Source organism: Lygodium microphyllum, chromosome 13, assembly GCF_053477565.2.
Source record: "Lygodium microphyllum isolate KBCC chromosome 13, Lygodium_microphyllum_v1.1.10, whole genome shotgun sequence".
Classification (NCBI taxonomy): domain Eukaryota; kingdom Viridiplantae; phylum Streptophyta; class Polypodiopsida; order Schizaeales; family Lygodiaceae; genus Lygodium; species Lygodium microphyllum.
In genome coordinates this window covers 32,455,489-32,586,907 of record NC_141147.1, presented here as the reverse complement: position 1 = coordinate 32,586,907, position 131,419 = coordinate 32,455,489, and the positions used below count along the sequence as shown (strand labels likewise).

The window sequence follows — 131,419 nt, the reverse complement described above, 5'->3', positions numbered from 1 at the left end:
ACTATAACTCCAAATCGAGTGCTTTATAGTTCAATAGATTAAAATTTTAAAGCGCTTTCCAATGATAGGTCACATCATACGATTTTGAGAAACTTACGAGCATGTTATCCGGGTGACACCTTTTTAGTATTCAAAAAATGGAAATTGGCTAATATTGTGTTTATGACTGTTGACCTATTTTCTACACAACCACACTCTCATGCACATTAGTCTCAACTATGCCTTACATATTGATACACCAACTCCTCATTTTGTCAAAGGCAACATCCTTGCTAATACTCAACTCATGTGTAATAGGATTATAACATTTGTATCCCTTCTACTCAAGAGAATGCTTAGGATCTACTTTGTTATGCAAATCATTAGGAATATGCATATGAGAAATACATCAAAATACTTTGAAGTGGGAAAAATTTGGCTTTTTACCTGCATAATTCTCCTTAGGTGTCGTATCATGTACAACAACTATAGATGTCCTATTCATACTATGTACAATAGTAGTAGCAACTACTTCTGGCCGATAGTAGTGAAGCAAGTTTCTTTTAGGCATCAATGCTCAAGCTAGATCTACAATATGTCTATTTTTTCGCTCAACAACTCCATTTTGCTATGGAATGTACCTACATGTAAACTACCTTTGAATACCATTTTTGCACAAGAAATCAAAATGCTTATTAGAGAAGTACTCTCCCCCTCCATCTGACTTTAGATATGTAATACATAGTCTATTTTCTTCTCAATCAAAGCTTTAAAGCTTTTAAAGTAAGTGAACACCTCAATTTTCTCACACATGAAATAAACCTACACTTTTTGGGTATCATCATCAATGAAAGAGACATAATACTTACAACAGATTATAATTGAAATCTTTTTAGGACCCCACACATCAAAATGTATCAACTCAAATGGCTACTTGTATACATGTTTTTCATGCAAAAATGCATATCTTGACTACGTTTCAAATTGACATTTTGCACATACTTTATGTATCCCATCAATTTTGACCTTTGGTAAGCCATCCACAATTTTTTTTGACTATTGCAAACATAGGAGTATCCATTTTAGGCAAAGCTATATCAAGAGTAAATAATCTGTTAGCACTCTTGCCTTTTGCAATCAACCTTCAACCATTACTAGGGTCCTCTATATAACAACCATCAGATGTGAATCAAATAGGCAATTCCTATTCCACCATTTGACCAACGAAAACCATATTCTTAATTATATTTGGTACATGTAACACATCATCAAGTAATTAGTTTTACTATCCTGCATACTCAAGGAAGCATTTTCAATGTGAGTAATGGGATGGGATGTATCATCCCTAATCTCCATATAGCTTGGAGATTTTGGACTATGCATCTCTCTAAACCACTCTCCATGAGAAGTCATGGTTAGAGGCAGCTGAGTTTTCATACCATATATCATTCTTAGATGAACCACTAGCAATCATAGTATTCATAAAATGCTACATCGCAAAGCGCTACTTACTTTTGTCATCATTATTTTTGCTAGTGGAAGAATACTTGCCTTACTATTTTTTCCTATTTATAATTTTAGCTTCCTTCTTGAAACAATTACTAAAAATATGGCCTTTCTCACCACAATGCCAACATTGCCTATTATCATCAAAATTCTTCATGCAACTAGTTGAAACCAACAACTTGCCCTCTTTGGCTCCCCCTTCCTTAGGACTATCCTCCCCTATTTTGTTGTGCACCACACCTTTGACCATCACCACCACCTTGGCCTTGGTTCCACTTACTTTGAGAAGAATAAGAATCCAAGCCAAGGTTCTTCTCCTCAAGTATCAACATAGAAATCAAATGTGCAAAGCTAGGGATATCATCCCATGTATTTATAGATGACCTAAAGCTCTTACACTCATCTCAAAGTCCATCTAAACATGCTCTCACATCATCATCATCAACTGCTACATTGATAGATCCAAGAGCTTCCACAATTCTCTTGATCTTTAATGCATAGTCATAGATGGATAGGTTCCCTCTTTTAACTTGATTCTCTCTGACTTGAGCTGCAGCTTTCTAGTCCTTTTTTACCTCAAACAACCTTGCGAGATTCTTCCAAGAAATATCATATTTTTGCTATCTCTAACACTTATAGATAGCCACTACATCACTTTACTTTGTGCTTGCTCCCACTCTTTCTTAGCTAGTATTTGTTTTATAGTAGCATTTTGTTGAGGGACTTCGGGTACCACTGCCACGTCTTCTTCCCAATGTAGTTCCAAATGCTTTTTCCCTTCATGGAAATTTTCACTTCAAATGCAAGAAAAATATTCTTATCAAGCTTCTCACTAACAAATTGGTTAAAATTGTCAAACATATTGACAAGACAAGCGAGCTTGCAAAACTACAATATGCAACCACGCCAATACCAGGTGCATTACAACAAAAAACTATAGCATTTTTCATTGATTGCACAATAATAATTGCAATTGCAATATTTATGTATAATTTCCTCTTTTAGTGTAACCTAGTAAACCCCTCAGACCTTATAGATCCAAAATCTATAACCTTTGGACCTATAAATGGCAAAAAATGGTCAAATCTGTAGTTTACCTAAAAACAGCTTCCAACCAACTTGTAGGACCAATATTAGGGGCTAAAATGATCTTAGATGGAAAAAATCACTATAGTAATTCCCTAAAGGATCTATTCAGAGTATATACCTTGCACTAGAAGCTTAGCAAGTGTTATTACACTGCAACCCTATCAGCCTCAAAAAGCCTCCTATGGTAATATTCCAAGGTAAATCGAATAAGATGGAAGAGCTTTTTACCTATTGATTGCTTACTTTCTCACTCCACCATCTTCACCTTAGCCTTTGATTAAGCTTTGCATAGTTGTGGGACTATGTTGATACCATGCAAATAGACAAGAGGAGAGAGAGATAAAGCAACTAAGAGCACACACAATGAAGACTTGAGCACATAGAGAAGAAGGGATGAAATCTTATTCTTCTTTCTTTCTTCTTTTTCCACACAAAAGAACTTTTTTACAACATGATAAAAGACATATGAAAGCACTAGAACTTATGTACATGGGGTCACTAAGTGTGAACTTGCTAAGGATAGATGAAATGGCATAATAAATTTACCATAACAAAGAGTGAACTATGTGGGTGTGGTCTAGCTGTAGAATCATTGGCATATCCTCCATGTCGGTTACCTAATATTCCATTGAGTAAAGTCCTGTCATATATCACCAAGGCATGTCGTGGATGCCAACTCATGTGGAGCTTGACATCTCAACATTCATTGGAATGATTACATAATACACTTCCCCAAGTTTTATCTTATGAGTGAAAAAGTCCAAGCCATCTACATTACATTTTGCAAAGATGAGAAGATCCACAACAAACAAATATATTTGTTTATTAGCTAGAAGTCATATGCACTTTGGGCTCCACCTTTTGTGAACACATCAATAATGCATCATATCCATAAAAGAAGGCAATTTAAGGGGTGAAACCCTATAACATGATGGGATTGAGAGCGCCAAATTGCCTTTAAACATGCGTGCAAGGTCCGGCCCTAAAAATGCATCATATGCACAAAGGATTCAACACTTATGTGAACTCATAGATAATGTATCATGTGAATAAAAGAAGACATTTTGAGGGTGAACCCCATAGAGTGTAGGGAGGCAATGTGACATATCCTAGTGCATCATAGGGTCTAGCCCTCAAAATACATCGTGCACAAAGAAATGTCTCAAAAATTTTGTGAGCACATCAGTAATATCTTATGCATTAAAAAATGCGTTTTGAGGGCTAGACCCTATGGCACATTGGGAGGTTGATCATAATGTTTTATATGATGACAAGAAACACACATCTTAGGATGATCAAAATTGTTGTGCCATTGATCTTATTGTCCTTCCTATGGACGAAGATTATAATGCTTAGGCATGATTGTTTCCTCTCACTCCCAACATCACTACCCATGTGACCCAAAATTTGTATTAGCATCTCGCTATTTTCCATCATAAAGTCCATTAGCTATTTGAATATTTTTTCCTATTCTCTTAATCTTTCAACCTCTCTTTTCTTTCTGCCTCCTTTTGATTCTCTCTCTCTCTCTCTCTCTCTCCATTTTCATATTCACCCTTATCCTTTTGCTACTCCTTTTGTTTTTTTCTTTATCTAGATTGGTGTCCTACCTTGTGACATCTTTTACTTAGAATGTCCTCTCCTTTGGCTTTCTTCCAAGAGGAATATTCAAAATAGTAGAGGGCTTCTTTGTTACTATATAAGTATAAACAAGAATCTTGTCAAATCTATACTTGATAAGCCTTGCAATGTGCACATCATTGTTTATCAATGTTACCTTTTGAGCGTGGATAGCACATATATAACTATACCTTATGGGAAATCAATCAAGAATTCCCCTAAAAACTCTTGAGGGAAAGCCAATGTTGCCACCTCTCAAATATTTGAAGTTCCCTATAGATAATCCTAACTAGCCTAAAAAAGAGAGCTTTGGGAATCAATGTGTGGATGGCCTTTTGTGCTTTTTTGATTTCTCTTAGGGCATTCAACTATTGATCTACCCTTCTCTTTAGAGACTTGTAGGTCTTCAAGTATGCATCGCCAGAAATATTCACATTGGGTGGACTTTTTAATTTTTCCCTTGCATAGGCAAAGGCACCTTAACAAAACTTCTATGGCTCTTTGGACTTTTGCACCATATGAGAAGTAACAATTCTAGTGCCTAGATTTGATACGATTGTTTCTTATGTTGGTATGCTTTGGGGCTTTCCTGTGTGCACTATGTATTTTATTCTTATCTAACAATATCTTGAGGGTTTGGATCAAATTCAACTTTGGAAATGTTTCCTGCTATTTATCTCACTCTTACCATTGCATGTACCTCAAAAACACCTGTAGATATGAAAGGCACTCACATTGTATTGACAATTGACAAGAAGTGGGTAGAAAATGAGTTCAACATGCCCCATCACCAAAGTGTAAAATAATAATGGTGAAAATAGCTAATAAACTAAGGAATATGGACTAAAAGGCTTAAAATTAGTGGCCAAACCCTTTAGTCCCTATTGCACCATAGAGTTCGGTGGCTTAATATTTCACCAACAAAGCCATTATAGTATAAACTAGTTCACAACACTTATAGGCAAGTACCATCTTTTATTGAGTTGGATTAGAGGTATTGGAAGGTGGATGTAGTAAAAGGTAAGTTATTGGTAGTGGAAGTTGGAGAGTTTGAGGTTAGGCCAATGGTAAAAAGTAAAAAACAAGATGTAAATGTTGGTTTTATACCTTTGACCATTACATATGTGAGTAACAAACACACGTTGCCACATTGCATCCTTGCATTGGTCCCAAGATTTGAGGTGACACATGGCACCCTAGAAATGATGACATGTTTCTACGATTGCATATTATTGAATTGATCATTGAATCATTCCATTACATTAAGAAATCCATTGGCACATATGCATTGTTGACATCATCCATAGCTAGGAATATGTATATATGTCACAGACATCACCTCATATGACCCTTGTACCATGACTATTGACATCTTAGTTTGCCCTGTTGGTGTTATGGGAGCATTAGACTGTGCTTGAGAAACTAGACTAGGTGCAAGATTTGTTACAAGAATTTTGATTACAAGATAATCCCACATAGGGGCACAAGGTACAATGATAGCTTAACAAGTTATAGAAAATCCCACAACTCGAGATCATAGGTATATACAACATGACTTGATAGGATATGAAGGATCCCACAACCTGGGACCATAGATATGGATACAAGATATTAGAATTACAAGATCTCTCTCGATGGGGATGAACAAGATACAAGATAGTACTAGACAAGATCGTGTACTATGAGATTACAAGGCGACAAGACAATATGAGTATAATGGAAGATAAGACAAGACAAGACTAGCTACCATGACTAGACAAGAATTAGAACTGGAACTCAAACTTACTTACTTGGAGGTCTCGACTCCTTGAGCTCCCAAGTCTAGCATTGGCAAGATTGAGGAGCTCTATGGTGAGCCCCTCCTTTTATAGGCATTGGAGGGTAGCTAAAGGTCTTCTAGAATGTTTCATGATGACATCATAGATGATGCAAAGGTAATGACATGGCATGCATTCTAGAAGGTTTTATGACGATATCATTGATGATGCAAGCGATGATATGGCATATCTTCTAGAAGGTTCTATGATGAGATGGTAAGGTCCATTTGCATGGTTGGCTCGAAGATGTCCTACTAAGAGTGTGTTCGCATGGGGTGTGGATTTATATGACATGAGCAAGAATTAATTTGTACACTTGATCATGGCACATCTATGACATCACCCCCTCCTCTAGCGATGAGTTCCATAAGGAGCGACTTGGTAGTTTGGTCCAAGTTTCTTGGATTCCTCTTGTGAAATTCTTTAACTTTGGAAGGTGCTATTTGGAGATATTCTATAGGTTCCCAAATGTGATCATTGACATCATAGCCTTTCCAATGAACAATGTATTCCAATGGACCTTGAGAGTGTTGAGATATCGAGCTCCACTCGTGATATGCCAGGGTGACCATTGTGTATTTATGTCACTGACTTGTCAGTTGCAGATGCGGTTGGTACACCGCCCATGAATAATAGCTAGATGACAGCTATCCTTATCTACTCTAGTTCGTGGCTCAGTTAGTATGCCACCTTAGTTAGTTGAGTTTGGTTTGAGACCCATATATAGGATTCTTCTATTTCTATGTACCAGAGTTCTTTTGGCTTACACAACTAAGAAGAGGAAAACTGTTTTCAGCCTCCACCCTTGTGTGTATTCCCCCATTGTGCAAGCAAGAAAGCTACAAGTGAGACTCCTTCCTTCTCTCCCACAATCTTGACACGGTATCAGAGCCTTGTTCGTGGTAAGGAGCTCAAGAAAGCAAGCCAAGTTCACGGTGTTTTGGTAAGAGGACCAGTGTTGCTTTCATTCTTCTGTTTTGGGAGCAAGTCTCTACAGGTAGCACATCCGGAAAGTGCAAGAGTGCATTGTCTCAGGTTGAGACGCCCTTCGCAGTGAAGCAAGAGGGCAATATATGCTGCGGGAAAGGGCTTTAGCCTTAGGTGACCTTGTTTTTTTGATTTGAGGCCATTTCGGGGCCTATTTTGGAGGCGGAAGTTTTTTGCACGCACTCGGGAAAAGGCCCAGTTTTATGCTGTGCGACCACTGTTCTACAGGTCGGTAAAAAGTTACTGTAGAAGTTGCATCGTATACTTGTGCACAGAGACATTGGGAGTTACAGAATCATCCTTATTGCCTGTTGATGCAAAATCGTCACTAGGAAGTGACTGTGTGGTCAAGTACCACTTTCGTCAGTTTTGCAGATTTGCCCTTGTGAGGCTGAAGCTGTGTTTTTTGCAGTGACAGAATTTTTTGCAGTGTTCTGTAATGGCGTCTGATTCTCTTTCACAGATTGTCATTGAAAAGCTTGACAAGAACAACTTCCAAGCATGGAAGTTCAGAATGACGAATTTCCTTATGGAAAAAGGATATTGGGAATTCGTTGCAGGAAATGAAGAAGAACCAGTTCTTCCTAATGTTCCCAATCAACAGCAAATGCAGGCATTTAAAGCATGGCATGAGAGAGCCAGGAAAGTTATGTACTGGCTGTCTATCAGCATTTCAGACTCTATGATTGTGCATATTTAGGATGCAAGTACGCCAAAGGAGGCATGGGATACTTTGTCAAAAATGTATAGCACAAATACACAAGCCAGGAAAATGCAGCTCAAGCAAGAGTTGCATAATGTGCAAAGAGAAAATATGAGCATCAATGACTCCCACATGAAGGTGAAGAAGATTGCAGATGCACTTGCTTCCATTGGGTCGCCAGTGGAAGATGATGATTTAGTTTCTGTGACCTTGAATGGTCTAGGAAAGGATTATGCACAGTTTCGAACATCCATTTCCGTCCGTGAAAGATTTCCTGATTTTGAGGAGTTGATTGCTCTTCTAATTTCTGAGGAGCAGAGAAATGGTGGTGCATCTTCTTCAGGAGGAACTTCAAAAGAAGCTGTCTTCTACTCAAATGCTGGAAGAGGTAGAGGAGGCCGATCTGGAGGCCGTGGTAGAAATTAGAATATGCAGCAAACTCAAGAAAACCAGTCCTATGGAGGAGGACGTGGTAACTCTAGAGGCAAGGGGAGCCAAAGAGGTCGTGGTGGATGGCAAAGAGGCCAAAATGTAAACAGTAATGTTGAATGCTACTACTGTGGTAAAATGGGTCATATGGCTAAAGACTGCTATAAAAAGCAGAATGACATAATGAATGGAAAATTGCAACAAGGGAATTATGGATCTTCTAGTAGACAGGGTGATGACAGAAATGAGCATTTGTTTATGGTGCAGCACATGAACAATTCTGTGACAAGTGCAGAAGAAAGCAACGATGTATGGTATGTTGACTCAGGTGCATCAAACCACATGACAGGTCATGTAGAATGGATGGAGGATGCAAGGAAAATGGAAAAACCAGGATTTGTGGAGACTGGTGATGATACTGCACATCCTATTGTGCAGATTGGAAAATTTCCTTTGTCTATGCAGGATGGGAAAAAGAAATACCTGTCCGATGTATTTCATGTCCCGAATATCACCAAGAATCTGGTTTCTGTTGGTTAAATGGTTGAGCAGGGCTTGCAAGTCAGATTTAATCCTCATGGATGCTTTGTTGAGGATATGAAAAATAAAGGTCGCTTGATAGCAAAAGGAAAGAAGAAGGGCAGAATGTTTACATTGGATGCAGACATGCCTAAATTGAGTGCAACAATGTTTGCACATGGGACCGGTGTAGTTGCAGATATTAATATCTGGCATAAACGCATTGGTCATGTTAATGTACAGCGACTTAAATCAATGCAGGCCCAAAATATTGTTGCAGGATTGCCTAAATTCAAGGTTGCAGAAATGCATAAGGTATGTGAAGCTTGTCAGTTTGGAAAACAGGCAAGGAAACCATTTCCTAGACATGTTCAAGAGAGTAAGAAGCCATTGGAATTAATCCACTTTGATGTATGGACTACAAAAGCTGCATCTCTTGGAGGCTGTCATTATTTTGTCACTTTTATTGATGACTATAGCAGAAAAGTTTGGGTGTATTTTATGAAAAAGAAAAGTGAAGTTTTTGGGCATTTCAAAACTCTTAAAGCTGTGGTTGAAAAAGAAACAGGCCTGCAAATAAAATGCCTAAGGTCAGATGGAGGGGGAGAGTACCTCTCAAATAAGTTTGCAAGGTTCTTGTAGGAGCATGGTATAAAGCAGCAATATTCATGCAGTCATACCCCACAGCAAAATGGAATTGCAGAAAGAAAAAACAGGCATATTGGAGAGGTATCTCGTGCCATGCTCAATGAAAAAGACCTGCCAGACTTTTACTGGGGGCTGAGGCAGTTGCTACAGCAGTCTATATAATGAACAGGACTCCCACTGCAGCAATACATGGCATGACTCCAGAGGAGAGGTATACTGGTAGGAAACCAGATATTTCTCATTTGAAAATTTTTGGTTGCATTGCCTATGTTCATGTGCCAGATGAGTTGAGATCCAAGTTGGATCCAAAAGCTGAAAAGTGTATCTTTATTGGTTATTCTCTGCAACAGAAAGGGTATAGATGCTATAACCCTTCTACTCGTAAGTTTATAGTGAGCAGAGATGTTGTTTTTGATGAGATGAGTAGCTGGTATAAACTAGTAAATGTGATTGATAATGTAGATGCACAAAATGGTAATGCTGCACAAAATTCACAGCAGCAGTCACAAGATATTAGTGGACCTGGAGCGTCCTCTAGCAGTGGTTCACATTCTTCACCATGGACAGACAGATTGAGATCAGGAGAATCTTCTCAAAGAAATGTAGATAGTGGTATGCAGGTATCACGAAAAGGAAAAGAGAAGGTAGATCAGTCCATGTTTGATGTGAATGCAGGTCACTCTTATGTGGATGGTGAATCCAGTGGCTCAGAACAGAGCATTGATGATGAGTTGGGTATTCCTTCTATTGTTACACCTGGAGTAAGGAAGACCAGGGATGTTTTGAGAGCACCTGGGAGAGTGAACCTACTTTGCGCAGGTCTACCAGAGTTAGATATCCTGTGGATAGGCTGAAATATGATGGATTTATAGCCATTCACTATGCATATATGGTCAAAGTGATACAGGAACCAAAACCCACTTCTTTTGAGCAAGCCATGGGAAAAGAAAAATGGGAGAAAGCCATGGATGAAGAAATGGATGCCTTGGAAGCAAATGCTACATGGGAATTGGTACCTTTGCCTAAAGGTAAGAATGCAATTGGCTGTAAGTCGGTTTATAAGGTGAAGCACAATGCAGATGGTTCTGTGAACAGATACAAGGCAAGATTAGTAGTCAAGGGTTATGCATAAACATATGGCATTGATTATGAAGAAACATTCAGTCCGGTTGCAAGGATGGCAACCATAAGAGCAGTCATTGCTATGGCTGCATCAAAGGAATGGTCTTTACATCAGATGGATGTAAAGAATGCCTTCTTGCATGGTGATTTGCAAGAAGAGTTCTATATGGAGCAGCCACCAGGTTATGTGCATGCTGTTCATCCTGAGTTTGTTTGCAGGTTGAAGAAAGCCTTGTATGGCTTGAAGCAAGCACCTAGAGCATGGTCTGACAAGATAGGACAGTATCTTGTCACTATTGGCTTTCAGATTTCCAAGGTAGATTTCTCACTTTATGTGAGAAAAACAGAGAAAGGTATTATGCTGCTTGTCATTTATGTTGATGATTTGATTATGACAGGTGACAGTGATGAAGATATCCTTCATGTGAAAATGCTATTGAAGTAGAAGTTTGAGATGAAAGATTTGGGAGAGCTGCGTTATTTCTTGGGCATTGAGGTGATTAGATCACCAAATGGAATATGGCTCTTGCAGAGGCAATATGGATTGGACATGCTGTCCAAATATGGGATGACAGGCTGTAAGCCTATTTCAGTTCCTTTGGAGCAGAATGTGAAACTGAGCGCAGATGCAGGTGAGCTTCTGGAAGACCCTACTATGTACAGACGCATAGTAGGAAGTTTGATTTATATGACTATTACCAGGCCAGATTTGAGCTATGTTGTTGGATTGGTAAGTCAGTTTATGCAGGCTCCAAGGAAATCACATTTGGATGCGGCTAGACGCATACTCAGGTATGTGAAGTCCACACTGCAGTATGGACTACTTTATGAGACTGAGGTTCAGATACAGTTGCATGGATACAATGATGGTGATTAGGCTGGTAGTATTTCTGATAGACGATCTACCAGTGGATATGTGTTCTCTTTTGGGAGTGCTGCAGTCACTTGGAGAAGCAAGAAACAACCTACAGTTGCCTTGTCGAGCACAGAGGCTAAGTACAGGGGTGCAGCAATGGCTGCATGTGAGGTAGCTTGGTTGCATAAGCTACTTTATGATATGCATCAGCTTACAGATGGGCCAGTTGTCATTTATTGTGACAACATGAGCAGTATACACTTGGCAAATAACCCAGTCTATCATGCTAGAACAAAGCACATTGAGGTGCATTATCACTATGTGCGAGAGAGGGTTTTACTAGGTCTTATTGATCTAGTTTATGTCAGCACAGAGGATCAGGTAGGTGACATATTCACAAAGGCATTGGGCGCAGCGAAGCTGCGCAAGTTCAGAGACCTGCTTGGTGTGCAGGAATTGGGATTGAGCTCAATGGGGAGTGTTGAGATATCGAGCTCCACTCGTGATATGCCAGGGTGACCGTTGTGTATTTATGTCACCGACTTGTCAGTTGCAGATGCGATTGGTAGACCGCCCATGAATAATAGCTAGATGACAGCTATCCTTATCTACTCTAGTTCGTGGCTCAGTTAGTATGCCACCTTAGTTAGTTGAGTTTGGTTTGAGACCCATATATAGGGTTCTTCTATTTCTATGTACCAGAGTTCTTTTGGCTTACACAACTAAGAAGAGAAAAACTGTTTTCAGCCTCCACCCTTGTGTGTATTCCCCCATTGTGCAAGCAAGAAAGCTACAAGTGAGACTCCTTCCTTCTTTCCCACAATCTTGACAGAGAGATCCTTGAGTCTAAGACATACTTGACCTCAAATTCTTCATGATCTTTAATCTAGATAGGTGGTGGGGCATTTGATCTCTCCTCCCTCAGTGGTGAGCTATGGTATAACTCGAGCAAGGAAACATGGAAGATTGGGTGGATCTTCATGGTGTTGGGGAGTTGGACTTGGTAAGAAACTGGGTTGATTTGGGCTATGATAGTGAAGGACCCAAATCTGTGGTGGTCCAGCTTGGTGGAGGCCTTGTTGTTTGGAGGTTATGCCTAAGTAACCATACTTTATCATCAACTTTGTATGCTAGATGTTGGAGACAATACTGGTGTGCATAGTGCTTGTATTGATTTTGAGCCTTCTGGATTTGTTGCTTGAGTTCTTGGTGTCTATCTACTAGGTGTTGAGCTTTATCTCAGGCAACGACAGGGTTCTTTACTTGATTGGGGAGATGTACATCCATCCTTGGATGTTGGCCATAGTTTGCAAAGAAAGGAGTTTTCTTGGTAGTTGCATGGATACTATTATTATAAGCAAACTTTGCAAAGGGCAAGAGCTCAAACCAATCATTTTGATGGTAGTTGATGATGCAACAAATATATTGTTCCAAACTTGATTTACCCATTATATTCAACCATCAGTCTGTGGATGATTGGCTATGGATAACTTAACTTGGTCTCTAAGGAGGTTGCAAAGGCTCTTCCAAAAACCAGATATGAATTGGGGACCCCAATTCGCTGATGATATTGTCTCGAAGTCCATGTAATCTGAAGATGTATCTAAGGAAGAGTCTAGCGGTATCTGTGCTTGTGATGGTCTTGGTGGTGGTAGGGATGAAATGTGCCATTTTTGTGAACTTGTCTACCAAAACAAGAATAGAGTCATATTTGTTTGATTTGGGAATATTTTTTATGAAATCCATGGATAGAGAAGACTAAGGTCGCACTGGAATGGGCAAGGGTTGCAGGAGGCCATTGTGATGAGGTACCATGCGAATCCACCCTTGCCATGTCATCATAGAACCTTCTAGAAGATATGCAATATCATCGCTTGCATCATCGATGATGTAATCATAAAACCTTCTAAAAGATGCCATGTCATCGCCTACATTGATAATATAATCATGGAACATTCTAGAAGATCTTTAACTACCCTCCAATACCTATAAAAGGAGGGGCTTGCCCCATAGAGCTCCTTAGTCTTGTCAAACTATTATGGGAGTACTAGACTATGCTCGAGAGACTAGACTAGATGTAGAATTTGTTAGAAGAATTCTAATTACAAGATAATTCCATGTACGGGCACAAGGTGTAATATCTCCGCACAATAAAAGTTAGTTGGTTAGTTTGAAAGTTAGTTAGTCAATTAATAAGTTAGTAAAATTACTAACTAAAGACTAACTAAGGTAAAAACTAACTAACATTAATTATTGATAATTTTTATTTAATTTAAAATATTTTATTTAGAAAAATCAAGAGTCGTAAATTTGATATTTTTCTCGAATTGACAAAGACCGTAGCTATCCTTCACGTAAATTACAACGTGAACGAGACTTATGAGTTATATTAATCACTAAGTTCATGTGTATAGTTTGGAAGGTCCAAAAACATTAGATTTTGGACAAAGCTAGTATATTTTAGATATTTTAGATATTATCCTAAAAAAACAATATGGAACTAGATGTCATTTAAAAGAAAAGACAAGTGATATTTTAGTTAGTTTGAAGATTTTATAAAAAGAAAAATAAAGAAAAGTGACTGGCGAAATCGCGCACGCCGTGATCGCAGTTTACAGGCAGTAGTAGACAGTACTTCGAACAGAGAAAAGAAGAAGGAGTGAACTGAGAGCTTTCTAATCAAGTGTCTTGGGGTTTTACCCCCCTTTCGGAGCCAATGGAACCATCAGATTTATGATCTGAGCATCAGATCATTGATCTTTCCAAGATCCCCCTCCATAAAGAGCTCTACTTCTCAACCACAAGCCCTCTTCTCTAATTCACTATAAATATGAGGCATGGGAGAGGCATAGAAAGCATAAGGAGACCCCGAGAGGCTGTAAGAGAGAGGTAGAGAGGAGGATACTCCTCCAAGAGATTGTGAGGAAGAGCTTGAAAGAGAGCTTGAGAGAGAGAGAGAGAGAAGAGTCACCCCGAGAGGCTGCACTATTGCACGAGTATAGGTCATGGGAAAGGATAAATTTCATCTCACCTACTCGGAAGATGGAGTTTGTGAAGTACATATATCAAGGGAAGATAATTGTACCTAGTTACATATGACTTATTTGCTAATAGGGCAATTACAAGGAAGAATTAGTCAAGTGTTATGAATGACATAGTCATCAAAAGAACGACACTAAAAGGTTGTGCATACAAGTGCTAGATTAGGGTATAGTCAAGGGTTACAAATAGCATAATTACTAAATAATACAACATTGAGAATCATGAATAGAAGTACTAGTTTTAAAGTTTAGATACTTCAAAAGTACTTAGCCTAAGACCCTAGGAGTCTAATTACTTGAGATCATCTCACACTTATCTTATTAGGTTTTCACATGTTATGCCTATAACATGTTTGATATATGAGGATAATTTTCTAGTTGCCTCATGACTTGACTAAGAGCTAGTACAAGAAATTGATCATAGGGGTTAAAACTAGGATGTCTTGAGATCCGTTGGATAACGATGACTTTTGCCAATCCAAATCCAGGGTTGGGTTTTCAATCAAGGTAAGTGACCTATAGAACTTGCATCATGAATAGTGTTTGAACCCTTAACATATGCCCTAGCCAAAGGAAGGAAGTGTTAAGATCATGTTTGCATAGTATTGCTCTTAGATCCCAAGGGGGAGAGCAAATATACGATGGAAATGTTATATCGTCTATTCTTGCATTGTTTGGAAAGAATGCAATTGGTTTTGTTGGTTGATCAAACAACATCCTAAATGTTTTTACATCAATTGGTTGTTAGTTGTTATTTGGGATGATTATTCCAAGTGCTTATGATTTATGGTAAATGCATGGCAAGGGTCTGTGATGAGAAGTCGCCATGGGAATAAAGGAATGTTTTCTTGGAAAATGATATTAGGGCTGAATGCCTTGTTTGTGCTTGATTCTTAAGGGATTTAATTAAGGAAGGATATATTGTACGGGTGGATCACCTCCATGGTCGCATCGCGTATTAACCCGAAAGGGCACTGCTCGATTCACGGGCCGAAGGTCGAGTGGTGAAAAGGCCAACCACGGGAATGATGTTTCGCTCCTAGATAGCTTGTGGGTCAGTTGGAGCTCTGGACACCCCTTGCTAGGTCTAGAATGGAGTTGAAGACCTCCGTGGCCCCCAACATCTGGGCATGTTGGGAGATCCTATTCTAGATAAAGGATTGAGTTTTTTGGTGCCATGTGAATTGGACCAGTTACTTCTGCAGGGCAGAAGAGATACTTCTATTGGACAAAAGCGAAACATAATTTCTCCTGTATGGGCGGGAGACAAAGATTAACTTGAAGATAAGTTAAGGAACTTGTTTGATCTTGTTTGTCAATAGATTGCTTTGCTCTGTTTTCGTATCTGTGCTATAATTTACGCGAACGAACCTTGTTCCCTAAAAGGCTTAATTAATGAAGCTGATTTTAAGTGTCACGCATAAATGTGGTAGGACCTAATTAGAAAACTAAAGCTATTAAGGGAAGCGGGTGGGCAGAACCCCCGACGGGTCCGTCCTATGGCAGGGTGGTCCTAGAGAACTGGGAGGCTTCTCACAAGTTTTTATCGTCATTCGACCTTTAGGTATTGATAGGTTAGAACCCGATTCATGCCGTTTTAGGGGACCGGAATGGGACTATGCCCTATGGGCAGAGAGGTTGAGCAATGCATCCCTCTCATTTCCCATTCTCTTTGAACCAAGTGCGGCATAGATCTGCTTCGGGTTGGGTATCTCTGCGTAAAGTAGGATGTCCAATACCCGACGCTAGAATGCTAACAGGAGACCTTGACAACTAGGAACCCAAATTTCAGGTTGATCCTAGTGGGTTCGGTCGTGAACGTTCCGTTGCGAGGTGGATTCGGGAAACCCTAGGCGACAAAACTCGGAACATTCCCTGGGAGTGCTGGGCAGCGACGCTTAGATTCGTTTCTTGATAGACCGCTAAAAGGGTGCCTGGAAAGCCGATGGGCCGGCACCTCACACAAGGTACAATGATAACTTAACAATATATAGAAAATCTCACAACCTAGGACCATAGGTATGGATACAAGATATCAAAATTACAAGATCTCCCTCAATAGGGATGAACAAGATACAAGATAATACTAGATAAGATCTCATGCTATGAGATTATCAGGCGACAACACAACATGAGTATAATGGAAGACAAGATAAGAACAAAAACTAGAACTCAAAGTTACTTACTTAGAGGTCTCGACTCCTTGAGCTCCCAAGATTGGCATTGGCAAGACTTAGGAGCTTTATGATGGCGAGCCCCTCTTATAGGTGTTGGAGGGTAGTTAAAGATGTTCTAGAACGTTCCATGATCACATAATTGATGATGAGGTGATGACATGCCATATCTTTTAGAAGTTCTATGATGATATCATCAATGATACATGCGATGATATGGCATATGTCTGAAAGTTTTATGATGATATCATTGATGATGCAAGCGATGACATGAATATCTTCTAGAAGGTTCTATGATGACATGGCGAGAGTAGGTTTGCATGGTTGGCTCAATGATATCCTATTAAGGGTGCATTTTCACGGGTTGTGTATTTGTATGGCATGAGCAATAATTAATCCGTTCACTTGATCATGGCATGTTTGTGACAGTTGAAACTTACTCTCTTTTGGATCTTTTTCCTTCATCATTTTGTAGCCAACACACTCTTCTCCAGACACTCTTCTCCAGACACAAATACACCATTAATCCAAGTAATGTGTCTTAGAATTGTCCACCATTAATTCATTATAGAGTGGAAAGTTTTGTTTCATAACTTTTATAGAGAAATTGAGTTGTATATTACACTTGAACCCTATGGTGTACTCAATGCTAGGAGGTAATCTAACTTTACACATTGTAGATTTTAGGTTGCGTTAAGGTTCTCTTGGTTAGCTTGGAGTATAAAATGTATTTAAGGGAGACCTCAAGGTTCTTTAGGCTTGGAGTATACTTTTGGGACTTTGAAGTATATTTTTGGATCATTAGGGTCTTTTCACTTCCTTTAGGTACTAATCACGCTTTTAACATTACTAGTATATAATGATTTATTTCTTTTATGTACTAATCCCACTAGTACCTCAAGGGCTCTTTGAGCAAGGTAGTTGGGGTGCTCCTTAAGGTAAAAATGTGTGGATGACCCAACCCCTTGTAGGTTTCTTAAAGAGCAATTTGACCACCTTTCTCAAAGATACATTGGGGTTCTTATGGCATGGATACTTAAGGAAATGGAATATTAGGAAAATCAACAATATTTGGATCTCATACACACTTGGAATTTATAGTATACTAGGAGGAGGCAATCCAAAAATATCCCAACATGTTGTCGGGTTCGTGTTAGCTTGAGGTTCAAATTTTATTTATTTGCCTAATTTTTCATTGTCTTTAGACATTCATGCCATAAGAACCTCAAGGGATATTTAAGAAAGGTGCTTGGGGTTCTTTTCAAGCAACCTATAAGTAGTTGGGCTAGATCAGTTTGAGGTCCAAATTTTTAGGTCTAATGTGAGGTGCCTCCTCCATCATGCCTAAATGAGTCCTCTAGTATAGTCAATCAAAATTCTTGTCCATGCACAACACCACCCCATCTCTTCATAGGAAATGTTAAGCTTAGTTGAACATGGGAAACTTGATTTTACTACATAAGGGAAATGTGGACAAGTCACCCCTATAACAATAATCTAGCACCCACCTAAGAAAGATCACTTTGTAATCAATCAGATGAGAGCAAGATTAACACTGCACTTCGTTCAAAGAGAGTGAGAGAGGGGAGTGTGTAACTCTATCCCCATACCCATAAGGTAAAATCTTAGCTCCATCCCCTTATATCTATCTAGCATGTGAAAGTTACCTACGACTTAGTGAGTTCATCTAGCCATAAGCATTTGATGATCACAAACGAAGCCTCTCACTTTCCTCAATTAGGTTTATTTTAGTTTTCTAATTAATAGAGTATACTACCATGCTGTTTGGACACAAAAGTAGCCTACTCTTATTATCTTGTTAAACATGTTATGTTAAACTCAACCTTTGGCACATTTGCTTAAGCTCAACTATGTAGTTGAAGACATGTAACATAGGTAGAGACATCTAGAGTTGGCTCCATATGACACATAATGCATTCAATTAAGTGTCTTCAAGTCACTAGCTTTGTGCCATTTAAGCTTGTTCCCAGATCCTTCAACAAATAGCTCTTTTCCTACTTATTGACTCTTACCCACATTAGATATTAGAAGGCTGATGGAAAACTCAATATAGTATATCAAAATCCTCTATGTCTACTTTGAAACCTCCTAAGCACCAAATATTGTATTCAAATTGAATACTAAAAAGCATAGAATCATTGTAATGACTTAATGAAAGTGCACTATTCATCAAGGTAATGGAGACCCTTTCCAATTTTGTACACTTCAAAATCTCACTTTCATCAAGTTTAATCACAAACTTGGCTACTTCTTATGCCTCTTCTAAATACAAATCACAAAATTTGATCATCAATTGTTGCAAAGTAGGATGACCAAGCAAAATATTGTTTAATTCATTGAAAAGAACATCTTTATTCTTGCTCTTGAAGCTGCTCTTGATATGGAAAAACTCACCCAAAACTTCCATCACTTTAACATTAACTCTTTGTTCGATAGTCCTCACCATGGATGGCCTTAGAAGTAAACAGTTGCATAGGCAACCTTGTTTCATATTTGATTGCATTAGTTGGAAAATTTGTGTATATGCATCTTGGTTAATACCGATACTATCCAAAGTATTCCTGCACTAGCTCAGAATCCAAAGAATAATGCTTAATGAAAGAATCCAAGCATTGTCTCTTTTACTTTTTTTAATTTTTTCTTCTCAAGGATATCCTTCGAGACTACTGAGGGCAAGAGGTGGTAATAAAATTGAGATGCCTTTGAGGCACAGATCTAAGCAAGATCAATATTACAACTCAAATACTATTATACGAAAAGTTATATTCAACATTTCTTAAGAAAAAATGTGTACCATGCTGCATGGATTCTTTTACTATAGCCACCCCCTCCTCGTTTGGGATTCTCAATATTCTAAGAGTTCTTTGTCGACTTTTGATGGCCTAAAATAGTTTGTTTTCACTCATATACTTTGATGCATTTCTCTAATCAATAGATTTTTTGTTGCAATAATCCTATAGTTTTTGCAACAAATCATCTCTATGTTTTGTTAATAAGTGATTCTCCAATCTAAGAGCATCTTTATTTTCAATAAGATTAAGTGTATAGTCTAAAAATTCATTATAACCATCACCAATAAACATGATGAGTGAAGCGTTATTATAAAAAGGAGCACTATTTTTTATAGGATCTTTGGGATATGACCTTCCATCCAACTAAAGATCAAGATTTTGCTTTTCTTCAATCTAAACATGTCTCATTAACTCTAAAATAGTGTTTTGTTTTATTCTTTTCCTAATTGGTTCATACTCACATTCTAGCTCTTAATGTGAAAATGATATAGAGCTCTTTTACTAGTGTTACAAAGATTATTGGGGGATGATGGATCCATAGCTAGATCTACAACTCTTAGGAAAACAATGTGAATTTGGAAAAAAGAAAGAAAGAGAAAGTAACTAGTAAGGCAAAGAAGAAAGAAAGAAGAGAATGAGGATGGAGGTAACCAACTATTGAAAAAATTCAAATTGGATATTCACTTTCACTTTTGTCAAGAGAAGGAAGGATCTTCATTAAGTCAATCATTGCCACCCTTATGGTGGCCTAGATTTCTAGGTCTGTTGCAAGTCATGAGAATATTTTCTTTCTCTAGGATCTCTTACAAGGAATTTTCAAGACCTCAAATCTCTGCTAATAACTATTTCTAATGGTGGCCGACCTTGCATACGCAATTACCTTAAATCTTGAGATTGATGAGAGAAGTGTAATGGCATACATACTAAGGCAAATGAGTTTAAGCCACATGAGGGAGAGGATGCAAGAAGTTGTGAAGGAGAAACTCTATAGAAGGAAGTTGGGGGGGAAATGAAAGAAGGGGGTTAACTTCCTAGTGGTGTCCTTTTTGGGAGTCATCACACATGGTGAGATGTGGTCCCATGTCTCCTCCAAGATATCTTCATGCACATGGGGATGTATGCCTAGACTCATAACTTCAAAATGATTTGCAAAGAGTGGAGAGTTTATTCCACTTGATTAGCAGTTATGCGTGTTGTAAAACATGAACCATGTCCACTTTTGTTAATGCATCATTGCTTGAATATTTCTCAAGGAATGTTTCACTCTATATATTCTTGTTCTCACATACCTCAAGGAATGTTTTGCTCTATATATTCTTGTCCTCCCAAACCCTATGTGCCACATCTTGGTAAAAATGACACACATAATAGACATTTGGAGTGATGGCACTCTTTGATTCTAGTCTCTACATTTTGAGTTGAAGGACATAATGGTGATAGAAAAGGAGCTTTTGAAATATTTTGAGCTCAGTCCTAGATGCTTATCTTTGCAATCCTATTGTGCAAATGTGCCTAGAGCCTAGCAAGAAAACAATGGGCTCAAATTTCAATTAACCTATGCCATGCAAAAGGATGGCATTGTCTCCACTCCTATTGACAACACACCATGCATAGACTTGGATAGCATTGCAAATGGGTCACCCTTAAAAACTACTTCGACATCTAGATTATCATTTGCGGGTTCTTCTACATTGTCCACTATGAAAAGCAAGCTAACTAGTATCCACACTCTCCTCAAAAGGTTGCCTTTGAATGAATCTTTACTTATTGTGGTGATGAATGTCTCCACTATTATACAGGTTGATGAATTGCCTTCCCAATATGATGAAGACATAGTCTTTGAGCTAGCTACATTCCTAGAGGACAAGCCAATGTCAGGACTGGAGTTAAGATATGATGGTCATTTTTGGATGGAGTACAAAACTTGCATCGAAGATAACTTTGAAGGTGTGGCTCTTATGCAAGACACTCGAAATGTTTTAATTTGGAGTGCCAATATGGATGCACCAAGCAATACAATCAAATATAATGGAAGAGAAAGTTAGGTACCCTTTGTTGGCAGTTTGAGGCATGCTAATGGGACTTTGGTGTGTCATCATTATTTCACTACCCCAAAGTACTTGGCTATTTGTGAGTGCCACATATAATATTGCTAGCCTACTTATAGAACTAATATCACCAAGTGTGCCATACATTAAGGGTATTACAATATTGCTAGCCTACTTATAGAACTGATATCACCAAGTGTGACATACATTAAGGGTATCACAATAACCCCATCTCTCATGGGATCCATAAGAAGAACATATCACACTAGGGGAGATTTGGACTTACTTTTGGGCCTTTTAAGCTCCTTGGGATCCTAGGGAATATAGTATAAGGACAAATGAGGATGAGGCTACTATTACTAAACATTTGAGGTTACTTTTTGGTCAAGAGGCCATAACTTGAGCATATAGACTCCAAATTTTTCAAAGGTTGGTCCTTTAGAATCCTCTCATCAAGACCTTTCCAATGATATGTTACACGATATGGTTTTAAGGTAAATGAATATAGTTATCCATGGGTCTCCTCTGCTCACATGGTAAATCTTACAAGGTCCAAAAGTGAGTCCAAATTTTCCCTAATGTCCACGAATTCCTTAGTGAAGCAAAAGGTCATTCCAAAACTTGATGTAGATTGCAAGAATGTGGAGACAAGTGTTGCAAGGGACTTGGTTTAGAAATGATTGAGGGGGATGTCAAGGATATTGAGGATGACATGGTATTGAGGACTTGCTAGAGAAAGTTACTCATTACCCTTACTTTCATAGCATCTTGTTTCTGAATCAATTGACCCATGTAGAGAAGACACATGTTCTTAAAATAACTGCTCTTGGTTGTGAAAGTGGAGTGGACCTAGTTAATGAAATAAGACTAAAGACCCATCAGACTTCTAGTTATGCATTTTGATAATGTTCAACATATTTATGGATGCACCACAATGAGTGATCATGTGTATCACCCATATGTTAGAGAGTTGCTTAGTGTTTTTCTTGGTGTGGACTTTGATGAATGAATAGATGGCTCAGTGTGGGTTTTTAGGAGCACAATTTGTGAAGTTCATGGGTTGATGAGGCTCATGCAAACCGATTGTTGCTAGTGCGTAGTGTTTTCACAAAAGAGAAGAGGAATGTGATGCACTATAAGGAGAGGTCATGCTCCTTCCATTGAGAGATGAGTTGCTGGAGCATACAAAACAATGTATCAAACCACAAATCCAAGGAGAGTGCAAGAAGCTATTTCATCAATTAAGGGATGCCCCAAGTGAAGTGTGTGATGTAGCAAAGGAAAAACTCATTAGCTTTTGGAGATTGGTGGGCTGTGCACATGAAGATGAATCCTAGTCATTGGATATATGGATTTCTTGATGGTAAGGGAGAGGGTTCCACTAGGCAAAGTGGATGTTGAGTCAAGGAGACAGAGATCGCTTTCTACCCATGGCCAATATTTTTGAATGTAAACATGCATCTATGAGGGAAACCCTTGGATGTGCTCGACAATTTAGCTTGTACTTTTCTTGTGTTGTCAACCTTACTATGTCAATTCTTTAGAGCACTCATTGTAAAGATTATTTGATGGGAGACATGAGGGTTCTAGATCAAGTCTTAGAAATATACACATGGCAATGAGGAAGTACTAGCCAAAAAGAATTTGGTGGATCTAACATCAACTATGTTGGAAGAGCAGCTGATCTATAGAGTGGTGATGAGCAACAAACTGTTATGTGCAAGGGGAGAAATGTGCATACAAGCATTGTGTTACACACTAACAATCATAGGCCAAGGTATGAGAATGTCACTATTCATCAGCCAAAGTTAAGGGGAGGTCCAACACTTTACTAGAGGTATCCCTAAATAGACTACTTTGGATATGAAAGAGTGGACTATTCATTGAACACCAACAAATCATCAATCCATGTGTTAGAGAGTGTTGAAGGCAAAGTAAAGTTATATGAAGCCTTTGTTCCAATGGTACAGGTGGAAGACTTTAAGAGTCTACACCATGGTTCAAGGGTCAAAGACAATATAAGGATAAGGAGAGTCAGCTAATGCTATGGTTTTGTCCCTCAAGGGTGGCTCACTCGACTAGGATCAATAAGCATATTTAGAGATTTTGTGGACCAACGCAATTAGTGTGGATAGTAACCAAGGGGACATATTTAATGCAAAGGAGATGTCTAATTTGGTTTCCTTGGGATTACTTTTTGGTGAGCGTGGAGCATAAGGTGCCAAATGTTCAGACAATTCGTTGCAATGTGCACCTAATGAGTAGAGGAGATGATCATGTTATCATGTGGAGAGAGAAATTAAGCAAAGAAAATTGATTGTGCTCATCTTTTGTAAGGGGAAATTGTCTGCAAGCCTACAATCATCCACGGTGAGTCCCACATTTTCTAGGTTGCAATAGTGGAATAAAAGAAGCACGAAATTTCCTTTGTTGTGAACCTAGGTGAGTTTCCAATGTACATATGCTCAGATTTTTTTCTATAGGAATCAAAGAAGGAGACCTACATGCCTTGCATTCACCTATATTTTGTTTTAACAATGGAATCAATGAAGCACGTGATTTTCTTTGTTGTGAACTTATGTGAAATTCCAAGGTACTTATGCTCAAATTTTTTTCTAAAAGAATCAAAGAAGGAGACCTACATGCCTTGTGTTCACCTATATTTTGTTTTCATTAGGTTTCTTGGATTTGAATCATCGATACATATTTTATGCATCAATCAGCTTTGACTAACTTGGAGATCACGTAGGCACTATTAAGGTATCATAATGTTCCATATGAAGGGAAAGCCTTCAGTGTATTATTTTGTATTTCATTTATATAACATTAGTGTTTGGCTATAAGTTCTAGTGTAATAGGCCAATAAGGTTTCTTTGTGACTTTGACAAGGATAGTGTCCTCCTATTTGTGGTGGCTGAGATATTTCTTAGATATCATAGGTGAGTATCTTTGGTTTCAAAAGGTAAAGAATGCACTCTTCTTGATGAATGTGTAGTGTGAAAACAATTAATATTGCTTCAATTCTCACTTGTACATGTTTTTGTCTTGGTAGGCCAATATAATCTTTTTCTAATTTTGGCAATGACATTGTTCTACTAAATGTGGCCAAAATATTTGTTTCCCAATTTAGGATGGTGTGTTTTCTTTTGGCAAGATAAAAAAGTAAATGCACTTTCCTTGAAAAAAACGTTGTGTAAAAATAGTTTATCTTACATCAATTCATGTACATGCCCAAGGCAATAAGTTCAATAATAGACTTGCCTATTGTATTCATGCTTGGCCTCTTATGTTGCATGCTTAAGGTATGCTTAGTTTATAGTAAACCTCATACATGCACCTCCATCTAAGCCTTTCTTCTCGGAGAATAAAGCATTAGATTTTGCTCTTGCTGTTGTTCTTTCCAAGACTAGTGATGATAGTTGAGTATATCTAATGTTTTTCATTCTAGAAAATCCTTAGCAGTTGTAAAAAGTTTATGAAATTCATGATAAGGAACTTTTGGCCATTATTAACTCTTTTGAAACATGGAGGCATCTTCTAGGAGGAGTACCCCACAAAATGATAGTCTTTATAAACCATAAAAATCTAGATCACTTACGGCTCTAGATTTGACTTTGTCATCTCATATAAACCAAGAAGCCAACAAGGAAAACCAAATGTATTATCTTGACACTCCTATCTTCCACCTAAGAAATGAGATGTAGTTCATGACCAACAAGAATTTGTTTTCCCAAAATTGGAATTACGTCAACTTTGTGCAATATAAAGAAAGGCTCTTGAAGTTCCAACTTTACTTTTACAAGTTAAGAAATACCTTTTTGAGAATCTCTTTACTCAGAATATTAAGCAAAAACTATCCAAGAGGGCTATACAAATATTGAGTACTTCTAAGAAGTTGAAGGCTTGCTCTATTATCAAATGCTTTTGTATATACCACTCAGATAGATATGATTACACATACTTCAAATAAGGCATGGCCCTCCACTTGTTACAAGACATTTTAGAGTCAATAAAACAATACAACTCCTCTCTTGAGACGTTTGGTGGCCTCAAATGTGGAAATTTGTACAAAGATGTGGTGTATTCAACAAGTCCAAGAAAGATATAAAGGATATGTTGATTGATAAATGGGTGCAACATCCAACTTATAAGATTGAATATAAGAGTTTAGCTTTTACAACAAGACTTATGCTCTTCTCACCCTTCCCAAAAATTGGATTAACAAATATTTGGCTCATTCAAGTTCATTGGCCAAGTCAATCCAATCATTTATCATCTCCATTTCTCACAATCCGTAAGAATCTATCTAGTATTCCATGTGTTAGTCTTGGAGCCTTGCCATGCATCCTTGATAAGGGAGAGGAACCTACAACCACCACCATCTATTGAGATCGAAGAACACCTAGTGTATAAGGTCAAGACTATCCTTGATTCTAAAATATCTCATGTGGAAGACTTGAATACCTTGTACATTCAAAGGGCTACAACGCTAGTGAGTGAACATGGAAATTAGACTCTAAAGCACTTGCCAAAGTAAAGGAGTTTCACTTGTGGAACTTGTTAGCTAAAGGAGGGGATAATGTCATGGATAGTGAAAAATCGAAATCTTCAAGAAACTTCTAGAAGATTCTAAAAAAGGTTCTAGTCTACAAGAAGGATCCTAAAAGAGTGATTGTATTAGTACTTAAATCAATATTGCTTACATCATTGCTTATAGTGACAATACTTAAGTTATTGATAATGTCATTGTACACTTATCTCATCTCATACCTAGAAGCTTCCCCTTAACTTGGTGCACAGATCAGATGCTGTATGCGTGCGTAGCGAGCGCCGGAAGGTCCCCAAGAACAAAATAACTCTACTTTTGCACAAAAAACAAGAGAGAAGACTTGCACGACATGAAGTAAAAGACTAATTGGGTACAATCTCTCTCCATGCCTTGTGTGAGCGCTCCACAAAGCATGTATTTGATATATTATTCATCTCCAAGCTCAAAAAATAGCCCAATTTACAATTAGCATGCTTTAGCTTTTGTGTTTGGTTTTGTCCCACTAAAGAATTAAAGCGGTTGGGCGTCCAAAGAGTCGGGCTGTGCCCAAATACAATGTCCAATAACAAATATTTAAATCGTGCGTCCATGTGCATACAAAATAATAAATAAGCGCGTCAAAATAAATATTGGCGCCACGCCTAAGATGCACACGCCCATCAAAAATGATAATTTCTTCCAAAATAACTTGAATACACACTATGCCCAGTGCTTCCCAACGCCACCACTACCTGCTTTATACATCAACTGAAGCATTCACAATTGTTAGAAAATAATAAAATTAAACCGACAAAAGTGGATACCTAGCAGTCTCTTCAGCTACAAAATAAATAAATTGGTTAGAACTCAATTCTAACCTTAATTTATTACGAGTGCGCACTCTAAACTCATAAACGTCCATTAATTTAAATATGTATTTTACGGAATCACCCACTTGCACATTAAATTAACAAGTGACGCTCGAAAAGGACAGGCATCCCCATAGACTTTTCGCACAAGGAATCTACCTTGCGTATGAGCCCTGGCAACAAATATAATTTTATGGAATCCACCGTGTGAATATGCCTCCTGGCATCATAACCTTCTTAACTCTAGTGTAAATAGATGTCTTAAACTGCAAGCCCTTTAATCTTGCCAATACTAGTTGTGAGACTCTTGTGAGGTAAGTCCTCTCCAATTTTGATTCAAGCCTTGTCTCTTCAATTATTGTCTCATCTTGTATTAATCTTGCATCAAGAAATATATTGATGTACTCCATTTTCTTACAATAAAGAACAATCTCGTATCAAGAAATATATTGTTGTACTCCATCTTGCAATAAAGGACAAAGTTGTTCATCTTCAAGTCACAATCCTTATCATTGCCAAGTTCTTGTTGCCTCCATAACATTTGCTATACTTTTTTATGATGACCCAACCACAAATGTCTCTATTTGTGATGTAAATTTGGTCCCAATCATCTCCTCAAGATTGTGCATGTTTTTCTTCTCCCAAGTTTTTTGAAGTCTTCTAAAAATGAGAATATGTCATCGTGAGCCATTCCACTTTTTTGGCTCATCTTTTGATAAAAAGGGAGTGTGCCATTAATGCAAATCAATCTGGATACAAGCCATTAGATTTTGAGTATTGACCATTATACTTGGAGTCAAAGGTTTAGAGAGCTTTGTGCTAATTTGTATAATTTTAAGAAATAAGAAATTTAAATGTTCAAAATAAGATTATTTGTGATGCAATAATGTGATGTGGGGCCCAATACTAAACTCCTAGTACATTGTCAAATCACTTAAAAACAAGACATTCACACATGCAAGGCTTCTTCATGTGCCATTTTGGAAATGTTTAAGCACCATGGATGCCCTTGAAAGGTCTAGGATACATTTATTGTCAAATCAACCCAAGCTCACCATGCCCATTGTCCTCTCTTGGACACTACCTTCCCATTGGCATGGGATGGCCTTTTGACCTTCAACACCCTCTCCAAGGATAAACCCCTAAATACCTCTTTTCATTTGGGACTTGAAATAAAGCCCCTCTTTTTGTAAGGCTACAAGTCATTGTTTGATATAGCATATTTGTCAAAATGTCTAGTAAAAGCTTGTCATGACATCAACATAACTTTACACCACGAAAAACTATACCCATTTCCCCCCTTCTCAAGCTTCAAGTCGTTACTTGACATGAAATGCATGTAAGCCCATCCCAAACCCCTCCCTTGAAAAAACGAAAATATAAAACTATCACATAATATTGTTATTCATCTTGAAAGCGCTCTTCTACAAGATAAGGAGGGACCTCTTTCCCTTGCACAACCTCCTTTCTTGACTTGAAACCCCCCTTCCCACCCTTTTGAAGCTTGGCATCCCTCTTTGCGATAATTCATCTAAACTTTATAAACCATAGTCTTTCCACTTATCTATCAATCTTTGCAATTCAAATTTGGAGCCCTAATGAAGTTGGTGATTTTCTCCCCCCAAGTCTACAAGAAAATATCCATCCAATTTCAAGTCATTGTTCTAACACAATCCCTTTTTCCCATTTTTAAGCATTGTCCAAATGTTGCATTGCACTATCAAGCTCCATTTTATTCTTACTATAATCAACGGCTATTGTTAGGCTCATATTTAATTATCATGGTGGCTCCTAACAAAAGCAAGGCACCTAATTAGAAAGCTACGCAAGTTGAACATAAGCCAAAAGAGGTGAACAACCCTTTCCTCCTAAAGTTCCCACATACAACCAAGTGGGTTAAACATATATAAGTTGCTACAAATAAGTTATAAGAGGATATTTATTGCTTTGAACATTCTGTGTAGATCTAATAAGGACAACAACATTGCATATCAACAAGCCAATTCACAAGAAATCTTTATTTAAAAAACTATTCTATTATGTAAATCAATGGGAGTGAAGATCATTGTATGCTCTACATTTATCTTATTAACATCTTAAAACTACAAGCTCTAGAAGTGTGCTTTACCTTGAAACCAAAAAGATAAGGCCAAAAGGATATACCTTTACAAGCTTCTCCAAAAGATATACCCTATTCTCAAGCTTCTCCACCTTTACAACCTCAAGTGCAATGCAACAAATTTAAGACCAAGAAAAAGCTAATCCTCATCTTCAAGTGTCATGCTAAGGGCAAAAATATTGATCTAGTTGTGCCTCAAGCTTGTGTTGGTATATGAACTCAAAATTCTCTTAAGTGACAAATTCTCTTGAGGAGATAAAGTCATTCTTATGTTCAGTGCCAAATGTAAAAACATCTATCTACATGTACCCAAGCTTGTGTTGCTATAAATAATATAAACCCCCCTAAGTGTGAGCCTCTCTTGGGGAGATTAATCCTTTTTATGCTCTTAAGGTACATTACAAATCACTTGGAGCTTAAAATGATAAGTCAAGCCCATTGAATAAGGCTAAAGAATATATCTTACACATTGATGTCAATAAGTGTTCTCGAATCTCCAATCATATTGATTTAGATATTATTTTTTGGTATCAAGATTGAGTAGATAGCATAGGTTGGATTAAGTGGGCACACAAGAATCTATGCTTGGTCTAAACTTAATGGTAGAATGATGGATGTGCATTGATATTATCACGCATACATAACAATTCTTGGGTCCTATTTTGGCAATAAAGAATCAAATTAGATAAACAAGCTTTAGCCCCAACACATCTAATCACTTGAAGATTGAACACTAAGAAAAACATCATATCTTAGTAATAGTGTTGGAAGAACCAATTAAGGTAGTATAAGTAGTTGGTGATGAAAAATTTAGTAATATAAGTAGTTCCCTTATTGGCAACTACTTATTATACTTTTCATCAACAACTTCAATCACAAAAAGTATAAGTAGTTACCGATAAGGGAAACCCTAGACCTTGTAAGGATTTTTCTTAACCAAAAACCTTAAAAGTGTCTACAAAAATTGATCCTCCTTTAATCTAATTACAAACCCATGATATTATTGTGGAGTTGGCACACTACATGTATTAAAAAAGTTTCATCCCTACAAAGCTAATAGTGAATTATGGGAAGAGACTCATCCTTGTGAGTTGCCTTTAAGGTCTCCTTTTACAAGTGCGCAATCATAGATCGAATTGTGCATTGCTATTTTGAAAATGGATTCACCATGGAGGAGAAAGTGCATGTTCTTAAATTTGTGTAGGGCCCATGATTGCGAGTGAAGCCACCCTACGCAACTGAATAATGCTAAAATGAGGTGCTGGTGTGGACAAAATCAAGCTTTATGTTTCCCTTCCTTTAACAAGAGTTTCAAGAGAAACATTTTTAGTAGCAAATACAAAAACCTATAACTCAAAATTTAGGAGTCATTTGTTGATCAAATTACGTATGCTTGCCATTTCTTAAACTAAAACTTTTGTAAAGTCCAAGGTTTTAAACTTCTTTTTAAAAATTTCAAAGTTTTTCATGAAAATTGTGCAATTCATTCTTCATTCAACCCTAGTTTTTCATGAACACTGCTTCTAAGATAGCAAGGGTTTGTACTATTTTTCATGAAAATTGTGCAATTCATTCTTCATTCAACCCTAGTTTTTCATGAACACTGCTTCTAAGACAGCAAGGCTTTGTACTATTTTTGTACATCAAGTGGGGACTTTTGAACCCCAAAACATCTACAGTATTACCAAAAATGTGAGTGCGCACATGCATGCATACATGTGTGCACCTGCAAGGGACTAAGAGCATACGTTCATGCTCTACCAAATTGGACAAAATTTTGGGATATTGCACCATATGGACTCCTTGACACTCATAATTGAACATCTATCTGGAAGGTTACACAATCATTTATGAATGTATTAAGCTGGGAACTTCTTGTGCTTCCAAATGTGTAACTTTTAATAATCAAGAGGCATATAGAGGCCTCACCAAAGAAAAAAGAATCATGTACAGTTATCATGTAAAGATGCTTGGTCACAAGCCCTGGTAAGTAGCTTACCTGACTTCAAGGACAGCATACAGAGAGGAACTGGTAGTAAGTTACAAATAAACAAGGATATGAACAGCAACCATCTGATATTAGGAGAGCAGTCATAATGACTGGACTTAGGAGGCAGAGACTTTCACGCCAGTCCCATCACATACATCACACTTAATAACAGTTGTACCTTCACAGTACGGGCACTTGGCACCATCGTCTGCCCACTCCAAAAACTGCACAAAAGAACAAGCTTTCATCAATCAGTGCAGCCTTAAATTACTGCAATGAAATTACAGCAAAATCTTCACCTAGAACTCTGCTTTCAAGAAGGATGCCAAAACAGCAAGTCTTAGTAACATGACTTACAACTTTTCTTGGCAGCCATCACATGGTGGGGGAAGTTTAACATTTTGGCTGGATGCTGCATATGGGTGAGATAGCATTCCGGGAATGTTTCAGCACCTTAATCTGCAGAATCCAGCCAAAATTGACTGGTCGAGCCAACTGCAGCCTCCTCCCGACCATGATGGGTGTTACTTGGGAAAGACATCTAAATCTCAAAACAATTTACCTGCTCCTCCACATTCAGCTCCCCTGTACCTTCACATTCTGCATGTAGACCAGGGTTCTTTTACCATTTCGGAAAAATTCAAGTCAATAAATATCTCCTACATATATTCAGGTACATAAAAATCTATAGAAATACCTGTGCACATCATAGTCCCTTGGCCCTTGCATGAAAAACACCTTCCCCCCAGTACTGCTGCACCTGGACCAGGCCCATTGTTGCTTTTAAGGCGTTCTGGCTCTTCCCATCTGTTCTCTCCAAGAAGGTATACCCTGCTATGAGAGACTTGGACATACGTGCTCTTTTGTTCTGGTTTGCTAGGTAGGAAACCCAAATTGGTCCCATCTTGATCATTTTTGGCATTTTCAGACTTCCCTCCAGAGGCATCAGAGAGTGTTTGATTCTGGAAAGCATGCAGAACATAAAAGTGATTATAGCAACATAAAACTTCCTTTATGTTTAGAACTTGGGAGAAACAATAAGCGTATGCGTATTATTAAAATACGGTTTTTTCATTCCCATCTACCAGCAAGGCAGGGCCATGGACCCAACAAAGGAGTTAGCTACTGTAAGCAGCTTGTGCATGCATAGCTTTAAGCACATATTTGTGCACATTCGCTAGTATAACATTCATTTGTGAACATTCAATAATATCTAAGCATGCATTTGTGCACATTTGCTAATATAACATGTATTTGTGCACATTCGCTAATATAACATCAAACCCGAGACGAATGGCTTTTGACCTTAGGTGTTTCGTTCTCTTTGGAAGGTTCTTGAAGCTCTCCTCCCAACAACTTCAGCATTAGTTCTGCAGTCATTATGCCATCTTCATATACACCAGCTGTTGCCTGTATACATAACCCCACTACAAGCATTTCTTAGCATCTTTCGATAGTAACAATCAGATTATTTTAGAGGCAAAATAAAACAACTTCTCACTTTATTGCAATCCAGCATCTCAGCTCACTAGCTTACTTGCCACGATCTGACTGCTCTTTCGGTACCACTTGAAAATACGGAGTACTCCATATCTTCTTCACCAGAATAAAATCCTAGCTTTCCTAAGGCTTCCTGCAATAAGATTCAAATCAAATTGTTTTCAATGAGCATTGTTTTTAGTCCCCTCACCAAATTCTAATCAACAACCAACAATTGGAGCTTGGAATACGAAAATACTATTCCAAAATGGTTTGGAATGGGGAATCCATTAGTCACCTTCCAATTCTTGTTTCCCTACAGCCATTCCTAGTCCCTTCCCCTTGTAGGAAATGGTCAGGCTGGAGCGTGCAAGGACCAGCCCTAAAGAATTTTGACTCGTTTGACTTTTGTTTGACAAAACATCATGTTTTTGCTGCACAACTATTGGATGCTGCTTTCTGCCTTTGTTTCTATGAGACTGCACAATGAAACATGAAACACCAACATGAAGACAGAGGGGAAGAGAAAGACTGCAATGGAAGAAGAGAATGGAAAAAAAAAATCTGCACTGAACTCTGAAAGAATGCTTGAAGGGGAGAGTGCGCAATGGAGTGTGAGATTGAGGCACAACCTGCAGAGCTGAGAGTTAGAGAGAGTGAACTTAGAGATAGTGTTCCAGTTCGTGATGGTACACAAAGAATAAAAGAATGTATTTATATGTTAGGGTACATTAAGGGTGTGTTCACACCTGTAAGACTATTTACACAGAAATGAAGGGACTTTACACCCGACAAACTCCCACTTAAAGGCCCGAAGTGGTACCTTTAAGCTAACCAACTCCCACTAAATGAGTGCAATGCTCATGCTAAGCCTTTTGCAAGACACTTACTGAGAACATCTGCAAGGTTATCTTGGGTTTTGACATTAGTCAATGTGACAAGACCATCATCCAAGACCTGTCGAATAAAGTGATACCGAACATCTATGTGTTTGGTACGTGCATGGAACATGGCATTCTTAGCCAGACATACTCCACTTTGGCTATCACAACCAAGCACTGGAGTACGTGAAGAAAGACCAAAATCCTTAACCAGACGGCCAAGCCAAATAGCTTCCTTAGAAGCTTTGGTGGCCAGCTTTTGTAGTACTCAGTGCCACAATTTTTTGCAATCTTGAACACCAAGAGATAGCCCCACCAGCCAGAGTGAAAACATACCCACTGGTAGGTTTCCTAGTGTCAAAATCTCCTGCCATGTCTAAATCACAAAATCCCTGCAACTCTAGTGTAACCCTTCCACAAGGTTGTCCACGTCCGATGGATGGGCCAACCCGTCTGACCCGTCCTGTCTCGTCTGCTGTGTCCGGTCCCGTCCGGACCCGTTCGGTCCGTTTCTTGTGAGTCGTCCGACTGCGCTCCGTCACCCGTCTGACTGCACCCCGCCATCACTCGTCCGGTCCGTTCCTTGTGGCCTTTCTGACTGCACCCCGTCATCAGTGACCGTTACGCTTGGGCCTTGCGGCCAATGAAGTTGTAAACGGTCACTTTTTTTACCGTTTTCAAGCGGCCAAGCCCCTTTTTCTTTTCTTTGTTACCTTTCTTTTCTTTTTTCTTTCTTACGTTTCTTTTCTTTCTTACCTTTCTTTTTCTTTTCTTTCTTTCTTTCTCACAAAGAGTCAAAGACTCAAGAGAAAAGATTAAAGATTCTATCTCTCTCTCTTTCTCCCCCCAAGGGCCAACCCTAAACTCCAAAGCACTCTCCCTTTCTATAAAATCTCCCCTCCCCCACCATCTCATTCATCCTTTTAAGTTCTCCACCCCTCCTCCTTCTTTCAAGCTCTCCATGCTTCCTACTCTCTCGAGCTCTCTTCTTAAGTCCTCCCTTAACCTCTCAATCCTTCCAAGTTCCAACCTCCTCCTTCATCAAGCTATAGCCTCTCTCTACTCCCTCAAGCTCTCTACTCCTTCAAGCTCTCTACTCTTTCCACTCCTTTCTTCAAACATCTTACCCTCCACCCGTGACCCTCTAAGATCTCTCTATACATCATCAATGGCACCCTCTCTCCATGAGGCTTTTCGCTTGCATTGTGCCTACTTCGAACGGGTGAAGGAGAAATCCAACACTTGCAAGTGGCAATGCAAGTATTGCCCAAAGCTCCAAATCCCATCCGTCACTCGCCTTCTCATCCACCTTTGCAAAGAGTTTCCATCCATAATATGGACACTATGCGCTACACATTGTCTAGATCTTCTTATGGAAGATATAGGCAAGTTGGAGTGGATAGCGAGGATTGTCAACAATGCTTGCACAATCATTGGCTTTGTTAACTCCAAGGTCCGAGTTCTTGCGATATATCGCTCATACTTGAACTTGGAGTTGAAGAAGCCCTTGAAGACTCGGTTTGCAGCCATTTATCTCGATCCATTTTTGTACACTTTTTGTATGAGATTGCACATCTGGCTCATAATAAAGTTGTTGGTTTCATTATTCATGCTACATAGTACACTCTCGAGTCTTGTTTCAACTCTCTTGTGCACTTTTGGCTTGAATCTCTAAGTTTATGTTTTAACTTGTAAGTCCAAACATTAAGCATAGACTTATGTATTTTTAATTTCATCGGACGTAGGTCCAAGATTTATTAGTCTGATTAGTACTGTACTACCATTGGACTGTTCTAATTGGACGCCATCGGATGTAACAACCATGCCTTTCCATAGGGTATACACTTTTCTTGTGTACCTTTCAAGTATCTGAAGATACATTTCACTGCTTCCCAATGTGGCTTGCCAGGCTTAGACATAAATCTGCTAACAACTCCCACTGCATGAGCAATGTTAGGGCAAGTTGCAACCATGGCATACATCAAAGATCCACAAGCTGATGCATAAGGTATGCCCTTCATGGCACTAGTAGTTGCATTATCCTTAGGGCAATTAGATTTGCTAAGCTTTGTATGTGGCGGTAAAGGCACACCAAGAGGCTTAGCATCAGCCATATTAAACCTGTTAAGTACTTTGTTGATGTACTTGTCATGTGAGAGAAACAACAAATGCTGCCCTCTGTCTCTTTTAATGTGCATGCCCAAAATGTGTTCAGCTGCCCCCAAATCTTTCATGGAGAAGGCTGAACTCAGCTGCCTTTTAAGAGCATTCAAAGTACTCTTATGCTATCCTGCAATCAGCATGTCATCCACATACAAAACCAGCACAATAAGGCTTCCATCCTCAGCCTTTTTAGTGTATAAGCAGTGATCTACATGATTGCATTTAAATCCATGACTGAGCATAAAGGTATCAAATTTTTTGTACCATTGTCTAGGGGCTTGTTTCAGCCCATATAAGCTGTGTTTCAGCTTACAAACCAAATGCTCTTTTCTTGGAATAACAAATCCTTCTAGCTGCCTCATGTATCGCTCTTCATCCAAGTCACCATGAAGAAAAGCTGTTTTTACATCCATCTGATCCAACTCTAAATCCAAGGATACTGTGAGAGCAAACAAAACACGGAGCGTAGTCATCTTCACCACTGGTGAAAAGACCTCTTAAAAGTCTATGCCTTCCTTCTGTGTATAGCCCTTAGTAACCAGCCGTGCCTTGTACTTGGGCTTCCCATCAATACATTTCATTTTGTAAACCCATTTATTAGAAATAGCTTTCCTATCCTTGGGTAAAGGTACAAGCTCCCATGTGTTATTTGGATATAGAGACTTCATCTCCTCTTGCATAGCAAGCTCCCACTTTCTCTTGTTTTCACATGACTATGCCTCTTTAAATGTCAGCGGCTCACCCTCATCAATAAACAAAATGCAATCCAAAGATGGCTGAAACCTCTGTGGCTGCCTTTTGACACGTATAGACCTTCTTACCCAATGATCTGTATTATCAGGCAGTGGGCCTACATCTTGAGGAATGTGCACACCATCACAAGGTGAATGATTTTCAGCATTTTCTTGCTGTTGTAATCTATTATTAGCATGTTCTTCTTGCTATCCAATTTCATCTTGTGCATCTATTTGCTGCCCATGCTCTTCTGGCTGTAGCACAATAGGTTGCTGCTCATTTTCAGCATCAAAAGGGATAGAACTTGTAGCTAATGACTGCTGAATGGCTAGCTGTTCATGCTGAAATTCGATCTTCTTTTCGTCAATTTCACCATGTGTAGCATTTTTCAGCAACTTTGCCTCATTAAATACTACGTCTCAGCTGCGTACTATCTTCCTGCCCTGAGGAAGCCAAACTCTATAACCCATCTCTCCCTCATTTCCATATCCCATGAAGATGCCCTTGATGGATTTCATGTCTAGTTTGGTCCTCTGTCCTACAAGTACATGCACAAAGGCATCACAACCAAAGATATGCAAATGGTCATACGAAGCAGGTTTGCCAAACCAAACGTCTTTAGGAATGCTATTTTCAATGCACGATCGGGAGAGCAATTGCATACATGAACTACAATTTTAAGAGCCTCTTTCCAAAACTATTGCGAGAGATTAGCTGTGGACAGCATGCATCTGACTCTCTCACAAAGTGTGCGGTTAAATCTTTCAGCCACGCCATTTGATTTAGGCAACCTCTAGTGTATTCAGAAAATGACTCCAAAGAGGGGGTAACATGAAAAGAGGCACCCCTGTCCGCCCATCATGGGCTAAAAGTAAGGCATCAATTACCTCCTTTTTGGTGATGTGCATATCACCTGTTGCTGCCATAATATTTGCATCATTACATGAGGCTACAACAAGTATCTCTTCAGTGTCAGGAAGCTCTTCAATCACCACACTAGATGCAACATTTGCCTTTGCAACTTCTTTAGAGGAAGAGCTCTCATTATCTTTCTTATCATCCTTCTTTTTCTTACCCTACTGTTTCTTTCTTTCTTGCTATTTCTTGAAGCACCGGCAATCGAGGTTTTTATGTCCTTTACGCCCACACTAATAGCATGTGATATCTTTCTGTTTGCCCTTGCTTTTGCTTATGCTTTTCCCTTTACTAGCTACATTACCCCTCTTTTCAGACCTGCCTTTTACATGGTAAGCTGAGCCACTGCTTTCACCATTAGAATTTCTTTTGATTTCTTCATTAAGGATTGAACCTCTAACACCATCAAAATTCAAAGCGGGGTTGGTCCTAAGTGACATAACCAAAGATTTCCAACTGTCAGGCAAAGTCATCAATAAGAAAATAGCTTTCAATTTATCATCAAAAGCCGCCAAACTAGAGTCCTGCAAAACTGACTCAAAACCCTTGTGAAAACACTCAAATGCTCAGATGCCGGCTTAGACTCATCCAACTCCATGTTCACAAGTTTACGAAAAGATGCACTTGATTCACATGAGTTGTATTTTCATAAGTGTCCTTAAGCTTTTTCCATATAGCATAATCTATATCAAGATACTTGATGTCTGTAAGTACATCATCAGACACTGTCATCTTAATGTATGCAATGGCCTTTTTATTAAGTCTAGCCCAATCCACATCTGTCACAGCTGTAGGCTTAGTCTCCACGAGAACATCTTCACAGTCCTTGAGAAACAAAATGCCTTGCATCCTATCCTTCCACATGTCAAAGCCAGTGCCATCAAACCTCTTGATTTCAAAGAGGGATTTAGTGTCACTGTTGCTAGAAGCATTTGCAGCCATTTTTCAGCAATACACCAGAAATTCAATGCTGCAATTTATGACAACAAAAATGAGCTGAATATTCAGCTGATTTCTGCCCAGAATTTCAGCAAATAATAGCAAGAATCAGTCCAGGTATGTGTACAGCAGTAGAACGAATGACTTTCAGCAGTATGACTGCAATTTCAGCATACATTAAATGCATATATCATTGCCAGGTAACTCCCACTTTAGCAATATCACCAAAAATACATCTGCAACAATCCCAGATCTGCAAATCATCACTAAGACTGCTGCAACATGAATAATCAGCGATACATTAACTCAATGGGAGCTGTCCAACATGTGTACTTCATACATATGTGCTCGTATCAACTTCTGATACACAAAACACCAAGGAATCTTTGCAATTTCTCCAAAATCGCACAAGTGGAAGATAAAAATGCTCAAATCACTTTGCTTATGACAACAAGATTGCTTCAGCAATATTCCCAAAGTGCATTTCACGCATTAACTTTGCCAAAATCCACAGATTTCAATAAAAGCCCCAAAATTTCACTATCAAATCTGCCCCAATTTCATTAATACATGTTCTCGAAAGCATAAAACTAGCAAATTTTGCAAAAGTTCACAAAATTTTGCAAAAGCCCCAAAATTTCCGGGTCCAAGTGTGCACAAATGTCAGCCAATCTGACTCAGTTGAACAAAATTTCACCAATACAGCAAAAGCCCCAAATTTTATGGGTCCAATGTTGAGAGATTTCACTCAAATGAGTAAAATTTCAGTAAATTTGGTGAAATCCCCAATTCAAACGTGCACAATATCTGCAATTTCTGACGCAGATGCCTCAATTTTGCCTGAACAACACTTAATTTGAAAAGCCCCAAATTTCTGGGCATTAATATGCACAAATCTGAACTTTGTGCTTGCACATGCGAACCCCCGTCAAGCCATGGGAAAATCCAAAGAGGATTATTAAGAAACAAAATAGATTTGTGACTTAAAAAAAAGAAGTGACAAGGTCTGTTGACCTGTTAGTCACGTCACATGACCTAGAACCCCGCCGGCTGACTCGTGTGACCTGGAACCCCCGTCGGCTTGTCGCCCGTCTATGCACACGTCACGCAGGCCACGACGACTCACTATAGGCATTACTTGCTCATTGCCACGTTGGTTCCCTTGTTGGACGTCACCTGTCATCTACTGTCATCCAGTCGTTTGCTATCGTCATGCTAGACACGAAGTCCAATCGTCACACCGGAAACGAAGTCCACTACCGTCGCACCTACTGCTGCCCGCTGGTCCACGCTAGTCACGCTAGACCTGCCTCCTAGTCCCGACTGTTCGCGAGCTGCCTTTGACCTCGGGAAGTGTGCACTCTGTGCTCAGATACTAGTTTGAAGGGGAGAGAGTGTGCAATGGAGTGCGAGATCGAGGCGCGAGCTATAGAGCTGAGAGTTAGAGAGAGTGAACTCAGAGATAGCTGTACCAATTCGTGATAGTACACAAAGAATAAAAGAATGTATTTATATGGTAGGGTACATTAAGGGTGTGTTCACACCTGTAAGATTATTTACACGGAGACAAAGGGACTTTACACCCAACAATGCTGAATACAAGGGGGACTGATCAATCCTTACATGTAGTGAAACCAGTCCTCCTTGGAGAGGGTGGTCAAACCTGATTAAGCACTTAATTACAGAAATTAACAAATGAACATAAACTGAAATGCATAAATTACCATCATAATCTTGGACATTGGACACCTTGTTGGCCCCAAAATTGGCGCCCCTTGCAGTATTTCTTTAACTTGAATTACTAATGGATAGAGTACAATTCAAGATTTCACAATCTCCTTTGATCCAAAAGCCATTTGCTGTGCAACCAATCAGCAAAAAAATTCGGGTCAATTTTTACCCAGGACTGGTACAAATGGAACCACAAACTAGCCAAATGATGCCCCAAATCAATGGGATGGACTGGCATCTGAAATCCCTGACAATTCCTTGAATTTAAGGTGTTGATTTCAGTGTACAATGCCTTTGACCAATGGCATGAGTCCCAAGGTGGTTGCTAAACCCTAATTTTTGCAAAAATTTAGAGTTTACAACAAAATCCTCACTGTTGTCCACTAAATTTGACTAAGAACACCTTAAATTGATTGAGAAATGTTGAGATCTTTAGAGAATAAATTGGAGAAGGTGAGAGAATGCTAGAGAGAGAGAATTTCCTGATTTCGCACACGGGCAAACCCCAAATTGACTGTTGTTTGCCTGAATTAGCCCCAAATGCTGTCGTCTACTGCCAAGGAGAGCATTAAATGCTATCACCTACACCCACATGAAGATTCAAAGGCGATTCCATAAGCCAAACAACACAATCCGATCCCATTGCTGCTTTGCATTCATCACTAGTATGCTAATGAAGAGAGAAAAAATATGGAGAAGAAAAAGGAGAGAGAAGATGAAGAAGACTGCACCTGGTTCTATCCCTCACTCTCTCACAATCTCATAACCTTGCACACAACTCCAAACTCAAACCTCTCACCATGAATGTAAAGAGAAAGAAGAAAAGCAAGAAAAAGATGTAGAGCCTCACTATCCCAAGTTCCTCATTCAACACACCTCTCATACTCTCTCTTTCTTTCAATCTCAACAATGGAGACAAGGTGAACTGTGATAGAATAGAAGATGTGAATGGTTTCTCAATAGTTGTATTAAACAACTTCCAAGGGATGTACCAAAAGGGTAAATACAATTGAGACCTTCTATCTTTATATAGACCAAAATTAGGGTTAGGGTTAGGGCCCCTTCTCTAAGATGGCACCCCATTTGCATTTGAAGTTTATGTCCCTTTTGTATTTTAGGGTTTGCGCCCTCTTTTCGGTATCCTATGCACCTTGTAGACTCTTAATACTTGATATATACTTATATCTTGACCTAATTAGACCTAGTCTATGCTATGGCAATTACATATTTATGTACTCAATCTACACAATAGTTGTGAATGCGACAAATATAATAGTAGGTGATAATACAATGTGTATGAATGTAGTAAGCGTAGCTCTTGGTAAACAATATGATAATAATAACATGATGTCCATGATGGTCCACAAATAATAAGTGCCCAAAGTAGTATATTGTAGCTCCAAAAAGTAATATCCTTTTAAAAATAATGCTTGGGACTTACTTTTACACTCTCTTTGACTTCAATCTTCCAAATTTATTGTTAACGTTATCCCCCTTTGAGATGAGTGCCAATCACATTGCACTCATGTTGAAGGTACCATATTGTAGCTTGTAGTGAAGATGTGGAATGCTAGGATAGTTGATAAAGAAGTCCTAATGGAGAAGTAACAAATGCTTCTAATAAAGAAATATGGCTAATGATGATGATTTCCTTACTAATGGTGTGAATGATTGGTTTCAAAGTAGAAGGTGAGTGATTGTATTGTTGGTTCCTGACAACTCTTGTAGAAGATGATGTTGCTCACTGAGAGTCCTTTTAATGGAGAGAACTTGAATGATAATGGAAAATGAATTGGAGGTTGTCAAAGAGAGGATATTTGGGTGTTGAAGTGAAAGTGATGCTCATGATTCTCCATGAACTTTTGTAAAGAAAAAGTAAAACCTCATGTATATTTACTTTCTAGGGACAAGTACTAGTCTTCTATCTTATGCACATGACATATGATGTTATTGGTTTGGGAGATGAGTCAAACTTCAAGAAATCTTGAAGTGTTATCGAACACTTTAAGTCCCAAAACTATGTATAGGTTATGGTGCAAATACATTATGAGTGTACAAGCTCATGTAGTCTAATACTTAGACATTTGCTACATAGGATCTTCCATTGATGATAGTCGGTGAAGCAAGGAACCTTGAATTGATGAAGATGGGAAGAAGTGTCATTGGCGAGAAAAAAGGGATTTATTGAAGATCATAGGGAGAACCCAAAAGGTAGGGTGGACTAAAGTTGGAGCCCAAGCCAAGTAACCCTTGAAAAGCACGGTTCTCCTATGAATCAACCAGATTAGGCATTTGACGTAATTGGGCTCTTCCTTGCGCATCAAGTTTCTTTACTACCTTGCTATGGGGTTGATTTGCCAATACTACATAAATGAGATAATGAAGAAAAAGAGGTGCAAGTGACTCAAAAAGATTCTAACCAAGGTAAGCTAGACTTTGTACATGTATGTCCAGAATTTGATGTACCTTATGTAAATGATAAGGAAAAATGAGAGAGAGTAAGGGACTAGAGATGGAGTCAGCTCACCAAAGTCACTATACACATCCAACTTGAGAACCCCTAGATGTAGTGCAGTATTTAAGACTATATATATTTTTGTTCTCTTTCAGCTATTTGTTCTCTCTTTCTTTTCTTTCAAATGTTATTTGTCTTTATTTAAAATGGTGAATAGAATTTTTGTACAACTTGGTTTGTAATGCATTTTTTCATCAACTTCTACGTTTTACTTTTTTATTTTTGTGCAAGGCTAGGTGACAAGTTACGAGCTGTTTTTGGCTGTGTTTGGTCTCTTTTCACTTTGTGATACATTGCTTGGCTTTAGAGAGGGTTCTCTTAGAGTGAAGCGATGCGGAAGCGTATAACCAAGACAGAGTGAAGAGAGAGAGAGAGAGAGAGAGAGAGAGAGAGAGAGAGAGAGAGAGAGAGAGAGAGAGAGAGAGTGTATGTGTGTGTGTGTGTGAAACACAAAATTTGCAATGAAGAATGCTGTGTAAGAAGTAGATATGTATATGGGTGCAGGGGTGTCTGCATATGTCTCCACCTCGAAGATTTCACAATGTTGGGATGTAAAGGTTCTTTATTCACCTCCATGTATTGTACTGTACATGTGAATGCACCCTTACATGCCCTAAGTATAAATACATTTTATTCTTTGTGTACCAATACATTGTTGGTACACCTAAAATTATATCGTACTCTCTCTATCACTCTCACTCACCTGCACTCTTTTGCTGTTGAAGATCATCAAGCATGCCTCTTCGGAGGGGTATCCAAGACCAAGAGAGGGCTATAGAGTATTATTGATTGTAATTGCATTGCAATTGAGTGAAGATATGTGTGAGAGAGATCAAGTATGAGAGAATAAAAGTGAATCATTATTTATATTTTTGTGGTTATTTGATGGATTTTAATAGGAATCCGAAGATTGTGATCAATTTTGTTGAAGACAAAGCCATGGGAGATTTTTTCTATGATGTTGCGTGAAGATTTTTTGTGCCTAGTATTCTTTTTTTCTATTGTGATTATATAAAATATGAAAACATGCTTGTTGATGAATACAAGATATATTTTCTTGTAGTAAGATCCTTGTTTCCTTGGTGTTTTCTCAAGAGTCCCATGTTTTTAGTGCACAACCATGGAAAACTGCCATCCGCAAGCACCAACAGAGATTGAAAATGGAAGATTAAACCAGTTGACGGCACGGACTGCTTGACAAGTCAGGTGTGACTTAACGGGACTGGCTGATGGGACTAATGGTAGATGGCCAACGAACAAGTTGTGCAGGCAGCTCATGTGAACATGTCGAACACAGGCAGGCAAAGATGTGACAAGAGTAGGCAAGGACTACAGTCGCAGGTGAATGGACAGCCTAGACAACGGGTAGAGCAAGGCGCTATGCATGGCGACAAGGATCCAGCGAGCGACTAGTGGAACCAATGCGTGGCTGACGACCAAGCGATAAGTGCACGCAGGGAAAAGCATGCAAAGCTCTACACGTGGCGGGGTCCAACGAGAGACCAGTGAAACCAATGCGTGGCTGACGACTAGGTGCACGCAGGGAACAACAGGCGGCAGACGACAGGCACCGCGTGACTGACGCGACGAGTTCAATCTTGCATGAAGAAATTAGACGTAAGTCTAGTGGAGAAGGCAACAACTCAGCTTACAATGTTGAGGCAGTGCTGAAAAGAAAAATACAAATGTTGGATAGAGAAGTAGAAGCAAGAGCAAAGGAAAGGAAAAGAGTGACTTGCTATCAGTGTGGTCGGAAGGGCCACAAGAAACCTGATTACAGGTACTACAAGAAGGAACAAGAGAGAAAGAAGAATGCAGGAGAAAAAAGAAGAAAGAAGATAAGACAGATGTATCTAAGCCAACCAAAGGCAAGGAAAAGGCCAATGTAGAGTGTGTTGGGAATAAAGGCCTCGTGCCTTTAAATGTGCTTAGGTGTGAACATACCCTTAGCACTTGTATTTACACATATATATCTATCTAAAAACCTAAAGGTACACTCGTCAATTTATATATATGCAAATTGAATTTCACACAATTTGGACATCAACACTTGGTAAAATTTCGGGGTTTTGCTGAAATTGCTCTATTTTGACAAAATTGATGTGTTCTATACATGATAGAGAATATGCAAATGCATGATTGATGCTTTGAGCACAAAAATTTGGGGCTTTTGACCGTTCGAGTCAAATTTTATGCCCGTGGATACATGCACAACAGAAATTGCAGCTAAAATTTGGGATTTCTCATGTAATGTGATGTATATGCCTTGGGAACAGCTATAATCAGTTGTGGAATGTTGTAGCACATGGTTTGGTGCTTCTGAAAATTTATTTACAGATCTGAATTTGGTGCTTCTACATGGCCATTTATTGCTGGTTGGTACTTGTTTGTACCTTGGTTGCTTGGGTGACAGTTTGGGCTTGCATTTGCTGGTTTTTTTGTACTTTGGTGCACATGCTTTACTTGCAGATACAGATGATGGCATGCATACATGGATTCTCAATTCAAGTGCTTCCTTTCATGCCACCCCTCATCGTGAGTGGTTCTCCGCCTATAGAGGGGGTCGACATGGTGTTGTCCATCTTGGGGACAACTATGCATGTGAGATTGCAGGTATTGGCAGTGCACAGTTACACTTTCAGCATGGCTTTGTCTTTACACTTCAGCATGTACAGCATGTACCTCAGCTCAAGAAGAGCTTAATTAGCATAGGGTAGCTAGACGATAATAGTTTTCATACCACCTTTGGTGATGGAAAATAGAAGATCTGTAAGGGGATCTAGGGTTATTGTCAGAGGTTGCAAGAGTGATACTTTGTATCCACTGCATGTATCTAGTGTGCGTGACCATATTGTTGCCGTGACCGAGCAGCCAAGCGTTTCTTTGAGGCATGGCCGGTTGGGACACATGAGTCAAACAGGAATGAAAGTGTTTTCTCGTTTGGGTTACTTGCCTTGTCTTCGTTATGCTGATTTAGAGCACTGTGATCATTGTATTTATGGCAAACATGCACAAATGTCTCATAAAAAGTCTCTTTCTTTGAAATCTTTTCCTCTAGAGTTAGTACATTTGGATGTATGTCAAATGCCAGGATAATCTTTAGGGGGGGAAAAAATATTATGTCACCTTTGTCAATGATGCTACATAGAAGGTATGGGTTTGCCCTATTCGTAGCAAGGATGAAGTGCTTGACAAGTTTAAAAAATTCTTGGCATTGGCTGAAAATCAGATAGATAAGACACTTAAGTGCCTTCGCTCTAACAATGGTGGGAAATATGTATCCAAGGCCTTTCAGGCATTTTGTGATAGCAAAGGAATAAAGAGGGAGCTCATTGCCCCTCATAATCCGCCCCAAAATGGAGTTCCAGAGCGTATGAATCGGACCATGCAGGATAAGGTCCGTACGATGCTGTCTCATGCTGCATTACCCCATGGTTTTTGGGCAGAGGCTGTTATGACAGCCGTTCACTTAATTAATTGGCCACCAAACAGGTCTTTGGGGGAGGGGGGGTTTCCCAAGAAGCGTGGTCGAGCAAGCCATCTTCATATGCTCATCTGAAAGTGTTTGATTGCGAGGCTTTTGTCCATATTCGTAAAGAAAAATGCAACAAACTTGAGCCAAAGTTCTGTAAATGCATTTTTCTAGGATATGGTGACAAGGGTGAAATGGGGTATAAATTGTGGGTTCCCGAGAAAAGGAAAGTAGTACGCAGCAATGACGTTATCTTGCGGGAAGATCACATGCACGAACAGCTCGAAAAGACTAAGGAGGTCCGTAGGGTTGTATTTCGAGAAGAAATACCTTTATTACAGCAAAATGTGCCCGCTGTACAGTAGCAAATTCCTGCTGTAAATGAACCTATAAATGCAGAAAATGGTGCTAGAAATGATTAGCCAACTATTGCCCATGATAATGAGCCACCATATGTGCAAGAACAGCCACGACAGCAAGCTGTTAATGCTAATTGCAGGCTGAAATGTCAAGACAGCATGTTGAAAATGGAAATTTGTAGGAACAGCCAGCAAACAATGATCATTGGGTAAGGAGATCGTCTAGGGCTACTAGACAACCTGACAGATTTGTTCATGGTGCAAATAATGTGGCTGATTATGTCATGTTGACAGACTGTGGTGAACCACCTTGCTTCAAGGAAGCAATGAACAGACATGATAGCAAGAAATGGTATAAAGCCATGTTGTAAGAGATGGAATCTCTTGAGAAAAATGGCACTTGGGACTTGGTGCAGTTGCCTAAAGGGCAGAAAACCCTTCCATGCAAATGGGTTTACAAGATGGTCACTTCTGGTTCCTCACCAAAGTACAAAGCAAGATTGGTTGCAACGGGGTACAAGCAAGAGCATGGAATTGACTTTGATGAGATTTTCTCTCTCATAGTCAAGATGACTCTGCAGGATGATCATCAGTATGCACTTTGACAAGCTCAATGCTCTTGCTGTCAAGTACATCTCTAATGAAGTGGTACTTCATTTGTATGTGCTTTGTCTTTGCATAAAAGACACGATTCCGAGCTAGCATGATAGCACTCTGACTATCACAATAGAGAACAGGTAACTCTGTGATGCTAAGCTCTCCCACCAAACGTGAAAGCCATAAAGCCTCCTTGCATGCCTCAGTGGCAGCCACATACTCTGCCTTTGTAATAGACAATGCAACACACTTTTGTAGCTTGGAGATCCAAGAGACTGCTCCTCCTGTGAAAGTAAACAAATACCCAGAAGTGGACTTCCTCCAATCCGAATGACCAGCATAGACTGCATCCATAAAGACAACAACAGTTGCCTTTTGCTTCGCAAAACAAATGCACAACTCCTTTGTGCCTTTGAGATATCTTATAATACCTTTCACTGCATCCCAATGCTTCTTGCCAGAGGTTGCCATGTATCTGCTAACCACTTCCACTGCAAAAGGCAATGTCAGGACGTGTAGCAACCATAGCATACATTAAACTCCCAACAGCTGAAGCATAGGGTATCTTGGCCATTTCAGCCTTCTCATTATCAAATGTAGGCCTGTCCTCTACACTAAGTTTCACATATGGAGGCAATGGAGCCCCAATCGGAGAGGAGGCAAATTCAAAGGAGATTTTAAAGAAAAGATTTTTCCTTTTCTTTTTCTTTAAAGATGTGACGGGGGCTGTTGACCCTGTTTGACTGTGCCGCCACGTGCTGGACTTGTCCTGCCATGCAGCGCTCCTCCACTCGCGTAGTGTGGTCGTCGTCCGTGCAGCGCGCTCGTCAGCTATTACCCGCCATGCACCGGCTACTGCCCCCATCACGTGCTGGACCCACGTGCTGGTCGGTAACTGCTGATGGCGCCGTTGGTCTTTCACTCCACCTACTCGCTTGGCGCCGGTGCCCGTGTCATGCGCTGGACCCGCGTGCCGGTCGCCGACTCTGCTAATGGCACCGTTGGTCTTCTACTCGACCTGCTCACTTAGCGCCGCTGGTCCTCTACACGACTGCTTGCTGGGTCTTCTGCATGACCTGTGCTACACATGTCGTTTGCACATGACCTGCTCTGTCTCACTTGTCGAATGGACTTGTGTCAGTCCTACAACTTGACACTCCTTGGAAACGCGAACCTTGTAACCACTGCTCTGATACCAGTTTGTAGTGACGCGAGAGGCACGAAGATCGAGACAAGAGGTGTTCGTTGCGCGCAGAGAGACAGAGAGTACGAGAGAGAGCAGGGCAGAGAGTGAGCACATTTTTAGGTAGGATGACGAGTGTGTACCTTTAGGTTTTTAGATAGATATATATGTGTGTAAGCACAAGTGCTAAGGGTGTGTTCACACCCAAGCACATTTAAAGGCACGAGCGTCTTTATTCCCAACAGGTAGAAAGCTAAAATGCTTGAGAACTGAAAATAGGGGTGAGTTCACACCTACTAAGTTTAAGTATTTTTGTGACTTGCATGGAATCAAGAGAAAGCTTGCAACTCCTTATAGCCCTTCTTCAAATGGGGTGGCTGAAAGATACAATAGGACTTTATGTGAAAGAGTACAGTGCATGCTATCCATTTCTAATCTCCCTTATGAATTTTGGGAAGATGCACTTAAAACCGCGGTTCACATTTGCAACCGCTCTCCAAATAGGTCCTTAAATAATGGCATCCCTAAGGAGGTTTAGTCTGGCAAATCAGCCTCATATGACCATTTACAGATATCCGGTTATGATGCTTTTGTGCATGTTAGATATGAGCTGAGGAGTAAACTTGACCCGAAAGCCACCAAAGGCATTTTCATGGGCTATGGTGATGAGGGTGAATTTGACTATAAAGTGTGGTTACCACAATCCAAGAAAATTGTTCGCAACTATAATGTAGTGTTTAATGACAAAGTTGCTTAAAAGTACTTTAGCCTTTGATGAAGACATGAAAAATGTCAAATTTCAAAATTTACAACCACCTATTACTTCAAATGATGAGCCTCATGATGCTGTACCACAGGCTGAAACTGATAATCAGCCAGTTATTTTTGAGCCAGATGATGATGGACAGTAAATAGAAGCACAAGGAGGGCATGGACAACAAGATAGACTTGCTGATTATGAAAATCCAGGTGCTGGAAATGAAAATGAAGGTGTTGTACAGTATGAACAGGATGCTAAAGATAGCTTACAACAGCCAATAAATGCTGAAAATGACATACCTCTAGATGTAGACCCAATTCTTGAGAAAATAGATAATTGGGTACGCAAGTCTACACGCTTAAGAAGGCAACTACATAGGTATGACCTCTCTTTGCACTATGTGATGCTTACAGATGAGGGTGAGCCTCTTACATATAAAGAGGCCAAGTCATGCAACTTCAACAGTAAGTGGGAGCTAGCTATGCAGGAATAGATTAAATCTCTATATGCTAATGATATTTTGAATCTTGTGTCACTGCCCAAAGGAAAAAAGCCTCTTCTAAACAAATAGGTTTACAAAGTAAAGACAATTGATGGGAAACCCAAGTACAAGGCAAGACTAGTTGCCAAAGGGTATGCACAGAATGAAGGGATTGACTTCCAAGAGGTCTTCTCACCTGTTGTGAAGATGACTACTCTACGTGTGCTTTTTGCTCTCACTGTTGTATTGGATTTAGAGCTGTACCAAATGGATAAGAAAACAGCTTTTTTGCATGGTGACATTGATGAGATCTACATGAAACAACCTGAGGGATTTGTAGTTCCTGGAAAAGAGCAGTTGGTGTGTAAACTAAAACGCAGCTTGTATGGGCTGAAGTAAGCACCATGGCAGTGGTACAAAAAGTTTGACACTTTTATGCTTTCTCATGGGCTTACACACAACCACGCAGATCATTGTTTGTACATAAAAAAGGATACAAATGGCAACCCGTTCATACTTATTTTGTATGTGGATGATGTCAAAAGATGACGTGCCAACAAGACAGTAGGGTTTGCGGAGAGAAACATGGAGTGAACTCGACAAACATGGAGAAGAGAAGAGAAGAGAGACAAAACTCTGATGAATGGAATGATGAAGATTTGAATCATGGAGTGAATGTGATACAAGGGAATAAGGGTACCGTAGCACAAGGAAGATGATGAAGACAACCACGAACCACGAACCGCAATGTTCTCCTAAAGGGGTGTGAGGGTAGTGGAGAGGTTGGAGAGAAGAGGTAACGGACTAAATGAATCAGCTGTAAAGAATGAATGAGAGAGTGGCCTATAAATAGGCATAGTCAGTCTAGGATGGCGACCCTTTTTGGGGCTGCAAACCCTAAAGGCAAACCCTAAACTCAAAATGCAAAAACGCAAAAACGCAAACGCAATGCTACATGTTGAAGAATGCTCATGTAGCAAGTGCCACTTGGACAGTGTCCCTCGTGGGGAAATTGTTCAAGTTGCCTAAGCCCCCTAGTACAAAGATGATAAAAACATGCAATGCATAGGAGGAATGTCAGACTTTGTGTGGTGCCGAGAACCATAAGGATATGCCCGTACTCAATCATGGGAGGTGACTCCATGCTAACCAAGTGACCAAGGCAAGAAGAGAAGAGGAGGAAGATGTAGAGGATCCCTAAGATCCAAGATTTCTACCGGAAAGGGAACCTGCAATAAAGAACAATAGAGAGAGTGAATTGGAGAACCCGAAACACAACCTCGAGAGAGAAGCCACTAGCTTTGTGCATCCATGCTAGAAAGAATACGAAGGCCTCATCACTAAGTCACGACTGAACCTCCGAGGTCCCGATCTAGGTGGTATCGGAAGTTCCTGGGTATCAGTAGAAGAGATGATTGGTCAAAGACAACCACCCCAAAAAAGTAGATGATGGGTGAAGAACTTCATGTGGAGTAGGCTTCTCCTTTGAGGTGGGAGGTGGAGGGGCCCCTGCTGAAGTCGAAGAAGAAGTAGATGCTCCCTCTGAGGGCAAAGAAATAACATCCCCCTCTGAATCCCCCCTCTAAAGTTGATAGGGAATCCAAAAAGTCATGGATCACAGACTCTGAAATGTTTGATGACGAAAGAAGTGCCACCGATCGTGCGGAAGAAGGTATCTGGGGTGCCGAAGAGCTCCCAGAGGTAGCCTCTCGAACCTGAGTAGTCAAGGGTGGAGAAGGGTGAGACTCAGAATGAGTAAGAGGTGGGCAACAATCGTTGTCTCTTAGTGGGGCGGACTGGGTAGCCGAAGAAGAGGAAGGAGTCGAGCAACCACTGTCTCTCAAAGGAGCGGACTGACGAGGAGATGGTATCAAACTGTCTCTCAGTGGAGTGGACTACAAATCCGTAGGTCGTGGAAGCCATTGTACCTAAAAATAGGTGGGAAAAGACTATCGCGGGCATTGCGACGATCTCCAAGAGGTCCTAGCGCCAATCGATTCTCCATGTGCTCAAAAGGACTTAGTGCGCATTGGATGCGTCTTATTGCCTTGAGCATAGTACTCCGATAGCCGATATAAAACGATCTATGTGGCCCAGAAAGGAGAGGTGGCACAAGGAGTGCTTGGTGGAAGACGAATATACTCCGGGGGGTTAGGGAGCAAAGGTCGAAGTCAGCAAGCATAAAACTCTCATGAATGGAATGATGAAGATCTGAATCATGAAGTGAATGTGATACAAGGGAACAAGGGTGTCATAGCACAAGGAAGATGATGAAGACAGCCACAAACCACGAACCGCAATGTCCTCCTAAAGGGATGTGAGGGTAGTAGAGAGGCTGGAGAGAAGAGGTGACGGACTGAATGAATCAGGCGTAAGGAATGAGTGAGAGAGTGGCCTATAAATAGGCATAGTCAGTCTAGGATAGCGACCCTTTTTGGGGCTGCAAACCCTAAACGCAAACCCTAAATGCAAAACGCAAAAACACAAAAATGCAAACTGCGGGTGAAGAGTTTCTCAACAGATGATACGTTGCTAGCTCGGAAAAGAAAAACTAGCTTGGATGCTCTCAAAGATCATCTGAAATCAGCTTTCTCCATGAAAGATTTAGGGAATGCAGAGCATATATTGGGCATGAGGGTTCACAGGGATAGAACGCAGAAATTGTTGCTCTTATCTCAAGGGAAGTACATTGAACTTATCTCAAGAGAAGTACATTGAAAAGGTACTGGACAGATTTAACATGGCTAAAGCTAAGCCTCTTGGAGTGCCCTTACCTCCATATCTTAAGCTTAGTAAAGCCAATAGCCCAAAAGATGACATGGAAGCCAATGCTATAAAGGGAGTCCCTAATGTATCAACGTGTGGCTCTCTTAAGTATGCTATGGTCGCTTGTCATGAGGACATGTATTTTTGAAATCTCACTTAACATGTGGATTAATATTTAATCACATGGTTAAGTAAATGTTGCATATGTGGGGTGTAACTGGGGTTAGAGTAAATTTACGAGCCCGAGACCCGAGGAAATCACGGAATGTCAAAGGCAAAAGTTGTTATAAGTTATGCCACACAGATACTTGGTGGTATCTGACGCCAGTTGTTGGCCTAGGTCATTCATTTGGCCATAAGTATCAGTTGGTGACACAAGAGATGTAGCGTTTAATGGTACCTAACGCCAATCTGATGGTCAAAGATGGCGTAAAGACACTCGGGAATGGAAGTTGCCTAACCAATTTAATTATTGGTTAGTCTGATTATTTTTCAGGGCACCCAAATAATTATTAGATTAATTTTCAGTATTTAAAGACTGAAAATTAATATTTAATTATGAATAAGGCTGAAAAAACCATTTGGAAAGGCTGTCACTTGTCAAAAATGCCCATGCAAGACTAAAAAACGTCTTTAGAGGCTAGAGAGAGGCATTTTTAGTGTATTCAACCTGCAAGAGAAAGGGAGGAGATGTTGCTCATTTGATTTGCAACCATTGGAGGACCTTCTGAGGCAGCCAAGGGCTGAAGAAGACCAATCAACAACACGTTACAAAATCTACAGGCTGTTAAGACAGGGCAGCAGCAGTAAATGACTGATTTTCTTCAGTTCTTTGCATCTACAAGCTGTTGAGACAAGGCAGCAGCAATAAATGACTGCTTTTCTTCAGTTCTTCGCAAAGAAACTCTGCATTTTCTCTCTCTACAGCTTTCTCTCTCATCCCGGCAATGGAATCATGAAACCAGCCTTCCTCCTCAGATAGGGTGGTAAATCCCTAATTACAACTTAATTACAACAGCAAACAATAAATGCAAATCTGAAAATACAAATTTACCTACATTAGCAGGCAGGTGTGCCATGTGGCAGAGCTGGTCTGATCGCCACGTCAACAAGCAGTCGGATAGTACAGTCGGGTGCATTAAATGCAGCCAACAACATATATTTATCATTTTTTCTCAGGCTATTTATAGTCTATTTTCAGCACACACTTACAGAAATTCTGATCACTGGTTTCCAGATTGTTGATCGTTGAGATTGCCTCAAGGTTCATAGATTGTTGTTGAGAGTGGCTATCAAGAAGCGTGAAGATCTTCAGCAGCCAGCAGAAGAGTGCAGGTGAGTGAGAGTGACAGAGAGAGAGTATGATATAATTTTGGGTGTACCAACAATGTGTAAATGACTGATTTTCTTCAGTTCTTTGCATCTATAAGCTGTTGAGACAAGGCAGCAACAGTAAATGACAGATTTTCATCAATTCTTCGCGAAGAAACTCTGCATTTTCTTTCTCTGCAGCTTTCTCTCTCATCCGAGCAATGGAACCATGAAACCAGCCTTCCTCCTCAGATGGGGTGGTAAGCAGCCCGGAGCGTCAGTGAGGGCACCAGATCAGGCTGGAAACAGTGGCAGCACCAATGCCGGAATGAGAGAGGAGGGAGAGTGTGCTGAAATCTGCATAACAGTGTGTGGGACTGATTGGGGGGGGGGGGGGGGGGGGGGGTGGTGCGCTGCTATATATAGGCCCCCAGCCTCCAAACTGGCCGACCTGCCCAAAACTGGCCAACTGCACCAAAAAAAAGACCTAAAATGGCCGACTGCCACCCGAGAAGGAAATCCACAACAAAAACAGAAACACACAAACTGACAGAGCTCCTTTGTCTCCTGCCAGACTTTGACAGGAGCTCACAACCAAGAGATGACAGACTGACAATGAAATAGAGCAGGCTAACAGTTGGTACACCCGAAATTATGTCGTACTCTCTCTCTGACACTCTCACTCACCTGCACTCTTCTACTGCTGAAGATTTTCACGCTTCCTGATAGCCACTCTCAACAACAATCTGTGAACCCCGAGGCAATCTCCACGATCAGCAATCTGGAAACCAATGATCAAAATTTGTGAAAGTGTGTACTAAAAACATGCAACAAATAGCCTGAGAAAAAATGATAAAAATATGTTGTTGGCTGCATTTAATGCAGTCGACTCTACTATCCGACTGCCTGCTCACGTAGCAATCAGACCAGCGCTGCCACGTGGCACACCTGCCTGCTAACGTGGCACACCTACAAACTGTACTAAACTGCCAGCACACACAAATGACAAGAAATGCCATTCCAGGAGATGACAATCTCTAACACCCCCTCGGAGATCTTGGACAGGGCAAGAGGCTAAGGGATCTAGAGTGCTATCAAAGTAAAGCTTGTGGAAACGCCTTTATAAACAAGTCTACAAGATTTTCCTCTATCTTGCAATAGACTAGATCAATAGTCTCACCCAGAATCTTCTCCCAAATGAAATGGTACTAGATCTCAATGTGCTTTGTCCGAGCATAAAACACAAGGTTCTAGACCAAGGCAATGCAACTCTCATTGTCGCACTGTAGGACAATAGGACCTGTTGGGCAGCCAAGCTCCTCCAATAGATTGCAAAGCCACACTATCTCACATGTGGTATAAGACACCTCAGTCGAAGATAGAGTAACTCTGGGCTACTTCTTGCTGCTCAATGAAACAGCACCAGTACCTAAGTTAAAGCAATAACTAGTCGTGGACCTCCAATGATCCACATCACCAGCCCAATCTAAATTGCTCCATCCTACAAGTACCAAGTTTGCATCACCTGTACTTAATGGATAATAGATCTCAAGATCAGGGATCCCTCAAAGGAACCTCAAAATTCTTTGAGAAACCTACCCATGTACCATCTGGGTTTCACTCATGAACCCAGCAAGCACACCTACAGCATAACATAAGTCAACACGAGTATTGAGAAGCCAGATCAAGGAGCCAACCAACTGCCTGTAACACGTAGCATCCACCAAAGGAGAATCGGAATGAGCTGTAGCCTTCCAATTCGGATCCATAGGGGTCGTAGTAGACATACATCCCTCCATCTCACACGTACTCAAGAGCTCCTGCACATACCACTGCTGGGAAATAAAGATCCCCCCTGAACTTTGATAGATCTCATGACCAAGAAAGAAATGAAGAAGTCTCGTATTTGTCATCTCAAACTTCTCATAAAGTGCTATCTTCGTCTACTCGACTATGTAGGCATGATCACTTGTCACAATCAAGTTGTCCACATAAAGGACAAACAACACACAACCTCCACCTAAGGTGTGGACATAAAGCTAGGGGTCAGCCTTGGAACACCGATACCCCAATCTCTCTTGGAGGAACGAGTCAATCTTCTCATTCCAAGCACACGGAGCCTGCTTAAGGCCATAGTGGGCCTTCGTCAACCTGTACACCTTACCATTAGAAGAACCAAAGCCTGGAGGCTGCTCAACATAGATCTCTTTCAACTCCCCATTCAAGAAGGCAGACTTCACATCCAGCTGATAGACCGGCCATCTCCAATGGCTAGCCAAGACAAGAACTTTATAAATAGTAGCCATCCGAGATGTAGGGGCAAAAGTATCATGGAAATCAATGCTTGGGCATTGTGCAAAACCTTTAGCAACAAGGCCGGCCTTGTCCAACGTGCCATCGCTGAGATACTTGGACTTGAAGACCCATTTCACTCCAATTACCTTCTTATGAGAAGGCTTAGACACAAGGTACCAAGTGCCATTTAAAACCAGCCTTCCTTCCGTGGGTGGGTGATAATTCCCTAATTACAACTTAGTTACAGCAGTAACATTAATTACAAAACTAAGAAATGCAAATTAATTTACAATCTCGGACAATGGAGACCCTGTTGGCCCCAAAGTTGGCACTCCTTTCTATATTTATTTAACTTAATTGAAAAAGAAGTTGATATACAATGGGATTTTCCAAATCCCTTTCGGTATTCCAACTCCCCTTGCTATCCAAAATGACCAACAACTCTTCAAACTGATTTGCCCCTTGATTTGAGCAATCAATTGGCATTCATCCGCTTTGATGGAGATTAAAAATGCCCTAAATTTTTTTATTTGCTAGCCCATCCACTTGAATTTGCTAAAAAATACCTTCAGCCTGTTGAGGCTGTTGCTTCCAATTTTTAGCACTCTTCCCGAGACTGCTGCCAAACCCTAATTTCAGCTATCGATTAGGTTTTACAGAAGAGAAATCCGAAATTTCTCAATCTCTAGTGATCTCAATGCTGTAATCTTTGAACCAAGGCTGTAGAAAGCCTGGGAAATGAGAGAGAATATAGAGGAGAGAGAAAATTCAGAGTTTCTTTGTGAAGAACTAAAGAAAATCTATCATTTATTGTTGTTGCCCTGTCTCGACAAATTGTAGATGCAAGAAATCGAAGAAAATCAATCATTTATTGTTGTTGCCCTATCTCAACAGCCTGTAGATGCTGTCACCTGCTGTTGATTTGTCTTCTCCTGTCCCTAGCTGCCTCATAAGGTCCTCCAGTGCATGCAAATTTGACCAGCAGCATCTCCTCCCTCCTCTTGCAGGCTAAATACACTAAAATGCCTCTCTCCAACCTCTAAAGACGTTTTTCAGTCTTGCATGGGCATTTTTTACGAGTAGCAACCTTCCAAAATGGTTTTTCCAGTGTTATCTATAATTACATATTAATATTCAGTCTTTAAATAATAAAAATTAATCTGATAATTAATCCTCCAATGCCTGCAAATTCGACCAGCAGCATCTCCTCCCTCTCCCTTGCAAGCTGAATACACTAAAATGCCTCTCTCCAATCTCTAAAGACGTTTTTCAGTCTTGCATGGGCATTTTTGACGAGTGGCAACCTTCCAAAATGGTTTTTCCAATGTTATCCATAATTACATATTAATATTCAATCTTTAAATAATAAAAATTAATCTGGTAATTATTTCACTGACCTGAAAAATAATCTGACTGGCCAATCATAGTAACATGGAATGGGGAACGGGAACGGAGACGGGAACGGGAACGGGGGACGACTAAAAGCAAGAAACGGGTACGGGGGGTGAGACGCGGGAGGGAATGGCATACATAAATAGCATTTGAGAATGTATGCATGTGATATGGTGGATGGATGTGTGGACATAGTAATAGGGGATGCCCCATTTTGTAGCTTCCTGTCCTAATCCCATCCCCATGTTAGAGCCCCCTCTTATGGTAACAAGGGATGGCAATTTATTATTCTTGTCCCCATGGGCCTGTCCCTACTTCCATCCCTATCCCCAAAACCGGTCCCATGTTACTGTGTGGGTGAATGTATACTACCAAAGAATATACTAAAAAACCACCCCCTAAAAGACACCCACTCCAGTGAATACTACGATCTGCACAAAAACGAGCAAGCTCATTCGAAACAAATTCTCTGCATCCAATTGTAAGGTCTTCAATTTCCAACCCGGCCAGTTCTTCTTCAAGAGCAACAAATCCGTGAAGTTGGAGAAAGCCTCTGATTTCAACTTCAAAGAATAAGCCCATGTCATCTTGTTGTAATCATCCACTAGCATGAATACAAGCTCCCTTTAAGGGACTCCGTCCTTGTTGGTCCACAAAGATCAGTACAAACAAGCTCCAAGGGTGTTGAAGATTGCCTCGAGCCTTGCTTGGAATAGTGTCACGAGTTTGCTTTCCATGGATGCAAGATATACACGGCTGCTAGCTCAACACAATATCCAACAAACCTCGAACAAGCTGTCCCTTAGGCGCCTTCCATAGGTTTTGGTTCTTCTCAAAGAGCAACCAATCCGTAAAGTTGGAGAAAGCCTCTAACTTCAGCTTCAAAAAACAAGCCCATGTCATCCTGCTATAATCATCCACTAGCATGAATACAAGCTCCCTTTAAGGGACTCCGTCCTTGTTGGTCCACAAAGATCAAAAGAAACAAGCTCCAAGGGTATTGAAGACCACCTCGGGCCTTGCTTGGAATAGTGACACGAGTTTGCTTCCCACAAATGCAAGATATATACGGCTACTAGCTCACCACAATATCCAGCAAACCTCGAACAAGCTGTCCCTTAGACGCCTTCCATAGGTAATCATAGTTAAGGTGGCCAAACCGAGAATGTCAAAGCTTAGACTATGTCTGAGAGGTAAAAAGAAGAGAAGTCAATGCAGAAGAAGACCGTAACTTGTAGACTCCATTCCCTTCAAAATTTGAAGCAAGGACCTAGTGCAATCCATAATTAACAATCCGAAAGGAATCCACATCAAACTCAACCAAGAGGCCGAGGACGCAAATCTTGTGCACCGAAAGCAAATGGTATCCCAAGGCCGACATATCAAGCACCTCGGATGTATGGGCACTATCCTGCCCATCTAAAATAAGATGCATATTACCTCGTCCCTGAATAGGGATAGAAAACCTATCAACAATGAGAATTTGTATATGTGAAGGTCGCAAATGAGTAATAGTTGGTATAGAAGAAGTCATGTGCCAGGAGGAACCACTGTCAACGATCCACTCCCAAGTGTATGGGGCCATTAACACAACATCAGAAGCCTTCAGGGTCAATACCTCAACCACTTCTAAGTGGAGGAAAGCAGTTGATAAGGAAGCAACCAGCGCTCCGGAATCCTTTAAAGATTTCTCCTTCTTCTCCTTGTCCTTCTTCTCCTTGTCAAGGCAATCCTTCTTCCAGTGACCTGTCTTGCCATAGATGTGACAAGTCGACTCCTTTACCCTGTCCTTCTTTGATTTGTCCTACTCCTTTTTTTCATCCTTTCCCTCCTTCTGAGAGGACTGACCTATCAATGCCTCTGATTTAGAAGCATTGGTCCTTCAACTGCTCCTCTTGGTCCAAGACTATAGGAATCAACTCCTCCCAACGAAGAGGTCTTTGACTGCCCTGAGGCAATCAAGGCGGAATAAAAACCACTGAAATGAGGCAATAACTATAAAACAAGAGTTATCACCATATCCTTAAAAGTGACCAGAAACTTGATTCATGACAGTCATAAGATTATACATCTGATCAAGCTCAACCCATATCTCTCGAGCCATTGTCAAATGCTCTATATGGAATATCACAATTGTAATGCGTAAGAGAAATAAAAACAAGTGGATACGAGCATTTAGTTTGTCGAGTCGTGTTGGATGCGTGTTGATAGCTCCACCCTCACCCATGACATGATCCCTTGCTATGCCTCTAGCTTACCTTGTAAATACTTTGTTGCTATGAATGTGAGCTCTTGCCCTCAAGATGGGCCGTTCTGCAAACTCGTGTGCTTTCTTTAAGTTCCGTTGCGCATTTCGTATCATGTTGAGGTCGTACCATGACATATCGAGTTGCTAAAGTCGCAATGCAGCGTGGCGGATCTAGTGCTTGATGGGAGCTTGCATAGGGCCATAGAAGTGCCCCGCGGGGAATTCCAAGAGCCAGACCATCACACTTGCTACAAATGTGCCTGAGCCTTTGCCAACTTCAACTTATCACTTATAGAGAGCCTGGATCTCTCAAAGAAGGACGATGGATAGCCTTCATAATTAGCTCCATCAAATCATAAGACTCCAAAATGACAAGTATCATAAACCACCAGAAGCAGTAGTTCTCACCATCGAGCTTTTGATCTGATGAAAGAGCTAGTAACACGCACAGCTTCCAGTGCATGATCGCTTGAAACTTTGTCTCGGCCTTAGAAGACGTTGTAACCAGCCTTTCTCCTCGGATAGGATGGTAAATAACCTGATTAAGCACTATTTACAGCAATTAGCAAATTCACAAAACTGAAATACACACTTTACCATATAATCTTGGACATTGGACACCCTCTTAGCCCCAAAACTGACGCCCCTTTCGGTATTTATTTAACTTAATTAACGAAGAAGTTGATGTACAATGGGATTCTCCCAATCCTTTCGGTGTTCCAACTCCCCTTGTTGTCTTAAATGACCAACAAGTCTTCAATCCAATTTATCCCTTGATTCGAACAATCAATTGACCTTCGCATGCTTTGATGGAGATGGAAAATGCCCCAAATTCTTTGATTTGTTAGTCCCTCCACCTAAATTTGACGGTCTCACAACTTCCAATTTTTGGCACGCTTACCAAGGGTGCTGCTAAATCCTAATTTTTTATGTGCAAATTAGGTTTATATAAAAGAAATATGAAATTTCTCAACCTCTGGTGATCTCAATGATATAATCTTCAGAGCAAGGCTGAGAATGTTAAGGAGAGAGGAAATTCAGACTTTCTTCACGAAGAACTAAAGAAAATTTGTCATTTACTATTGTTGCATTGTCTAAATAGCTTGTGGATACAAAGAACTGAAGAAAATCAGTAATTTACTGCAGATGTCATGTCTCAACAGCTTGTAGATGTTGAACTTGCTATTGATTGGTCTTCTCCTACCCCTGGCTGCCTCAGAAGGTCCTCCAATAGCTGCAAATCAAACCAAAGCATCTCCTCCCTCTCTCCTCCAAGCTGAATTCACTAAAATGCCTCTCTCCAATCTCTACAGACGTTTTTCAGTCTTGCATGGGCATTTTTGACACGTGGCAATCTTCCCAAATGATTTTTTCAGCATTTTTTATAATTAAATATTAATTTTCAACCTTTAAATACTGAAAATTAATCTAATAATTATTTCGATGCCCTGAAAAATAATCTGACTAGTTAATAATTAAATATAGCTAGGCAACTTCCATTCCCCAGTGTCTCTATGCCATCTTTGACCATTAGATTGGAGTTAGGTACCATTAAACGCCACTTCTCTAGTGTCACCAACAAATACCTATGGCCAAATGAATGACCAAGGCCAACAATTGACACAAGATACCGCCAAGTACCTGTGTGGCATAACTTATAGCAACTTTTGCCTTTGACATCATGTAATTTCTTGAAGTCCTGGGCTCAAAAATTTACTCCAAGCCCAGTTACACCTCCCATGTGCAACATTCACTTAACCATGTGATTAAAAATTGATCCACGTGTTAAGTAAGATTTCAAAAATACATGTCCTCATGACAACCCTTCCCCTTAAAATCCTTGCAATCGTCCTCGATTGCATTGCCAAATGCATCAAAAGCAAAATAGTGGACTTGAATTTCTACAAGGCATCATAGTTAACACAACATTCCGCACTATTGCTCAACCATTCCATAAGCCCAACACATGCCGAAAATTACCAACCAATCATAACATGTCATAAGACTCACAAAGAATCTAAAAAAACATTACTAAATTATTATGTGATATGTCTATCTCTCATGAGCTCAACTCATCTGGCAAAACCAAACCATAGCATAGCATAACCAAGCACAAACCATGACTAAAACATCAATGGCACCATAACATATACTATTGTCCATGGAACCCAATAAACCATTGAAAACTAAGCAAAATCTAATCATAAACCAATCACTTTTGCTAACCTGAGAACTGATCACAAACAGCTACAATTGTCACCTCAAACTGATCACAAACTCATTGCACAAAACTTACCAGAATCAATGCAAAAACTCATGTAAAAATGCTCCGAAAAGTGACCGTAAACGGTTTTAGAGCTAATCCGAAATTGATCAAAATTTGATCATAAGCTGATAAAAAAGTATAGTTCCAATGTCCGGATGAAACTCATACTCATCTGTATACATCTCACAATGACAAGTATACTAAGTAGTGACCTCATGGCAAACATATTGTCAATGCAGTACCTTGGATGCATGCTGAATACATCTGAGATCCACTACATACGAGATTTGTTTATAACTCGAGGAGTGGAAGTGCTACCTCCCCCTTGAGCATCAAGCAATACTCTGGATCCTTGCTCTGCTGAACCTGGCAACAGATCTCGAACTAAAGTTGGCTCTAACTGAAAGGCATGTAGAAAAAGTTGCAACAACTAAGGATGGTCTGCCAATTCATCCTCTTCCATCCATTTGGTATCCATTGGTGAATAATTCAGAAATTTCACCAAGTATCTCCTCGAAACTTTACCTTTGACCTTTCTTTCCAAATGTGCCAGAATCTACTCAGGTACCAAAATCTCATCCAACTCCTCAACCTCAAGCTGAATTTCAACAGATATATCCTCTGACACATCACCATGAAAAGACCTCAACAAACTGATATGAAAGGCATTGTGTATCTGCCAATGTGGAGGTAATTTCAGCCAATATGCCACATCGCTAATCTTCTCAACACTTGGAAGGGTCACATAGTATCTCATACTCAACTTCGGATACAATCTTTCTCTTCCTTTCATCTTCTTCAGCCTTGCCTTTTCAAAATGTAGCAATATATAATCATCCTTTGCAAATTGTAAAGCACGTCTGTGGCAATCAGTTGTCCTCTTTTGCTTTTCTTGAGATCTTAGAAGTGCATATTTTATCTTTGCATAAGCTACATCCAAGTTTTCCATATAACAATCAGTCTCAAAGATCTTATCTTTAGTTTACAGAATAGATAGTACCTTCTTAACACCCTCAACTACCTCAAATAGAGTTTTGCTTGTAGAACTATACATTGTGTTGTAAGCAAACTCAACCAAGGGCAAATACTACTCCCACTATGTCTTGTGGTCTGAAACATAGCACCTTAAAAGATCTAACACCAAAATTTGCTTCCTTAGACTGACCATCTGTCTGTTGTTAAAGCTCGTTAGCTTATCATTCCCTGGACAAGAGCAGTAGATACAATAGTCAATTGGGAGGCAACATGTGAAAGAGGATGTGGCAATTAGACAACAGTCTGCAGCAGTCCGCTACATTAAACTTGCATTATTTTTCGTGTTTTTCTCAACCTATCTATAGGCCCTGACTTCAGCAGTCTTTATCAGTTGGTTTTCATGGATTTAGGCTGCAAACCGTGGAGACTGCTCTTGGGATTGACGGAGACTGGGATCTTTAAGGTGGAGACGTACATAAATATTCTTTGTATCCGTGTATATTTCTGCATCCTTGTACAACATTCTTCACTACAGATTTTTTGTGTTTCACTCACACACACACACACACACTCTCTCTCTCTCTCTGTGTGTGTGTGTGTGTGTGTGTGTGTGTTGGTCATTCGCTTCTGTATCGCTTCACTCTAACATGGTATTAGAGCATAGAAGGACTGATCTAGGGTGGACCTAATTGAAGAGGAGATTTCAGAGCGACACAAGGTTGCGCTTTCAGCGTTCAAGTACGAGCAGGCGGGCTGCGCATCACAACAAGACTAAGGCGAGCGTGGGCATGTGAGAGAGGAGAAGATTTGCTGAAGCTACTACTCGTTTTTGGCGTTAGAGAAGTAAGAAGGCTACGTTTTGGGCCTTCAAGTCCAGATTTTATCTTTTCATCACCTCCGCTGGTGAGTGAAGAAGGAGCAGGACAAGTGACTAAAAGCACTAATAGGCTGTATTTTCACAGTCAAAGGGGGGGGGGGGGGCTGCTCTTTCTGTTTTGTGCAGGCATTGTAGGTAAAGATCTCTTTTGAGATCGAAAGTGAGTTTGAAGCGATCATGGACCGGAAGGTACCCGTCTTACTGTCTCTTTCATTAGATCAAAGGCTCGATGGTAGAATAACCGCATTTGGCAGGTCATGACTCATGATGCTGGCCATTTTGGAGTCCTATGATTTGGCACAGTTTACAGAATGCTGGTACCATAGTTGTCAAGTACGAAAAGTACAATACGGTACGGTACGATAAAATATGGTACTAAATGGTACCTTAAAATTTTATAAGGTACGGTATGATATTAGTACAAAAAAAATAACTTTATTTTTTTAAAAACTATAAATAATAGAACACATGTTTAAAGTGAAACTAGCCGGGCCATTACAAAATATATTGAATACATGAGGTAAAAAGCCCTCACAATCACATGCGAGCAGCAAACATGCGGGCGATGGTACAGTGTACTGGATACATCATACAATCATCAATGAGTGAAACTAGATACAAATATCAGTGATAGTACTAGGTAGATACAAAAAGGTGAGACTCGAGAGAGTTGAAGCCTAGAGGCTAGGATGACTCATGACGCATCACTATCATCAACATCATCATCTGAGTGCTCATCAAGAGAGTTTGAAGATGACTCCTCATCACCGAATGATGAGGCACTCTCATACTCATCCTCACTGATAAGGTTACCATCATCATCAAATGATGCCTCCCTAGGCAATGACGGTCTAACTGTAGGCAAGGAGGGAAAGTCATCATCAGGGACTGGACGAGAGCTACTAGAGCCCCGCCTCATATATGTCTGCAAACCACCTGAACCACCCCTCGTCGATCTCGGAGGGTGCCGAATGACCATGCCCCTGCTGGCAACTCGAACTCCCCACCCACGAGCACGTTGACTACGAGTGTCACAAGTGTCTGCTGCTATGAGCTCTCTATAGAACTCTGCAAAGATCTACTCCTCCTCCTCATCGACCTCTTGATGTACACTCGCAAGAGTGTCGCCCGTCAACTTGAATGTATCAACATTCACCTACCCAATGCACATAAGATAATAGATTATAAATACTAAATTGTTGAGTATAATACTATAAAGTAACAAGTTGAAACCAACAAATTTAAAAATTAAACTTGACTTATCATTTTATGGTTAGGTGTTTACTTGCTTTGGACTACCTATACTCATCATGGCCTTCATCATGCCCAAGTTAGTGCGGCAGTAGACTAGCCGCTCTAATTGTCGTGTACTAAGACGATTGCGAATCTTCGTGTGAATGAGAAAATAGGCACTTCAGTTTCTCTCACATGCACCCGAAGAGCAATCCTGCGCAAGGACTCTCATGACCAAGGGCTGAAGAGTCTCCATCACATATCACAAATTTTGCCACCAAAATAGAGGCTTTACAAGTGACTCTCTTCTCCAACAAGTGGGAGAAGAAAATGCCACATGTCCTCTCTAATCTACATAGCATCCAAGCTCCTCTAGGACTGTGTTGTGGTCATCTATGGGGACCACACGAGTCAAATATGCAAGCTGATCTGATCGGAGCTCTCTGTCATCCATGATCGCCGGCGACTTGTAGGCCGGATGCACCAATGCTGCAAAACCAAGGATGGGCCTATGCATCCATGCCCATCTCCTCTCTGCTATCTCTATGATGTATCCACGCTAAGAATCTGTGACCATCGTGCAAGCCCATACCTCCACCAATGCCGCTCTAAATAAGTGAACAAGAAGGCCCATGGTGGACCCCTCGCAATCAGTCATGTGCAATACCCTATAAAAGGGAGTCACGACAATCATAATGGCTCGGACTTTTTGCCAAAACTGCTCATCAAGGCACAGCCACTGCATGGCTTTCGCCTCCTCTGTCTCATGCTCATCCCACTCATTCCATAGAGTGGACACCATTGTTTCGCGTAGGGCGGACCGCACCTTATAAAGCCGCTCCAACAATAACAACATATAAGCAAACCGAGTTGAAGAAGGCTTCTTCAACTCAAGTTTGCTATGCTCGTGATACATCGGAAGCACCTTCACCTTCACCGTGAAGAAGGTGACAACAGATATAGCCTTGTGTACCACCCTCTTCACCCATTTTAGCTTCCCAATGTCCTCCATGAGCAAGTCCAAACAATGACTTGCACATGGAGTCCACATGATCGAAGGAAACTCGGCCTCAAGCAAACGGCCCATGCGCCGACAATTGGATGCATTGTCGGTCACAACTTGCACCACATTCAATGGGCCCACCTACAAGCACATCATACATGGCACAAATTATAAAAGCTTCAGCCTTTGGGGAGAGATGAATCATGAATCATGACTTGAAAATTCTAATTATGATTCATGAATAATGAAAGCAACTTTAAAAAGACAATGTATACCTCGATGATAGCTTGTTAAATGTGGCGGTAGATAAATGGGCCCATCGTTTTTCTTCCCCTCTTGCCAGTGTCTACGGCCTGCAAAAAATATGTGCCAAGTGGACATGAAACGAGTATGTTGATGATACCCTGTTTCTTATGGTCACATCATCCATCGGTGAGAATGGAGCAACCGTATTTTGTCCATGCGGCCCAAATAGGATCAAGGGCTTTATCAATCCTCTCCTTCTCTTCATCAATCTTCTTCGTCCTCATATCATTGTATGAGACACCGCTCCATCCTTCACATGGGCCCACATTGGCGATGGTTCTCACCATCTTCTTCCATTGCTCATGCTTTAGGATGTTGAATGGAAGATTGCACTTAATCACTGTGCGTGCAATCTCAACATCGGCTTGTCGTTGCCTTTCTCTAAGAAAGGCAATCGATCCACATGTATGACCGGGAGCTTGAGAGAGAGAGGATTGTCTCTCTAGTACTACATGAGCCTCTAACCTTTGCCTTTTGCCAATGCTGGAGCCCAAAGCGGATGTGGAGTCGGCACCACCAATGGTGGAGGCCTCACCCGCATCGGTCGAAGATAGGCCTACATTTGAGACTTCCTCATGAGTAGACATAGGTGTAGATGCTACCGCCGCCGATCCGCCACCTCCTCCTCTAGTAGATCCCCCTCTCATCTTGGCGAGAATCTCGTCTACAATGTGTTGAGGGATCGACTTGCACGGAGCGACTTGGCCCCCCATCTTGGAAAGATGTTGGAGAAGCCGGGTCGCACCACTTGTGTAGCTCTTCCTGCAATACTTGCATATCCAATTGTGGGAGTTTGACTTTTCTGTGTCCCTCTCCACATGGATGGTGTGCAAGTTGAAGGCCTCATGCTTCTCGCGTGTCATGGTGCTGAGGCGAGGCTAGAGGCCCGATGAAGAGGAGAGAGTCGAGACTTGTCACTCTGATCGGCGGTGATACTTGAAGAGGGAGGGGATGGGGGAAAGAGAAGAGAGTGAGATGAGAGGGGATCAAGGAAACTTGGAAAGTTGGAAGAAGAACGAACTTTGAAAAGGGAGAGGATGGGAGGAGGACTCAAGAGAAAAGGGGAAGAGGAGAGAGAAAGAGGGAGCTTGGAGGAAATGGAAGCTTGATGCATCCTTGGAGTCTTGGAGACAAGAGGGAGGGCTGAGGAGAGAGTCGAGACTTGCAAGAGTGTGTGTGTGTGTGTCGTAAATGATCAATCGTGCACAGTTTGAGCCTTTTTCCCTAGCCCATCGCATGGAAACTCTCTGGATAGCTCGCCTTGTCCCACAGGATACGTGGCCAAAACATGTCTAAAATCTCGTACGAAACAATACGAAACAGTACAAATACGTACCGTACAGTTCGTATGGTACGAACCTGTCCATTGGACGTACGAGTGTAACCCTGGCCGGTACCTTCTTACCACCCTCAACCACCTCAAATAGAACTTTGCCCATAGAACTATGCACTGTGTTGTAGTAAGCAAACTGAACCAAGGGCAAACACTACTCGCATTGTGTCTTGGGGTCTGAAATATAGCACCTCAAAAGATCTAACATTGTGGAATTTGCTTTCTCAGACTAACCATATATCTGCGGACGGAAGGATAATGAGAATCTCAACGTTATACCCATATTCTCAAACAATCCCTTCCAAAATAAACTGGTCATCTAGGGATCTTAATCACTAATGATTAACTCTAGCATACCATGATACTTAAAGATGTGCTGCAAAAACAATCGTGCCATATGATCAATCTTTATTTTCTTCCTCACCGGAATGAAATGGGTTCGTTTGCTAAACCTACAAATGATAGTCTATACCCCATCATTCCCTGTAGGTGTCCTTGGAAGCTCAAAAATAAAGTCCATTGCAATGCTCTGCCAAGGCCTATCTGGAATAAGCATGGGCTACAACAAACCCAGTATCTTTTGCCTATCATGATTTTCCTTTTGGCATACAATGCATGTCTTAACAAACTGTTCTACATCATGTCTCAAAGCTAGCCAATAAAAGAAATGCTCCACTGCCTTGATTGTGGCATCAATATCTCTATGTCTTGCATACAGAGGAGCATGACTTTCAATGATAACTCTAGGTCTTAACTGTTTTGTGACACACAATCGTCCATGCATCATCCGAAATCCATCTCTTAGCACAAAGTGTTAATGACTTTAGCCATTGCAAAGCTGATCATAAACATTAGCAAAGTCTAAATCGATAACATATTGCTCTTTCATGGCATCCAACTCAATGTGATAAACCATGCTGACTGCTAAAATTTGTGGCTTATGTGACAAAGCATCAACCACCATTCTTTTTATCATCAATGTGTACAATCTGAAATGAAACATAGAGAGAAAATTTACTCATCTTATATGCTCCTCTAATAACTTTGTCTACGTTAGAAAGTACCTCAAAGTTTGATGGTCTATCTGCACTGTAAAAACAGCCCCCAACAAATAATCTTTCCACGTAGACAGTGCATGAATTGCAACCAAGAGCTCTTTCTCATAGACCTGCGGATTCTTTTCTACACCGTAAAGAATTCAGCTCTCATTAGCCACAACTCGGTCGTCGGCATAAAAACAGCCCCAACGTTATTGCCACATACATCACATTGAACTATGAATGACTTCCTTAGATTGGGCAACACAAGCACACGATCTAAAGTCATCTTTTCCCAACTTTTCAAATGCTGAAATTTACACAGCTATCCATCTAAATGGCACATTCTTCTTACATCAAAAGACAGGACCAGCACTGTAATGCATTCCCTTTCAAGAAAGTGGTTGCCTTTCGAATCTTGGAGGGCTCCATGAAGTTCCCCCATGAATAGGCTCCATCAAACTACTGAATAAAAGTCAAAGCTTTCAATCTATCTTGTACACCACTGAAAGACTCAAACTTCACTGCTTTTCCATCTCATCATAGTCTTTTACTGCCCCTTTGGGTCTCAATTTGTCATACAATGGCTGCTGTAAAAAGGATGTATTTGCTGAATTTACATTAAAACCAATTGTTTCATTTCATTAGTATATTTGGGAGCTTCAAATGAAGGGTTTGGCACAATCTTTGGTGCATCTTGCTGTCTTGAGGTGTAAAAGATATCTTCTTCTTCTTGCCTTTGATGTCCTTCTTTGTTGGAGCATTCAAAAATCGGGTAAATTTACCATCCTTTGCCAATTTAGCAAAGAGATTTACAGCTGTCCTCATCCGATTCTTGAACTCATCATCAAATTCCTCTTCACTTTGCTTGACATTAGCCTCCTCATGCCCTAAAGCCGCACATCTTGCCCAATAGCAACATTTTGAGCTTGTTGTCTATGGTCTGAGCCTTGTGCAAGGTCAAGCATTGCACTTCCTTCATTCCATGTTCATACTAAGAGGCATCATCACTGCTTGCGTCCATCTCACTCTATAAAGAAATATTGTTGTAATTTCTAAGTTGAGAGTAAAAATCAGCACTAGCACAAAGCCTTGGCTTATAATCACATGCGTTGAGCCCACCGAATCAAGGGATTGAGTGATATCCCAGGAATGGAACCATGTTACTAGCCTTCTTCCTCGGATAGGGTGGTAAATAACCTGACTAAGCACTATTTACAGCAATTAACAATTTTACAAAACTGACATACACACTTTTTCATATAATCTTGGACATTGAATACACTGTTGGCCGAAAAACTGGTACCCCTTTCGGTATTTTTTTAACTTAATTCAAGAAGAAATTGATGTACAATGGGATTCTCCCAATCCCTTTCGGTATTCCAACTCCCCTTGCTGTCCAAAATGACCAGCAAGTCTTCAATTTGATTTGCCCTTGATTCGGGCAATCAATTGGCCTTCACCCGCTTTGATACAGATGGAAAATGCCCCAAATTCTTTGATTTGTTGGTTCCTCCACCTAAATTTGATTGAAAACAGCTTCAGCCCTATTGAATCCAAGTCTTAGAGCTTCCAATTTCTAGCATGCTTACCGAGGTTGCTACTAAACCCTAATTTTTACTACAGATTAGGATTTACAACAAAGAAATCTGAAATTTCTCAACCTCTGGTGATCTCAATGCTGTAATCTTCAGAGCAAGGCCATAGAAAGACTGAGAGATGAGAGAGAATGTTGAGGAGAGAAAATTTATACTTTCTTCGGGAGGAATTGAAGAAAATCTGTCATTTACTACTGTTGCATTGTCTCAACAGCTTATGGATGCAAAGAACTGCAGAAAATCAGTCATTTACTGTTGTTGCTCTATCTCAACAGCCTATAGATGCTGTGACTTGCTGTTAATTGGTCTTCTCTTGCCCCTGGCTGCCTTGGAAGATCCTCTAATGGCTGCAAATCAGACTAGCAACATCTCCTCCCTCTCTCTTCCAAGCTGAATTCACTAAAATACCTCTCTCCAACCTCTAAAGGCTTTTTTCAGTCTTACATAGTCACTTTTAACAAGTGGCAATCTTTCCAAATGGTTTTTCCAACATTATCCATAATTAAATATTGGTTTTCAGTCTTTAAACACTAAAAAATAATCTAATAATTATTTCAATGGCCTAAAAAATAATATGATTGGCCAATAATTAAATTGGCTAGGCAACTTCAATTCCAGAGTGTCTTTGTGCCATCTTTGACCATCAAATTGGTGTTAAGTACCATTAAACGCCACTTCTCTAGTGCCACCAATTGACACTTGTGGCCAAATGAATGACGTAGGCCAACAATTGGCACCACATACCACCAAGTACCTGTGCGGTATAACTCATGGCAACTTTTGCCTTTGACATCCCGTGATTTCCTTGGGTCACATGCTCAAAAATTTACTCTAACCCCAGTTACACCTCACGTGTGCAACATTCACTTAACCATGTGATTAAAAATTAATCCACATATTAAGTGAGGTTTCAAAAATACATGTCCTCATGACATACATCTTCACCTAAAATGCCTACACAAAACACCAAAAACAGACCCCCCTATATGACTGTGTGTATGCAACCTACTAGGGCTCTTCTCCACTCATCTCGCTTCTTCTTCACCCTCTGAAGGCGATGGACAGGTAAAATCTACATTGTAGGCCCAAAAGGCAGCCTTCTTCCTTTTGAACATCAAAAATCAACAGTAGCTTCAGCAACTCTGCTCTGCTTCTTTCTCGCAGGTCCATGCTCGCCTCAACCTTGTTCTGATGCGCAACCTTCCTGCTCGCCCTTGAACGCTGAAAACACAGTCTTGTGTCACACTGAAATCTCCTCTTTAAGTAGGTCTACCCTTAGTCAATTCTTCAATGCTCTGATACCATGTCAAAGTGAAGCAGTGCAGAAGCGTATGATCAAGACAGAGAGTGAACAAAGAGAGAAGAGAGAGAGAGAGAGAGAGAGAGATAGTGGAACACAAAAAATCTGCAATGAAGAATGCTCTATAAGGAACCAAATATGTACACGGGTACAAAGTGTATATCTGCATATGTCTCCACCTCGAAGATCTCACAATCTGTGAACCTCGAGGCACTCTCCACGATCAACAATCTAGAAATGTGTGATCAAAATCTGTGTAAGTGTGCGCTGAAAACAAGCAATAAATAGCCTGAGAAAAAATGTTAAAAATATGTTGTCGACTGCATTTAATGTAGCCAACTATAAAGTTGTTATAAGTTATGCCGCACAAGTACTTGGTGGTATCTAGTGCCAGTTGTTGGCCTAGGTCATTTCATTTGGCCACAAGTGTCATATGCTAACACTAGAGAAGTGGTGTTTAATAGTACTTAACGCCAATTTGATGGTCAAGGATGACATTGAGACACTCTTGAATGAAAGTTACCTAGCTAATTTAATTATTGGCCAGTCGGATTATTTTTCAAGGCAATAAAATAATTATTAGATTAATTTTCAATATTTAAAGACTGAAAATTAATATTTAATTATGGATGATGCTTGAAAAACCATTAGGGAAAGCTACCACTTGTCAAAAATGCCTATGCAAAACTAAAAAATGACTTTAGAGGTTGAAGAGAGGCATTTTAGTGTATTCAGCCTGTGAGAGAGAGAGAGAGGAGATGTTGCTGGTCTGATTTGCAGTCATTGGAGGACCTTCTGAGGTAGCCAGGGTTAGGAGAAGACCAATCAATAGCAAGTGACAACATCTAAAGGCTGTTGAGATAGGGCAGCAGTAGTAAATGACTAATTTTCTTCAATTCTTTGCATCTACAGGCTGTTGAGACAAGGCAGCAATGTAAATGACAGATTTTCTTCAGTTCTTCACAAAGAAAGTCTAAATTTTCTCTCTCCTCAACATTCTCTCTCATCTCCCAGTCTTTCTACAACCTTGCTCTACAGATTACAGCATCGAGATCACTAGAGGGCTGAGAAATTTCAGATTTCTTTGTTGTAAACCCTAATTTGCAGCAGAAATTAGGGCTTAGCAACAGCCTCGATAAGCGTGCAAGAAAAGGGAAGCTCCAAGACTTGGATTTAATAGGGCTAAAGCTGTTTTTAGTCAAATTCAGGTGGAGGGACTAGCAAATCAATGAATTTGGGGCATTTTCTGTCAGAGTGAAGCAATGAGGAAGCAAATGACCGTGACAAAGAGTGAACAGAGAGAGAAGAGAGAGAGAGAGAGAAAGAGACAGTGGAATGCAGAAAATCTGTAGTGAAGAATACTGTATAAGGATGCAGAATTATAAGCGGGTGCAGAGAGAATATCTTTGTATGTCTCCACCTTGAGGATCTCGATCTCCGTCAACCCTGAGAGCAATCTCCACAATCAACAGGCTGAAATCTGTGAGAGACGATATGCCAAGACTGCAGAAAACTCAGCCAATTTATAGGCTGAAAATAATGCCAATAATTGACCAAGTCGGCTGCATTAAGGGCATCTAGGGAATGATTCTTAATACCCCCTCTCAGATCCTAGACAAGGCAGAAGACGGAGGGATTTGGAATGTCAGTGAAGTAAAGCCTGGGGAAGTGCCTTTGTAAATAAATCTACAAGATTGTCTTCAGTCTTATAGTATTCCACATTGATGGTCTCATCCAAAAGCTTCTCCCGAATGAAGTGGTATTGGATCTTGATGTGCTTCATCCAAGCATGGAATACCGGATTTTGTGCCGAGGCAATGCAACTCTCATTGTCGTACCACAAAATAGTAGGACAAGTCTGGGGGCAACCAAGCTCCTCCAACAAACGTTGAAGCCACACAATCTTACATGTGGTAGAAGATGCAGCCCGATACTCTGCCTCAGTCGAAGATAGGGCTACCGTGGGCTGCTTCTTGCTACTCCAAGAGATAGCTCCAGTACCCAAGGTAAAACAATAACATGTAGTAGACCGCCGTTGGTCCACGTGGCCAGCCCAATCAGAATCACTCCAACCTACAAGAACAAGATCAGAAGCACCTGTACTTGCTGGATAGGAGATCCCAAGTCGGAGGTCCCCCTCCGAAACCGAAGTATCCTCTAAGCAACCTGCCAATGCACTTGCTGGGGTGCAGTCATGAACCCAGCCAAGAGATCTAAAGTAAAACATAGATCAACCCGTGTGTTAAGGAGCCAAATCAAAGATCCAATCAGCTGACGGTAGCGGGTAGTATCCGCCACAAGAGAATCTCCGTGTGAAGTGGCCTTCCAGTTCGGATCCATAGGAGTAGAAATAGACCAACAATCCTCCATCTCAAAAGTCACCAAGAGCTCTTGTACATATCTCTACTGAGAGATGAAAATCCCCCTCTTGAGTCTGATAAATCAAGTGGCCCAAAAAAGAAATGGAGAAGTCCTAAATCCGTCATCTGTAGGGCTGCCTTCATCTCTTTGACCTTCTGGGCATGATCACCTATAGCAATCAAGTCATCAACATACAAAACAAACAACACATAGCCACCCTCTGAAGTGTGCACATAAAGCTGCGGATCGCCCTAGAGTGCTGATAACCTAACTTGGCCTAGAGAAACGAATCAATCTTCTTGTTCCAAGCACGCAAAGCCTGCTTCAGGCCATACAAGGCCTTCTTCAACCTGTAAACCTTTCCATTTGAGAAACCAAAGCCTGGAGGCTGCTCTACATAGATATCCTCCTTCAAATCACCATTCAAGAAGGCCGACTTCACATCCAACTTAAAGACAGGCCATCTCCTATGACCAGCCAAGGCAAGAACAACACGAATAGTTGCCCTGCGAGCAGTAGGGGAAAAAGTATCATGGAAATCAACACCTGGGCACTGTGCAAAACCTTTACCAACAAGGCGAGCCTTATACTTGTCCAAAGAGCGATCACTATGATACTTGGTCTTGAAGATCCATTTGACACCAATAACCTTCTTATCAGAAGGACAAGGTACAAGGTACCAAGTGCCATTCCGCTCAATAGCCTCCAACTCAGCTTCCATCGCTTTCCGCCAATGATCAAACTGTAAAGCCTCCTTCACTGATGTAGGCTCTCTATCCTGCATAACACGGGACATCAAATAGTAGTTAGAGCAAACGAGCTCCATAGTATCTACCTGGTGCCGCCGTAAACTCCGCTTCAGATAAGGAGCCTACTTCCCAGCCATTGAATTCACCGATTGGTCCTCCGTTGACGGCCATAAACTTCAGTAGATGAAGATTGCCAAGGTGAGATTCGGCCTCCTCCTCGTTGGGACTGTGACATGCTCCAAGATTCCAGGATTGGGGGGGTCCGTGAGAAGTAGCAACCTCACGCTATGTCTTCGGGATGTGAACATAAGCATCACACCCTAAAAACCCTGAAATAAGAAACATCAGGCTTTGACCCAAAGTATGTCTCAAAAGGAGTCATATCAACAACAACAGAAGTAGGGGAACGATTAAGGATGTGAACTGATGTAGCCACAGCCTCGGCCCATAGACACCGAGGTATCTGATGATGCTCCATGGCCATCTCGATCACACTGCGATTCTTCTGCTCCAAAATGCCATTCTCATGAGGGGTGTTTGTAATGGCAAACTCTCGGTGTATGCCACGATCTACACAAAACCAAGCAAACTCATTAGAAATAAGTTTTTTGCCCTTATCCGATCGTAAGGTCTTCAGCTGCCGCCCCAATCAATTCTCCTCAAAGAGGAATCAATCTTTGAAGTTGGAAAAAGCCTCCGACTTCAGCTTCAAGAAATAGGCCCATGTCATCCTGTTGTAATCATCTACGATGAGCATGAAATACAAACTCCCTCGAAGGGATTCCGTCCTCATCGGTCCACAAAGATCGCTGGAAACAAACTCCAAGGGCGTTGAAGACCACCTCGAAGCCTTACTGGGAACAATATCACAAGTCTGCTTCCCACGGATACAGGATACACAAGGCTACTAACTCACCACAATATCCAGCAAACCTCGAACAAACTGGTCTTTAGACGTCTTCCAAGGTATTCATAATTGAGGTGACCAAACCGGGCATGCCAAAGCTCAAATGGAGGAAAGCAGCTGATGAGGGAGCAACCACAGCTCTGGAATCCTTTGAAGATTTTTCCTTCTCCTTCTCCTTCTTCTCCTTGTCGGGGCAATCCTTCTTCCAGTGACATGTTTTGCCACAAATGTGACAAGTAGACTCCTAGTCTTTGTCCTTCTTAGATTTGTCGTCCTTATTTTGGTCCTTCCCCTTCTTCTGAGAGGATTGACCAACCAAAGCCTCCGATTTCGAGATATTGGTTCCTTCCAGTTGCTTCTCTTGGCCCAAGACCATAGGAACCAACTCTTCCCACACCGAAGAGTCTCAGACCACCCTGAAGCAATCAAGGCGGACTAAAAACCACTTAAGCGAGACAGTAACTGTGAAAGAAGAGTTATCACCATGTCTTCGGAAATGATCACCTTTCCTGCCTTTTGAGCCTATATCTGAAGCTGCCTTAGCTTGTTAATATGCTCCCGCATGAATGATGACTTGTTGACACTCATAGTCCTCATTCGCATTTCCAAAGAAACTTGCTTCATGATGGTCATCCAATTATACATCTAATCAAACTCCAACCATATCTTCCTAGCCACCATCAAATGCTCTATATGAGAGATAACAGTTGTAGTACATGAGAGAAATAAAATGAGTGAATGCGAGCATTGAGTTTATCCCAATGTGCCTAAGCCTTTGCCAACTTCACCTTCTCACTGAAAGAGAGTATGGACTTGTCTCACAAAGAGGGACCATTGATAGCCTCTGTAACGAGCTCTGCCAAATCATAGGACTCCAATATAAGAAGCATCATGACCCGCTAGATGCGGCAGTTCTCACCATGGAGCTTTTGATCTGAAGGAAGAGCCAGTAGAACGGGCACCTTCCAGTCAATGATCGCTTGAAACTCTGTCTCGGTCTCAGAAGACATCTTCATCTACAATGCTTGCACAAAACACAAAGAGAAGCCCCCTCTGACTATGAAAATACAGTCTGCTAGTGCTGAGGTTCGCTCAACTGTTCCTTCTTCACCCATCGGAGGCGATGAGAAGGTAAAATCTGCACTTGAAGGCCAAAAACGCAGCCTTCTTCCTTCTCTAACAGCAAAAACAGCAGCAACTTCAACAAATCTTCTCTTTTCTCGCACACCCACGCTCGCCTCAGCCTTGTTCTCATACGCAACCCACCTACTCACACTTGAACGCTGAAAACACAATCTTGTGTCACGTTGGAAAACTTCTCTTCGGATAGGTCCACCTTAGGTCAGTCCTTCAATGCTCTAATACCATGTCAGAGTGAAGCAATGGGGAAGCGAATGACTGTGACAAAGAGTGAATAGAGAGAGAAGAGAGAGAGAGAGAGAGAAAGAGACAATGAAACGTACAAAATCTGCAGTGAAGAATACTGTATAAGGAGGCAAAATTATACGCGAGTGCAGAGAGAATATCTGCGTATGTCTCCACCTTGAGGATCTCGATTTCCGTTAGCCTCAAGAGCAATCTCCACAATCAGCATGCTGAAATCTGTGAGAGACAATATGCCAAGACTACTGGAAACAAAGCGAATTTATAGGCTGGAAATAATGCCACTAATTGACCAAGTCGGTTGCATTAAATACAGCCAACAGATGCAATCCAACTACTGCCACGTGGCAGTCTCGACATGGCACAAATTCACATGGCATCCAGGGAACGACTCTTAATATTTTCCATCTCCATCAAAGCAGGTGAAGGCCAATTGACTGCCCGAATCAAGGGGCAAATCTAATTGAAGACTTGCTGGTCATTTTGAACAACAAGGGGAGTTGGAATACCGAAACGCATTTGGAGAATCCCATTGTACATCAACTTCATCTTCAATTAAGCTACATAAATAGTGAAAGGGGCGCCAATTTTGGGGCCAACGGGTGTCCAATGTCCAAGATTATATGGTAAAGTGTGCATTTCAATTTTGTGAATTTTTTCATTGCTGTAAATAGTACTTAAATAGGTTATTTACCACCCTATCCAAGGAGAAAGGCTGGTTTCATCGTTCCATTGCCGAGATACCACTCAATCCCTTGATTTGATGGACTCAACACACCTAATTGCAAGCCAAAGCTTTGTGCTAGTGCTGATTTCTACTCTCAACTGAGAAATTGCAACAATATGTATTCATGTAGTAAGATGGACTCAAGCAGTGATGATGTCTCTCAATATGAACATTCACATGGGAATGAAGGAAATGCAATGCCTGACCTTGGACAAGGCTCAGACCATGGATAGCAAGCTGAAAATGTTGTTCCTGGGCAAGATGCACAGCCTTCAATGCATAAGGAGATTGATGACCAGCAAAGTGAAGAGGAATTTGATGACCAGTTCAAGAATCGAATGACGACAGCAGTAAATCTCTTTGTTGAATTGGCAAAGGATCCTCAATTTACTTGATTTTTTAAATGCTCCAAAGAAGGACAGCAAAGGCAAGAAAAAGAAGACGTCTTTAAAATCTTCGGGACAACAAGATGCACCGAAGATAATGCCAAACCCTTTATTTGAAGCTCCCAACAATGCTAATGAAATAAAACAATTGGTACCTACGGGGCAAGGAATGCAAATACAAGGCCATCATAGAAGTGTCAATCCAATGGATTGATTTTGGACAGTCGGGCATACATGCTATGATAGGACAGCTAGGATATTTTTGTGAAAGCATGATTTTTCAAACTATGGTTGGACAAGGACCGCATACGGGAATGTATGGCACAAATCCCTATGGTATGCAACAACCAATGCATGGTGTGCAAGGCCCAATGTATTCGGGTATAGCTAGAAATATGAAAAAGCCTATGTAGAGCAGCATTGGCTTGATGCCTAGGGCACAAAGTAGCATGTTTGGTATTGAATCTGCACCCCCAAATGCTTATAAGGCTCAAGGAATGAATGTTGGTCATGCAAATGCTCTGTTTGGTGTTGGTTCTGATGTAAATTCAACAAATGCACCCTTTCCGCAGCAGAGTGTGTATAACAACTTAACACCCAAAGAGGCAGCAAAATACTATGATGAGGGTGGAAAAGTAGTGAAGTTTGAGTCCTTCAGTGGTGTACAAGATAGACTGAAAGCTTTGACATTGATTCAGTAATTTGATGCAGCCTATTCAAGGGGGAACTTCAAGTAGTCCTCGAAGATTTGAAAGGTAGCCACTTCCTTGAAAGGAAATGTATTACAATGGTGGTCCACTCTTTTGATGCAAGGTAGAGCATCGTCAACGTGGATACAATTCAAGCAAATCTTTGCATCAAATTGGTTAACAAGTATCTTTGAGGTGGACATCATGACAGCTTGGAATAAGTTGGATACTAAGAAATGTAAGAATTTGAAGCAATATAATAAGAAGTTTTGGAATGCATTGCTGTGTATTTCTTATTGCCATGTACCCCTTCATGAGCAAGTGGAAAAATATGTTTGTGGGCTCCCCAAAGCAATCATGGATTTTTGCATTAAATCCACCGTGTCTAACATGTCTCAACTCATAAAGACTACTGCGATCCTTTGTTGTATGGGAAGGATTTGGGCTTCCTAGAGAGTGGGAAAAAGTCGAATAAAAAGTTATTTAAGACCGGAAAAAAGCGGGCATATCTAAAAAACAATCTAAAAAGTGGCCAAAACAATAAAGAAAGAGCTCGAAAACATTGGCACGACATAGGGAATTGATGGCTGCCAATAAATGTTTTATTTGGGAACAAGAGGGTCACATTGCAAGTGATTGTCCCAATAGACAGTAAGCTAGAAAATCAAAAAATCAAAAAATCAGGGAGATTCTAAAGAAAAAAAGCCCAAAACATCAGTGGGATTGGTGCCCAATATTGTTAGTGATCAGCCCAATGATGATACTACTGAGTTGTGCAAAGCAAAGGGCAAAATTAGGGATCAGTATACATTGATTTTCTTTGATAATGGTGCATGAGCCAACTTCATCTCTATTGACATGGCCGCTCATCTAGGCATCATAGAGGATGAGATGAAACCCATGGGAAAAGTTGGAATGGCATATAAAGGCCATGCAGAGCCCGTCACACCACTCATTGAAAAGCTTCAATTGCATATACAAGGATATGTGGATAGCAAAGAGTTCTTCATTGCTCCACTTAAGAGATGTGATGTATTACTTGGTATGCCATGGTGTCACCGTATGAATGCAGTAATTGGTTCTCATGCAAAAAAGATCACTATTCAGCATAAGGGAAAGGTACTCACACTTGATGTAAAGTTGAAAAGTGAATCTGTTCCTATTGTATCTTCAGCTGTCATTTCTAAAGTAATGAAAAATCATCTTTCAACGTACTTGGTTTTTACTAAGGATAAATATGATAGTAAGAATGTTGGAAACATGTCTAAGTAAAAGAAGGATCGTATGTCATTTCTAAAAATGTATGTTGATTGCTTCTCTCAGTCACTTCCAAGATAGCTACCACTTGAAATGCCAAAAGATCATGGAACATATCTTATCCTTGGAAGTAGCGCATCTAATAAGCCACCCTATAGAGTCTGTGCGGCCCAACATGAGAAGATTATGAGTTTGGTAAATGAGCTGTTAGAAAAAGGGCTGATTCAGACCAACTCATCTCTTTTTTGTTCTCCAGTGCTTTTGGTACAGAAAAAGGATGGTTCATGGCATATGTGCATTGATTATCGTGCTCTGAACAAGATCACAAAAGAGAATCACTTTGCAATTCCTCAGATTGATGATATTATGGATAAATTGCAAGGGACAGCCATATTTAGCCATATAGATTTGAAAAGTGGCTATCATTAGATACACATTAGACCGAAAGATGCGCCTAAGACAGCTTTTAGAACATTGTCATATCCTCTGCAAATATTTTCTGACCAATAGATGCAACTTGCAAGCTCATCCCATTTGTCCTCCATTTGGTTGATGCGCTCTTGCATAGAAGGAGAATCATCAACTTAGAGCATCTGAAGCTTCTTCTCGAAAGGTGATGTCATAGGCAATGGTCTTGTAGAATCAATGCAAGGATCCTCCATTGGACAAGGACCAAGGGTGGTAACAAAATTCCAAATATCAAAGGTATCAACGATGCACTCCACTTTAGCGAACCAAAGGGAGTAGTCCAACCCATCAAGTCAATCCTCTTTTGGTAAGAAAGGAAGCAAAGACACCTGAACAAGAGGTATCATCATGGCAATGCAAGGGCCAAAAGCATGGGCCCTACAAGAAACACGGAGAGAAGCACGAGGGGGAGAAGGGGGGTCCAATCTTCTCAATCTAACAGAGGGAGAACAAGGCTCTAAATGTTGATCTTTGCATTGCTCTTCGCAATGGTCTGATAGGTGTGACTGCCTATCACAAGATTCAAGAAGAATGGAGAAGCTCCTCTCCGGAATCACCAAAAGCATTTAATCAGTAGTAATCCAACTTTGAAAACCTGCAAATACACTAGGAAAATTTGCATTTGGGCATCGCGATGCCCGAATGGAGGAAGAATTAGCTACACCTTGCAAAAGGAAGTCATACTTGTCTTGCACACTTCATAGAAGGCTCAAACAATGCAGAAAATCTTCATTCTTCACAACAAATCTGCTCCAAACAACAAGGTAAGTACAGCCTTCTCTTCATAGAATCTCAAAGTCCTTACTTTGGCTCTAATACCATGTGAGATTGTGCAACAATGAGAAAACGTAAACACAGAGAGATGAGGGAAGAAAAGACTGCACTGGAAGAAAATCTGCATTAAACTCTCAAAGATTACTGAATACAAGGAGGACTGATCAATCCTTCCACACAGCCCAAGGCATCAGTAAGGGCACCAGATCAGGCTGATGACAAATGGCAGCACTGAAGACAAAGGAAAGTCCTGAACATTAGAGTGAGCTGAAACCTGCAAGACAGAATGACCAGCCAGCTGAGGGGGTAGGCTATGTATAGCCAAGAACAACCAAATCTCCCCAACCTGCTCCAAGAGCCCTAATTATGCTGGCTGAACAGCATAAAAGCAATAGAATGATGCTGGCAAAAACAATCAACAGGCCACCCGTAATAAACACAGGCTGCCCACCCCACTGGCCACTGAAAAAGAAATGCAGGCTGGAAGTTAACCTCGGCCAGTGTGGACACATCTAAAACCTGAATGAAAGAGCTGCCTCCTCCATCAGAACACGTGATAAACGGAATGTCAGAGCTCCTATTGTCCCGTTTGACTCGGCTGAGGCTCACAGGCAAGAGATGCTTTTTTGTACAATTTTGCTTGTGTTTACATACAACACAAAACAATGCAGGCTGTAATAACCAGCCAAGCTATATAATTTCCCACAACCATCAATGGCATCTTCTTCGCAAGCAAGCTGGATATGGCAAAGCTCACTTAAAGACTTGTCACAGTGGATGAAGTGAATGTTGAGTGCCCTAGCCATGGTGGAGCCCCTTCACATGGTCTCTAAAGGGATGCTAGTGCCTTCGTGTGGTTTTCAAATGTTATTTCAGTTTCTTAAAATGTACATTTTAAAATGCCATTCCCTCCCATTCTTGGATGGGGCCTCCCCATCCCTATGTTATTCGCCATTCCTGTTCCCCATTCCTGGTAGCTATGGAAAGACAGCTTCTATAATACATGATAGTAACAGTGTTTGGCCCCTAACTGAATAGTAACTGCCTAGAGCCAATTCCATATAGCAAGATGCACACGTGTTTGGAAAACTTGTAACATACATGACAATATAGAAATCATGATAATAAGGACTTTATAGTGGCTAGAATCATACCTGCATTTCTTTCACATCATCTCCTTCTGCACCCCTCTTTAAAGTTTTGGCAGTGCTCTTTGAATCTTTTTTTGAAGAAATTGCAGGCTCGGCCTTCACTTCTGGCTTAGCGCTTCCAGGCGGCACAGCAGAGCTCTTTGAGCCTGTGTTCAAAGAAATTGAGGGATGTTCCTTTAATTCTCATCTAGTGGATCCAGACTCCATGGCAGTTGTACGTTCAATCAATGGAGTCAATGGCAGTCTCTCACCATGTCCCGTAGCTGCAAACTGCGAGGATAGGTCAGCTCTAGGAGTACTGATATTAGCAGCAGGTGACACAGCACTCGGTATTTGAGCTGGGTTCACAAAGCCACCAGTTTCAATGATGCTGCTTGTTTTCAAGGACTGCAAAAGACTTGTCAAAGTCATGATGAGATCAGGACTGGCCCTGTCTTTGAGCTTCTCGTCTGCTATTTGCATTTCTAGCCTTGCAATTTCCTTTTTCAACAGAGTTATCTCCTCTTCATAAGCAGCAGATTGTTTTAGTAGAGCCTCACGCTCCTTGTTCCATCTAGCTTCCTCATGATACCACCTTTCCTCCTCTCGTAACCATCTCTTCTCTTCTCTTAACCAGCGAGCTTCCTCCCTCTCCCATCTTTCCTCCTCATTAAGTACTCCCATGGTAATAGATGTTGAAGAGGCCTTTGAAGTACCAGAAAGTTGTTTACAAAAGTAATAGAATGTTGGATGATCAAAAAAATCACTTTTCAAAAAACCAAGATTGGCACCAATTTTTCTTCCACCCCTACTTGGTGCCAGTAATGACTGATGCTGATAGATGAGTGGGGAGTGAAGACCATTGCTTTGAGTGAATGACATTTTTCCTATAAGCAAAACAAGTATATTAGCCCTTTGGACAAAATTGAAACTTTTAAAATCAAAAAAATGTAACAAGTGCAGAGCAGTAAATGCAATAGATATGTTAATTTAGAATATTGCAATAATCACTAAATTGGATAGAGAACTGCTTCTTCAGTTTGTATGGTACAGTGTTTCCTTCCTGTTTGTAGCTGACTTTTGAAGGATAAAACAGCCTATTTTTGTTGGAAACATGCAGAAATGTAGCATGGGAATATTCAAAATAGAAATTTGTGATTACAAGTCACACTCAGATATTCAAGCAATTGAAAGCACAGCACAATTTATCCCAACTGTAAAGAATCGATTACAAAGATCCAATAACAACAAAGAGATAATGATTACATATTTGGGAAATACCTGGGGAGTTGACTTACCTAGTATTAGATCCATCTCACAATCCAACAACATATGTAATGCACAAGAAGACTAGTGCTCCCCTTCGGAAGTGACTGCACATCGTGAGGTTTTTTCTTGATGGTCTCAGTGGGTCCAAGGACAGGACAGTGACACGTGGACTAACCACAGCACGAGTGTTTGTGTGCAAAGCTTTAATGACCACTCTAATACAAGATTAAGATTGGCATAGAGTGGGCTATGTATGAGATCAGAGTTTACAAGCTAGAAGACATAAATAGAGAGCAGCCATTGTAGAACCTGAAATCAATATTGAATGTTGTCTTCAGAGCAGCTCACAGCCATACATGGACACAAGCTTTTGTACAGGAGAGGGGTGAAGAGAAACAATTCACAACTGATAGCTAATGGCCCACATTAGGTTTATATTTAATTCAGTCACAGCTGAATCTGCTTTGAATGAAAAAGAGGTCGTGCAGTTTTTAAATAGTATCTTCCCAAAAAGAAGAGATTTTGGCCATGTCCCAGTTAGAAAAGTTGGTAGCCTCATCAAAATGATCAGATCTGTACTAAGTTTATGTATTTAATGAACCTTCACTTTTCAGTTGTGCCATGGAATCCATAGTCAGACGGGACTCAAGGGACATTGGGATGCCATTCCAAAATGCAGGACCCAACCCAAACACAATCTAGGGTGAGGGCATTCCCATGCAAGGTCCTGTCACAACAGGACACGTTCCACGACAGGGCAGGACAGGGTGTACTTTTTATCATCATCCATTTGCATCTTGATGATCGTGATCGTAAAAGAGCACTTGGCAAAAAAGTGAACAATTCCCCTACAAGGGTACAGTTCAAGTGGTACCATTGCATAGCATTTTGCTTGAGCATAACATTCTGTATTCCCCCTTGTATTACCCCATGCATTGGCATTCTATTTTTCTATATTTATTTATCCCTTTTCCTTCTTCAGCAAGTAGTTGACTTGGATCTACCATATTCATGGCAGCTTATATGGCAATCTCCATGACAAGATCTAACAACATTACACATTTATCTCCAAATTTTCTTTGTCAATACCCACAAGTGGTTGGGATAGCTCTCTGTTTTATAGGAATCTAACCATTCCTTATTTCCCCCATGGGCACAAATACTTACCCCCCCCCCCCAAAAAAAAAAAACCATTTCATTGCCTTTGCAAGTCCTAGCAGGCCATGTTGAGCTAAAAATGCACTAGCTTGACATAAACAACCCCAAAACATACTTAATTAATGAAGAAGACCTCTTATTTTAAAAAGAAATGCAATCCTAGAGAGTTACTATGTCCCACATGCAAAACCGTAACTTGGGTGCCCCAAACTTTCTGTAAATATGCATGCAGCCCACCACTCTACCAAAATCTTGTTTTTGCATGTTTCAAGAGCCATAACTCTGCTGCCCACACCCCATTCGCGGAGGACATCACAATCAGAGCTTCCACCAGCCATCTACTACCATTTGGTGCCTGATTGATTCCAACCTTCCTCGCATGTTTGTTGTTGTTGCCAGGTCCCAAGATCTATCGCCTATAGTTGGGTGTTGTCGCCTACAATTGGATGATGTCGCCCTCTGTTGGCAACTATCGACAAGATCTTCTCTCTCCTCTGAATGCTGCATTTTGGTTTTCTGGCTGCCGCCTTGACATTCTCTCACCACTTTTTGTTGCATTTGCACCTAATAGCTATTGTGCAGATTTTCTCTCTCCTCAAGTACCTACGTTTTTGGTCTTTCTCTCTCTTGCATTGCCATCTACATCAAATCCAACCTTCCTTGGTTATGTTTGATGGTATTTGACACTCGGATGCTACTTTTGCTGCAATTCAGGATCCGTTCAAAGTACAACACACTCTACAACTCGTAACCTCTCCCTTTATCCCAGAGATACAAGAGTTCGAGGTTCAATATTCATTGCATAGTGTGTTTGTTGCACGAGCACTATATATTCATTATTCATACACTTTATTATTCATTGTGTTCACTATCTCTGAGTTACTCTAACCCTAACCCTAACTGTGTTCTAACTTTATTAGTCTGTGCTTTGTCGTACGACTGGTTTTATGCTTTTTGTGTTTAGAGCATTTCTTCACAGGCCATCGGGCAACATACGAGCACTTTTGTCCAATACCTTACCACTCTAATATGAGAATTGTCCACAACTAGAGGAGTGGAAGTGTTACTTCCATGTTCAGCATCAAGAAATACTCCAAACCTCTGCTTTGCTAAACGTGACTGAGCCCAAACCAAAGTCGGCTCTAACTGAAAGGCATCTCGGTAAAGTTGCAACAACTAAGGATAGTCTACTTAGTTATCCTCTTCCATCCACTTTGCATCTATTGATAAAACAATGTTGAAGCTTCACCAAACAGCATATGGAAACTTTACCTCTAACTTTACTTCCCTCCAACCACCACTAAGTTGTGTAGGCTTTTCTTTCCCTCAAGCATTGTGATGCTTTATACTTTCACACTGCTGCAATTCCAACTTAGCTAATTTGCAACATTGCATCCAGTTGACTAGCCCCTCATGTGTGCCTAACATGCTAGGAGCACCAAATGCATTGGGAAACATTCTTGTTTGCATACTTTGGACCATTACAATGTGATTGTGCATGGGAATTTGCATATTACCAGCCATACTAAGATATATTTTTCCATACATTGCATGCATTACTAGCTGCATTTTTCCTCATAACCAGCACTATACGAAGCATTTGCATAACCAGCATTGATACCATGAGTCCAAACACAATGGGCTGCATATTATTGTCAAACTTGCCACTTTGTGCCCCAACCATCATGCCGACATTGTTATACATGGGGTTATGCATATTACCAGCCATACCTCAATACATCGGGCCTTGCATACCATGCATTGGTAGCTGCATATGACAAGGAGTTGTGTCATAGATCCCTGTATGCGGTCCCTAACCTACCATAGCATGAAAACTAGTGCCAACACCAAAGTAACATGACTGCCGCATAATTACATAAATGTCCTACTCTCCAAAAAACATTGAATTGGCACTTCCAAGTTGGCCTTGCATATGCATCAATTGCCCCACTAGCATCATTTGCTTGTGCTCACTGCACACATTTGGAACATCATGTTGTTATATTGGCACTTCCTTCAATGCATCTTGTTGTCCTGAATCTCTTGAAAGACAAATTCCTCTTCTTGTCTTTACTACCCTCCTTTAAGGAATTCAAAAAGTGCATAAATTGAGGATAATTTGCCAATTACACAAACATTTTAGCTACTTTCATCAGCTGATCTTTAAAATAGCCATCAAATTCCTCTTACTCTTGCTAGTCGTCAACTTTTGAAGGCCTAGAAGGACCCATATTTTGGTCTAAACCAACATTATCAGCTTGTTGTCCAAGCCAGGTACCTTGTCCAAGATCAAGCACTACATTTTTCCCAACACTTGGGAATTTTCAGATTGAGAGACATCATCCCTACTTGATCCTATCTCACTATTTGAAGACATTCTCGTTGTAATGCTCAAATGAATACAATTTGAACACTAGAGCAAAGCTTCTAACCTTCAATCAGGTGCTTCAGGCCCACCAAGTCAAGACAATTGATGGTCTCCTGGCGATAGAACCATGAGACTAGTCTTTCTCCTCAAACAGGGTGATAAATAACATGATTTGATACTAATTACAACAAGCATAGAATTCACATAAACTAAAAACACACACTTTACCACTTTAATCTTGAGCAATGGACAACTTATTGGCCCCAAAACTGACACCCCTTGTGGTATTTCTTTAACTTTTATTGCAAATAGATGGAGTACAACTAAGATCCTCTCACTTGCTCTGCTAATCCAAATGGGCCTTGGTGTCATATGACCAGCAAGCCTCCAAACAAATTTACCCCTTGGTTTGCTCAAGGATTAGCCTTCATCCTACTCCTCGAAATACAAATTCAGCCCCAAATCTGATATTGGATGGCAGCTCTCCGAAATCTCCCTAAAATTCCTAATTTCAGCCGCTGAAATTCAAGTCCTAGGCGCTCAATTCTGAGCATGCATCCCAAGGTGGTTGTCAAACCTCAATTTCTTTCGTAAATTAGGATTTACAGCAAAGATTTTCTAAAATTTCCACCTACGATGACTCAAATGGCTAGATCTTGCTAAGATAACTTGAGAGATGACTAGGGGATGAGAGAGAATGCTATAGAGAGAGAAATTTCATAGTTTCATCGCAAGAAATGTTGAAAAAACTACTATTGCCTTGTTTAAACAGCCATGGAAGCTGTCACATACAACTTAGCACCTTCAGAAAGGCTGATGCCCCCTCTTGTATGTTGTCATCTACACCAAAAGAACCTTGGGCTGCTATCACTTGCTCCTAAAGGGCTCCAAACTGCTCTCACATGTTATAGGACCAATCCCTATGGCTGCAAATCACATCAGCAACCTCTCCTTGCTCTCTAGCAGCCTCCTCTCTCACAATGGCCGGAATAGACTTCCACCAACCCCTCTTTCTCTCTCTTTACACATGCATGAAATTATTGTATCTTAGCATCCATGGGTTCATATAGAACGCCTAACTATTTACACATGCATGAAGTTACACTACCTTAGCATCCATGGGTTTGTATAGAACGCCTGAGCAATGCGCGAGAACTTCGCACATTGTCTTTTATAGTGTTTCCTAAGGCATGGTCAATCTTACTACTATATTATTTTGGTTGTAGATTCAAAAAGCCCTAAACCTTGAGAGGGCTTCCCAAACCTACCCTCTTTCTAAACCTTCCCTTTTTAATTAAAACCCTCTCTGTCTCGCGTTTATTCACTCTCTCTCTCTCTCTCTCTCTCTCTCTCTCTCTCTCTCTCTCTCAACCTTGAGAGGGCTTCCCAAACCTCCCCTTTTTTATTAAAACCCTCTCTGTCTCACGTTTAATCGTTCCTCTTTCCCCCTTCCCTTTTTAATTAAGCCCACTCTCTCTGACGTATAGGCTCTCTTTTTCCTCTCCCTTTTTTAATTAAATCAAACTTTTCACAAACGTCTCTTTCTCCGTCTTTTTAAATCAAAAATCTCTCTCTCTCTCTCTCTCTCTCTCTCTCTCTCTCTCTCTCACTCTCAAAGTATCTGAAAAACTATGGTTTAAAAATTTGTAAAAAGAGTTTTAAAAACATTTAATGAAAAGAGAGGAAATTTTTAAATATCTTTTTAAAATATTTAATTAATTGACAAAGAAGAGAGAGAGAGAGAAAGAAAGAAGGAGAGATAATTATATTTATATATATATATAAGAGAGAGAGAGAGAGAAAAAAAAAACTTTTGATTTAAAAAATGCAAGAAAGAGACATTTCTGAAAAGTTTGATTTAATTAAAAAAGGGAGAGGAAAGAGAGAGAGAGAAAGACAGTCTACACGTGAGAGAGAGGAGGGTTTAATTAAAAAGGGAAGGGGGAAGAGAGAGGGAGTGATCAAATGCAAGACAAGGGGTTTTAATTAAAAAGGGAAAGTTTGGAAAGGGGATAGATTCAAGAAACCCTTTGAAAGTTCAAACCTACAAACAAAATAATATAGTAGTAAGATTCAAATGGTTAATTAGATAATTTATTTACTTAGTTTAATTTAACAAATTCAATCAAGTTAGTTAATTAGTTTCATATACCAATAAATTAATAATTAGTTGTTAGCCTCCTCCTCCTTCTTCTTCTAAGTTCTAAGTTCTTCTTCCAAGTTTCTTCTTTCCTTCTTCTTCTTCTTCCAACCTTCTTCTTCTTTATTCTTCTTCCAAGTTCCATTCTTCTTCTTCTTTTCCTTCTTCAATCTTCTTCTATATTCTTATTACTTATCCTCTTTCCAAATTCCAATTTCCCATTACCTAATCATGGCATCGGATCCATTTTGGAGGCATGCCACTCCAATCAAGGGATACAAGGACTCCGGTGGATCAAAGAAGTAGCTATGCAACTATTGTGGATTGGAGAAATCAAGCATAACACACGTGAGACCACTTGGCATGCATTCCCAACAAAGACATCATGCTTTATGCAAATGGGCTGATAGAACCTGTCATGAGAACATTTATTTTTAAAACCTCACTTAACATGTGAATTAGTTTTTTGCCACATGTTTAAGTAAATGTTGCACATGTGAGGTGTAAATGAGGTTAGAGTAAATTTACGAGCCCAATACCTGAGGAAATTACGAGATGTCAAAGGCAAAAGTTACTATGAGTTATGCAACACATGAACTTGGTGGTATCTAGTGCTAGTTGTTGCCCTAGGTCATTCATGTCGCCATAAGTGTCAGTTGATGTCGCTAGATAAGTGGCGTTTAATGGTATCTAACGCCAATCTACTAGTCAACGATGACGCTGAGGCACTCAAGAATGGAAGTTGCCTAGCCAATTTAATTATTGGCTAGTCAAATTATTTTTCAAGGAACCAAAATAATTATTAGATTAATTTTTAGTATTTAAAGACTAAAAATTAATATTTAATTACGGATAATGCTAAAAAAACCATTTGGAAAGACTGCCACTTGTCAAAAATGCCCATGCAAGTTTAAAAAACGTCTTTAGAGACTGGCGAGAGGCATGTTGAGTGGATTCAGCAAGAGAGAGGGAGGAGATGTTGGTCTAATTTGCAGCCATTGGAGGATCTTCTGAGGTAGCCAAGGGCAGGAGAAGACCAACCAACAGCAAGTGACAGCATCTACAGGCTGTTGAGATAGGGCGACAGCAATAAATGACTAATTTTATTCAGTTCTTTACGTCTACAAGCTGTTGAGACAATGCAACAACAGTAAATGACAGATTTTCTTTAATTCTTTGTGAAGAAAGTCTGAATTTTATATGTTCTCAGCATTCTCTCTCATCTCCCAGCCTTGCTCTGAAGATTACAGCATTGAGATCACCAGAGGCTGAGAAATTTCAGATTTCTCTAATATAAATCCTAATCTGCACCAGAAATTAGGGTTTAGCATTAGCCTCAAAAAGCGTACTAGAATTGGAGCTCCAAGACTTAGATTCAACAGGGCTGAAGCTCCTTTCAGTCAAATTCAAGTGGAGGGACTAGTAAATCGATGAATTTGGGGCATTTTCCATCCCCATCAAAGTGAGTGAAGGCCAATTGACTGCCCGAATCAAGGGGCAAATCAATTTGAAAACTTGTTGGTCATTTTGGACAGCAAGGAAAGTTGGAATACCAAAAGGAATTGGGAGAATCCCATTGTACATCAACTTCTTCTTCAATTAAATTAAACAAATACCAAAATGGACGCCGATTTTGGGGACAACAAGATGTCAATTGTCCAAGATTATACAGTAGAGTGTGCATTTCAGTTTTGTGAATTTGTTAACTACTGTAAATAGTGCTTAATCAAGTTATTTACCATCCTATCCGAGAAGGAAGGCTGATTTCATGGTTCCATAGTCGGGATGACCACTCAATCCCTTGATTTGGTGGGCCCAAGGTACCTAATTGCAAGACAAAGCTTTATGCTAGTGCGAATTTTTACTCTCAATTGAGAAATTACAACAATATGTCTTCATACAATGACATGGACTCAAGCAGTGATAATGCCTCTTAATATGAACATTCACATGGGAATGAAAAAAATGCAATGTCTGACCTTGGACAAGGCTCGGACCATGGACAACGAGCTGAAAATGTTGCTATTGAGCAAGATGCACGGCTTTCAGGGCATAAGGAGATTGATGACCAGATCAAGAACCCGATGAGAACAGCAGCAAATCTCTTTGCTAAATTGGCAAAGGATCCTGAATATTACCTAATTTTTGAATGCTCCAAAGAAGGACAACAAAGGTAAGAAGAAGAAGACATCTTTTACACCTTCGAGACAACAAGATACATCGAAGATGATGCCAAACCCTTCATTTAAAGCTCCCAAAGATGCTAATGAAATAAAACAGTCGGGTACCTATGGGGCAACAAATGCAAATACAAGGCCATCACGGAAGTGCCAATCCAATGGATTTTGGACAACCGAGCATGCATACTATGATGGAACAGCTGGGATATTTTGGTGGAAGCATGATTTTTCATGCTATGGTTGAACAAGGACCACATAGAGGATTTGTGGGCACTTTCTTTGATGACATGATTGTCTATTCAAAGAATAGAGGTACAGCATAAAAAACACTTGGACATTGTGTTCAATGAACTGCGTGACCATAGGCCGATTATCAATGACAAGAAAAGTGAATTCTTCTTGCATGAAATCCACTTTTGGGGCATATTGTATCGGTTGATGGTACTCACATGAACCTTGCAAAGGTTAAGGCAATACAATCATGGCCACCTTTGAGGAATGTGCATCAGATCCGCAGCTTCTTGGGTTTATGTTCTTACTACAGAAAGTATGTACGCCGGTTTGCTGAAATTGCATCTCCATTGCATGCCTAGCAGAAGAAGGATGTGCCATTTAGATGGACAGCTGTGGAAATTTCAGCATTTGAAAAGTTGAAGGAAAAGATGACTTCAAATCATGTGCTTGTGTTGCCCGATCTAAGAAAGTCATTCATAGTTCAATGTGATGCATGTGGTAAAAGCATTGGGGCTGTTCTTGTGCAGGACGGCCGAGTTGTAACTTATGAGAATCAAATTCTCCATAGTGCAAAAAAGAATTTGCAGGTCTATGAGAAAGAGCTCTTGGCTGTAATTCATATACTGTCTACGTGGAAACATTATTAGTTGGGGGGTGATTTTTCAGTGCAAACAGATCATCAAACTTTTGAGGTACTTTCTGACATAGACAAAGTTGTCAGAGAAGCATATGAGATGGGCAAATTTTCTCTCTATGTTTCATTTTCAAATTGTATATATTGATGGTAAAAAGAATATTGTGGTTGATGCACTGTCATGTAAGCCACAAATTTCAGCCGTCAACATGGTTTATCACACTAAGTTGGATGCCATGAAAGAGCAATATGTTGTTGATTCAAACTTTGCTAATGTTTATGATCAGCTTTGCAATGGCCAAAGGCATGAACACTTTGTGCTAAGAGATGGATTTCTGATAATGCATGGACGATTGTGTGTCACAAAGCAGTTAAGGCCTAGAGTTATCATTGAAAATCATGCTCCTCTGTATGCAAGGCACAGAGGTATAGATGCTATGGTCAAGGCAGTGGAGCATTTCTTTTATTGGCCAGCTTTGAGGCATGATGTAGAACAGTTTGTTAAGACATGCATAGTATGTCAAAAGGTAAAGCATGATAGGCAAAAGATGCCGGGTTTGTTGTAACATGTGCCTATTCTAGATAGGCCTTGGCAAAGCATTGCAATGGACTTTATTTTTTAGCTTCCTAAGACACCTACAAGGAATGATGGGATATCGACTATCATTTGTGGGTTTAGCATCAAGCCCATTTCATTCCGGTGAGAAAGACAAAAAAGATTGATCATATGGCACGAATGTTTTTGCAGCACATCTTTAAGTATCATGGTATGCCAAAGTCTATCATTAGTGATCGCGACCCCTGGATGACTAGTTTATTTTGGAAGGGGTTGTTTGAGAAGAAGGCTAAGGGATCTCGAGTACTAACAAAGTAAACCCTAGGGAAGCGCCTTAGTAAACAAGTCTGCAAGATTGTCCTATGTCTTGCAATAGACTAGGAAAATGGCCTCATCCAGAATCTTCTTCCGAATGAAATGGTACATGATCTCAATATGCTTTGTTCGAGCATGAAACACATGATTCCTCGCCAAGGCAATGCAACTCTCATTGTCGCATTGCAGAACAATAGGACCTGTCGGCAAGAAGCCAAGCTCCTCCAAGAGCCAACAAAGCCACATTGTCTCACATGTAGTAGAAGACACCACCCGATACTCCACCTCAATCGAAGAGAGAGCAACCATGGGTTGCTTCTTGCTGCTCCCGAAACAACACCAGCACCCAAGGTAAAACAATAGCCTATCATGGACCTCCAATGATCCACATTACCAACCCAATCTGAATCACTCCATCTTGTAAGTACCAAGTCTGTAGCACATGTACAAGCAGGATAATAGATCCCAAGCTCAAGAGTTCCCCGTAGGAACTGCAAAATTCTCTGGACAGTCTGTCAATGCACCATCTTGGGTTCACTCATAAACCTAGCCAGCACACCTACAACATAACATAAGTCAAGAAGCCAGATCAAGGAGCCAACCAACTGCCTATAACAGGTAGCATCTGCCAAAGGAGAAGCGGAATGGACTATGGCCTTCCAATTGGGGTCCATAGGAGACAAAAGAGACTTGCATCCCTCCAACTCACACGTAGCCGAGAACTCTTGTACATACCGCTACTGGGAAACAAAGATTGCCCTTGGAGTCTGATAGATCTCATGACCTAGAAAGAAGTGAAGAAGTCCCATATCCGTCATCTCAAACTTCTCATGAAGTGTTGCCTTCATCTGCTCAACCATTTGAGTATGGTCACCTGTCACAATCAAGTCATCCACATAAAGGACAAACAACACACGACCTCCACTGGAGGTATGTACATACAACTGGGGGTTAGCTTTGGAACGCAGATACCGTAATTTCTTCTAGAGAAAAGAGTCAATCTTCTCATTCCAAGCACGAGGAGCTTGCTTAAGGCTATAGAGAGCCTTAAGCATCCTATATAGCTTACCATTAGAAGAACCAAAGCCAAGAGGCCGCTCAACATAAATCTCCTCCTTCAACTCCCCATTCAAAAAGGCAAACTTCACATCCAGCTGATACCGGCCATCTCCTATGGCTAGCCAAGGTAAGAACTACGCAAATAGTAGCCATCCAAGCTGTAGGGGCAAAAGTATCATGGAAATCAATGCCTGGGCACTGAGCAAAACCTTTAGCAACAAGGCAAGCCTTGTGCTTGTCCAATGTGCCATCACTGCAGTACTTGGTCTTAAAGACCCATTTGACTCCAATGGTTTTCTTATAAGCAGGCTTCGGCACAAGATACTAAGTGTCATTCCTCTCAATCGACTCTAGCTCTTGCTCCATTGCTTTATGCCAATGATCATGATGTAAAGCCTCCTATACAAAAGTGGGCTCATGATCCTGCATGACACGAGTCATCAAACAGCAATTAGTGTAAACAAGCTCAGTGTGGTGTGCTTGCCCATAAACACTAAGGTGTCTGACGATGCTCCATCATGGTATGTGCCGTCTCAATCACACTGTAATTCTTCTGCTCCAAGATGCCATTCTCTTGAGAGGGGTTTGTATTGGCAAACTCCTGGTGAATACCACCATCTGCACAAAAACGAGAGAACTCATTAGAAACAAATTCTCTGCCCTTATCCAATGGTAAGGTCTTCATCTTCCGGCCCGATCGGTTCTCCTCAAAGAGCAACCAATCCTTAAAGTTGGAGAAAGCCTCCGACTTCAACTTCAAGAAATAAGCCCATGTCATCCTGCTGTAATCATCCACAATTAGCATGAAATATAAGCTACCTCAAAGGGACTCCGTCCTCATCAATCCACAAAGATCAGTAGAAACAAGCTCCAAGGGTGCGGAAGATTGCCTCCAAGCCTTATTGGGAACAACATTACGAGTCTCCCATGCATGCAAGATACACAAAGCTACTGGCTCACCACAATATCCGACAAACCTCGAACAAGCTGTCCCTTTGACACCTTCCGAAGGTAATCATAATTGAGGTTGCAAACAGAGCATGCCAAAGCTCGGACTGAGTTTGAGAGGTACGAAGAAGAGAAGTCAAGGCAGAAGAAGACCGCAACTTGTAGACTCCATTCTCCTCATAACCTGAAGAAAGAACCTGACTCGATCCAGGATCAAGAATCCAAAAAGTCTCCTCATCAAATTCAACCGAAAGACTGAGGGCACAAATCTTGTGTACCGAAAGGAGATGGTACCCCAAAGTCGGCACATAAAGTACATTGGACGTATGGGCAATGGTGGCCTGGAATCTTTTTGCTTTGGTATCGGGTCTTCACATTAATACTCAGAAATCCACCCTTCTCTCCTGTACGGAGAATGATCTGCAAGCCTTGGCCTGGAATGGAATTGTGATCACAAGGGGTAATATAACCAGACACTTGGGATATCCTAATGGTGTGGAGGTTGCTCCCCGAGCCTTGCTGGATTGGATGGCCTCCTGAATTCATGACAGGTTCATGTACTGGAAATCCCAGAGTTGGCCACTACATGTTAGACTAAAAGTGGCTCAATGCATTATGATCGATATGATCTCATTCTTTCTACCATTGCTTCCTTGGACTAAGAAGTCCATTTTGGATTTGGTTCAATCTATCAAATTTATGCTCTCGAAAAATAAATGCAATCGTTTGGGGCAGGTATGGATCTCCTGGCAGCATGTGATCACTCCGAAAAGGATGGGGGGTGCAACTTTGCTAGATGTCAATTTGCATATGGCCACTTTGAGGCTATCCCTATTGCAGAGTCTATGTATTCAGTGTCATCCTTGGTCAGACATTGCCAAATTCTTCATAGGAAAGACTGGCATCTCTCATGGTAGCACGGTTATTCATTCTTCTTGGTGGCATGCGCTTAATTCTACAAGCCCTTTAAAGGTCTCCCAATCTTTTCTCCTTTCTCATTTGATAGCTTCTTGGCAAGAGATGCTTCATTTTGCAGTTTGGGAATAATCGTAAAGAGGAAAATTCGCTACAATGAGAAATTTTGACTTCCTCAAGGTTGTTGGATTGGCCACAAAAAGATTTGCAGCGACACAAGTTCAATCGGATGTCTAGGTTGGGGTTGAAGACAGTCCGTGATGGTGTTATTCCTGGGCAGCCCCGTCTTTATTCCTTTAGGCGTATTCGTCAGTACTTTAGGGTGCCTCGTGGATACAGGGACATTTGGTCGTCCATACAGGACAGTCTTCAAAGGTTTTTTCCTTTGCCTGTGTTACAGCCGCTGGAGCCTTCGCATGACTGGATGTTTGTGCTTCCTGATGATTTTGGAAAAAGGTCAGCTAATCAAATATATCATCAGATGGTGGAAGCCAAGAGATGGGTCATGGGGAAAGTAAATAGGCTATGGCATCATAGGGACAGTAAAAAGAAGTGGCGGGAAAGATTTGTCTAGCTTTGGAAGTCTAATGTCCTATATCAAGGAAAAGTGTTCATGTGGCGGTTGCTCATTGGGGTCTTCCAATGGAAGAAGTGCTTCGTGCCCGAAAGATCTCTACTGGGCGCTGTGTTTTCTGCACTACGTGTGATGAGACATTGCTTCACCTCTTTGCCTCCTACCCTGTTGCGTGATAGATTTGGAATTTCATTTCCCGTGTGTGGTTCTCGGTGACTCAACACCGCCTATCAATTCGTTCCTGGATTATGGGAAATATGCCCTATATGCCCTCTTTGAGTTTCGATTGTTCCTTCTTATTTCATTTCCTTAGATGGACAACCCTGTGGCATATACAACATACTCACAATGCCTTTATTTTTGATACAGCATCGGGCATACATGGGCATGTGGCCCGTGTGCGTGGAATAGTGTTATGGCAAATCTCCTCTATGATGTCAACGGACCTGGTTCTTCCGGATACTGTTGCTCCATGGCTGGCGATTGTTCGCTGTCAAAGAGTTTACTGTCCATGATATAAATCATGGGATTCTTATAAACACAGAAGAGATTCACTGGAAGTTATATGAGATATTTGCATACAAAATTCAGGCATTGTTATCCAATAACCACCTTAGTTACACAAGTTCTTTTGTATTTAGCATATAATTTTCACTTATACCATGTACATTTATGAAAAATAAGTCTATGGGAACCTATAACTTGGACATCTGGAAGTAATTGACAGTCTGCTGGATAAATCACATTAATTCAAGTACAAAAATATGATCAAAACCCAAAAATATTGCCAAAAACTGTCAAAAGTCCACTAGCTCCACATGAGACCAAAAGCAACTGACTTAGGTGACCAGCAAGTGACCTAGGCTGGTCAAAAAGTGACCAGGGATTGAGCAGATTGCAGCCCGCGTTTTTCGGCGCAAAATGCAGGCTGCACTGTCTGAGGGAAACTGGAAGAAAGCTGGAGCTGAGATGCATGAAATGGAGCATGCAAACTGAAGATGAACAGGCCCAACTACTGAAGATGTAAACATGGTGAGAACTCCACTTCTCTACCTCTTTGGTCTGACGAAAATACATGCTGAAACTGTCTATAAAAGAGGGGAAATCTGAGAGAAGAGTATTCAACCTGCTCTTATGCACGACTTCTCTCATTTTGTTTACCTTATTCTTGGTCCAATAAAGCCTGACTTGTACCCAAGTACTTGAGTGACTTTGGGGCAAGCAAAGGGTGAGGATATTGAAGACTTATGGACTGTTATGGGCTGAAATAACCAGTCATAAACAGGGCAGCCCACTGTTTTGATCTATTTTTATGAGCAAACATGGGTTTTTTATGGTTGTAATGGAGGAAAATGACCTCTTTTCTTCAGGACATTGTTCATAGATGATCAAAAGTGCTTCTTCTTGAATTTATGCACTCATTTTGAACTTGATTATGGGCTGGAATTTTCTGTTTTAAAACAGGGCTGAAGCTAAAATTATTCTTTTCCCATTCATTTCATGTATCTTTGGCCCAAACCTTGGATGCATTTGATTCTATCAACAACATACTTGACCTAAAGGATTGAAATCTATCTATGTACATGAAATAAATGTCATTAGAGCTTGCATTTGACATTCATAAATGAATTGGAAATCTGAAAATATTTTATGAAATGATGTATGTATCCTGAAGCATTTGATGTAATCAAGTTAGTCTTATTCCTTCTGTTCATGTATGCTATGTACAAAGTGAGAAGGCTTGAATTCCTCTTCTGTACCTAAATCATTTCTAAACCCCGAATCTTATTAAAACCCAATCCATCTTTCCTTTCTGAATCTTGAATCCTAAACTCTTCTTCTGCACTAAAAGCCCCGGTGGTAGACCTTCAACTATTAACGCGACGACAGTGGTGAACCCGACGTGAAGGTCCGCTGCGGAAGAAAAAGTCCAATGGGAGAATCATCAAGCTCGGGAGGAGATGCTTTGCAACAGTTGGTTCATCTAATGCAAGAGAGCCAACAATAACAGCTGCAATTTCAGCAGCAGTTGCAATTGCAACAACAACGGAGACAAGAAGAAGAGCGGATTGATGTTGCTGCCATTAAGGCCTTAGAAGCAGTTGGGCATGAGCTCAAGCAATTTAATGGGCAAAATGTGTCCTCTTTTATCCGTCTCTACACTGACAAGATGGTCTTCTTTGGAGTTCCTCAACATGCTTGGAGCCGTTACTTTGCCCGCCTGGCTGTGCATGGTCTCCAGGACCGAATTCATGGTCTTTTCCAAAAAGATGCTGGATGGACTGTGTTCAAAAAGGCTCTTCGAGAAGAATTTTTCCTTGAAGATTCTGGCCTTATGACAAAGAAAATCTTCACCGAATGGGTCGAAAGGCCCAATAAGGGTCTAACTGCTACTGCTCTTCATCGAGAATTTGAAAGCAAATTTGCCCAATTAGATCCCGATGACCAACAAGGTATGGAAAGTCAAAAGATTGAGTTATTTTTAAAAGCTGCAGATTCTTCTCTTCAGGAGAAATTGACTGACCGACTTGAAGACCCTGACTCTGAGTTGGGATTAAAGACTGCTTGGAGTGATGTCACTGAAGCAGTTAATATGATTGCTCGAAGAGAGCGATTGCGCCTAAGATGGGGATCAACCCCTGTAACAACTGATTCTACGAAGAAGCCTGTTCCAACTTCTCGACTCTTGTCTCTATGACCGAGCAATCAAGAAATTATGCCGTTCCTTCTCCAAAGAAGGATGTTATAGATGAGTTAATTAAAAGCATGCGGGATCTCCATCTTAATTTAACAGAAATTAATTCTAAAGTAGAAAGGCTTGATGTTAAAGTAGAAGAAAGGGGTCGGTCAACCGCCCAAAGACCTGCATGAGAAGGCTTTAAAAGACGCTGCATTTGGTGTGATAGCCTTCAACATGACAAGAGGGAGTGCGAAGCATTCCGTGAAGCTGAAGCACAAAAATTAGTCTTTTGGAAGGATGGTAAAATTCATGCAACCGAAACCAGGCTTCCTCTTGAGCCAAACTTCGGTAACGGCGGTATGAAGAAAAGATTGGAGGATTTGGCAACAAGAACAGCCTATGCAGCTATTGATGCTGCGACTTATGGGTTGCAAATTGAGCCAACTAATGAAATTGTTAAAGCATGTAAAACTAATGCAAAATCTAACGTGTGGACACAGGCCTTGGAACGCATGGAGCAAGGCAAGGCAACTAAGGATGATTTAACCACTGCCAGTCAATGTATTCGAGGGAGAACCGGATGGTCTGAGCCTGTGGATTCATTTTCAGCTTTTGCCCGGCTAGCTGAAATTAATAATCAAGAAGCCATGATAGAAGAAAAGAGAAGAAGAGATGAAGATGTTGCCGGTCCTTCCTCTTCAGGACCAACTAAACGTATAACAAGAAGTAAACCAGATCAACAGAAGGCTGCTGAAAATCCGCAGCCACCAGAATTTGACATGGGAGATGCCCCTCAAGCAAAGAAGACAGAAGGAAAAAGAAAAAGCAAACATCCCAGTTACAAGTTGCAGTCTGATATAGAGACCGCAATGGATCTTAAACGGATCCTAGAATAAAGAATTCTTGGAAGTAAAATTGAATTTACATTAGGTGAAATTCTCAGTATTGCAAAACGAGGATTTCATGATGTAATAATTGATGTAATTAAACGAAAAAAGCAATATGTTGGTGAGGAAACTGAAAAATCAGTACATGCTTTTTTGCAAATACTTCATGTGTAGTTGCAGGATGAAGAGAAGTTGAAAACTCAAGGGATTCGATTGGAGGCAATCAAAGAATTGATTGCAGCCATAGAAGCCAAAGATGAAGACATTTATGAAGCAGAAGCTGAAGAAGCCATAATGGTGGAAACTTCTCAATCTAAAGTGCAGCCCATGTATAAGAAAGAGACTGTTCTTCACAACATGCAGGAAGAAAGTGAAACTCACTTTATTCCAAGTAGTCACTATTCCCGTACTCATTAGGCAAGGGCAACTACTGAAATTGTTGTTAAAATCGGTGAGAAAGAAACTCCATGCATTGCCCTTATAGACCACGGTTCAGAAATTAATGTTATGTCAAGAAGTCTCTATGAAAATGGTGAATGGCCCATTGATGTGGACCCAGGGTGGCGCATGAAAGCAGCCAATAACTCTTCTGGCGATCTTTATGCAGCATGTCCTTATGTACAAGTTACTATTGGTAATGTAAAAGATAAATTTCATTTCTTTGTTCAAGATTCCTGCAGTTATCCAATCATTCTTGGACAACCGTTTATTTCCGAGTCTCGTTTAGAGACAAAGGCTCTTGATGATGGTTCATCATATGCTCGGATAAGAAGCAAGGATAATGATAAAGCTGTTCAATTTCTGACTGTCTGTGTTAATCACCATCGGAATAGGGATCGATTGAGAGATCATCCTGTTCCTCCTAATGCCCGAGAATTTAAGGGTTTTCGGGTAGCGCTGCTATAAGTGGAGGCTATGGCAGTACATCATGTCACAAAAAATTGCCTCCACATATGAAGGAGGCAAGGCCAAAAGCCGATTTGTAGGTTTTTTCAGCCAATGGAGTGGGCTGTTATAAACAGTTTTCAGCCATGAATAGGGCTGAAAGAAAGTATTTGAGTCATATGGAGCAAGAGCTGAAGCAAATTGATCTTTACCTAAAGATGAAGAAATTTCAAGACTATTTTATGGGCTGAATTATAATGATACAATGGCTGAAATTTATACAGCCATTCATGCAAAAAATCAAGCTGAAAATCAGTCCATACAGGTATGTACATTGAATATGTATGACATAATTCAAGAATTTGCAGATTATGAAGCTTTTGGACAGCCAAACAAGGAAGAAGCAAGAGTAGAAACAAAATATAAAACAGTTGATAAGAAGGTCAAGCCGGTAGCTGCTCCTCTACCACCTGAAAGCGAAGGATTGGCAGAAAGGGTATCCAAACAACCAAGCCTTCGTGATCCTAAAGATATTGGTCACCAATTTACAGCTGAAAGTCTACAAAAGCTGAAAATTGGTGAAGACTCTTTCCTCTTGCCAGCTAAAAAACAAATCTTCATACAGATGTTAAAGAACCATGGTAAAGCCTTTTCATTTCAGCCGCATGAAATCGGCTGTGTGGATCTAAGCATTGTGGCACCAATGGTAATTTTTACGGTCCCACATGTGCCTTGGAATCTTAAACCAATTCCGGTTCCAAGGGCACATTTGCCTAAGTTATTGGAACTTTTAAATGAAAAGATAAAAATGCGAATATTAGAGCCATCTTCAGCTCCATATTCCAACCGATGGTTTACCGTACCAAAGAAGAATGGATCTTTACGATTCATTCAAGATTTACAACCCGTCAATAAAGTCACTATTAGAAATGTTGGATCAGGACCAATTGTGGTTGAGTTTGCTGAAGCTTTTGCAGGAAGGGCAATCTATTCCATGGGAGACTTAAATTCAGGCTACAACCAATTTCAACTTGCTTTGGAAAGCCGTGACATTACTACAATGAAGACGCCTCTTGGCCTAGTCCGCATGTGTACTCTACCTCAAGGGGCTACGAATTCAGTAGCTCACATGATGAATGCCATGCATAAAGTATTGAGGGATTATATTCCTCAATTGACTCTTCCTTTCCTTGATGATGTTCCAATCAAAGGATGTGAAGTTCATGAGAAAAATGAAGAACTCAATGAACTTGGATGTCGAAAGTTTGTTTTTGATCATATTAATGATTGTGCTCAAATCCTGTCTAAATTAGAAGAAGTTCATCTTACTCTTTCAGGAGCTAAATCTGTTTTTGGAGTTGAAGAAGTCCTTGTGGTCGTGTGGACCATATGGCCGAAAGCCTTCTCCATCTAAAATAAATGCAATCAGCAAAATGCAAGAAGAATGTACAAATGTTTCAGAAGTGAGAAGATTTCTTAGTGCATGTGTCTTCTACCTTATTTGGATACCACATTTTGCTCATGTTGCTGAAAATCTTTATCAGCTTCTAAGAAAGGACCAAAGGTTTCTATGGACAAAAGAACACACTCAGGCTATTCGGAAACTCAAGAAAATGCTGACTTCAGCTTCCACTTTAAAGAGGGCTAACTACTCTAATGGACAGCCCATTATACTCACAGTGCACACAAGTCCTATTGGAATAGGATGGGTAGTTGGTCAAGACGACCTTGAAGGCAACAGATATGTAATCCGCTTTGGAGCAAAGGTTCTTAATGAACGACAAAGAAGGTATGCTCAAATTAAAAGAGAGCTTTGGGGAGTAGTAACTGCATTAAAATGTGACAGGGAGTACTTCATGGGCGCACATGTTATAGTTGAGACAGATTGCCTTCCACTCTTGGGCATGATAGCCAACTGTTCCACTCCTGACATAGCCATGCTAAGATGGATAGCCTATATTAAATCCTTAAATCCTAATTTGAAACATATTGCAGGTAGAGATAATCCAGTTGCTGACATACTTTCCCGTGCCAGATATATGGATGATGAAGAAATGATGGATGAAGAAGAATCAGAATTTATAAATGATGTTGTTAATGCAGGTACAACAAAAATTACAGCAAAAACAACAGGTTCAGCTGATAAAACAACTTTTACATCAGCAAGGATGGATGAATCAACCGAAGGAGGACAAAGGACAGCTAGTAAACAGCATATTCCATGTTTTGTTATGGTTTGTTCACACTTTAAAGAAGAATATTATGTAGATGATTGGCTAAAAATTGGCCAATTTTCTAGCACTATGACAAAGAAGGAAGAATGGACTCATGAAGAGTTCAAGAGAATTAAGAGAAAAGCCTATGGTTTTTTTCTTAAAGATGGCTACCTTTGGAGGCATGCAAAAAAGAAAGGAAGAGCGTCTGTTCGTGTCGTAGGTGACAAAAAGACACAAAGACAGGTCATGCAAGAATTCTATGAAAGCCTATTGGCTGGTCATAGAGGCATATGGGGTACTTTTGCCAAAATAAAAGAAAAATTTTGGTGGCAAAACATGTATAAAGACATTGAGCATTTTGTTGAGTCTTGTCATGCTTGTCAAATATATTCTATGGTAAAGCATAGAGATGGGCTTCAGCCTACTTATCCTTTATCTATTCATTATAGGATGGGTTATTGATTTAGTAACCATGCCTACAAGAATTTGGAACATGAGATATCTAGTACTTGCTCGAGAGGATCTCACAAATCAAGTGGAAGGAAAGGCCTTGACAATAAAGTTCACTCATGCTGTTTGTAGATTTTTACTTGAAGAAGTATTTTGCAGGTATGGATGTGTTACTAAAGTAACTGCTGATAGAGGAGAATTGGATGCCGATGAAGCTCGCCATTTCTTTGCTCAATTGGGAATTAAGTTATCTCTTACTTCAGCCTACAATCCTGAAGGCAACGGTAAGAGTGAAAGAGACCATCAACCAATTCTTAAAGCTTTAGCAAAATCATGCAAAGGAAAGTTAAGGGAATGGCCTAAAATGCTACCATTCGCATTATGGGCTGATAGAACAATCCATAGTGCAGCTGAACTCATGTATGGACAGCCACCTATTATGCCTATTGAGGAATCCATTGTCACATGGAGTATCTTGCCTTGGGATGAAGACATGAACATGGAAGAATTGCTGTCTTTACGCATAAGGCAACTTGAAAGAAAGCCAGAAGATGTTAAAATAGCCATTGAAAGGCTAAAAACAGCAAGATTAAAGAATAAGAAGAGGTTTGATAAGCACCATCGACTCCGTCCAAGAGCTATTCAAGAGAATGACTGGGTTCTTGTTTATGATAGCAGCCTGGACAATCAACATAGTGCTCATAGGAAGTTAGCCAAGCGATGGTTTGGACCATATGTTGTAAAAGTAGTACATCATAATGCTACTTACTCTTTGGCTGAAATGGATGGGACCATGATAAAGACTCCAATAGCTGGGAAACGAATCAAACTCTTCAAACGAAGAGAATCTTCAATCTATGAACTTGATGACTTAGATATGAGTCCTCTACTTGAAGACATACAGGAAGAAAAAGACTTAAGGAATGAAGAGGAAGAAGAAGACCCTCCTTGACCTGTAATCTTATGAAATGGCACATGCCGGAGGATGTGCAAGTTAGGAGGGGGTGAATGTCAAAGAGCTTACTGTCCATGATATAAATCATGGGATTCTTATAAACACAGAAGAGATTCACTGGAAGTTATATGAGATATTTGCATACAAAATTCAAGCATTGTTATCCAATAACCACCTTAGTTACACAAGTTCTTTTGTATTTAGCATATAATTTTCACTTATACCATGTACATTTATGAAAAATAAGTCTATGGGAACCTATAACTTGGACATCTGAAAGTAATTGACAGTCTGCTGGATAAATCACATTAATTCAGGTACAAAAATATGGTCAAAACCCAAAAATGTTGCCAAAAACTGTCAAAAGTCCACTAGCTCCACATGAGACCAAAAGCAACTGACTTAGGTGACCAGCAAGTGACCTAGGCTGGTCAAAAAGTGACTAGGGATTGAGCAGATTGCAGCCCGCGTTTTTCGGCGCAAAATGCGGGCTGCACTGTCTGAGGGAAACTGGAAGAAAGCTGGAGCTGAGATGCATGAAACGGAGCATGCAAACTGAAGATGAACAGGCCCAACTACTGAAGATGTAAACATGGTGAGAACTCCACTTCTCTACCTCTTTGGTCTGACGAAAATACATGCTGAAACTGTCTATAAAAGAGGAAAAATCTGAGAGAAAAGTATTCAACCTGCTCTTATGCACGACTTCTCTCATTTTGTTTACCTTATTCTTGGTCCAATGAAGTCTGACTTGTACCCAAGTACTTGAGTGACTTTGGGGCAAGCAAAGGGTGAGGATATTGAAGACTTATGGACTGTTATGGGCTGAAATAACCAGTCATAAACAGGGCAGCCCACTGTTTTGATCTATTTATATGAGCAAACATGGGTTTTTTATGGTTGTAACGGAGGAAAATGACCTCTTTTCTTCAGGACATTGTTCATAGATGATCAAAAGTGCTTCTTCTTGAATTTATGCACTCATTTTGAACTTGATTATGGGCTGGAATTTTCTGTTTTAAAACAGGGCTGAAGCTAAAATTATTCTTTTCCCATTCATTTCATGTATCTTTGGCCCAAACCTTGGATGCATTTGATTCTATCAACAACATACTTAACCTAAAGGATTGAAATCTATCTATGTACATGAAATAAATGTCATTAGAGCTTGCATTTGACATTCATAAATGAATTGGAAATCTGAAAATATCCTTTATGAAATGATGTATGTATCCTGAAGCATTTAATGTAATCAAGTTAGTCTTATTCCTTCTGTTCATGTATGCTATGTACAAAGTGAGAAGGCTTGAATTCCTCTTCTGTACCTAAATCATTTCTAAACCCCGAATCTTATTAAAACCCAATCCATCTTTCCTTTCTGAATCTTGAATCCTAAACTCTTCTTCTGCACTAAAAGCCCCAGTGGTAGACCTTCAACTCTTAACGCGACGACATCGCTCTACTCCAGCTATTCATTTTGTGTGATCTATTACTATTGTTCATGTAATAGGTTGTTCTGGTTGTTTTGAGAGCCTGCATGCCTCATCTAAATATTAGTTACACAGAGAGTGAAAGAGATAGAGTATGCTGACCTGATGGTCTGATGTAATAGAAAGTAAGAGATATAGAGTGAATGTTGACCTGATGGTCAGATGTAAATATTCACTATCTAATTCAATTATCTTCACCAAAAAAAAAAATATATATATATATATATATATATGTAGTGAAGAATGTTGTATAAGGATGCAGAAATATACACGGGTGTAGAGAGAATATTTGTGTACGTCTCCACTCAAAGATCTCAGTCTCCATCAGACCCAAGAGCAGTCTCCACGGTCTGCAGCCTAAATCTATGAAAACCAACTGATAGAGACTGCTGAAATCAGGGCCTATAGATAGGCTGGAAAAAACACAAAAAATAATGCAGGTTTAATGCAGCTGTCTCTGACTGCTGCAGACTGTTGTCTACCTGTCACATGGCACTCCTCTTGCACCTGTCGCCTCCCAGCTAGCTGTTGTACCTGCTGCTCCTGTCCAGGGAATGATAAGCTTGTAGAGGTGAAGCGGAAGTAGATAGAGAGAGAGAGAGAGAGAGAGAGAGAGAGAGCAGAGAGTGTCAGAGTGCAGCGATGAGGAAGCGTAGGACAAAGACTGAGAGAGAGAGAACAGAGAGAGAAGAGAGAGAGAAAAGGAGATAGTGTAAATGCAAAAAATCTGCGGTGTAGTATGCTGTATAATAGTGCAGAAATACACAAGGGGGCAGAGGAAATATCTACGTATGTCTTCGACTTGATGACCTCGATCTCCGTCAGCCCGAACTGTCTCAGCCAAGAGATCTCAAGATCAGAATCTGAATAATGAATGCTGGAGTGAGCCACTAAACAGGCTATAAATAGCCAAAAAAATAGAAAATCCCAGCACCAGGTCGGCTGCATCCAGCTTGCTTATTTGACTCGTGTGGTCCCTGTTGATGACCACGATACAATGCTAGAGGAGCTAGGATGCTATGCAGATCAGAGAGGGCATGTGGCTTTTGCTTCTCCCACTTGTTGGAGGAGAGAGTCACTTGTGAAGCCTTTATTTTGGTGGCAAAACTTTGGATACGCACTGAAGACCCTTCAGCCATTAGCCATGAGGGTCCTTGCCCAAGATTGCTCTTCGCGTGCATGTGAGAGAAATTGGAGTGCCTATTCTCTCATTCACACAAAGATTCGCAATCGGCTTAGCACACGACAGTTAGAGCGGCTAGTTTATTGCCGCACTAACTTACGCATAATGAGGGCTATGATGAGCACGGGTAGCCCAAAGCAGGTAAAGTTTAAACACTTAACCATAACATTTAAAATTTGTTGTTTTAACTTTTAAACTTTGAACTTTGAAGTTTAAACTTTATACTTCACAATTTAGACTTTAGCATTTAGTATCTACAATGAATCATGATCAATCTTCCGTTCATCACTACATTGTGTAGGTGAATGTTGATACATTCAAGTTGACGGGCAACACTCTTCCGAGTGTTAAGGAGGTGGACGAGGAGGAGATGATTTTTGCAGAGCTCTATAGAGAGCTTACAGCAACAGATACTCTTGACACTAGCAGTCAGCGTGCTCGTGCGCAAGGAGTTTAAGTAGGTGGTAGCAAGGGCATGGTCATTTGACACCCTCCATCATCGAGGAGGGGTGGTTCGAGTGGCTTACAGACATATGTAAGGCAGGGCTCTAGTAGCTCACATCTTGTGCCTTATGATGATATCCCCCCCTTGCCTACACAGCCGCCACCTAGGGAGCCATCATTTGATGATGATGGTAACCTCATCAGTGAGGATGAATATAATTCTATCTCATCATCGACTGCCGAGGAGTCATCTTCAGACTCTCTTGATGAGCACTTAGTGTTATGCTAAGAAATGCACTTAGCCACTTAAACAGCCCCAAAACATGCTTATTTTAGCCAAAACCCTAAAACGGGGAGCGGATCGAGAAAGTTAAGTGGGAGAGGATCTAGAATCCTAATTTTCTATAAATTGGCAGCCAGCCTTCCACTCTTTTAATTTTCTCGTTTTTGCAGGTTTCAGGTGTTACCAGCTTGCTGCCGACACACTGGTCATGGAGGACATCTCAGCCCTTGCTGTCCATCATTGTTCCCTACAGTCTGGCGTCTATTTCCAGCCCTCCACACGCTGATTGCTGTTGTTTCTGCCTAGCGACTGACTGCTGTTCATCTGCACTACTGTTGTACAGCCTGCCACGCCAGCAAACTGCTGTGTTTGCAAGCTCCATCTGCCGCCCTCATAGTTTTCTCTCTCCTGTCTGCAATCGCTGCGGTCTTTCTCTCTCCTGCAGGCTGTTCTGCCTGCGTTTTCAGTCTTTCTCTCTCCTGCAGGCTCCGTTTTTAGTCTTTCTCTCTCCTCATTGCTGTCTGCATTAGATCCAACTACTTATTGCTGCGTTTGCTGGTGTTCGACATCCGTTCAGAGTATGACACACTCTCCAGCTCATTACCCCTGCCTTAATCCTAGAGATACAGGAGTTCGAGGTTCAGTATTCATTCACTGCATAGTGTGTTTGCTGCATGAGCATCATATTATTAGTAGTCATATCATTTCATTTATTCACTGTGTTCATTGTCTCTGAGTTACTCTAACCCTAACCCTAACTGTGTTCTTTTTATCAGTCTGTGCTTTGTGGTACGGTTTTTATTTATGTTTCTGTCTTAGGGTATTTTTCTTTACATGGTATCAAAGCCTAGTACTCTATGAGAAACCTAGGCCTTTGATCTGAAAGCTCTTCGCAAGAAGCAAGAACAACAGTAGGTTCAAATGATTTTGAACACATCAACACCGATTCAGTCTCCAGATCAACCTATGCCGAGAACCGAGCGAGAGTGGGCCGATCAACTTGCTCCACAAAGTTCCGACATGGTGGAAGAAAAATCTGAGTACATGGAAGAAAAGATAGGCAAGCTAACCTCAGAGGAATATAAACTGATCATAGCCTATCGACAAAAGAAGATTAAGGAGCTTGACCGAAGGATTGCCCTTCAAGAAAAGCTTCTAAATGAAGGTATGCATGGATTTCACTCTTCAGATGTTGCGCGTAAGTCTGATGATGTTGCAGGGCCATTGAGACCTCCATCAAGGATGGGCCCCCCTCTTGGAGAGCAAGATCCGGAGTATGTTCCATTTTTCAGACTCTTCCGTCTTCTACGGTGCAAGGTACTTTTGATTCGTCTTTTGTGCCTTCTTCTTTTACCTCTTCTGTTTTGCAATATACTGGTAGAGATCGTGTGGAAGAAAGAGTCCAGTCTGTTGACTATGGAAAAGGTCCTCTAGAGGACCAATTCTTGTATGTTAACACACGTCACGGGGATTATAAGAAAAAGCCAGATAACTCTTTTTCTGTCCTTCCTTCTTTTCCATCTACTTCACATAATCAGAATGAATTCGGTGTTCCTTTCACTTCATTACATGGTGTATCATCATCTTCACAATTTCATTTTCCGTCTTTAAATGATAAAAATGAACAAAAAGAATCTGCACCTCATACACTCTCAAAACCCACCCATCCCACCACATTCTTCCGCTGCTTCACCACTTCCATTTACACCATTTACATTTCCATTTCAGACACCTCATGTCACACCGCACATCACTCCGGGGGGTTATGGAAACATAGGCACATCCTTTAGGACCTCATCCTTCCCTCAGCTGGGTGGTGTTCCACCTACCTCATACACACTTTCGGAATCATTGCAGCCTGTGTATCCCACTCAGTCTCTCCCGAGTATGGATCAGTTGCCTCCACAGTTTGCCTCCATGGCATTGCCCAGTGGACCTTCTGGTCATAATGTTGTGTCCCAGCCTTACTTTGGACAAGGCTATTATGTCCTAGTGCCTCCACCTACACCGGCACCTTATGGAAACATTCATGTTCCAATGCCTCTGCATCAATCGGCACTCATTGGACACTCACAGCCTACTTCTGCCTACCCACCTCTTCCCCCTCCTTCTTACTCTTATCAGACACTCTCACCTCCATCTTTCCCACCATCATCTTACTCCACCCACCCGACACCTCATGGTTCTAGCTCATCTTCTCCCAAGAATGCATTTAATGACAAGACTCGTTTTAGCGGGTCAAACTTTACTACTTGGTCGAATTTTATGAGATATGTCCTTGATTCACAAAACCTATAGGATCTAGTGCAGGGGTTGGAACCCCAACCCGATCCTGCATTTGTTCCATACGAGGTCGTTCGCTCATGGAAGGCTAGAAATACCTAATGGTCGAGCTCATGCAGGGCTTATTGCCTGAGTTTCATTCTCAGCTTCAGCATTTTGACTTAGCGTCAAAGCGATGGGCACATTTACCCGATCGCTATGCCGCTCGAGATAGGACCCGTCATATTAATCTTGACCATGAGCTTCAGCTTTTCAAAATCACTAACCGGGATGACTTGAAAGTCAAGTTGGCTGAGTATCGGCGTCTCCTCACTAATTTCTCCACTACGAGAACTCCCAAGTCCTCTGACGATCAGGTCACATTGTTCCTAAATAAACTCCCCAAGAAATACTTCAATTTTGTGGAAGGAATAGTTTCAAAGCCTGCCATGCCTACATTCTATGAATTTGAGTATCAATTGTTGCGTTACACACAGTTGTTTGATCAGTTTCATAAGAATTCCTCTTCAGAGAGGGCTCTTCTTGCTCATTCTCAGAAAGGGCAACAAGGGAAGGGCAAACCAAACCAAACCTCCACTCAAAATCACAATCAAACTCAAAAGCTAAATCAATCTGGGGATTCTCAAGGAAACTCCCAGTCACAACTCAAACCTGGGTGGCAGAATATACCTAAAAAGCATAGATATTGTCAACATTGTCAAAAGGCTAGCCATTTTGATGACGAGTGTCGATCAAAGGCACGAGGCACAGCACCAAAACCTAAGTCTCAAACCCCCGCCCTCAGTCGGGCAACCCCCAGTAGGGGAGGCAGGGTGATGGCAAGGGGCAGTTTAAAGGTCAGACTCACACTGTCACCACACAATCATCTCAGTCGACAACGTTCTCAACTCCAGAGGGCTTGTCTGAGTGGTCTGCAGAGCTTCATATCGTCTCCATAGAGACATCAGATGCGAGTCTCGTCCACATCTGTAAGTTGTCTCCCAACGAGGTTACTACAGAGGCCCACTCGTCACAACCAAGCACTTCAGCTCCAGCTTGGATTGTGGTCAGTGGAGCTACACATCACATGACTCCTATAGAGGACATTTTCCGTACCCGAGCCCCTGCAGCAAGGCAGGTCCATGTAGAAAATAACTCCTCGGTCAAGATTCAAGCTCAAGGTTGCGTCAGTTTTGCCACTGACAAGGGCCCAGATCTGGCTTTGCTGGACAATGTATATCATGTCCCTCAGCTTAGGTGAACTTGTTATCTGTTCAGTAGCTTTGCCGGTTGGGGTGAGCAGTTTTCTTTACAGCGACCACAGTCGAGGTCCTTGACTCTCTAACTGATTTAGTGATTGCTCGTGGTGAGGCACAGCCTAATGGCCTATACCACACGACACACTTTCTGATCGAGCCGACCGCCGAAGGCTCCGTGTTCCATAGCTTCCAGGCCTTAGCCACATCTCGAGAGCCTATGTACAATGAGCATCTTTGGCATTTTTGCTTAGGACATCTTGGTTATGACTCACTTTATGAGTTGTCACGCCGTGAGCTGGTTGAGGGCCTTCCACGCCTGAAGCTAGCTCGAGATGTCTATAAAGCCTGTCGGCTCGAGAAGCAACACCGTACCCCATTTCCTCAGCAGTCTACACATAGAGCTGACGAGCCTCTTAGATTGATTCACGTTAATCTTTATGGGCCGAAATTCATTGCTGCTTTGAACGGCGTGTTGTATTTCTTTTTGCTAGTGATTGATCATTCTCGATACATGTGGGCGTACTTCCTCAAGCATAAGTCAGATACTTTCACATAATTTTTTGCTTGGGTGCTGCTGGTTCATAACCAGACTAGTCGTCGTGTTGGGTGCATGTGGAGTGATTGATGCCAGGAGGCATTTCCACGGTGGATTCCGTGAGGTTTTACGGTGGATTCCGTGAGGTTTTACGGGGGATTCCGTAAACTTAGATGACTGGGGCTCATACACAAAGAGGATTCTTTGTGCGAGAAGTTGATGGGGACGCCTGTCCTTTTCGGGCGTTTCATTAATTTAGTGTGTACATGGGTGATTTCATAGCGGGTGATTCCGCAAAATGGATATTAAATTAATAAACGTTTATGAGTTTAGAGTGCGCACTCGTAATAAATTAAGGTTAGGATTTATTTCTAACCAGTTGATTTATTTATGTAGCTGAAGACTGCTAGGTATTCACTTTTGTCGGTTTAATTATATTTTGTTATGTCTATTGAGGCATTGATTATTGATTATTATTTTGTATGCGCCTATGCGCACGGATATGTTATTTCTATTTGGACATTGTGTTGGGCGTGCCAGACTCCATGGGCACCGTCCATTAGCTTTATTTCCTATTTTTGTAAAAAGCTAACTCAAAAGCTAAAAGCTTGTCATATTTTTGTAAATTGGGCTATTATTGAGCATGAAGATGGAAATATACATAAAATACATGCTTTGTGAAGCGCTCACACAAGGCATGGGGGGAGATTGAACCCAATTGGTCTTTTGCTTCTTGTCGTTCATACTTTTACATTGTTTTTTGTGCAAAAAAGTAGAGTTCATTGTTCTTGGGGACCTTCTGGGATTCACTACGTGAGCATACTGCGACCGATCTGCGCACCAGTGGTATCAGAGCGGAGCTGAGATCAAGAGCTTCCAATCGCTACCCATCTCGAGCAAAGACGGAGCTCCAGGAACGATCGAGCTCTACAGTCAATCTCGTCGCGAACCGTCGATACATGCAGACTTCTAGCGATCAAGAACCCCTGTTTCTACTCTCAGATCGCGAAGGACCAGGCTGTGTAGGCGGAGGACCACGCATCCATCTCCTTCATCAAGTCATGGAAAAACCAGAGATAAGCTTTCTTCATGTCATAATTAATTACTACAACAAGGCTTAAGATTAAGCTTAGAAGCTTTAAAAAGCTTCAAGCTTCAAAATTCTTTAGCCGTGGTATCTCAGGAGCCCCCCCGCGTTTTTCGCGACGTCAACAAAACGGCCCCCCCCTCCCCCCCACAAAATCAGACGACCTACTGATTAAGCTTTTCAAGCTTAATCTCTTAAGTCCAAGCTAAATCACTCCAGTCATACAAGGCAAGCAAGTTCATAAACTTCAGGTCCTGCGCACCAAAAGTCAAGTTCTGCAAGTCGACTGGAATCAAGTCCTGCAAGTTCATCAAGTCGGCCTAAGTTCTGCAAGTCTGCAACTCTGTAAGTTGGCTAAGTCTGCAACTCTGCAAGTCAGACTAGTCAACTGGAGTCAGAACTGACTAGTGCTCAAAACTCCTAGAAGGGCTGTTCCTACGCAAAAACTCTGAACTGGAAAGTTGTTCGTGGCAAAGTATTCTACCCATCTACAGGTTCGCTGAAGTATTTTCAGCAAACGAAGAAGGAAATATTGCAGATTTTCTGAAAATTGAGAAAGAAATACCCAAAAATACATAGCCTTGTAACCCCGAATTTGAGCTACGCTCATCCTGCTAACCTGATTTTGAGTGAGAAAGGTTTATTGAGTTTTACAGGATGACGACCCCACATATGGATGATCCTATGGCTGAAGACGATCTACCTGAGCCTACCATGGAACAAAAGCTGGATCTAATCATGCTGCAATTGGAAGAAGAACGAAGGGCTAGGCAAGCATTGCAAGTGCAATTGACAAAATTACAAAGAGCGTCCACCGACAAAGAAGAACCTCAAGCTGAAGATTTGATTCGACGTACCATCGACGCCACTCTTGAAGCACAAACCATTCGCAAGGAATCCAAGATAAGTAAACGAAGTTTCAAATTTCGCACTTTCAATGGCATACGAGAAGGAAAGACTGTTTTATCATTCATTAGCCAGTTTGATGACTATTTCCATGAGGAAACTTATCCAGAAAAAGATAAAATCAAGTGTGTTACTAATCATTTGGTAGACAGAGCATCACTTTGGTGGACTGTAGTACGCAAGAGCATAGAATGTCCTGCTACTTGGGAAGATTTCAAGAAGAAGTTCATGCAGAATTTCCTTCCACCGCAATTTCATGAGAAGGCTATCAAGCAATGGGATCTACTTCAACAACGGGATCGTAAGCCTATTCCACAGTATACAGAGCGTTTTTGGAATGCACTCCTACAGCTACGCATGCTTGAAGACGTACCAGAGACGACACATAAGCGGAAGTATATGTCTGGACTTCTTGGACATTACTACGCTGAAGTGAACATGTTCAAGCCTGCTACCCTTGAAAACGCCATTTCACTAGCTCACGACACTGAAGATAAGTTACGCAGAAGAGACAGACGACCACAGCAATTCCAAGCCAATAGTAATTATGGATCTAAACAATTTAATTCCAATTTTAGAAGGTTTAATCCAGGTCGTTTCTCATCACCATCTTTCCGTAAGAATTGGGCTAAACCACCTGCATTACCATCCAATGTCAATCCAAATCCTAAGCCTATTCCACAAGCAAATCCAAATGTACCCAGACTTCCAGCCATTACAAATAATGTAACCAAAGCCAAACCAATAGTATGCTATAAGTGTCACCAGCCGGGGCATCTCGCAGCAAATTGTCATTCAAAGAGGCCACCAGCACATATCAACTATCTTGGAGCCATGGACAAAGACGAGCATGAGGATATGCCTGATTTCACTGAAGATGAGGATGATCCTACTACTACTTCCGACACTTTACCAGGTATGTCTACTCCACATTCATTATTCACTATGAAATGTTTGGTGCATGGAAAGGAAAGAACTATCTTGCATGATGACGGTAGTACTCATGACTTTATTTCAGCAAAATTGGTAAAAGAATTGAAATTACAGACTGTACCTACGCATTATCGCATAAAAGCTGCATTTTTAGGCACTAGGTATAATGGCACACAAGAAGTACAAGATTTAGAGATTCAAATTGGTTCATATATTGAAAGAAGAAATTTCTTAGTTGTTCCATTACAGTCAAGCGACATTATTTTAGAAATGCCTTGGAGACACCAGCATAATCCCAATATAGATTATTCCACGCACACAATGAATATTAATTTTCAAGGAAAATCTATTACATTATATGGTATGCATGCATCTAATATTTTTCCACTGCTTTTGCATACTCAAGCAAAACGTGCATTACGCAAGAGTACTAAATCATATCTCATTTGGGTGAATGAATTGCACGCAAAGGAAAATCATATGCATCCTAGGCATAAGGAATTTCTTGCATATTTTAAGGACTGCTTTGCAGAAGACCTACCACCAGGTTTACCATCTTCACGTCCAGAAGACCATAAGATTGATTTAATCCCTGGCACACAACCACCTTGCAAAGCACCATATAGGCACAATCAAATAGAGCAAAAAGAAATCCAGAGTCAAGTTGAAGAATTACTAAATAGAGGTTTAATTCGACCTAGCAGTTCTCCATTCGGTGCACCTGTACTCTTAGTCAAGAAAAAGAATAATACTTATCGTATGTGTATTGACTACCGAGCTTTAAATAAGATCACTGTAAAGAATAGGTATCCTATACCTAGAGTTGATGACCTTATGGACAAACTGCAAGGATCTTCTATATTTAGTAAAATTGACCTTAAGTCTGGATATCATCAGGTGAGGCTAGATAAATCTGACATATTTAAGACTGCATTCAGAACACAGTTTGGCCATTACGAATTCTTAGTCATGCCATTCGGATTGACTAATGCACCTGCCACTTTCAGTAGAATGATGAACCGTATCTTTTTGAAATATCAGTACTGTGTGATTGTTTTCTTTGATGATATTTTGGTGTTTAGTCAAAGTGAAAAAGAGCATTATGAGCATTTATCATTAGTTTTTCAATTACTGAAAGAAAATCAATTGTTTGCAAATCCTGAAAAGAGTGAATTCTTTAAGACAGAAACTGAGTATTTAGGTCATATTGTATCAAAAGAAGGAATTAAAGTTGATCCTAAGAAAATTGATGCAATATTGCATTGGCCTGTTTCTAAAAACATGCATGAGTTACGCTCATTCCTTGGTCTTGCCAGTTTCTATAGGAAGTTTGTACGTAATTTTTCATTACTTGCTTTACCATTAACAAAACTTCTCAAGAAAGGAATTGTTTATCAATGGACCAAAACTCAGCAGAAATCCTTTGACTTACTGAAACGTGCATTAACCAATGCCCCTGTTCTACAGTTGCCTGACTTTAATAGACCATTCTTTCTAGTTGTGACCGATGCTAGCGGATCAGGAATAGGAGCCGTATAGCATATTCTAGCTCTAAGCTGAAACCCTCTGAGCTGAAATATTCCACTTATGACAAAGAACTATTAGCAGTTGTACAAGCATTAAGACAGTGGAAACACTACTTAATGGCTTCAGAATTCATAATAAAGACTGACCAGCAAAGCATTAGACATTTACTTAGTCAACCCCAAATTTCTGACCGTCATATCAAATGGGCTTCCTTCATTCAAAGTTTTCATCCTATCATTCAATACCAACCTGGAAAAGAAAATGTAGTTGCTGATGCATTGAGTAGAAGACCTGCAATTCATAATATTTCTGTCATATCTTTTGATTCTTTGATTGCTATAAAAGATACATATCACCAGGATATTACTTTTCATTCTGATTGGCAAAAATTAGTTCAAAATAATTTCATTCCTGTTGATTCATTGTCATATAATGATGGATTTATGTTTTTTGAAAAGAGACTGTGTGTTACTATTCCATTCCGATCTTTTGTTTTGAATGAAATTCATTGTCCCCCATATCAAGGTCATAAAGGTATCATATCTACATTACGCATATTAACTGAAGATTTTTATTGGCCGCATATGGATGCAGATGTATCTAATTTCGTTTCTGAATGTTTGATTTGTCAAAGAATAAAGAGACATCATGGTAAACAGTATGAATTATTAATGCCTTTGTCTATTCCATCTAAACCTTGGGAACATATTTCTATGGATTTCATTACTGGTTTACCAAATACTAAATCTAACCATGACATGATTTGGACAATTGTAGATAGATTTAGTAAGCAAGCATATTTCATTCCATGTAAGAAAACTTTAACAGCATCACAAGCAGCACAGTTATTTTTTAAAACTATTTTTACTAACCATGGATTGCCAAAAGTGATTATTTCAGATCGAGATTCTAGATTTTGTAACAATTTTTGGATTACACTGTTTGCAAATCTAGGCACAAAGATTGATTTCTCATCTGCATTTCATCCAGAAACAAATGGGCAAACAGAAGCCACAAATAGCACCATTCTAGATCTTTTACGTGCATATACCATCTCTAAATCTCAAACATAGGACACTCATTTGCATTTATTACAGTTTACATACAACAATACACCACACACATCTACAAAGAAAGCACCTTTTGAAGTCATTTATGGGTATAGATTATCTATACCTGTTGTATCTTTGTCTAATAGAATTCAGAGTGCTGATGATATTGCTAATATGCATAATAGTATTTTTTATGAGGTTAAGGATATGATTGCTAAAGCCCAACAATCATATACCAAACAAGCCAACAAGAAAAGACAAGCCATGAATTTCAAAGTTGATGATTATGTTTGGCTGAGAATAGAAAAGCGTAGACTGCAAAGTGTAGATAGACATCCAGTTGTCAAATTAGCTCTTAGATTCTATGGACCATTTAGAATCATTCATAAGATTAATGATAATGCATTCAAGTTAGAATTACCATCTCATTGGAAAATTCACAATACATTTCACATTAGTTTATTGAGACCATTTAGAGGCCAATTACCTATCCACCCTGTTTATGAAAACCCACCTTTATTAGAGGAAGAGACTGAAATACTTGAACCAGAAGCCATCATAGACACTGACTACATGACCACTAGAACTGGCCGAAGGTATTCTAGATATCTAGTAAAATTTAAGAACCATCCTGTAGAGGAAGCACAATGGATGCACGCTAGAGACTTAAATGCTTTCCCCACTCTGTTAGCTCCACATTGAGCTAATAGCAATTGAGGTCAATTGCTATCCCACCCCGGGGGTGATGCCAGGAGGCATATTCCACGGTGGATTCCGTGAGGTTTTACGGTGGATTCCGTAAACTTAGATGACCGGGGCTCATACACAAAGAGGATTCTTTGTGCGAGAAGTTAATGGGGATGCCTGTCCTTTTCGGGCGTTTCATTAATTTAGTGTGTACATGGGTGATTCCATAGCGGGTAATTCCGCAAAATGCATATTAAATTAATAAACGTTTATGAGTTTAGAGTGCGCACTCGTAATAAATTAAGGTTAGGATTTATTTCTAACCAGTTGATTTATTTATGTAGCTGAAGACTGCTAGGTATTCACTTTTGTCAGTTTAATTGTATTATTTTACTAACAATTGTGAATGCTTCAGTTGATGTGTAGAGATAGCAGCAGTGGCGGAGGAAAGCATTGGAGTCTAGCGAGTATTCGACCTTTGGATTATATTTTGATAGGCGCCACGCCTATATTTTGTTATGTCTATTGAGGCATTGATTATTGATTATTATTTTGTATGCGCCTATGTGCACGGATATGTTATTTCTATTTGGACATTGTGTTGGGCGTGCCAGACTCCATGGGCACCGTCCATTAGCTTTATTTCCTATTTTTGTAGAAAGCTAACTCAAAAGCTAAAAGCTTGTCATATTTTTGTAAATTGGGCTATTATTGAGCATGAAGATGAAAATATACATAAAATACATGCGTGTGAAGCACTCACACAAGGCATGGGGGGAGATTGAACCCAATTGGTCTTTTGCTTCTTGTCGTTCATGCTTTTACATTGTTTTTTGTGCAAAAAAGTAGAGTTCATTGTTCTTGGGGACCTTCCGGGATTCACTACGTGAGCATACTGCAACCGATCAGTGATAGCGGTGGTGAGTTTATCTCCCATGAGTTTTCCGAGTTTCTACAAAAGCATGGCATTTCTCGCTAGCTCGCCTCTACCAACTCCCCCTCTCAGAATGGAGTCGTAGAGCGTAGGAACCACACAATCATGGAAATGGCACGCTCTGTGTTGTTCGCAGCAGAGCTTCCTAAGCGCCTTTGGGTCGAGGCTATTAACACTTCAATGTACATCCTCAACCGGTGTGAGGCTCTTCCTCAGAAGTCCCCGTATGAGGCATTTTTTGGCTCTCGGCCTGTTATTTTCCATTTCAAAGTCTTCGGGTGTCATGCGTACATACACACGGCTGATGATAAGATAGGTAAGCTTACTTCCCGAGCTGATCTCCTTATTTTTGTGGGATATTCCTCTGAAGCGAAAGCCTATCATTTGTTCAATCCTCGAACAAACAAGGTGATCGTTAGGCAGGATGTTGTTTTTTACGAGAGAAATACCCTAGGACAGCCCTTCGATGCACACACCTATCGTTCTGTTGTACGAAGACTTCTTTGGTTAATTCACACTAGGCCAGATTTAGCTTACTCAGTTAGCATACTCAGTCAGTATTTCACAGCACCTAGGATATCACATTGGATTGCATATCTTCGTGTGTTGCGTTATTTGCAGTGTACTTTTTCTTATGGCTTGACATATGGTTCCGGTTTATGTTTGCCGGGGTACACTGATTCTGATTGGGCAGGAAATCCTAACACCCAGCGTTCCCATGGCGGCAACCTCTTTACCTTGGGCACGGCTCCCATTTCTTGGTCCAGCCATAAGCAAGAGACTGTGGCGACTTCCATGGCCGAGGCTGAGTACTGAGCTCTTTTCGATGGCACCACCGAGGCCATCTATCTGAGGAGTTTACTGGCGGCGCTTCATTTTCCATGTGACTCTCCCACAGTTGTCTACTACGACAACCAAAGTGTCATTGCCCTTGCGGGCAATCCGATCATTACACCACGGACATGGCATGTGGGAGACCACTTTCACTTTTCCAGAGAGCAGGTTGAGCTAGACACTATTCGCCTAGAGTTTGTGCCTTCATCAGATAATTTTGTAGATATCTTGACCAAAGCAGTCAACCGGCCGGTTCTTCAATACCTGCTACCCAGGATCGGCTTGGGTACACCCTCCCCTACTTCTTCCGCTTGACGGGGAGAGGGTGCTTCCCTCTTGCTTTTCCCTTCCAGCTTGAGAGGAAGCGGCTTCTACTCTTGATCGTGACAATGATTATGCTTACAGTTTTTTAGACATTACATTCACTTATTCTTTTGTATTGTATCATGGGCATTTGTAACTTCATCCGCACTATCAGGATAACCTAATTGTAAAAGGGCACTTTGACAAGTGAACACTTCCCTGCGAGGGCACTGTCCCACTGGCACCGTTGCATAGCATATTGCATGAGTATGACATCTTGCATCTCCCTTTGCATTACCCTATACATTGGCTTTTTGTTCATGTCAACATGCATCTATGCGCATTTATCCATTTTCGGTCTTTTGGAGTGGTCAACTCTAGGAGCAGTTCTCCTAAAGGCAGTTTCCCTACCCTTGCTTGCTTGCTTGCTTTGCTTGTCTTGCTAAGCCCCCCGTTTTTTTTGCCTCTCACATATTCAATATATGATTGGCACATACACTCAACTTTATCATCCTTAGGCACTTATCCTCGTCAGTGCGAGGGATTGGCTTGCTAGTTTTGTAAATAACTTGGGTTTAAAACTCTATTTATCTTTTCCTATCTGTCACTTAATCGGCCGCTGCCCCTATATTACTTATGTATTTTCAAAACACTTTTCAAAAAAAAAACAAAACAAAACAAAAACAAACAAACAAGTCCATTGTTGATTCCATCCGCCTTTGTAGGCCTTGGTAGGCCTTTGGGCCGCTGACGAGCACCCTTGATCCGATGCCCTGACCTCTCTAAGGTGATCACTTGGGCTCCCTTGGTAAGATATCCATCGCCTCTGTAGTCTTGGTAGGCCACTGGGCAGCCAACATACACCTTTTGTTTGATGCCCTGGCTGCTTTGGGGTGGAACGCCTTGGGGTAAATCAAAATTTAGGTTGGCCTACTTTTCTCACCCTATTTTGGGCCTGAGAGGGAGTGTTGTGCTAAGAAATGCACTTAGCCACTTAAACAACCCCAAAACATGCTTATTTTAGGCTTATTTTAGCCAAAACCCTAAAACGGGGAGTGGATCGAGAAAGTTAAGTGGGAGAGGATCTAAAACCCTAATTTTTTATAAATTGGCAACCAATCCTCCACTCTTTTACAATCTCTTTTTGCACATTTCAGGTGTTACCAGCTTGCTGCCCACAACCCTGTCACGAAGGACATCTCAACCCTTGCTGTCCATCACTGTTCCCTACAGTCTCGCGCCTGTTTCTAGCCCTCCACACGCTGATTGCTATTGTTTCTGCCTTGCGACTGACTAATATTTATCTGCATTGCTGTCGTACAACCTGCCACGCCAGCAAATTGCTGCGTTTGCAGGCTCCAACTGCCGCCCTGACAGTTTTCTCTCTCCTGTTTGCAGTCGTTGCAATCTTTCTCTCTCCTGCAGGCTGTTCTGCCTGCGTTTTCAGTCTTTCTCTCTCCTACAGGCTGTCTTGTCTGCGTTTTCGGTCTTTCTCTCTCCTACAAGCTCCGTTTTTAGTCTTTCTCTCTCCTGCAAGCTGTCCTACCTGCGTTTTCAATCTTTCTCTTGCAAGCTCCATTTTTAGTCTTTCTCTCTCCTCACTGCTGTCTGCATCAGATCCAGCTTCTCACTGCTGTATTTGCTCGTGTTCGACATCAAGAGGCTGCCTTGCTGCGATTCGAGATCCGTTCGGAGTACGACACACTCTCCGGCTCATTACCCTTGCCCTGATCCTAGAGATACAGGAGTTCGAGGTTCAGTATTCGTTCACTGCATAGTGTGTTTTCTGCATGAGCATCGTATTATTAGTAGTCATTTCATTTCATTTATTCACTGTATTCATTGTCTCTGAGCTACTCTAACCCTAACCCTAACTGTGTTCTTTTTATCAGTCTGTGCTTTGTCGTACGGTTTCTGTTTATGTTTCTGTGTTAGGGTATTTTTATTTACACTCAAATGGTTCCGATGATGATGATGATGATGATAGTGATGTCTCATCATAGATTCATCATTCATATGACATGTCACATAGGTCTCTTTTTTTGTATCAGATATACTAGACTGTAGTTGTATCACATGTTTTGCGTAGCCCATGCGACCGCGATAGTCACCCTCATGTATTCATCTTATTATGTAATGAAATGGCTATTTCCACTTTAAACATGTATTCTATAATCTATCATTTAATTATTTATAGATTTTGTTATTTAAAAAATCATCTTAATTTTTTTTTGTACTAGTATCATACTATACCTTATAAAATCGTAAGGTACCAATTAGTACCGTATTTTATCATACCCTACCATATCGTACCTTTCGTACCTGACAACTATGATTCTGAGTTAGGGTATTTCTTTATAGGTTGCACTCACAAGGCTCTTATTTATAGAGGATTTGGGATGCATTCAACCTATTGCCAAAAATAAACCGTCTGATTTAATTAATTCAGCATTTTGTGCTATTGGGGATGGATTAATTACAAGTTTAATGAAGCCCTAATTTTAAAGGCTCGACAAAGAATTCCCTTCGTGCCCACTAGCATGCTGCTCTCCATATATTTCAGTATCTATAGGGAACCATCCTTATGGTATTTTGTACAAAGAGTGAACCACTCTTACATGTTGGCATGATTCTGATTGGGTTGTTGACATCAACACATGCAGATCCACTGCAGCATATGCTCCTCCCTTGGATCCCCCCTTATTACATGGAGAAGTAACAAGCAACCTACCATTGCTTTGTCTTTGACAACAGTTAAGTATCAAGCCTTGAGTTCTACAACTCAAGGGAGGGTGGCTTTGCTACAACATTGCAAAGATTGGATTTCCATAAGCTAGACTTCCTCATCTTCAAATCGACAATCAAAGGAGTCTATAGCTCTTACAAAAAACCCAATGTTTCATGCTCGTATGCAATACTTTAATGTCCAATGCCATTTTGCCCAAGGGTGTATTCTTGGATGGCAAGATCAATTTTAGAGGTCATGTTTGTCATGCACTATCATCTCCTACCTGTAAGCCTCATTCTGAGTCAAATGGGGACACTAGGAGCTCTAACATATCTGTCATTTGCTTTGATGGAGGAGGCAGTTCTATTCAAATCCTGCATTTCTTGTCTCAATCATTTTAGATGTGCGTTTCTTGGTTTTTCCAAATATCTATCAGCCTCTATAGCCCCTACAAGATGCAATTTACCTTGTCTACCCTAGTCTGCGTTTTCCCCTAGGCATGTCAACATTTTTGGCATTTGTTGTTGCCGGTCGACCAGATTTAGCTCACCAACTGACACATTTAGTGGTTCACCTGGCTGATCAGCCAGATTTGGGGCATTTCAGCAACATATAGCCCCCCCATATCGATTAAGCAAATCATTCTTCTTCCTCTTTTGCAAGTGCACACTTCGAGTTTGGCATTCTTCTCCATCTCTAGCAAGGGCTGCTGGCTGGATACTCCATCTCCATCACTGCCTCTAGTGCTATCATCATTTTCCAACCTAATTCAGTGCCCTCACCGACACTCAAGGCTGTGTGCAAGGACTGGTCATTCCACCCCTATATTCAGCATTCATTTCACATTCAATGCAAATTTCTCTTTGCTTCTTGCTATCTTTTCTCTTCTCCTTTTCTCTCCATGTTTGTGTTCCTCTTCTATTGCGCACTCTCACACTTGAACAAGTCTACTATCCCACAAAGGGTAACACAGCAAACATCTTCACAAAGACCTTGTCATTGCCTTCTATGCTCCATCACATGCATCTCCTTGGTTTGCAACCAGTCCCAAGATCTGAGGGCATGATTAATGTTAGTGATTAGTGTCTCATGCTGTCATCTTGTGGTTGTGAGCTCCACCAAAGTCTAACAAAGATGTGGGCGTCATTTATGCTCTAGGCATGTGCATGCATTTAGTTCAACCATTTCAATCAATTTACAGCCTATTCTCCACCTGTTCTCAGCCCATTTTGAGTTTCATTTGCTGGCCGGATGATTTTGTATATGGACAGCATCATTGCAAAACTAGCTGGCCATTTTTGTGGCGGCTAGTTGAACAACCACAAATCAGACAGATTTACAATAGATCATTGGCTGCAGTTCCGCCGTTCTTTAGCTCCCCACATAAGGCTATTGTCACATGCCCTCCATCATGATCTTCTTGCCATTGCTTTCATCATCCTCTCACTCACCTACATTCCTCATCTCACCCTCACTCTGCACTGTCCCTAACACACTTTTGCACATGCAGCAATTGGTTGTGTGCAGCCTCGTATCAGTGTTCAAGTCAAACTGTTCCTTTTGTCACTTGTACTCTTACCTCTTTCTCCTCTTCACTTGTACTCTTACCTCTTTTCTCCTCTTCTCACTTTGTGTTCCTTTCCCACTTCCCTTGTGCACTCTCACACTGGAGAAGCTATGGCTGGTCATCACAATGTTGGTCATCCTCTCTATTGCCCATTCATGATTCTATCTCAAATCTCTTATCATTTCATCCACTATTCAATTTCGCATTTTAAGCCTTGTGTTTATTCCTTCCCCTTCCATTCTACATTTCCATAGGATTTCTCAAATAAATAGAGACCATGATGTGCTTTGGGTCATGGAAAACGGAGTGACTAACCCAAATTGGCTCATCGACAAAGACGTCATGTTGAAAGAAACCAATTCACTTCCTCTTTTAGGGTTTACTTGCTCTTCTTCTACTAGAAGTTTAGATGGGAGGGAAAAGTCTTTTACCTTTCATGGTTAGACCTTTAATTCCTCAATTATGGCATCATAAGTTTTCTTTTTGTTCTAGCGTCTCCTCTATTGGTTGCTCTCCCAATTCTTCAAAGTCAAAAATTGGTAGATTGAGCAAGTTTGTGGGTGGCATCATGATGGTTGGTGGCTCTAGGGCAATAGGAGAGGGTGGTTGGATTATTTAAGATGTATCAATCCTACTGCCTCTAGTTCATATTCCTCATAACCCTTCTACATTAGCTATCACATTACGACTGCTTGGTTGGGCCCATTTATCATTAGATTGATTCCTTGAATTTTCCCCATACTTGCCAAGGTGTTGAAAAGAAATCCCAATTTGAGAACTGAATTTCAGAGCCGATTTTAGAGTGCAAGAGTGACACGTCTATAGATAATATGGAGTGTGCAATGAAATAGTCAATGACTATGACCCTAACTTGGAAGATACGACCCGTTGTGTTCCACAAGATCCTAAATTGATTCTTGATTATAGGACCAAATGATCCCAAAAGGGACATTTATCCTATGTATTTAGTCAACTAGAAATGCCACTCAAAGATAAAGGCAACGTGGAAGCCAATTCACTCACTCAAGAGTTGCTTCCTTAATTCGTCTCTAGGAATATTGCTAACAATAGTTACCATTGTCAAAGGCAAAAGAGCTACATCCATGGGCATTCATGATGGATTCTCACAACATTAGCTGCTACCCTAGGTAACTTAGTCAAATTACATGAACACACCTTGACACCAATGCACGTCATAAAAGGACTCAAGGGATCATGTGCGCTCAACCTTATGCGATTACCACACTTGGACTCTAGGTCCATAGGTCATCATGTCCGTACATGGGGATGGTGCAAGTTGGTGGTATGGGACACCAACCCTCCATAAAGAGGGACCCATTATGCTATAGCCTATCAACCAAACCTCGGGTTGAGCATATTCAGATCTATTACTAAGAGGAGAATCTTATGACCATTCCTATGTGTTTCCTTTCCTACGGAGTTCCTTGTTAGTTTGGCATGTGTGGTATCTCACAGGTATATGGTTTTGTCACTCTATTGCATTCCACCATGCTCCTACCTCTCTTGAGCTCATAACCATAGCTTTTAATTCATGCCATGTACAGCTTTGCATCAGCCTTCCCTATTTTGCCTCATGCATTCTCGACATAATTCAAAATCTGTCAGCTTTAGCATCAACTGCATTCACCCATGTCATTCAATATGCATGCTCACTATCCCACATTTGTGCATCAGTTTTCAGTCTACCCTCATGGTTTCCCATCTCTGGACAATCAAGATGCACACCTTCCAGGCTTTAGCAAGGACAAGGCCATTCCACAGTTTTGGATACCGTACATTAGATGATGCAATTTGATCAACCTTTATCTCCCTGAAAATAGAAGCAAACACATGTGAATTGCAATTGAAGTAAAATCTTTCACTACGCAATGTTGCCGTTTAGATCACACTTGCAGCATTCCCCTCTCTACAACCACGCATGGGTTGACATTCATCAACTGCCTCCACCAAGGGGTGAAACCATTTTGTCTATCTTAATAACACTTAAAACAGGATAACTACAACACCCAGGTTATCAGTATGCTGAGCCTGCACATTGACTTCTGATCTCTCAGATCGCCAACTCTTTCTAAACATAACCAATCTGCATTCCTCAATCGACTCATTGTCTCTCAACCAATCAAAGGCGTTCTTCGGAGAGTGTCAAATTCCCAGAACGCGCTTACAGGCAATGCAGAATTAGAGCATTAGAGTGTGTCAAACCCCGGAACAAGTGCTTACAGGCAATGACAAATTACAGCATTAGATGTGTGAAAGCGAGGCTCAACAATTTAGCAAAGATTTACTGTTTGGAGGGCAAAACCCCAGTTTTTTAAGTCTTCGTCGCCATATACAGATGCAGAAACATGTCCGGGAGTGATCGGAAAATGATAATAGCAGACAAATTTGTGGCGATCCGGAACTGCCAGACAATGCAACCGCTGGCCAAGGAAAATGCAGAGAACATCTAGCAGACGCAGGCACTCGACATGAGAGAGAGACACGAGGAAGCAAACCTGCTGTTCTACACCGAGACGCTGCTGTCGGGGAGGACTCCTCTTCTTCCCCCACTCGAACCAAATAATCTGACGATAATGTTCCTGGAGATAGATTTTCTTCTTTTGCATTTTTTTATTCTCTTTTTTTTCTTCTTTTGCATTCTCTCTCTCTCTCTCTCTCTCTCTCTCTCTCTCTCTCGGAGAAGGCTTTAACTTTCACATTCCTCCAAGGGATGTATCCAAGGTTTAAACTTTGGAGTCTACACCAATTGACACAAGATGGCCAACAAAAGAGGAGAAGGGACATGCATCCTAGATTTTGCCCATTTATTGGGCCCATGTCTTCAAAGAAGTTTTCACACCCACTAAACATCTAAGAACCCTTGCCCCATTGAAAATTGGCATTTTGCATCTAATGCCTAAAGGAATGTGCCTCCATTTCATGGGATTTGCACACAAGCTCGTCCAATAAAAGTTGAACATGTGTTAGCATTCATGAATTGGTCTAAGTCATTACAACTTACATAGGAGGAAAGGACTTCGTTGCGCAACGATTTGCTCCAAAGAAAGCACAACAATGCCTTCATTCATATAAAAGAAGAAGAAAAGATGGACAAAATGAGCAACCTTTTGAAACATAAGATTGCTCAAGGAGAGAACTTGGTTGAAAGAACAAAGAAAACAAAGAATTAATACAACAACCACACTTCTACAATATCCATACTATCTTATAATGCAAGAATCTCCTAGAACTAACACTGAGCCCATAAGGCATTGTAAGATGATCATCAACCTCCCCTCATATTGTTGGCATAACATCCCATCTTGGTTAATGCATTTTCTTTTTGGAATAGTCAATTCATTAGACAACACTAATGTTAACTCCACCTCTCTCTCTCTCTCTCTCTCTCTCTCTCTCTCTCTCTCTCTCTCTCTCTCTCTCTCTCTCTCTCTCTCTCTCTCTCTCTCTCTCTCTCTCTCTCTCTCTCTCTCTCTCTCTCTCTCTCTCTCTCTCTCTCTCTCTCTCTCTCTCTCTCTCTCTCTCTCTCTCTCTCTCTCTCTCTCTCACACAAAATTGCACACCTCTTGAAACTTCCTTAGCTACTCTCAATTCAACTCGCCTTGGAGAAAGGATGTGATCCTCCTCGAAGAGGTGGACTTTGAGAGGATATTTGAAGCCCGATAAAAGAGAGGAAGAAAAGTCCTCTACAAGCACAAGGTAGCACCCTAGCCACAAATACCACTACCTTTTCATCGTGCAACCTCAAGAAGCTTGCAGGTAGGTTCCATGCACAAGCATATAGATGATGTAGGCTAGACCCTAGCTTTGGGTTTTGAAAGTCTGATGAAACACTTCATGGGATATGAGGTTGTTGGACAAAGAGGAGGGTGCATGGTTGGAGCAACAACGATGCTTGCAATGACCATAGGAGACATGAGCTCCTTTCTACAAATGAATGGTTTCAAATTCCCCCATGCCTTCACAAAAGAATCTATTTATCTATTTGTGTCACATAGATAAACCCAATTAATTCTTAGAGTCATGGATAGAGGAGATTCTGCCTGATTGTGCTGCCATCTCCCATCTACAAAAATTACCCCCAATACCAATAGATTTGCCACATTAAGTACTTGCATAGCATGGTCCTCTCCTTTGCGATGTAAAATAGCATCCCATCAAAGTCAACCCCTTTCAATTTGGATGAGATACCCAGTGGTTTGCCTACATACTTGAGAGGAGAAGGTATCATCTAATGATTAGTCTACATGTAAAAACCACAAGCTACCACCATCTTCATTGTCCGACTCAAGTGAAAGGATGGAGAGATCTTGATTTTCAAACTTCACTTCCTGTCACATGTTGTTGCCATAAGTTGAAGTGTCTTTAAACTACATGTTTTCGAAATTCAAAGTGCGTAGTCTATTATGGTGTAGCATTGTCTTTGAAATAGCCAATTGTCTTTGGCTTACAAAATAATTGTTTTACTTCTATGTCATTTTATGTTTGTGCAAGCTTTGGAGAGGATACTTAATAAGCGTTTTTCATGGTCGAGTGTTGCATTTGAAATACCCAAGCTTTAAAATATTTTTTTTGCTTTGACCTCATTTTTTGGATGTAAAAGCAAATAAGTATTTAGTGGAATCTCAAAGAGTTTCATTATTATGTTATGTACATAATAGTTCAAAAGAACCACAAGGTTATGCAAGTACTTGAGGAATGTGATGTGCACTAAGAATTTGATGCAAGAGAAATTGAATGGTCAAGTTGGCAATAATTCGAGCAAGAGGTGCAAAAGATTATGAACAAGTGCAAAGATCATGAAATGGCCAAAATCATGGCAAGCAATAAGCCATGAGAGGGTTGTAGTTGTAGATTAGTTTGTAACTAAGTGATGGACAACTAGATATGAGAGGAAGTTCAAAAATGACTACAACATCATAACACATAGTTGTTGAATGTTGTGAAAGTTGAAGTCACCTTGAAGGTGGAGCAAATGTTGATGCTAGCTTGAAGGTGGTGTAGATGATGTGCAAACTAAGATGGAAGTTGGGAGTAAGGTATCATCGATATGGACATATTGTTGAAATGGTTGTACATGGGCTTCAACCATCAAGAGAATCAAAAAGTAGAGATATATTTATTTATTTATTATTTCTCTAACCTTTTTGAAGGTGGACCTTTAATTGGAAAGTAGAACATTGCATTGCATGGGATTTAATTCATGGAAGTTTAATGTTTTTTCATGACATTGTGTGTGTGTGTGAGATATAGTCTATGCTTATGACATGCTTTGGCACTTGGATGTAAGATACATTTGATGTATTGGGGTTTGGTAAAATGCTTTGAGTTTTCATGCTTACTTACATACGGGTAATGAAGCTTCATTGGACATTTATCCTCCTAGATATATTTGTGATGCACTTGGGCTTCTTGGATGCTTGATGTATATGTCAAGATTTGCTTGCTCACATTACGTTTCAGATTTGCTTGTAATGGGAGATACTTGTACTTACTTGCAAAGCTTGGTTCTTTGAGACAATAGGACTCTTGGTTTATGTATATGCTCTCTTGTATGATATTAGACATAGTTACCTCTACTTGTGGATTGATTTGATTCCATATGCTTTGGACACTGGCACTTACCTCTGTTAGCAATTCGACAGTGATGTATATGCTTATGGGATGTATGGTTTACTGACACCCTTGAGTTTATGACAAACTTTAGTGCCGATTGTATATCTATTCACTACTAGTTGCTTTTACATATTCCAATTGTTACCAGGATTTTCTTGGTAGTGGGAGCTTGGTTTTTCTTGATTATTTGCCTACAATGGTCTTAGTTATACTACTACATTTATTACAATAATGCTGTAATTACCATTTTCAACATTTTCTTAGAGAAGTGACATTGTACTTTGGCAGTCTATTGCTTTTAGTTGGTGGATAGCTCTATACCTTGGTATTCCCTCGTATTTTACCCTTGATTTGGTTGAATTTGGGACTAATTTGTAGTCATTTACAATAACCCATTCTCTTGGATTTTGCATTGGTATATTGTCATTACGTCTGGTTCTTTGAATGACAATGTGATTTTCAATATTAAAAAGCTCAATGGCCCAAAATTCACCTATTGGAAGACATATATATGTAGGTACTAGTTCAAAAGAAGTAGGTTAAGCTATTGAAAACCAAGAGTGTAAAGGCTAAAGGCATGGATCAGGATGATTGGGATGAGTTGGAAGAGTTATGTAAATCTAGCCTTATACTGTCATTGTCTAAATATGTTTACTTCAATGTTCTTGCACTTGAGGGTAATGCCTAGCAGTTATGGGTAAAGTTATGCAATATTTATGATAAGCAAAGTCCTACATCATAAATGTATTTGTTGAAACAGCTTATGGACCTTTGCATGAAGAAAGGGACTAGTGTGTCCATGTATTTAAATGAATTTCATTTGATTTTTAGCCAGTTGACTTTGTAGAGCATTGAGTTCAAGGATAACCTACCTCCCTTGTTCTTACTTGTGACACTTCCCAAGTTGTGGGACACTTTCTATGTAGCCACGTGTGCTTATATGCCTAAGGATGTCTTGAAACTCTAGGATATTGAGGGTGTGTTACTCATACAGGAAATAAACAAAAAGAATGTGAATGCCTCCCATACCTCCCATGCATTGACTATTAGGGGCAAACATGATGGTAAGAGTAGTAATGACCGCCATGATGGAGACTCGTAGAGATCTTATTCTCGAGGACAGCCTTGCAATAAGTCCCATGGTCATAAGTCCTCTATGATATATCATTATTATGTGAAGCATGATCATATTTGGCTGCAATATCATAAGATGTATGATGATAAATGCAAAGAGAAAGGCAAGGACAAAATGTAAGAGAAGTCTGAGGTTTGCAACATTGTCCCTAGTAAGTTTAGTGTAAAGATCGAAGAGATAAATATAGTGCATTCGGAGTCAGATGATAAGTACATCTTACTAACTTCCTCTCTTAATGCTTCTTAGTTGATGGATGCTTTGTATAGATATTCTTATTGTTGGCTACTTGATTCTGAGGCTTCTTTTCATGTTACCCTACACAAGGATTGGTTTCAATCCTATTGTAGCACGAGAGGTTTTATGAGACTGGGAAAT

General features: G+C 40.6%; 1 protein-coding gene and 1 pseudogene across 1 annotated transcript; both read right to left on the bottom strand.

Annotated features, from left to right (window-relative positions):
- Nucleotides 1-30,528: 30,528 nt before the first annotated feature.
- PTAC5 (plastid transcriptionally active 5) lies at nt 30,529-126,837 on the bottom strand. The gene is made up of 9 exons (XM_087690923.1): nt 126,792-126,837; nt 116,420-116,461; nt 82,111-82,725; nt 81,863-82,005; nt 32,395-32,490; nt 32,163-32,267; nt 31,555-31,819; nt 31,420-31,457; nt 30,529-31,081 (listed from the first exon to the last, which is right to left on the bottom strand). Exons 3-9 carry the CDS (start codon nt 82,718-82,720, stop codon nt 30,974-30,976), a joined length of 1,365 nt encoding a protein of 454 aa, XP_087547049.1. The 5' UTR covers nt 82,721-82,725; nt 116,420-116,461; nt 126,792-126,837; the 3' UTR covers nt 30,529-30,973.
- LOC148026481 (uncharacterized) lies at nt 63,892-66,602 on the bottom strand (annotated as a pseudogene).
- Nucleotides 126,838-131,419: the final 4,582 nt, after the last annotated feature.

Bases quoted from the DNA above. Each gene is read 5' to 3' on its own strand.
- PTAC5 (XM_087690923.1), bottom strand. From the start codon at position 82,720: ATGTCATTCACTCAAAGCAATGGTCTTCACTCCCCACTCATCTATCAG. The intron at 32,268-32,394 runs GTAAGCTAGTGA...TTATGTATACAG, and splicing joins GAGCAGTCAGATCGTGGCAA to GCAACAGCTGGTGTATATGA. The intron at 31,082-31,419 runs GTAAATTGTTTT...TCTTTTGTGCAG, and splicing joins AGCTGAATGTGGAGGAGCAG to TTTTTGGAGTGGGCAGACGA.